Consider the following 119,153-nt stretch of genomic DNA (forward strand, 5'->3'; position numbering starts at 1 on the left):
CAGCCCCGCGAGATTGTTGATGGGTCGAGAGCCCGCAACCCCACCCCATCTCTAGATCGGGAGTGGCTTTGTTTTAACTCATTACTGAATGTATTTTAAAAGGTAACTATCGTCAAACAAGGAAAATAAAAAATACCAACATAATTTTGTGATTTTACAAAGCATAATATAACTAATAATTTTCTTAAATTATTGGGGGGCGGAGCCCCCCCAAACAAATTTTTGAGGGGGCTCGGGCCCCCTCAGGCCCCATGGAGTCGGCGCCTATGGGCTGAACTACAACTCCCATCAGCAAGCATGACCAATGGCTAAGGACATACCATCTTGGATAGACTTTAAAGGGGGATTAGACAGGTTCATGGAAGATGAAGGTTATAAATGGCTCCTAGCCAGGATGTGCTATTTCAAGTATGCCTCTGAATACCACTTGCTGGGAATTACAAGCAGGGAGAGTGCTGTTGGGCTCAGGCCTTGGTTGTGGGTTTCCCATAGGTATCCACTGTGAGAGCAAGATACTGTCATCTATTTTTAGTATATTGGAATGGAAGTTACCACCAGTATTTTCTAATGGAAAAATTGATAAATTAAAATGATACCTGATGTTTAATAATAACCCCTGGACAATTTTAATATGGATGATATTTATGGTCTCATTCTTTACTTGGGGTTGATTCTTTTAGGTGGTTTGCCTATGCACACATATCCATAATACGACAGCATAGTTGTCACCTTCTGTGGCAAAATCATAGCTAACATTTCAGCCCTGTGCATTTGTATTCAGTTGAATGCAAGCAAATTCAGTGGGGCTTACTTCTTAGGGCTGTATCCAATGTCGCTATTCCACGAGTTCAGCAGACTTCCACCTGCACAGTGGAACTCTTCTCCAAATTACAGCACATCCTCAAAATCTGCTCCAGAAGGTTCACGGAATAGAGGTTAATGGGGAGAAAAGGAGGAGTAGGAGTATATTAAATTGCCACACCCTTTCCCTTGAAATATTATGATATTGCAACTAGATGCTGGTAGCAGGCTTAAAATATAATTGACATTTTTATTTACACTTTGTATACCACAAGGCTTATACACTTAAAATGGATTTTATGATTATGGCAATAATATTCCACATTCAACTATTTCTTACACATTGTCCTTTGGCATCTTGGAAGGGCTTTTGCAGGTATACAATGGTATACAATTTTCAAGAAGTAAAATAAATATTCCAGTTTGGTTTGGTTGCCTCCAGACACTGATGAAGTTGCTAACTATTACTCATTACTGTCCCTGTGTCGCACTTGGCTCTCTACAGAAAACCTTCCAAGAGGTGAAGAAACAAGGTTATTCCCCATTGCCTAAGAGGCAATGATCCGTGGGAATCAAGCTACTACAATGTGGAATTGGTAACTTTTTCTTAAGCGTGCCTGGCAGACAGTTGCTACAGCAGATATAGCTGTACCCAGCATGGAGGGGCAACGATGGGGGGAAATGTACTTATTTCTCACCATCAAATGCACAGTCCTTTGTGTTCACAAAGCTATCAGAACTTTCTTCCACCTATGAAGTTTAGTAAAAGTACTGTAACTTAGCTCAGCTGCCTTTGGGATCCGGACTGACACAATATGTGTTTATGGGTCCACATAAAACCTCGTCAATCTTGGTCAATATGGTTGGAGTTATATTGTGACCTTTGCCTCTGGAAGATGATAAAGACCTCATCATACGTCTTTCTGTTCCTGTGGCTGTGAGGATAGAAAACAGGTCTATGGGGTGGGTAGGATGGCTTCTAGTTCAGTTTTCCCCGTCGCTTTTTGCGGCAGATGTCATTCTTGCTAGCAGAGCACCCACAATATAATCCCTTTCCTCCTTTTCCTTGTCATACAGCTTTTTACCTTGAAAACAGCTTGTGTCCTTCAAACAAAAGTGTTTGCCTGTCTGGAAGTATTTTTTCCTAGTGGATTTGATTTCTCAAATAGCTGCCCATGGGCAACTATTATGGAAGGAATGTTGGTTTCTCTTTCTATGCATGGCCCTATTTAACTCACAAAATGGTGGCTGCTTGCTGGTTGTCTGCATTTGTCCACTGCAAGACATTAGCCCTGGAGTAAATAGCCATAACTATCAGTGTTGACCTCCTGCTCATTGTTTAGTAGGTTTATGAATTTATATACCTATTCTAGTAAAATTGTCCTTTATATTCATAAGCCAGTTTTAGTGCTCCTGCTTACTGTACCATGGTGGTCTGCACTGGGAAGTGTGCCTTTGAGGATGCCAGACTGTGCATTGTTTGTGGTGTACATTGGGTATCCAAGAGTTCTGCTACCAATTCATTGACTGGTACCTTTCCTAAATGAACAATGTGGGCGGTCTTATTAGTAAAGCAATATCATGACTGATGGGTGGTTGAACTGCTAAGAGATGTTTCTGTGTTTGCATTGCTTTCTCCTGTGCTGTTCAGTGAAAGAGCATGATCCACCAATGTTACATGTGGCAATGGTGACAATCTGGTGTAGAAGGATCACTGCATTATGATGGTGGGTATGTGAGTGTGTGTAGATTTGCACTTACTGTCTTGTGCATAGCTGCTTGAAAAGATCCTCAGCATCAGGTGGGAAGGAGGACAGCTTAGTCAAATTCCAATATAAAGTCCATTTTCACTACCAGTACAAAGTTCACCTCAAATCTTGTAAGATTGTCCTATCTGGTCTGCCTATACAAGACACAGTGAGTTCACTTTTGCTTTGATACTTATCCACTTAATGGCATTTTTTACTCTTGGTTCTATAATTCCACTTTTATTTTCTCATTGCGCCCTCCCTATCAGAAGAATTTGAGACAGGGGGTCACACATACAGGCAATGGAATAACAATAAATAGGTCTACCGTGGCAGTAGGCAAGCAGAAATAAGAAATGTATTTAGAATGGCAGAGCTACCAAAATGCTATTATGTGATTTTGTACTTAGTAAAATGAGAAACTGATTTTGTTAGTTGCTGCCCAGAATCATTAAAAAAAATAAATTCAAGGGTACTGAAGGTGCAGTTATCTGTAGCCGAAATACTAGAGATAGGCAGGTGCAATAATATGTACTTAATTTGCCTGGTTTGAGCCTACCATTTGTTCAAGCTGTAGTTTTTCAAGTATGATATACAAATGCAGACCATAAACTGTATGTGGCACTCCTTTTCACATAATTTGTAGATTAAAACTGGATTTGGATTCTTGGTCAGGAAAGACTTCATGTTAGGCTGGACTTCCACACACAGGCATAAAACTGTTCCCACCAGCATTCCAGCATGTAACCTGTCCCTTGTTAACACATAAAAAGGCAAATGTTTAGGAAGTAAGGTGCAAAATTGGGCAGTGTGCCTGTTAAAAATAATTTTGCATTGAGCTAGAACTCTTCTTCTTTACAACTACTATTTGTGTTTTGCTAGTCTTTTTGCAACTGTGGTTGATTGCTCCTGTCCCCCTCCTTCCAGTACTGCTCAGTCTGCATTTCAGTCAGTCGTGAGATGGTACGCTGAAGGGCAAAAATCTCCTCCTCTCCCGTGAACATTGAAAGTCCTTGAGCTGAATCCTAGAGAGAGATGGAAGCAAAGAACAATTTTTTTAAAATGCAGACAGCATTAAAAAGAAACCAGAAAAGGAAAGACTTCTCAAACTTGCAGTGTGGCCTGAGCCCACATAGTCACAGTCCGTCCGCTCGCCTCACCCCCCAGGTTTGTGTGCAATTCATAACTATCGAGCTCCCTTTTTTCTGCAATCATGCTTTTGTGGAACAAAACTACTGTATTCTTAAATATTAAAAAAAGGATACAGGGAGCAGCACCTTGCAGTTGCTGCTTTTGGCTGTGCTTCTGTGCAATATTTTTGGGTGATATTGCAGGTCTCTGCGTTACATGTTTGTGAAACACAGACACAATTCAGCTAGCTAACTCTAAAACACACACTTTATTACATGCACACAAACATTTTCCAGTTAGACAGAAGTTTGAGAGGCTTTAAAAATATTTATTCCAAGAGTAGGGACTGGGACTGTTTCCTGTGGTTGATAATAGTAAAACACACACACACTGCTTACATTGAATGGCACACATCCTTTTGCCTACACAGACAAAGGCTATTTGGATGACTCCATGTGTCAGTCTTTGTGCAGTAAAATGGTATTGCCCATGTAACTTTTTTTTTACTGCCTGCAGTGGCAGGTTTGATGGCCTCATAGGGATAGGGAACCAATGGCCCTCCAGAATGATGGTGGACTCCATCTTCCAACAGTCCCAGCCAGCATGGCCAATGCTTGGACGTGTTGTAAGTTGCAGTTCAATAACATCTGGTTCTCCACCCCAAATATAGAGGCTAATTGAAAAGCACACACTTGTTCTATGATAACAATTAACCTATATCTTCCTTTGCCAGTGGTAAAGCCACAACAAAATATTAGGTTTAAATATCACCATAACACAGCTGGCCCTGCAGGGGCCAATGTACCGTGAGGATGAATCTCTTTCCATTCCCACCTCCTCCCATTTGTGCATCACATCACAGTTTTGTACAACATTTTTGTATGATAGAGATCTTTCAGAGACACTTGTGTTTAACATATATTCAGTAATGTGTTGTTTTTTTATCCTTATCAGTTAGGAGTTAACAGACTGGGTTCACAAAACATTCCTTTCACTTTCTTTGAATTTCCTTTCACAGCAGGACTAAAATGAAAGCAAGTTTTCTCAAGTATATAACATGCTAGGACAAGGCTTTTAAAATGTGTGTTGGCTCATATTCTGAAAACATTATGCTTCCCCCACCAAGGTGAATGGCACTAAGATAGAAAACTGTGTGAGTCTACTGTGCATTAACAGCATACACTGAAAGATCAGCAACAAGAGGACTAAGCTGCAACCCTTAAATTACTTTTCAGAACTACCATATTTCTTTATAAGATATAAAAGGGAGACATTATTAGAAAAGAGTACTTATTAGGAAACCTATTTTTACTGGATAAACACTGGAAACTATTTGCCATAGATAAAATTACTTGAGGCTTCTAACTTCTGATTTAACTTTCTGTTAGGTATTAGTATTCATAAACTATATAATGTAAGAATAGAAATATAATCTATAATGCAGAAATGCAAGCAACAGATTCTTGTATTCTGGGTTGTATTCAACCAACAATTACTCAGAGTAATTGCTTAATGACCATGACTAACGTGCTTCTGGTCCATGGGTCATGAAGAGTCGGACATGACAAAACAACAACAACTTAGGCTCATTAATTCCAATGGGCCTACTCTGAGTAAAAGTTAGTTAATTACAAATCCTGTGCATATCAGTTTGGGGAAGCAGTATTTATCAGCTCTCTCCTTTTTAAACCTGGAGTGATAGAGACACTTATAACACACCTATTAGACAATAAACAGATTCCCAACATGGTGGCTCAAGTAAAATAAGTTGAGTTCCAGTCCAGGAAAAAGGTGGTATGATGATGATGATGATGATGATACAAGTGCAATGTACAAAGCTAAATGTAGCTGCACTAAATCTGAAGAACATGTATTAAAGCAGCAGCATGACCCAATATTTCTAATATATTAGAAACACATACTGAGTAAAAGATTAGAAGTATCTCTAGAATTATGCTAAAATGGATTGGTTCAAACCAATCATTTATGAATAGCATTGCATTAAGTTGGAATAGAAGAAAAGGTGCAACGTTGATCCTGCCAGAAAGCTACAGAATGACCGGTTAAATGCTTTTGCTGCTCACTGCCCCCCTAGCACCACCACTCAGACCAAAACCAATTATGCTCTCCTGCAACAAAGGCTCTAATGGTCATAGTGCTTACCTGGCTCAACCCCAAATCGTCCATCATTACCCTACTTTCGTCCAATCCACCATCATGGGATTCTTGAATAAATATGTTTTGGAGTGGTGCTGATGCAGAGCAAACAATACGCACCTGGAAGAGAGTGAAAAAGCTGTAGGTGCTATCATATATAGCTCCTATTTCTCCATTTGAACTTTGTAAAATCCACCATGTTTTCATTTTGTATGGTGTAAGTAGCAATTTTGATATAAACAACAACTGAAATGATTTCTGATTTTGCCAAGCATAAGTAGCTCTCCATAAGAATGCAGAATGAAAGTGGCTTGTACTGTACCGTCATTATTTCTTCACTTCACAAACACTAACCATAAACCCATTTATAAAAAATGTGCCATTCTAATACAACCACCACTAACTTTAGTTCTTTTACATAGTCATTGGGTATAGCATCTTACCATCAAAACCTATATGTAGTAAATATCCTCAAAATCAAAATGTAGGCCATTCTTTTCTTCTACTATTCTTAAGAATGTAAGTCAGCATTAGGGCATTTATTTCTACTGGTTTTGTACAGCATTTAGCTTACAGTCTCTCTCTCTCTCTCTCTCTCTCTCACACACACACACACACACACACACAATTTAAAATACTTATGCTCATTGAACATTATCATGCAATAAGCTACTTTCCTTTTGTAGTAAAACAATATTAAAACTCTGTGCCACAATGGAAGGCAGGGCAGAAATTAACTGAAATAAGGCCACTAATCGGTTATGCTTTGTTAGATGAATTAAATTCAGTTGTGACAAATTTAATTGGTGATTTATTATCATTAATTTTTTTGAAACAACATTAATGCTTATAGATGCATCACCAGAAAATATGAAAAGCCAAGTGTAACTCATGGAATTTTGAAATGTTAAAAAAATAATAATATATATTTTGGCATGGCATGAAAACTGTATCAGAAAGAATAAATTTTGCTACTACCTTTTGCTTTTGGGTGGAAATACTATAGCTAGGCACCACAACATTACAGTTTTGTATTTCTCTTTTTTCTTTTTTCTAGACAATTGTCACTTCTCTACCAGGGAATTTTTGTCAGCTTCAAAATGACCATTTTCTGAGTCAAGAGAACAATATAGAGCCACGCAAACGTACATCAAGGAAGACCAAAACACAGTTTCAAAGTGAACCAGGAATTTCCTTCTACACTGCCTGGAGCAATTCTGAAGTCACTTTGGCGTCTTTGATGTGTGCAATTTTAAATTTTGGCATAGTACTCCTCAATCACAGCTGTGACTTTACTCATTGACTAAATTCAGTGAAAGGTGGGAGGCGGCTCCTTTGCCACCAAACAATTCCTGGAATGGTACCTGTGCATTTTGCTTCATGATGTTTGTTCTACAAGTGCTATAGCAGACTCCCCCAACCTGGTGCCCTCTAGATGGTCTGCTGCCTGGGCCCAATAGGGGTTATGGTCTAAAATACATTTAATGTGAGTTGCTAGTTGTCAGCATTTAAGTTTGAGCATCCTTTTTTAAAAGAGGATAAAGTTAATAAAGTTGAGAACCTCTAGTACACAGCCTGCCATTTCACAAGCTGCAGGTGCCAATGTATTTTAAACTGTTGGTCTCTATGATAGGGCAATTGTCCAGTGAAGAAAGAACAAGCACTCTCCCAGCTATAAATACAGCCAGTAGTTTTGAGAAAAGACATCTGGATCCATCAGGAAAAGTGAGCTGCATCTAAGTCATTTACTAAACAAAGATAAGATTGTCTGGATAAGTCCCAACTATCTTGCTGAACTAAAGGTGGTTTTTTGTTTTTGTTTGAATTTCTTTGCCAGGACATTTTTGAAAAAGGTTTTTAATCTCAATCGATATTTCCTGATTGCATAAATATTTAAGTGCGTGGCTATAATCACACATAGGGTGAATCTTAATCTCTTCCATTACTTTTTAAAACATCAGCTTAAATATAAAGAGCCTTTTTTAGTTGTTTTAATACTGCTGATTTTGCTCCCATGATTGAAACCTTTGTAAATCCAAGCTAAGTGCTGCATTTATCATTACTATTTCATTAGAGGTCCCACAACTCAGACTAAAACCAAGAGTGGCTGTTTCTTCTAAGATTATTATCACTTTGGGGCAAGCCCATTAACACTTTACTCGTCTGTTCACTTACAACGAATCATGACTGGGACTCTAGGTGAAATAAGATGAAAACAAAGCAGATCTGTACCCTGGAATTATAGCAGCAAACAAAACTTTGTGGATAATTTCAATTTAACTATTGTTTGGCTTGCAAAACATGATGTGACTTTTTACCAATCAAGAAAAAAGAATCATGATCATTTCTCTTGGAAAGATATTATTTTGACTCAGGAGAGTTGGTGGGGGCACGGGGCAGAATATACCAACAATTTTCTAATATCTAAAGCTATCTTAAACTCCACGTTGGAGTTGCAGATTTTCAGGGATAGGATTTGGTGAGCAGCAATGTTTTATCTATGTGTCCTGATTTGGAGAAAACAAGAGAGAATGTTTCATTCTTCTTTTATAGTGCTGGAACTCAGGCTCACCTAAAGAAATTGATTGGCATTGCCATTTGATTCCAGGAAATTAAAAACACACCAAATTAAAATCACACCAAATTTAATTCCCACCTGTTGAAGACCTATGACCTAAACTGTATCTGGGTTAAATTGTCCTGTGACTTGTTCACCCCTGTCATCTCATGTGGAACCAATTTCCCAAAGCAGCAGGCAAATATGAGAGAAAATAGGAAGATTTAACTTGCATTACCCATTAATCTTATACTGATAATTTCTAGAGCAATTCAAGATGCTTTCATCCTGTAAGAATTTACCAACTGACTGCTTACCTTTTTGTCATAAAAAGTATCAACAAGAGTAATGAAGCGTCGAGCTTGGGTCCTTTTTGCCATTGTGAACTCAGGTATGTGACGAACAAAGACTAGGTCAAAATGCATAGCTACTTCCAAGTAATCACTGGCTCCAAGCGGCTGAAACAGAAAATGGGAACTGTAACCCATTGAAAAGCCAACAGACCAACACAATATATATTTTGAAATGCTATCATCATATCTCAAGCAAACCAGTGTGATCCCTCCTATTTGTTTTCTTTTTGCATTAGGTGAGAAGGTTGACTGTGATAGTAACAGATTGATTCCTAAAGTTGGTGGCTAAGCTTAGCTTTATGATCTCTAAATTAAATCAGAAAGTAATTTGCTTGGGTATTGCCAAAATTATAGAGCAAATAAGAAGAAGGTGCCAGATCAGGCCAATGGCCCATCTAGATCAGTATCCTGTTCTCGCAGTGGCTGACCAGAGATTCCTGTGGAAAGCAGGATCAAAGTACAACAGCACTCTGTGAACGTATCCTTGTAAATTTTGTACTAATTGACTACAGCAGGTGCCTCCCCACCACCCACCCACATCATATGTTAATGCTAAGGATAAAGTTAAAAGAAAATGGAGTCACTTCCTCAGGGTAAAACCAAATAGGATGCAGACTGTATTAATCATTTAATAAGTCTATTTTCAACTATGAAATTAATACCCACAGTGAAGGGGTTAGGTTTGGAAATGTGTTGCACAGCAAGGAAGATTTAGCCTTTACCTCCTATGCTGTGGTCCAAGCAGATACAATTTCCCCCTCCCAGAGCCTCCAGGAGGAACGCTACCATTGGTGCAACTGGCAGCTTCCCTCCTGCGGTAAATAACAGCATCAGAGAAAAGGGAGTTTTAGCAGGATTGTGATATGGTCGGAGGGTAAAACTATCCCTCCTCATATGCCATAGTCCTGATCCTGATCCCCTCTTGCAGCTGTTGCACTGAAAGTACGTTTTTTAAAAGACACAAGCATGGGCGTAGCTAGAATTTTTGTCGGGGGGGGGGGCAGAACCAACATGATTGGTCAGTTAAGTAATTCTATTGTTTTACTTGATCTGGGGGGGCAGCAGTCCATGGACACAAATGCATTCACACATTTAACATCACATCTAGTTTGCCATCAAGTCTTCCACTTTCTTGAAGCATTCTAACTCAATCTCAAGCAAAAGGAATATAAGCACAATGCAATAAACCCAGATGTGTGAACAAGCCCTAAATAAATCACATACTCACGCTCTAACTACAGCTGCAGAGAATTCATGCAGGAATGCACACGTTACAGAAATAGTCTATATGAATGAGTCTGAAAATTCCAACAGTAGTAGATATGTTCCTGATATCATCCAGTCTAATACCAGATTGGTTTAACTAAATGCCTATGAATTAAAATAGCAGCCACAAAATAAAAGATAAAAGATGGTTCATGGATCATTTAGTACACCACACATTTGTGAATTAATTAAATTGCCCTGGATACCTAAGATTAAAAAAGCAAACCAAGTCCTCAGGTTTTATTTATGGTTTCAGAAGATTAAAACAAAAAATACTCTTCCATGTTTGGAATGGAGGGAAACCCCTGAAACATAAAGAATGCCCTGCCAGGAGAATCTTGATTAGCACCCACATTATGGCCCTTTCAACACTAGCTAGAAAACTTTTTATTTCCCTATGGTATGTAAAAATAATCTTTCAGTGCTTTGCAGTGCTGTTTTATAGGGCTGACTGCTGGTGGTATTATCTCTTCTATTTCCAATGAGAAATTTATTACTATTTATTTAAGACATTTATATACCACTTAATGACTAATATTTTAAATGATTATAAGTTTGGTTAAGTTATTAGGCAATATAAAAATGCTGTAAAATAAATGAAATGAAATGAAAAAGCCAAGTCTTTACCCAACATTGTTTTGAAACAAAGTTCTCTTCCCCCATATTGTACACTGTTACTACGCAACTTGCATTTCTACAGAGGAGCAGGAGGCCTGTGACAGAGGAGTTTTCCTCCCTTTTTGGGAGGTGGGGGGGAAACAAGCTGTGCCACTGAATTAGACCCTCCACACACGAAAACATGTGCCCTGCCATAAAAGCTTCTCAAAAGCATTACTCCAGCTTTGCCAGCTGCCCACCATACAGCTGCGGTTCCCTTGAAGGCATTGTGAGAGTGCTGGGCACATCTGTTGAGGAGATACAGAATTGGGCACTGAAAATGTGGTCCTGGCAACAGATCCTGAGTAGCCTCACAAGCAATATGATTTCTTTATGCTGGGACTCTTAACAGGGAGAGAACCCCTACAAGCCAATGAATATGCCAAGAGTTCCAAAGGAAGAAATACAAGCCACTAAATATCACACAAACCCAGGTGCCTTGTATAATGCCAGTATTCTTTTAACCTGGTGGGGGGAACACCGCCACAAATTCAGTGAAGTCCAGTGAGATCCTGTGAACAGGTGGAGCTGCTTTATAGCAAGTCAGATTGAGGGTCCAATTGACTCAGTAACGTCTGCAAGACCTCAGCCAGGCCCCCTTCCCAGTCATGCTGGCAGAGTCCTTTTTAAGCAGGGGCGCCAAGAATTGAACATGGGGTCTCCTGCATGCAAATCTTGAGTTCTCTTACTAGGCACGGTGGTCGGATGCAAGAGAGGACAGGGCTGCTACACCTGTCATAGTTGTGTAGAAGAGGGAATTGCACCAGGTATAGATTAGCACACAATGTACAACATTCCCTCTTCTACGTAATTATTCAAGCTGCAGTAGCTCTTCCTGCTTTTGTGTCTGGCCACTGACTCCGACTCCCTGCCATGCACAACTTCTGAGCCATTGTGCAGTGAACCCATTGAACATATCCCTATTAACCAGTCTCTGGTTAGGGAAGATCCACCGATTAGTGGCAGAGCATCTCTTTTGCATGCAGAAGGTCCCAGTTTCAACACTGACATGTCCAGGGAGGGGCTGGGAAAGAACCCTGCCTGAAATCCTGGCGAGCTGCTCTGCCAATCAGTGAAGATAGTACTGACCTAGATGGACCAATGGCTGGACCTGGTATAAGGCGGCTTCCTATGCACCTCCTGAGGTTTGTTCCTCTTTCAGTTACATTTATTGGGAAATGCTTTAATTTTGTGGAATGAGCCAGACAAGTTACTGAAACCTATCTGGAGTCCAAGGTCTTGCTTTGTACGATTGACTGATTAGCATGTAAATACTAGAAGTCTATGTTCGTATAATTTATTATGAAATGTCACCTTTCTGAAGAGCTTACTGCTTCTGTATCAGTCAATAGCAGCCTCAATACAATGCCTAGTTTTAAAGAAATAATTATTCTGAAGCTACATAACATGCCCTAGGAAGAACTGATTTGCTTAATTTGAATACTCAATGGCACTTCAGCTAGTGCCGTATTTGGGCATGTTATTCCACTTCAAGCTTCAAATAAGATTACCTGGTACAATTCCTCATTCTCACAATGACACCTTCAGCCACATCTAATTTTACTTATTTATTTATGAACATACCTATTGTAGTAAACAAATGTTCTGATTTTGTTTTAACCAGATGGGACCACCAAAACCCACTCTGCGCACAGTGGTGTTTTTCCTATTGCTAGCTCAATTCTCAGCTGCACTCCCGACCCTTTCTGCAGGACTCTAAACAATTTTCAGATAGTTCTAGGACTTCATGGGAAACTCCTTTAAGTCTGTAGTGTGTCTACAAATATCTTAATATCAACTTCTGCGATTAATGACTTGGCTTTCTACCTTATTGCTGCCATGTAAAAGATGGATAATGAAGACCAACCACTGTGGATTTCTATTACTAATTCTTAATACTGGGAAGTAGGATTTCATTGATGTCACACTCACTCAAACCACATTCATGCCAATTCAAGCCCACCAAGCTGTTAATCTACTTCAGTCTGCTTGACTGAGCTGTCCACTTCATTCTTTTTCCATTTCACTACCAAGTTAACAAGTGTTCTGCTACCATTATCTCAAGTTATTTTAATAGCTGTCTATAAATTGTAATGCTCTAACAAATCACTCCATTTTCCTTATTTTTCTATTAATTATTATTATCATTCAATTTATTACCCCCCTTCAGCAGCAGGTCCCCAGTATTAAAATTCAGTATTTAAAGCAGGTAGAACGTATTGCAGTCACAGGAGTTAAGGGTAGGTCCCACACATCTCAGGTACCAAAAGCCAGGTTAAAGAGGTACCGTACATCTTCCCCATTCAGCAATAGCTGTATAGTGAAGGTGCGAGATGCACACTAAGGGGATGGCTTTGACCTTTTTTTTTTTTTTTGCTTCTGAAGAAAAAAAAGCAAAGCAACAGCCCTTTGCTCTGAGGTGAGGTTTTTATTATTGTTACTAGAAATACAAAAAAACACATAAATAGGAAGCAGAAAAGAAAGTCAAGCTCTGGAATCAACCTATTGCAATTTCCTTCTTTCTATGTTATTTAAGGGACATTACCATTATGGTCTGTGTCGTTTGTACTTTTTGTGGGCTCTTACATTTTATGTACTGTAGGTTGTAATTGGTCATTAAGAAGTACTTTCAGGCTTAACATGCTAAGGGATGATATGTAACCATCCCAGCATCATCCTTTACATGAAGAATGTTCCTAAGTGACCTAACCTGACAGACGATACAACCGCTGTAATAGAATCATTTCCATGATTGTAGCAGCTGATGAAAGGACTCCTGCAATTGTAGAAATCACTGCTTAGAGACCGTGGCTGTATTCATGAAAGGGGTGGTATCCTTGCTACCTTCTCCACACAATTGGCTGCAGTTGCATTACTTAGAACCAGTCTTCCCTAGACAAAACAACCTCAGTTCTTCAATCAAGGATCTCCTCAAAAAGCAAACAAACATTTTAAAAAAGCAGAGTGGAAGGGGGGGGGACAACTCTTGTGCTCTCTCTCTCTCTCGGTTTCGGTGTGTTTGGTGTTGGCAGCTATTGAGTAGTGTCCATTAAAAGTAACTATCCCCTTGCCTTCATGGTTACCACACTTTTCGATTGATTTTTTTTTAATTAAATATTTTGGTACGTCAAATGATGGGTGCATATAAATATAGGTGCTCATGTAGCTCTTAAAATAAAAAAGTGCAAGTTATCCTTAGGACTGACATTGACTGCCAAAAGATGCTGCAAAGAATTTTGAAGAGTGAGTGACCAGGCTTTTGCCCCTAGAGAGCGTCTTCATTATGTCTATACCACTATCAAGTTACTAATAGTGGATCAGGAAGTTCACCGTTGTTGCAGAGAAAGAACCATCAGCACACAGCCTTAATCACATTAAAAAGTTAGTATTGCCATGAGAGGGCAGTATTTGCTATGCATAATCATGGCTGAAAGTTTTTCTTTCAAAGAAGAATTAAGAAATATAGATAACATGGAGATATTAAAGGTAAGATTTATGCTGCACCTACCTTTCTGGACAGTATTAATTTACATAATACACAGATGCTAGATACACAGATGCTGTGTACATTATACACAGATGCTAGGAGGTTAAATGGATGAAACAGGTGGATGGTGGGAAGAGACAAGTGAAATGACTTTCTGTGTGTTACACAGTCAGGGCCAGTGGCGTAGCGTGGGTTGTCAGCACCCGGGGCAAGGCAAGTAATTTGCGCCCCCTAACCCATGGATTTGCGCCCCCTAACCCATGGATTTGCGGCCCCTAACCCTAACCCCCAGATGTTGCGCCCGGTGCGGCCGCCCCCCCTGCACCCCCCACGCTACGCCACTGGTCAGGGCCATCTATAAAAAGCAACTGTGTAATGAAAACAATTGTTCTACGTGATGCAGTGGACCTTCTTCCATTTGCTATGCAATGTCTAGAACTTAAGACCAACACAGAGGCTGTGAAATAATATACATAAAAATCTGCACATGACACTTGCTTATTATTTGAGCTTGACACATTCTGGGTATGCTGTTGTTGTCATTCATTCAATTTATCTAATAATAATAATAATAATAATAATAATAATAATAATAATAATTTTTATTTATACCCTGCCCTCCCTGGCCAAGATCCTACCCTTCCTTCCATAGCAGGCCAATATGTTGACACATATATATGAATTAGACTTACAAAGAACTCATGGCACTCTGTAGTTTGTATGTATGTTTGAGACAGAGGTCGCCAACCTGTTTGGGACAGTAGGCACACTTTTGAATATTGAAATAGCACTGTGGGCACCAGCCACAAAACAGCTGCCTTCGGGGCATTTCATGGGGAGAAAAAGATTGTGATTAAAGAAAGTACAGTCATTGTTGCTTCCCCACTCCACCTCCTGCTCCAGACAACCTTAGTTGGTCAAGGGAAGTCAGACATGTCTGACTGGTCCTGTGGAGATCACACAATATTGATTTCTCTTTCTTTCACACACTGATGCTGTTGCTGTCTAATAGGGGGCATTCTTCAGTACCAGGGAAACCATACAAGGTGGCTAAATAATATTCACTTTCTCATGTACATGCAATACACTCACTGCACACATACAGACCTCAGACAAACATACATCTCTCACACACACTCAATAAATCACACATACAACCTCACAGACCAAACATATTCACCCTCCCACTCTCACATATAGGTCCCATGTACACCACACACAGAAGAAGGTGTTCTCTAGATTGACAACCTCTGTACTAAGCAATGGTTTGGTGCAATGTGCATGAGCTGCAATAAGATCAAAGCTCAGATTTGCACACTCCTGACCCTGTTGTGTGATTTAGAGAAGGAGTTCTGCAGTCTTATATTTTACATTCCACAAATCCTGACAGTGACAAAGGAACCAGATTTTGTCATTTAGAAGAAACTCTGTGCTAAGTTTCTAACAAGCCAACTTCAAACCATGGATTATGAAGCTGGCTTGTTTAACTAACCAGAGTTTCTTTTAAAGCACAAAATCAGGTCTGTACATAAAGCTACACCAGTATTATCTGAAACTGAAAGGAGACCCTGCCGAGGTCCTTTCGTTCCTTATGTGGAGAGGAGAGGGGAGCACCCAAGCCCAAGCCAATGTTCAGGCTCCTTCCAGATCATGCACATGGTCCTAAATCATTATGTGCAAATCAGTCTGCTGAGATTTGTCACTCTTTAAAGCTCTGAGTGCCACAAATATATATAACTGCAAATATGAAACCTGCAAGATCTATTCTATGTTGCAGTCTAATGCATATGGACTAATCCATGTGGGGTGTGGGGGGGCATGATTCAACCACTATGTCTAAATCAAGTGGGTGGTCATGCACGAAGGCAGGGCTGGCCTTGAATGACCTAGGAATGAAAGAAAAACCATATTTCCATTTCAAAGTTAATTAGACTTTTATGAGTCTGTGTTCAGACTATAAATAACTACCCACTCATTTTCACAATCTGTATGTAGAGTTTATCTTCTGCAGTTTTAAATACTGCCATCTGAACATTTCTGGGGCTTGAATTGTTGTTAAAAATAATTTTGTAATGTTTAGAATTTAGCATGTAATCCTAATTGCACTAACCAAGAAGCCAGGCCCACTGAATTTGGCTGTAATCATCCCTGAATGCAAATGCATAGGACTAAACTCTTAAATTTCCATTTTTTTATTTTACCACAAAAGGCAACAATCATGTTTCATTGCCTACTTGTCTGACCAAGGAAAATGACCTTACACCAACACATTTACTACAAGAGCATTTGTTTTTTGTGCTGACCCAAAGTTATACTCAAAGTTAGCGTAAGTTGATGGCATGATGATGATGATGATGATTATTATTAGTCCTGAGGGGTCCTACAGGCCAATGGCCAAAGAATTAAACAGGAGTCCCTCCCTCTTACTTGGCTTTTTTTTTCTCAGCTGAAACCCCAAAAGATTATAACCTTTCATCATGGTGGAGTTGTTCCAACTCAGTGATAATTCTGGTAGCCCTTTTCTGCACTTTTCCCAATGATACAATATCGAGCAGCTAATGGTTTTTTCCACCTGCCTTGCCCCACCCTCTAGCCCTGGGAGCCTTTATAAGGGAGCTGTTTCCAGAGGAAGGACTGTGAGGGAGGAGAGACTCAGAAGGTGGCTGGTTTCACCGATGCAGCTCTACCTCATTTCCCCCCTGCTTCTGGAGTCAAGTGCAATCATGTTGGACTTCTCTGACAATTGTCCATATGTTGAATTTGATAGCACTATGATCACTGTTCCCCATCAGTTCAACAGCACATTTCCTGCCTTCCATCTGGTCCTGGGCATCACTTGAAACTCCCCTCTCATCAATTCCATCACCAGCTGTCTTAGGGCAGAGTGATTTAGAGTTTTCTAGATTTCTTTTATATGTGCTCTGGTCCATGGGGTCATGAAGAGTCGGACACGACTAAACAACAAATAATCTTTTTTTTTTTTACCTTTGTGTTGTGACCAGAACATGAATCTACCCAGTGTCAATGTCAGAGTAATTTAAGACACTCATTACAACAACACTTTATCCTTTTAGATGCCTAATTGATTGCATTGTCCATCTCAAGACCCCCCTGGGCATTCTGCTGAGGGGGTAATAATATATCCCCAATTCTATTACTTTGGGGTATGCATTATCATCCCACTTCCTGTGAAAAAGCCTGTTCCTTTGGAGATGTCAAGTTTCTTTGATTTTATGTTCTCTTTCACATACAGCTACACCATTCTCATATGCCCTTCCCTTTGCTTCATTGAATATTAGTACCGAAAAGATAACTGTATCTCACTGGTTCTTTCCATTCCACATTGGCTACTATATCTATGCTCTCCTTTGGTTTTGAAGGACACTCTAGCTTGCCCATTTTGGCTCACAGACCATCTATATGTGATGTCGCTCTCCAAATTTCCCCCTACCGTACTAAATGGTTATCATGTACCCTTACACTTTCATTGCCTAATTCTGCTCCACTCCCATATGCAACACTCGCATTTTCACCCTAACCAGGTGCTCTTTAGCTCCTATCAACTTTTCCTCAATGATTGGTTTCAAAACTACTCTGCCACTTTTTTGATGTGCCAGCAATCTGTTTCCCCTCCAGTTTAAGTGGCGCCTGTCCTTATTGTAGAAGCCCTATTTATCCCATAAGAGCCATTAACTGTTTGAGGTAGGAGGTCTGGGCTGTACAAATCATCCCTACATGGATTCCTGAGTCACACACCACCTCCAATATGACCTATATACAGTATTGGAGGCATGTCTGCAGAGGGGCAGTTTCCTGACTATACAACTGCTCTCCTCGTGAGCTGCAATTCTGAGTACTCAGAAAAAGGCCCAAGAAGGCTAATACTTAAGACACACAATGCTAGACACTTTTGGTCATACAATGCCATTAGATAAGATTTCTAGAGATCATTTTACATATAAAAAAGTAAACCTTTTTAGAATATTTACTATATGCAATTACAGAACTCTAGTATCCACATTACACAAAACTACCGGTACCTATCAGAGTATCTTAATATACTTTACCTATAAAGTCACAGTATGTAAGACAACCATTGAACAGCTTTTGCCCTTGATCAAGGCAACAGGCTTCTTTAGTAAGCTACCTGGCTGGTAGCTCTACATTCTCAGTACAGGTACAGATGGGCAGTTTCTTAAAGAATATTCTCTAGGGTCTCACAGAGAGTCACCATGGAGTAATAATTCAAAGAGCAGCATGTGAATCCTTGGCTGAAAAGGTATTTAGATGGAAGTCTTATCCTTTGTCTCACTGGAAGTAAGATCAAATGTAATTCACCATTGGAGACATGTAATAGATGGACCTTTGGTCTGATTCTGAAAGGAAGTTTTTATTTGTGCTCCTTACCTAAGTGATCAGCATTTAACAACTGACATCTAGATGTGAATTTCTTTTGGACACTAGTGCCTTATCAAGTTCCAGAATTTTATTCACACATTTAAATTGTTTATCATAGAGATCACTTTCAAGAGAAACTGATTTTACTTTTCAACTCTAGAATTCAAGTTTTCTTGTTATTCTTGTTGTTGTAGGTTCAAAGGATATCTCAAAGCTTGTTTGGAGCTGGGATAATATAATATAAAGGGGGGGGAGCCTGAAAAGCCCAACTGATCTAGGCTTGACTGGGTACTCACTCTGTCACACAGCTCTTCAAATGTGAAGTCTGCAATGGTTCCACACGCTTTATTCACTCTCAGCTCTCTGCCTTGTACTTTTAAAATCCTTGGTCTAGTTACTATGGGAACATGAACAAAGACTCAATCTTGTCTGGATAATTACTACAAAACTCATCTCTTACAGATAGGAAATGCATAGCTTGATGAATAATAGCACATGATTCAACACATAAATTAGACAAAATGCTGATACAATGACTGCCACTTGAGTGTGGCATCAACCCATATACAGCAGTGGAACTTATTAATTGGTCAGTGGAGATTGGGCATTGTGTTCTAAATGTATTCTCTTTCAAGAGAAATTAACTTACGTACAATCATTTTGTTTTTGAGCCAGCTCATCAAACAACTTATCCATGACAGCCTCCACATCAGCTTCACTTGTGCTACAGTGAAAAGAATAATAGAATATGAAATTAATAACACTTGAAGCCAACATCAAACAGCTGCCTGAGCTTGCTTAGCTTTTTGCCCATAAAAAAGGAGAGAGAGTGAGAAAGACAGAACAGGATGTTATGTTGTAAATACAAACATTAGAGTTAGAATACACTTAAAAGCAGAGAACATTAACTCTCAGGTAGATGATTCTGCTTTATTTGCATACATAGGAAGACTTTTGTGTTTCAAGCTGTTTCCAGTAATGAGGCAATGCCAGGCCAGGCCATCAGGTAGATAGATACACACACACACACACACACACACACACACACTGGGAGGAGCACAGACAGAAGAAACCCCATGGTGCACCAGTAGCAACAAAACTGGATGCCTTCATTTGCCCCACCTGCAATGAAACATGTCTCTCCCATGTTGGTCTCTACAGCCACAGCAGGCACCATAACTGCCCAATGCTTTGACTTATTCTCAATGGCGCACTGTTCCATTGTCTCTTGAGACAGACAGATACCAACAATGCACGTGTGTGTGTGTGTGTGTGCGCGCACACACACACACACAGTGAGAAAGATAAGCATTTGTCTATAGCTTGCACACAAAATGAGAGCAAAGAAGCAAAAGCTAGCAAGCATCTGAAGGGGAACCCTTAAAAACCTCTAAGAGGGTGCAGTGAAATTATATCTGAAGTAAATATTATTTTATCACAGGTTTAAATAGATACAAATAAAATGTAATGTGTTGATCTGGCATTTCCTAGAATAAAGTTTGCATTCCTATGCCCTCTTACTTAGGAATAAGTCCCACTAAATTCAGTGGGCTTTAGTTAAAAGTAAACATGTATAGGATCATACTGTATATAATTAGTTTTGACATATCTAAAATCCTTCTCCAAATAATTTGAGATGGCCAAAGATTATGAAATTACAGGAAATTTTCAGCAATGATTGAAGCAGCCACTTATGCATAACCATCCAAAAAGTACAAAAGAGGAAGCAGATTTGCATAAAATTCGCATATAGTGATGATTTATATGTTTATATACCATTTTAGAATTATAGGTTGATACTCTGTGTTGCATGTGCAGAAGTTTACTTGCACAATGGGCCTTTCCTTTCCTTCCCTTCCCTTCCCTTCCCTTCCCCTGCAGCCCCTGACACCTTTCCCTAGTCTGCTCCAGAGTCTCTCAAAGGGATTCAGCTAGACATCACCCATTTACTATAATTTAAATAGAAATGCAATACATATTACTATAGTGGGAAATACTATGACCATGTGGCATATGTATTTGCTTGCTTTGCTGTCTAGGTGTTAACGATTGTTAGAGACTCCTGGTCTCTCTTCTTATGGTTCTTTATGTTTAAACTGGACTTAGTCTGGGTACAGAATGCAGTAAAAAGTGCTAGTAGTTTTAAGGACTGGGACTATGGAACCAAACACAGGAAAATTGCCCTAAAGTGTGTGTGTGTGTGTGTGTGTGTGTGTGTGTGTGTGTGTGTGTGTATTCCCCACATTTCAATCCTTCAGACAGACCACAGCTGTTCCATTTCAACTTGTTGCAATCTTTGACTCAGCCCTTTGTGAATTCAGGCAAAAGTACAATGCCAGCAAATATGTATACAGTGGTACCTCGGGTTAAGAACTTAATTCGTTCTGAGGGTCTGTTCTTAACCTGAAACTGTTCTTAACCTGAGGTACCACTTTAGCTAATGGGGCCTCCCGCTGCCGCTGCGCCACTGCCACTTGATTTCTTTTCTCATCCTGAAGTAAAGTTCTTAACCCGAGGTACTATTTCTGGGTTAGCGGAGTCTTTAACCTGAAGCGTCTGTAACCTGAGGTACCACTGTACTAAGGATGGTGCCTCACAATTAGCAATCCATTAGTATCTCATCTTGCCCACTAGGAGAGAAAGCCCTGAAATATGTTAGATTCTGTGGGATTCTTCTGCCCTTGCTCCCATATATATACACATTTAGCTCAAAATGTAGCAATGCCAGAAGCAGAAATCCATCCCCATAACATTACCTAGCACCTCTCCTTTATAGATCTGGAGTGGGAACACTGTTTATGGGTGAAACAGGCAAATTTTGCCCAAGCCCTTTGATGCTCAGTCCAGATTTGCAGAAGGAAAAACCACGTTTCTATAGAAGTACCAGTCCAAGCTTCAGTGCAGTCCAAGCTTAACACAATATCACCATACATGAATTCTACCACAATATGAGAAAATAAATTGTTTCTCCCTTAAAAGATAAAATTTTAGTATTTCAAAATCATTTGTTAGTATTGCAAGTACTAATTGTGGCCTTGAACTCACTATGTGAAGTGAAATTTCTTTTTTCCTGCTCAGGATGAGAAGCAATGCTCAGTAACTTTTAATTAACAAGTCCCTAACTCCAATATTTTATTCCTTCCCCAGAAGCCTAAGAATAAGCTTAAAACCTAAAACTTCAGGTCATATCCAGTTGTCTGGCAATCCTGAGTATATAACTCACCCCAAAAATTATATCCAAGGTGCTACCCCTGGATTATGAACTAAATCATACACTCCCATTATAGTCCTAGACTGGGGCTAATCATTTTGCTAGCTGGAAAGCCCAGTCCTTATTTAAACTCTTCAAAAATAATATTAAAAAAACAATGCTATAATAAAGCTACAAGTAGATTTGTACTTGTATTGGCTTGATTAAAACCACTTTCTCTTCTTAAATGTTGGAACAACTTTGCATCACATATACTTGTATTCTCAAATTGCTATGAGGGTAAACTATCATTAGGGAAACAGAAATCAAAGCTATACAGATAAATTGTACTTATAGCTGTATTATGGTATTATTTTTTATCATCTTCAAACAGAGAATAAATGCTGAAGGAAATCAACATCCTAGATACAAGCAGATCATCTGTCAAAATAAGACAAGTTTTTCAATCCACAAATGGTAACACCCAACAGTAAATGAGTCCTTGTCAGAGGATTTGTATAAATAATTAGTTTACTACAATAAAGGATGCTCTTTTATTTACCAGGGAATTGCACACTCTTTTACAAGAGGATATTCATTGCTTTATAACCATCTGTCACTTCAGTTCTGCAAACACCACACCTCCCCCCAAAATCTAATTAGTTTTGATTCAGTCACACATTTTAAACGATGTAACTGAAGATACTGAAAATGCCATCTGATGGCACTAGCACTGTGGCAAAACAGAAGATAGTTGGCATTTGTTTGGTTTTGTGGGGTGGGGGTGGGGAGTGTTTTTACTTGCCCCTGTGGCAAGACATGTTGGCTAGTGAAGGAAAGAGAAAGAAACGAAAAATACCTTTAGCTTTAACAACTTACAGGTAATATAGCTTTCCTGCTGCTGGTAGCGCTTGTTTCCTATAGTCTATTCCGGAATCCAGCTGGATAGTGCTGCAGTATTTCTGAATACAGAAACAAAATAACAGAGTTGTTACTTTCCTTAAGCAGATGCTATGGAATTTTGCAAGGGTGTACAGCATAGCTTAGCAGTGCATCAGCTCATATGTCCCTATGCATCAGCATAAGGCGAACTGAATGATGGGTCCGGCAAGTTATTCACTTGGATTATGCTCATTCCACCATCAAGGCTGCTTCAAAGTAATACAAAGAAATCACTGGGAATTCTCCTCCCGGCCACTAAGAATGCCTTAATACAGCTGTTACAAACATACATTTTCAACATCACTCAGTAAGCAATACAAGGTAGTAGAGCCAAGCAAGAACAACAACGTAAAGTGGACGTTTATCCAAATCAGACAAAAGGTGATCAAAGTTTCAAACAACCTCTATAGTTTTTGCTCATCAATATGAAATAGGGGCTAGGAATGCCAGCAATCACAGCCCTAGTTTGAATGTACAAGAACAGCCCAACTCTCTGCATATGTACTTGAAGGTAAATAAAGTGAGCTTTACATAAGCAAGCGTCTCTTTGACTTGGCAGACTTTTTTCTTCACCTGTTCTCTATAAATTGCTGCTTCATATTATGACATGCTGTAAGTTTTTTTTAGGTTTCTAAAAGAAGTTTTATTGATACTGGGTGATTTCCAACAGTCATACTCAGTGCAGACTCAATGAAATCTATGGACCTAAGTAACTTGAGCTACCAAGTTCATTTTTTACAACAGGTCTACTTTGAATATGACTTAGTTGAATATAACAGATTGTGTTTTTGAATTGCAATGTGTAAGCTGCATTTGAACTCAGAAAAGCTACATATCAAACTTTTAAAAGTACAATATAAATAAATAATTCCAATGAGTTCTGTGGACCTTTCTTCTAAGTAAGCAAGAATAAAATTGCATCCCAAGCACACAGTGGTCAGCAAGAATGGATTTCTGCAGCAAATCTGGAAAAATGCCTTTAAAAGTATTCTGCAGTTTGAGTAAATTTGCACAATGTATGAAAATGCTTAATTTAATTGCAATTTGGAAGGGGCAGTTCTGAATATTTTAAAATGTATAAATTGCTATTATTAGTAATGTTATTATCCCTCTCCCACCTTCCTTAGGACCTGTCTGCTCTGAGGGAAGCTGGACGCAAGGTCTGGGAGTTTATGGCATCAGTTCCTGAAGTTGCCTAAGGATATTTTGTATCATTTGTTTATTCTAATATTGTTTGAAACTATGCGTTATCTTGGCACATGAAGGCAATACATACATATTAATAATTATATAATAACAACAATGATTGCATGGTGGATAATAGATCAGAACACATGAGGAAGTAGGAAGGGAAAAGTTGTTTCTAAGGACAAGATCTGAACTTGGATTACCCCCACCCCAATGAAACATGAAGGCCTTCCCTTATAGTGAAAACTGATGTTCTTATAATTGCGCTCAAGCTTCTGGAATCTGCATTTGAGATGCTAGTTCAGGGATAGGCAACCTAAGGCCCGTGGACCGGATGCAGCCCAATTGCATTCTCAATCTGGCCCGTGGACGGTCCGGGAATCAGCGTGTTTTTACATGACTAGAATGTGGGCTTTTATTTAAAATGCATCTCTGGGTTATTTGTAGAGCATAGAAATTTGTTCATCCCCCCCCCCAATATAGTCTGGCCCACCACATGATCTGAGGGACGGTGGACCAGCCCATGGCTGAAAAAGGTTGCTGACCCCTGTGCTAGTTCCATGGTCTGCAGCAAAATCATGGTCATATTGTTGGGTCACCTGACTTCAGCACAGGCAGGGTCTCTTATTATCAGGTGACCTGTTCACATCAGAAACTATTCTCTAAGCTTCCATACACTGGAACATCTTAATAACAGAAATACATGACTTTAAATATATATACAGAGAGGTGGTTATGTAAACAAAAATGGAGATCTCTCAACATTTGAAATACTTACACAAGGAAAACTGCTATTTGAAAAGGTCTTGGGTTACTGCACAGTGAGATTAATTGCTCACACAACACAACACAAAAGACATGTCAGAATGTTGTGCAATGTAAAAGAAAACATTCTTAGGATAAGACAGACAGAATATTTGGTAGTAAAGTTCAGGTGCTTCTGGATTGTCGAAATTCTGCATGCTCCGAAATACTTCATCACAAATTTGCCTACTTTCTTTTTTTTTAGTGTTAAAAATAATAAGCCCAATAGAAACAATACATGTATTAATTTGGTCTCTCTTTGAGCAACTGACTTCTCCATCATGGGATTGATTAAAGCTTACAGGCATGATTGCATTCCACACTCACTAATCACCATCAGGGAATCCTAATCAGCAGCTAAAGAACTTTTAGCTGGAGTCTTCATATTTTAGCCCTTAATTTTAAAGCTACACTCCTAACAGTTGGTTTACATTTAAAGTCTTTCGATAATCCTATTTCATCTGCAGTGTTAAAAGTCTCCTGTCCTTTTCCCCAATGGTAGTAGAAGCTAGTCATAGCAGAGCTGCATGTCACATCAAAGGAGCATTTCAATACCATTGGCATAAAGACTGTGACTTCTTACACTATTCAATTTTAATGCTTAGAATTATTCAGCTGCTCGCATTATTATGTATTGGTTTATGTATTTATGTAGAGCAAAGGACAAACACAATTACATTCTGAAAATATAATTAAGAAGGTTTAAAAAAAAACTTATCACTCACACACGTTACTGTAAGGGGGAAAACTTTAGACTCTGTAAGGTAGAAATGGAGACAAACTGTGATATTAGGAATTTCTGTTAGAATGAAATAATAACTCTAACACTACTGAAAATGATACAGTCATTGGAGACAACTATGCTTTCCTCCATATAATCACTACAAGTTAGATGTAACATCCATACTGAAAATACAGCATAGGAACATAGCAATCTGCCTTATACCAAGTCAGACCATTGGTTCCTCTAGCTCAGTTTGGTCTAAAGTGACTAGCAGTGTCTCTCGACAATTTCAGGTTCTTTCCCAGCCCCAAATGGAGATGCTGTGTATGAAATCTGGAACCTACTGGTACATGCAAAACAGATGTTCTACCACCGAGCTATGTCCCATCCCAAAAAAGATTTGCATGCCCCCCCCAGCCTGATACCCAGTTTTCCTTTAAAAAACTAAGTTTCATCATTAAATTAAGGGTTATTTTATTTGAACATCTGTTCTTAAAAATAAATAAATACATAATTAAGTCCTTACAAGAGCTTAAAAAGAAATATATTTCTCAAACAGGAGGAATACCTCCTCATTAAAGCCTGCTACAACGCCTATGTGCCAGCACTTCTTCCAAAGATTTGGTTGTATTACCAATTCACTAATTTAGTCAATTGGCTAGGATTTCTGCCAATGTCCCAAATCTGATTTCAGGTTTTGGTTAAGGTGATTTCCTGCTTAACATTTCTCTGTTAACACTAACTGTTGTGGATGCTTGTTCTAGCACATCTGTTATAGCTCTAGTTAGGGTCGAAGTGAGAGAATTCCTCCCAGAAAGAAGAGTGAGAAGGGGAGAGAACAATATCCTGTATCCAGTTTCTGATCTCTTAGGCATGTTGAAAAGCTCCCCAGTATTGTGTCTTGCAAGTACAAGCACCTACTGCTATGATTTTGTAATGAATTGCAAATGAATTGTCTGAAATGTTGATTTGACATTTTATTATGTTTTACTATGTGCTGGAAACTGCCCAGAGTGGTTGGGGAAACCCAGCCAAGATGGGCAGGGTATAATAATAATAATAATAATAATAATAATAATAATAATAAGGCAACCTCAGGCCCAGGGACTGAACCCAGCTCTTAAAATATGTCTCTAAGTCATGTCCTCTTACTAGCCCTGCTCTAGGGACTCTGCTTTTGCCTGCTCAAATGTGTCCTTGAACTATGATGGTGCCTTCTGCTTGCCTAAATGGAGAGGAGAAGGGGCCTGCACATACATGTGTATGAAGAAACCACTAACCTTTTCATGGCTTGAATTTAGCCCACTATACAAGATAAGAATCACATCCTTTGCCCCACCCACTTTTCGCCTCTGGCCCACCAATCATGAAGCCCTCAGAAGGTTATTTTAGCTACTGAGAAGGGTTATTACTCATACCCATATTTCTAACCCTGCTGCCCTCATTATGGTTCCCGAGTTCTGTGCGCCTACCAAATCTACTCACTTCATGCACGTACCAGAAATCATTCCCCCACACCCCACTTCCCATTAAGTGCTACTTCTTCTAGTTCTTCATTCCCAAAACTGATTCCCCTCCTGATGTTTTGGACTACAACTTCCACCAGCCTCAGCCAGCAAGGCCATACCACCTGGGGTTTACCAAAGTTGCTGTTGATAAAACATCGGTTGGGGGGAGCCCTAGCTTGTAGGAGGTTGTTCAACCGAGGGTTCAGACCAGGGGTTCTTAACCTGTGGCCCATAGACCCCATAGGCTTCAAGAGGTCTGTGGACTGAGCATACACAAGATTTTACTACTGCGATAGAATAAATTGTGTGTGTGTTTGTGTTTATGTGTATTTTTCTGGGAAGAGGACTTTCATCAGATTCTCACAGGGGTCTGTGACCAAAACAACAACAAAAAACACCCTTAAGAAACACATTTAGCCTGAAATCATTTGTTTTACTCCTCTCTGTATACTTATTTCATTGGCCTAAATCTCTCCCCCATGCTTTGTATTTCTTCTGTCTGGATATTAGTTTGTCTTCAAATCATGACATGTAACACTGCCCACACTTCAGTTCCAAACATGGTACAAAGGGTACTAAAGAGCCTTCTATCTGAAGGTATATTGTAGGTTAAATGCACCTTGTAATCTAATAAAGAAACTGAAGATTCTGATTTATAAGATAACCAAAGTCATAGGAAGGAGACTGGGCTTTTAATTACCTCTCCTTTGGGTTATGCTCTACATACAATAAACTATAGGAGAGTTAGTAGTACGTTGTTTCATCTTTATTTGTTTGACCTTCTGAAGACAGTGATGGATATGATCAGGATATGATCTTAAAACAAAAATCCTGCCTTATCGTGTGAACATAAATTTCTGTAACAAAACGGAAAAGAGAGGAATCATCTAGTATTTGTGGAATAAAAAAACTTGGTCAAACTATTGTTCAGTATGCACTCAGTCTTTGTCTTCATGTTCAGATGTTGTTCAAACAGCAGACTTAAAAGAAAATAATGTCAATGAATCCTCCCAAGCACTATACATGACCTCTGGGGTAATTAGCAATCATTGAAAAGCAACAAGACTAAAATGTTCTATTCTTTATTACTGTCAGCTCTTATCTTGATCAGCATTTTAATAAAGATGGTTCGTTCCTAAGACAGTTCCATGAATCAGTCATAATTACATCCTGACACGCAGTGAATAGTAAAGCAATACTAAATATCACTTCATCAACCTTTCTAACCTTTATGCAAGTATTAACAGTAAATAATTTTTACACAATCCAACAACAGAAAATCTGCATATATCTTAGCTTTGTAGAGAGTCTACCCTAAGTGAATTTCCTGTGACCTACACCAGCAAAACACAATCGGGCATAATTATTCAAGCTCCGGAGATATTCAGGTGTTGCTTTTTTTTCCAGAGTGTACAACTTCAAGCACAAAAGGCTACTTGTTCTACATAATAAACCCTCAAAGGGTTAAATGAAATGCCAGTTTCCTTTTCTCAAGCATATCCCAGTAGCTACAGAATTCTAAATTGAGAATAGAGTGCATGTACATAAATATTACATTTTTAAATAAATACAAAATGCTAAATCTAAAAAGCATTTTAACACCCAAAATGATTAGCTCAGGCCCTCAAGTTGGAAAAGAATACTATGCATAAAATATGTGCGTAAGGCTATAGCTACTACTGCTGCTACGTTGCGTAATTGGAGTCTGTATGTATTAAATCAGATTTGTTGGGCTTAATATTTTTAAAGGCTGACAATTATTCTCTATTAATATTGATTTATTTCCTATGTTTGTTAAAACTTGGTGGATATGAAGTAACTGTTCATTCTCCATAGCTGTATCATTGTCCAGAACCTCAGCTGGAATAAGTTTAGTTTCTCTGCTTCAGCACACAAAATTGATAATTTGGTTCCTTAATTCAAATTAGATGCTTTACAGTTGTTTCTGCATACCACGTAGTTGTAGCTATGCAACCGATTGAGATCGTTTGACTATAGTTGCAATAACTATAAAGTTCTTTAAAGTTCAGCTTAGTGGGTGCATAATCAAGAGAAAGTCCTAAACAAAGGGAACAATGTTAAGTTTTAGTGGGGAATAAGGTAAGAGCATAACACAGCTTCCTTTTTCAAGGTCTCTCAAGAGAATCATTCCCTACCCACTGCGCCAAACAGAAGCGATATGTAAACCAACATCTTGGTCTTTGACAAGGTGCTTTGCATTATATCCAAAAGTATAAACAACTCTTACAAAGAATGCACTCCCACAACTAAGGATAGCTCTTATTCTAGTAAGTAAGCGGTATACAGTATGCCTTTCTGCAAAGCAGAACAGGACTGGCTATGTTTCATGCTAGACTAAATGAGCAGTTGTTCAACAACAGGTCAAATATATAAAGATGACTAAGTTACTTTAACTCAGTTCCATCCAATATGAAGTTTGCTCACAATGCTTTCTTACTTCAAAATCTGATTTGTACTTCCTTCCTTGGCATGAATCTTTGCTCCTGCCAGAGCTCCAAACAGGGAAGAAGAAGAAAAGGGAAAGTGTTGATTTCAGAAACTAGATTTCCAGAATAAAAATAAATGTTTAAGATCTAAGCAGACTAAGGATGGCTTACGCCTATCTCTGATGAGGTCTGCTACCTCATTACCAACAAGTGAAAACTTCTGCTGCATTTTGTTTCAAGAGAATCCAAAAGTCCTTGCTGTAAAGCAGACTGGGGGGTGCAGAGTCCATTCAGTCTTTCTGTATCACAACCATTATGTAAGAAGTATAAAACACTGCCTTTATGCTGCCAAGCCACAATGACTCCTCTTACATCAAAGCAGTTTCACCACTTGGGTTTTTTTCTTCCAAATTTATTCAAGCCAAGGGCAGGGAGACAACAATTCATACACGCTAATTACACCTAATTATCTATTCCTCTCCCCACCCCAACTTTCGGCCAGTGTTATTTGCTATTTGGGTTTCTCACAACCTCCTCTTGCCCTGTCCATCCAGCTCAACAGTAAGTCTTTGAAGAAAACAGTTGTGGCTTTTTAGAATATTCACAATGTAAGGTTCAACCCAAATTAAACTATTCCCATTATTAGTTTTGACACGTTTAATGTGTTAAATATGAAGGCCTTTTGCTTAATTTGGCAAATTCCTCATATCACTGCAAGGAGAGAATTGCCAGTAACACCCTCTCTTACGGGAGCTTCTCCTCACACTTTCTTTTCATGATCTAAATGAAATGTTTATTGGATTAAAGTTCTTCTCTGCAGACCTCCATGGTAGCCTGTGACAAAGCACTTACAAGTCTTATTAATTGGCTCGGACCTTTGGGGCGAGGGGGGTGGAGGAAGATAAGGAAGACCTTATTTTGCATTACATCACAAGCAAAGGAAACATTAAACAAATCAATTGCGTTACAAGCAATGCAATATTGCATATCTAACTCAGAATTTGAGCCAGCTGTTGGAACCAAAGCGTTCATTTGCTTCAACAGAGAACAACTATTATTAAGATCAAAATGGAATAGAATGCAAGAGTTTGCTATCATTATTTTACCTTCAGATGACAAATATATATAATATATATTTAATTGAAGGATTGTCAAGTAGTCATCTTACTGTACTTAAAATGCAATATATTTAACAAAATATATTTCAAAACCTTACCTGATTTTTAGACATTTATTAATTTGGATTGTGAGATACAAAACCTATAAATATATTCAGTGTGGTATGGATTTGCATACCTACCAAAAGACAGTTTTCGGATGATCAAACAGAATTTTTGAGTATTTAGAGTTCTAATTTTGTGCATTAAAGTGCAGCTACTTTTGAACTCAAACTCTGATATGCAATCACATTAAAAAGCCAAAAAATACAATGTGAACTTTTGAGCCAAAGTCTGTTCTAGTCTTATATTTACTTATTATATGCTTGCACGTGTGTACCCCCTCATTTTCTCTCACTCTCACTCGTTTTCTAATGCTAAACACAATGATTCACAACTGAACTGTATTGTAAATTCCAAAAGTAATCCATTTAATTAACACAGGGAGAAAAAGAGAAAAGCAGAGCCTACAACTTCCACAGGTTGGGAAAGAAAGAGTCTTCTATTTAAGACTTGCTTGGGTACTTACTAAGAAGGGAAACAAAAGGCCTAACGTCTTCAGTAATGAAAAAGTCAATTGATAAGTGAAGACATCACAATATCAAAGACTTAATCCCAGCAATTCTGACTCAGGTGACAGCTCAGCAGAGGTCAGGGTGCTGACACTGGCCACAAAAGCAAGTTTTAACCATTCAGCATACTGAAAGCTACTGGACTATCACAGCATTAGAATGGAACTAACTGACAAATCAATTTAATCACCAAGATGACTTTTTTATTTTAAAAAGAAATTGTCAATTCACAGATCTGTGTGCTTCTAACACAGGTGGCTTTACAAAGGCAGAACACATAATCAAAGACATTTTATATCTCCGAACCAGTGCTAGAATCCCACCCCCTGTCACAAGATCGCTCTGAATCTGCTGGTAGTAGTTTTCAGACCTAATAGTAGTATAAAGTTGAATCTTCTTCCAAACATTAATAGTGGCTTTTTGACAAAAAATAAATATTATTATTTAGTGAGGTGAAAGCCGATGGAAGAATAGGAAATAATCAAAAGGTCCAATTTTATACATGTTTACTCAGAAGCAAGTACCACTGAGTTCAAATAAAAGGACTTATTCCCAATGTACATACAGTTTTATCACTGCATAAATGCTAATGGCTGTTCTATAAGAGAATACTAAACACAGTTGTTTGCACAAAATCAGGTTTATTGTGTTGATTTCTAAGGATCAGGAGCTGGCTACTTGGAATCCCACTCATAGAAGGAGGAAACCTAAGTAAAATAACCCAGACTCAACTCAGGCTTAAATGGTCGTGGATTGCACCTTTAGTATCTAAGCAGGCTTTGTGGATTTATCACTTCCACAGTGAATGTCTTTGCTTCTACCTATAGAAGGCTCTCCACACTATTTTTAAAAAATTCACTTCTTTCATGTCATACTGATATTACATTGGCATTTTTGGGCCACGTAGAAGACTTTTAAAAGACAGTTTAAGGGAGAGATGCAGGCTGCAGCCTTATTTTCACTTACCTGAGAGTAAGTTCTATTAATATCAATGGGACTTGCTTCTGAAATATGTGTATTTAGACGTTTATAGACTAATAAAATGAAAAAGAACCCTTCCCTATACAATTAAAATGTTGATCAAAGTAATGAAATTCTAGGTTATCATAGAAGGATTTAAGCAATCAGAAAATGGCTGCAAGTGCAGTTGCAGTGCAATCTCCAGGAGTCCAAATTGAGTTTGTATTGGACTCCCATAGAAAAATTAGAAAGTGGTTCATAAAAGTTGGTAACCCACAGCCAAACCATGCATCAATGAGCCCTTCTTCATGTAAGATTAAGATAGAAATCCAAATGCTAATATAATTTCCCTTTCTCTTTGAACCTAAAAGCAGGGAAACCTGAATTTGTGAAACCCATGACACAATAGCAATTTCATTTTTTAAAAAATATTGATTTTGGTATCTGGCATGGGTGATTACTATAATGCATTGATCTGAAATGTTTTTACTGCTATTATAGAATCATAGAATCATAGAGTTGGAAGAGACCACAAGGGCCATCAAGTCCAACCCCCTGCCAAGCAGGAAACTATGACTGTGATTATAATGTTTATATTTTATATGCTTTTAAATTATTTTAAAGGTTGTAAGCCACCATTGGAAATATTGTATTCTGAAAAGTAGTGAAGAATTTTAAAAAGATAACAAATAAATAATCATAGGAAAAATGAACCTTGTAGTCATTTGTATTTTTGAAAAGAGTAGAATAGTAACAGGTAATAATGGATAGTGCTCTCCTAGACCTGGCTCGGGATTTTTTCTATCTTCATAAATACTACATGTGGAAAAAAGCTGAGAAGTAAAAATTTCATTCTGTTCTGATAATGTTTCCTTTTATGTTGAAAAAGTAGAGCCTCAAGATTCAAAAATATTACAAATGAAATCTTAACTTCTGCCTCCCCTAATTGAGTTAATCCCAGAAGGTTAAAGAAAATTACTCCCAGAAATATGAACAAAACAGTTTTGCAATAAAGATGCTTATCAGTAAGCTAGCAAGATCCCTTATCGAGCACATCTTCCTTTACCTTAAGAACAGCAATGAATGGCACGAAGTTCACTCTTTGGAGCCCATTTTTATAGAGATCTGAAAGAGAACACATGGATATTATCCTCGCCACATACGTCTGACAGGATTGTCTTTTGGTCTTACTTACAAATACAAGTTCTACATTAGGGAGAAGGAACCTTTGGTCTTCCTAGCACTGTGGACTAAATTCCCATCAGCTATGTTGGCTGTGCCAATGGGAATTAGAGTTGAACAGTATGGTTGAGTTCAACACAGCTAGGATTGTCATACGCCTGGATTTTCCCAGGCATATCCAGAATATTGAAGTTGGCAGCAGTGTCCAGGGAAATCCAGCATTTTTTTATCCCCCAAAAGCTCAACAACTTTGGCCAAAAAACTTTTCCCCACTGTTTGAAATATGGGAACCCTAAAACAGGCTCTCTACCTCTGTTCTACCAAATCAAGAAATAAGGAAGGAAAAAAGAAAATAATTTAAATTTAAATATTTGGCTGCAATGTTTTTTTAAAATTAAACTGTATTTAAAAGTAATTAATATATTCTTCTTACTTAATTAAATTAACCACATAGTTGAAATGTATCTCATTGCTTTGGAGAGGTTAACTTTATAAATCATAAACAGTAAAGCTACACAATACAGTGATTAACATTTCAGTATCTGCTTTTTAAAATATACTTAAACTCTAATGTATAAGAGACAAAAAACATCATTTTAAAAATAAATTTGACTGCATTACACTCTAAATAAGAAAAACGGGAGGAAATAGAACATCCCCAGAAAATCTGATTTGAATCTATGATAAAACATGTGAAAACATGTATGTATGCATGCATGCATGCATGCATGCATGCATGTGTTTTGTGCAATTTATCATACCCTTCCCCCCCACCCTGAAAAAGGCAAAACACACGAAAGGGCTATCAGTAGCCTGTGCACATGCTCATAACTCTGACATTTACTGCTCAGTGGAACAAGGGAATGGAAGGAGTGTGATTACAGGCACAAAATTTTTCTCAATCTGATCACATCCTGTCACTGGTGTGGATGGAAAAAAGTAACAGCTATAATCAGCAACACATGATTGCTGGTGTAGACAGCCCACTACAGTTTTGCTCCAAAAAACTTCAGAACACAGCATCTATAATGATACATCTGGAAGGGCCCACTCTTGCAACAATCATAAATAAATGTATTATATTGCAGTTTTAAACATATCTTTAATATGTATATAGTTTTAACTATCAGTGTTTAATTGTTTTTAATGTATGTTATTTTCTATGTTTTAGCTGTTCTTGTTTTTATCTGCAAGCTTCCTTAAGTCCCATCAGGGGAAAAGACAGGGTAATAATAATAATAATAATAATAATAATAATAATAATAATAATAATAAAACGTGCTTGACAGTAAGTTCCATTTAAAACAATGGAGTTCACTGTCCCAAGCAAATGCATTTATCGCCATGATGAATAGATGTATTCTCATTTGTTGTATTTTATAGTATCTGTGATTCAGGAAGATTGGACACAAATAAATAACTGAAACTGACCCAGAATATCTCAGCATATGATTCTAACTCATTTGGCAAAATGCAGATACCATGGATCACATCAAAACTGAGGAGTAGGGGAGGAGAAAGAATGGTTTTGTCTGCAAGTAATCTGCTGATAACAGCATTCCAACAAAACTGCTCTGCAGCAGAGAAAGCTGAGCTTTCAGGATAATACAAACTTATTTCGCCCACATCCCATTGAAATAATATAATGTGTAGCACACTTTGGGCCTCCTGAAGGAATCATCAGTTTACGCTTAATCAAACTATTGCCAGCTGCAGGAACAGGAAGCACTGTGTCAATGCATGCCCGATCCACACTGTGGATTCTCAGAGTGATAATCCACTAGCCAGCAAAGCTGATAGGATCCAATGCAAGGCGTGCAGTCAGCAGAGTTGGTCTTCTGCAGCAAGTGTGAAGGTATCTCAGAGGAAAGGTTTGTAAAAATGCATTTGCCCAAGACAGCACACACATTCCCTTTGGATGTGCTATAATGCAGTGTTTCCCAACCTTTTTTGGGCAAAGGCACACTTGTTTCATGAAAAAAATCTCGAGGCACACCACCATTAGAAAATGTTTAAAAAATTAACTCTGTGCCTATATTGACTATATATAAAGTAACTCTCTTTAATAGGAATCAAATAAACACAAAGAAAGTATTTTATAATTACTTTATTATGAAATAGTAAGTAAACAGAAATATGAAAAATTATAAAATACTTTATTCAGTGCGCAACCTGGGCCACAGCCCCCCCTTCCTCCCGACCCAAAAATTGTCTCTGTCGGGAAGCACTTTAAAATGACTGGCTGATTCCAAAAAGCCCCCCCCTTCCCGCCAACAGCAAGCAGATGGGAAATTCCTGGGCCCCCAAAAGCAAGATCGTCCTTCAAACTACACCCCGCCCCGCAATCACCTTGGGTGCAACTTCCGTAATGCTTGTGCAAACCTCCTTTTCCTGGCCGTTTTGCCCGTCTAAACGGCGCGCCTCTCCCCCTCCCGCGTCAGTGACACCAGTGACAAAACGGCAGCCCCTGGAAGCTGGCAGTCATCACGCATGCACGCACGGCTGAGGGAGGCAGGCGGGCGGGCGACTGCCCCCTTTGGCTCCGAGGCGGCTAAGCGCCACCGTCCATCCCCCCACCCCGTCCGTTCCCGTGATCGGAGCCCAAGCGTGGGTGGAGGCGCTTCCCTGCTTCTCTCTCTCTCTCTCGCTCGCTCTGCTGCTCCCGCCGCCCGGGAAGGAATAGGTAACCTTCTGCCCATGAATTATGCACCGCGCGCAGAGATTCCTGCGGGCGGGCGCCGCGATCCACAGACACTCCCCCGCCCAGCTTAAGAACGAGCATGTCCCCCCCCATATTTTTTTGTTTTGTTTTCTAAGCGTCCGTGCAGATTGCGTTCTCCTCCTCCTCCTCCTCGCGCGGATCCAGAGGGCTCCTCCGCTTCCCAGCCCAGCCTCTTCTCTCCTTTGCAGTTCGACGGGGGGGGGGGGGGAGATGGCGCCGTGTCCTACTTCGGAGTGAGTGTGTGTGGCCAGCGCCAGCGAGGAGACCCAAGTTAGGCAGAGGCTTTCCGCGGGGCGGAGGCAGAGAGAGAGAGAGAGAGACACCGAGGAGTGCGCTCTTCCGACGGAGCTCCCGACCCACAAGCAAGGCGGCTCCGGCGTCCCCACGAGCGCACACACAAAACACGCCTGCGGCCAGAGACGTGTCTGCCCGCACAAGCCTTAGTGACTCCCACGGCACACCAGGCAACGTCTCGCGGCACACTAGTGTGCCGCGGAACACCGGTTGGGAAACACTGCTATAATGCGTATTTGGAGCAACAAAACTGCTGTCTAGAGGTAAGCATAAGAAAATTAAATCCTGAATAAACTTCAGGATTACCTTTACTCTGGCCAAGGATATGGGTTAGCCTGAAGACTATCTTTAGTAAGGGTTTCCGTTTCAAGCATATACAGTCATACTTCAGACTATTTATAAAGGACTGTGAACTCAATGCTTGTTTTGTATAATGGTTAAGCACTGTCATAGTCCCAACAAAGCCAACTGGACCATGATAGTTTCCATGTCATGCAATATCAGCAAATGATATTGTATGACATGGAAACTATCATGGTCCAGTTGGCTTTGTTGGGACTATGACAGTGCTTAACCAGTATCGGGACAATTCCAATAAAGCTGAGGATGATTTTATCAGATTAAATTCCATTTAAATCCCTACTCCTCTGGAAGCTTAGCTTCAGTTCCTGACAACCAGCCAAAACAATTGAGCCTTATGATGTTTCCAGAAGAGCTGCACACTCATTAATTGAATTTCTGAGAGGCAGAGCATGCCATGATTGTTAATCCTAGCACGAAGACAGGGTTGCTTATTTTTATTTTTAGGAAGACCTCAAAATTGTTGAGCTTTTTAGATTGACTTGCCTAAGATACAGGACAAAGCGCCACATTTCAGAAATCCCTCTTGGACATATGGCAGCCTAACACTGATGTTGTGCTGGGTATAAGACAAGGTTCTCAAACTGAAATTTGCGAGCTTCATTAAGGTGGTTGCTTATTACAATATGTAATAAGTAAAATAAACAGTAAAAATCAATTAAAAAGCATACAACATCTGGCTCAGTGCATTACAACTGTAAGAACAAGTAGAAAGATCCTCAGCAATTTTCAAGTAGTCCGTAGGACTGGGAGTGGAAAGTCTGTGAACCACAGGTCTAAGCTTTTTAAAGTTTCATAGGCAGAAACTGGTACCTGAAATTACAGCATTGTTTTTCTCATTTCTATGAACTTCTCAATTTTGTCAGTCACATACTACATGAAGACTATGCTAGAGGTATTGGTTTAAATCCAGGCATAGGCAACCTCGGCCATCCAGATGTTTTGGGACTACAACTCCCATCATCCTTAGCTAACAGGACCAGTGGTCAGGCATGATGTGAGTTGTAGTCCCAAAACATCTGGAGGGCTGAGTTTGCCTATGCCTGGTTTAAATCTGCCTAAATAGCAACAAGACTCTGCAGATGCTATGGCATTTTTTAATGAGCTTCAGCATTATAATTAAGGCAGGAGTAAGAAACCTCAGGCCCAGGGGCCAAATGAAACCCTCCAGTGTCTCCATCTGGTCCCCAGGATTCTGCCCAAGGTTGAACCCCTCATTGGTCCTTCTATGTCCTTTCCTCTAGTAATCTTAACTAGCTTGAAAGTGTCTTTGAATTATGATGACAGTTATTGCTTGCCTTGATGAAGGATGGCAAGTGGTGTTTCTAGCCACACCCACCACTGATACATGGCCGCTACACGGAATTGTGGCCATTGAATTGAACAAAGTTTCCCATCATTGCATTACAGTATTAATGATGGGGTTCTGGACAAATATCTGTGAGATCACCATTGTATGGTTCTGCTTATTAGGAGACAAGAACTCCTACCATCCCAGGGGTTCAGTCTTTCCTGTTCACCCAAGAGTGTTGCTGGCAGTGTCCACAAATGATTTTTCACCAATGCCATTTGGTAAGGCTGGCTCCTTTTTCCAGGCTGCCGAAATCATGCCTTTGCAGAATCAGAGCTAGACTTACTATAATGCACCTTATGTATTGTTGCATTTGCTGATATACAGAAATTTTAGGTGGCACTGAAATTAATATTATGCCTCTAGCCAGAGGCAGTCTGTGGAAGCTCATCATGCCAATGAGCCTCCTAGCCTGACTTCCTACTACTTATGAGCATAATTTGGTGTGTAGGTGTTTAGAACTCTTAGCAGTACAGGTTCAATCAAGAGAACATATCCTCTTTCAGAACCCCTTCACAACTTCTACACCCAATAAAGATGTTCTTTGAATATAGAATCTTCTGAAGACATAAAACACCTAACGTCTGAACTTCATTCATAGAAATGTGGCCAATCACTTCCCCCTTTTTGTACTCATTTTTGAAAACTATGCATAAACCAGTAATACAGCAGGCAAGGTTACCATGGAATATGTCTTCTGGGTTTTAAAAATTATGTATTTTAAAAAACTGGATTAGCTTATGATTATTTCCAAGATTTTGAGATGGAGCAAACTAGAAAGTGTAATAAACTATTCAACTTGAAACAGGCAAAACATAACTAATGGAGGCTATCAGACCTTTCCAATAACCTTGGAGGAAGCTGGCTCCCAGAGGAAATCATAAAGCTGTCAGTCAAACACAAAAACTCATCTCTAGGTGGTTTATTCCAAACAATTAGCTGATGGACAGGATACTGTTTGAAGATAGGAAGTCATGAATTGGGCCCACCTTGCTAGATCTCCATGCTTCTTATCACTATCTGGGTAGACACTGGCCAGAGACCCAACTTCTGTTTATTAGGGAGTTCCCAGTTCCTGCTCTGTTCACTTGTATTGCAGTGTTGAGTATCTGGTAATAGGCCAAGGAGAACACTTCCTCACCAGTCATTTATTGATGTGAGAAGCCAGCTGAACCTGCTGTTTCATTTAAGAATTGAATGAAGTCTGTGAAAGTCTACTAAGGATCTTACCATATTATCCACACGGAACCAGCAATGGTAGTATTAGTAAATACATATATGTTTTTCAGAAATTCTTGAGAAACAAACATAACTACACTAGATTGCAGAAAATAACAGTACTGAGTAAATATGCAGTTTTTATCTGCAATATCATATTTGCAGTACTTACCATAAACCACTCCTCTCACACACAAATGGCTGATTACAGATTATGTCTCTGTAATAGTACAGCTAGTAGATTTTTTTTGTTCCCTACTAGTTTTTAAGAAACAATCAAAATATAAAGTGATTAAAGAAAAGTTTTTGTTCCTTTTAGATGTTTACTTAGCAACAAAGATATGTGAAGTTTCATTTTCAGTTTTAAGTTTATTAAACATGTTTCCACATTAATTTGCAATTTCATTCAACATTTGTTGAGAAACTTTAAATATATTCATGTTCTTTCTTGTAGCAGCCAGTCATTTTCTTAGTTTCTTATTCCAATTATTTATTGCATTTCTTGCTACAGGTACACCTGATTGTTTTGGAGCAGGTCTCATTAATCTTGGGCCTTATGCCAGAGAATATATCACTATCATTTGTCTATTTTATCATGCAATTATTATTACATTGTATGCTTATCCTTGTCTTTCTTCACAGAGCTCAGGACAATGTACATTGTTCTCCCCCACTCACCACCCTGTAAGGTAGGTTAGGCAGAGAAAAAAATGACTGGTCCATGGCCATTCTGAGCTTCATGACTTAAGTGGAGATTTGAACCCATTCTCCTTGGATCTAGTCTGACGCTCTGAATACTACATCATATTTACGTGAGCATCCATTTTTCTCAGCTCATTCTCCCTGATGATCAGCAATATTACCAATCCTATAAATAATTACCCAGGGGCCAGTCATAAATGCATAATGCTGATCACCCTTTCCCCTCACCTTTTTCCTCCTTCCACTTTCCATCTTCTAGCATGAAAGGACCATTGGCTTTTCAGTGCGACAACAATTGTTCCATGAACTGAAGACACTTCCATTCACATAAGAAGAGTTTCGTTCACAGAAGTTCATGACTGTAACTCTCCTGCTCAGAGTTCCTACCTCCTATACACCATGCAGTTTCCTTAGCATGACTATATTCCTCGCTTCCATATATTTGAACAGAAGCCAAGGAAGTGTGCCATTTAGGGCACAGCATAGAACCTTAAAAAATTACAATAGAAACAACACAAGAGATTGATCTTACTTAGCAAATGAATACATGTAATGCTACCTTATCAAGGCATCTATTCCTTTCCGGTGAAAACACCAATAGTAACATATTGTTTGGTTTTACCTTCTGGTGGCCTGTTGGATGTTGCTACAACAACAACACCATTTTGAAACAGGTTTTCAAAGAGCTGCTTGAGAATCATGGCATCAGCAATGTCTGTGACCTGCGGAAGACAACACCGCCATCATGAGAGGCTGATTTTGACTTGCTCCATTAACTGATCTGCAACTGGTTTTTTGTAGTCACAAAAGAGGCTTGTTGGTTAAATGACAGAAGATTCTAATTACCACTTGCAGCAGAAAAGGAGGGAATAATTAATAAGCAGTGAATGTGCAACAATATGTCGGTTCTTTATTACAGAGCCCCATCATTTTTTAACAAACTGCTGGAACAATTCTGTGTTAACTTCCATTCTAAAACTACAGGTGGGAAACACAGAAAAATAGATCCAAACATTTAAGAGGCCTAATTAATTTGGACCAACACACACACACACAACCCTCAGAAGATCAAGGAAGAAAATACACACCAGCTGCTTTACACTTCTATTACCTTTCCAGCAAAGGATCACAAAGGTGACTTTAAATGGTCATGGAACTTTTGGAAAAAAGGACAAGTAGCCAAGTATACATAATCAGCTGCTGTTGAAAATAGAATGATATGACATAGATACTATTGTGCAATTGTTGCACAAAACAATTCAACAGATGGCCCATCACAAAAAATAAGCAATTTCATTGTTCTTTTTAAGTGCCTTCTATTACTGTCCATGAATAATCAAAAAGGCACTGCAGTCAGTTCCAGCACAGTCAGCCTCTTCTAACCTTCACAGACACAAATCACTCTCTCCCTTCATAGACACACACATACACACTCACTAACTCGTTGTCTCAATAAAAATGAGGGCAGCAATTAATAATGAAAAGAAACTTTTGTCTGAACGTTTTCACTTTCTTGCTTATTGTTCATCAAATTATTACAGTTGGGCTCAAAATACTAACTTTATTATACACTGAATTTAAATTAAACACAAACTTACCATGGAGAAAGAGAACAAATGCAGAAGCAGGTATGAGAAAGGCCAGCTGAAAATGGTTTAAGGCAGAGCTGAGTTTTTGAACAAAGTAGCTGTAATACATCTGAAATCAGAGCAAACAGCTCAGCTGCCTTTGCCCATAGTACCCTTCTATGCTTCTTTAAAAGGCACTTGTGACACATTAAGAGCTAGTTTTGGAAGAGGCTCTGTCTGAACCAATTGACTCACGGCTGCAGGACTGGGCGGTGGGGGGGGGGGCCCTGCAATACTGTGAATGGGGTGGCTGCACATGCAAACACAATCAATCCTGACATATAACCAGGAGAGAAATTAGGATCTTTGGGGCTAGGAATAAAGAAAGAAAAAGAGAACTAAACAGGTTTTTAAACAACAAAAACCAGCTTCATGGACCATTGGAATATGCAGAAGGCAACACAAAGGAAAAGAGGAAGAAATACACACCTTTCTTCTAGTTTGGAAATTGAAGTGGAAGGCGTCATGCAATAGGACAATCTAGGTTTACAACAGGGAGACTTTGACAAGGCATAACACTCTGGCACATTAAGCTGCAAAATATTTATGACCAGAGGAAATGCAAAGAGGCCTTCTCAGATGGTGTTTTGATGTTTCAGAATTTGAATCTATTTGCCTACCAAAATACATTAATTTTTTTAAAAGCTACATAATTAAAAAAGCAAGAGTCATTCTGTGTACTTGGGTGCCAATTTATGTCCTTTTGATCCTGTGTAGCTTTGGAAGAGAAGACAAAAGTGAAAGCATTCTCAAAGCCCAGGTTCTTTCTGTGCCCAGCATTCATTATAAATGGGAACAAAAGAAAAGGATACAAATTACCAATAAGAGGGATCTGCTAATGGAGAGAATGGAGAAATTTCATTAGCATTTAAGAGAAAAGATTTTTATGACCTAGAGTTGCTTTCTTTTCTCTTAAGTTGAAAAAAAATCATAATGTATGTGTGTAAGTGCTTGAAGCTCAGTTATCCTCTGATTGGTACAGTTTCTTATAATGAATGAAGAACATAAGCATGTATAAGCAGTAATTAGTGTTAGCTCAAAAATAAGAGCTTAAGTTTTTTTATTACATGTTTTCAACAGCTTTTCCGGACTATAAGCATTGCATAAAGCATATTGATTTTTACCAAACACATGAGATATTGATAACATCACACAGTGCTTCTCAATTTTTCTGTCTTCCATACAGTTAGCATTCTATCCCCACCCCCCTTACCATTAATGACTTCAGACTATGTTTCTGAAGAGCCTTTTCATTTCTGGTTGGGATTTATGAGGATGACATAAGACTAAGGAAGAAGACAGATGCAATATAAAAAGAGCATTCACTGGATGCAGGATGAAAAATAGTACCGGTATTTATTTTAGCAGCACATCCCAATGTGCACTAATGCAACAGAATCTGGGCAATGACAATCAACCTACATGCTATAGCAATGACAGAAGCTAACTTCTGTATTTTATAGTTACCGTGTGTGCTTAATTTCATTTGGAACAAAATCTGTAACTGCTTTAATCAATCCTGTGATTTGAAGTGAAAGCCAAAGTGGTTCTTCCATCTCTTGAACACTGTCGATGTAGTAAATACAGTGAACCCTTGGGTTATGTTACCTTCGGGTAACATAATTTTTGGGTTGTGAACTCGGCAAACCTAGAAGTGTATACTTCCAGGTTTCGCCATGCACACAAGTGCAGAAGCGCTCTATTGTGCCGTGCGCAGAAGCGGCACCTCTTCTTACGATATTTTAAGGGTGTGCACGGACCCCTGGAAAGGAATTAAATCTGTATCTTGAGGGTCCACTGTACAGCAGAATGTATTTCAAGACCCAGGGTTAGCTCAAATAGTTACATATTTACAAACAGTTTCAATTTTTATAAATAATAACTGAATACAATAATTTAGAATTTAGACATATTGTTTTATACGAGGAGGTTACTGTAATTACCTTGACACTCTCTTTTTGTTTTAAGTTTACAAATATGACATCTTGAAAAGTTGACCAATCAATTAATCAAGCACTTTTTAATGTTTCTGATTACATTTGACCAATCAATTGAACAGCATCCCACTCCTTCAAAGCAGAGAACACAAGTCCATCAAGTCACAACAAGTAGTAGAAAAGGGTATGAACACACAGGCCAGGAATGTAATACAAGCCAGAAAGCCATGTGACTTAGTACATACCCAAGAAACACACAGTTGAAAAGAACACACTGGATGAGAATTCAACAATGTCGTACTTGAAGTAGACCCACTGAAATCCATGGACTTAAGAATCTTCAGGAAGATTTTGTTGGGTATCAGACACAGTCATAAAAATGGTCACCTAGTTACTAGTGAGCAGCACTGGCAGAGGAAGAGGAGTGCGAGGGAAGCGCACCGCCCCTGGCAGCACGATCCCAGTAGGGTGCCATCGCAGCTGCCCCCTCTGCCCGTGACGCGCATCATGCCTCTGCTGGGGGCACACCACACCACGCCCCCAGGATGCGCGCCATGCCCCTGCAGGCGGTGCACCCCAACCCTGGGACGTGCGCCAGCCCTGCCCCCACCTGCTCTCCGCACCCTGGTGGCGGAGCATGAAGCTCCGCCACTGGTAAGCAGTAAGGCCATTCTGAAATGAACGCCACAGAAGCTTGCCTGAGGTTAAAGACCAGAACCGGCTAGAAATCGCAGCACCTTATGCAGTGACTATTATGGTGGCAGTCATTGAAAAATAGTACATGCCTCAGGACTACACATCTGACAGAAACCCAGGCACAGGGCTAGCCCAACCATGAGGCAAAGTGAGTGGCCACCTCAGGTAGCAGGATCCACAGGGACAGCAGATCCGGCCTCCAAGGAATGCATCACCCACTCCTGCCAAGGCAGCAGCAGCAGCAGCAGCAACGGCTGTGGTGAGCTCCTAGAAGGTTGGATCTGCCTTATCCTTGGCAGCCCCCTCCATGCCACTTCAGCTGTGGCCCCTGGACAAATAGGTGCTGCTGGTCTCCTACCACCCTTGTTCCCGATGTAGATCTTCACTCACCCTGCCTTCCTTGGCAGGGGAGTGCCATTTTGTGGCTTGCCTCAGGTGATATACCTCACATCCACCATTCCAACCATCCTCTATTTGCACTACTGCTTCACTCTATAAGCCCAGTTTAGTCTCCAACCCAGGCACGTGTCCCTGGCCTGATATTTGTACATATAACAACTATGGCTGCTGGAGAGCAAAATCAGTACGACATGAGGGCTGCTCTTGATCTGCTGTTGTCCCCTTGAACAAGAGGAGATGCATTACCCAGCTGTTATTATTTCAGTGTCAAGGCTGTCACTTGGAGGAATGAAAGAAAAAGGAATAACTCAATCTAAAGTTACTGCCCAGGGCACAACAATATAGAAATGTTTTATAGAAACATTAGCTTCTAACTTTTTTTCAAATCCTTTCTATCAGTTACCTATAGAAAGCAACTTTATAGGTGCTTTTCTTCAAACAGTTTTAGCAGCAGAGAAAGTGAATGCTAGAAGACATTTGGGTCCAGCAGCCCATGCTGAGATTCAACTCCCTGACACTGGGTAACTCTGGTGAAATCATTTCCTCATATTTCAAGTATCAATTGGCAAATGGAAATCATCGTGACCACAGAGCTCTTTTGAGGGGGAAGTGGTATCTTATCCGATAATGTATCTTGGTTGCCATTTCATTTTTTCTTCTTCAGAAGTACACAGTGGATAATATCTTGCTTCTAAAATTACCTTCACAAGGGTATTCTTTCCATGCTCCCTTTTTCCAGTGGAGAAAGCTATTGTTGTAGCATATGATATTCAAAGCTACCATCATCATCCACACGTCTAGTGGCCAACTATCTAACCCATTAAAATTGTATCTCACTGTACTTCATCTTGATGGCAGCCCATTAATACACATACTCTATGATCATTCAGCTAATGGCTCTGGAGCCAACACTTACCTCACTCACCCATTTAACAGTATCCAAGGCCTTAAAGTCAAGGTATATTATATACACTACATCTCCATAGTCTGCTATGCCAGTTTCCTATCAAAGGAGGAAATTAGGCTAGACTGGTATAATTTGTCTTTGGCTGATTCATGCCATTTATCATATTCCCTATTCTCCACTGGTCATTTACAAATGGTCTGCAGCTCAGTTGCTGGATATAACAGGGACACAATGGGACTACAAGTATTTTAATGATGAACTCTTCAACAGATTTATCACCTGTCAGGAAACAAACACACTTGATTGCCTTGTGCCACCTTGATTACTATTAACCCAGCTGTGAATTTTCACATGCCAAAGAGAAAAAATACTGGGGTATTGCAAAAGGGAAGTGGCAAGATTCCACACAACAATGTGGACAGCTCTGATTCTGGGCTTCTTGAACTATAAAACTGGAACAAATTTGGATTACAACTTTGTAGATGTACTTTTGTCTAAAGGAAACTCCGGATAATCTTGTTTCAAGTATTATAGCATGAAGAGGTCTCTGAAGGCACTGTTTGTAGGACAAAACTCTGCTGAATGAAGCAACTGACTATTGCAGTGGAATAAAATGCCCTATTGAATGCAGGAGTGGAGAAAGCAGCTCAGTTCAGAATTGCATCCACAGCTTCATTTCTTTGTTTTGTCCTGTGACAAAGAGAGTAATCTACATTATTAAGTGATTGTGCTGGCCAGAAACAGCATCCACACTGACTATGCTATTCAGGGCATCCAGAGGATCAGTACACTGATCAGTGCAGATTTCAGCTCACTCCCAAGGTAGTGCAAGATGAAACTTTACAAGGTCAAAAACAGGATTCTCAACCCTGTGTGGGCTTCATAATGCAAAAGGGCTATGCAGGCCCTGACTGTCCATCTGGCAAATGCCATACCGGCTAGTGCACTCAAGGCCCTCTGTATCTGTCTGCTGGGTGCAGAGGAAGGATGGCTGGGTCACCCACCCCTGCTTTCCAACTCCATTGGTCCACCCCCCCACCCCCCGCTTCTTGTGGGTGACAGGGTTAGATGGTGACTGAGGCAGCCAAAGCGCCTGCTGCAGCAACTTGTGGAGAAACAGCTTTAGATGCAAGTCAAAGATGAACCGGGCATAGCTGTGCCTAGTGGCAGCTGGAGGCAGATGGCTCTGGGGACAAAGCAGAATGGGAGGCTTTCCCCAAGCTGGCTCTGAGGACGGAACAGGGAGAGAGTAAGAATTGGAGGATGGGGGCTCAAGGTCACCTGCCACCCCTTATGGACATCAGAGGAATGTGAATGGATCTCTCCTCTTCCTCTCTTTGGTTAGTGGCATGTCATCCAGATAGCTGGAAGAGGGGGGGGGGCTTGCACCTTGGCTGGCTTATGGTTTCAACTGCAGAGAAGCAATTAGGCAGAAGGTAAGGGGCTGGGAGGGGAGAATGACTGGCTGAGAATGGAAACAAGGTACAGTGGTACCTCGGGTTACATATGCTTCAGGTTACATATGCTTCAGGTTACATATGCTTCAGGTTACAGACTCCGCTAACCCAGAAATATTACCTCGGGTTAAGAACTTTGCTTCAGGATGAGAACAGCAATCGTGCAGCAGCAGCACAGCGGCAGCAGGAGGCCCCATTAGCTAAAGTGGTGCTTCAGGTTAAGAACAGTTTCAGGTTAAGAACGGACCTCCGGAACGAATTAAGTACATAACCAGAGGTACCACTGTATTGGTGAAATTCCATTAGCCAAAGTAGCCCATATAAAAATGAGTCAAGAAGGAAGAAGTGCTGTAGGGGAGGAAAGCCACTCAGGCCTGCAAGGGTAGATGCCCCAACCTCAAGGGTAGATTATTTGGTTCTAACCCACGTAGGACTTGAAGGCAGTGGCATAGCGTGGGTTGTCAGCACCCGGGGCAAGGCAAGTAATTTGCACCCCCTAACCTGTGGATTTGCGCCCCCTAACCCTAACCCCCAGATGTTGCGCCCGGTGCGGCCGGCCCCCCTGCACCCCCCACGCTACGCCACTGCTTGAAGGGGGACCAGACTGTGGATATATAAGCAGCGTTAGAAACTCTTATTGCTCCATGCACATTTTGCAACAGGAAATTTAATTAGCGTGAGAAGTTTCTGAGCTCTGGGCGCAGTACTGCACCTAAGATTTCAGATTAAAACTGCAGAGTGGAAGGAAAGGAGGACCTTTTCCTGCCTCGCCACTTCCAGTTACTCTCCTAGAATGGAGAAGAGGCCCTCTTAAGAATATTAGGAGGGTGGGAAGGGAAGGACTAGACCATGTGAAAAATTAACATAATATTTTAGCTGCAGTTCATTTATTTTCAGCTTTGTAGTCTTCTTATAAAGAAAAGTATGCCAAGACATTCTGTTGTTGTGCCCATAACCTAGGTTTAAGATGCCATTTAGCTCCTAGCTAAGTCAAGAAGCTATCCCAGTAACTGTTCAGGACAGCAGAATCCATTAAGTGCTCCCTGGTGGAGAAGACAGCAAGCAGGACACAGTTTTCTGCACCAGACAATGGGAGCTCTGGGTCAGAACTCTGAAACAGTTAAATAAGGTATTTTTTTAAATTAAACACATATTTACATTTAAACAAGTGTATGACATAAAGCACATAATCTGGCAGAGCCAACAGAATTGAACCTAGGCTGGTGTACTGTCTGTCACAGGTGCTGGGGTGCATTCTTAAGGAAGAATTGGTGTGTGGGAAGGTTTAACAAAGGGTGCACAAAATGCACTTGCCACTACTGTATGCAACCACCTTAGTCCCTCTTCCCCAGTCACTACCAGGTACTGGTATTTCAAAGGAAATAAGGTTAGGAATTACACTTTACCAGCCAGCCTTAGGTAAACCTTTGTAAATGTCAATTAAAGATACTGTAACTTTATTAAAGCAAATACAAGTCTTAAGGAAACAGTTAACTACTGACAGTGTTTACCTTATTTTACACTTATAGTTTATAATAAATAAATAAATAATATCTTGTAACTTTTACTTATAAAAGTGTGGCTGGCTAAAGTACCACAGCCACTGTGTTACAGTTACAGTAAAGGTGTTGATAAACAGTATAATACAGATATATCATATTTGATGGGAGCAGTTAGAAGGTGAATCAGCTGTGGTAAAAAAAAAGCTAGTTCTCCACATGCTAAAGAAAAAGTGAATTCACTGCAACTTGCCTTCTACATGAACATAGTGGACAAAGAGGATGAGTCTATCACCTATACATCTACTTGAAGCTGTGGCTTTAGGCCATGTGAACATCTATAGTACAACTTTAGATCTAGAACAGGGCAGCCCACAGCTACAGGCTCTGGTAGAAGTTGGAAGGGGGAAATGTTCTACAGTACACTTCCAATAGCACATGATATATAAAGCCAGCAAAATATCTTAGTGGAACAACCAGGATACCATGCAATTAGACTAGTTCGTATCAGCAAAGTCTTCAAATGGCTAAGCTGAAAAATGTTTTGCCAGTTTAAACTTATTTCCCAGAAAGGAAATTAATGCACTTCTGGTCTAATGTATTATTACCTGAAATTCATCAAAGCACAAGAGACAAGCCTCCTCACTTATTTCAGCAGCTACTGGGGCTATTGGGTCATATGATTTAGCCATTAATCCAGGTTTCCGTTTTGGCAGGGTCTGTTTAAGGCGATGTATTCCTGAAGAGAAGACAGTGCACAGACAATAAGCAAAAACTAATTTTTGGTCTAAGTAAGCCTAAATATAGCATCATGCTTACCCATTAGTAAAACAAGCGATATAACAATTAAGTCAAAAGTGAATTTAAAAATACATTTTAAAAGTTGTCTATTCAACTTTTTGGAGGTTTATTTTATTTTTATTCAGTATTGCTTTTTTCTAGACCCTGGATGAGAATTTAAATTACCAAATCGCAAAAAGAAAAAGAGCACTTCTGTGTGGAAGTTATACCATTGAGGGGGGTGAGGTAACCACAAAGTACTGGAAAATAGTAATGAGATAAAGCTTCATAGGTTTACAAAATGGTGTGGGCATGGAGGCAGGAATGTAGCCTTGATTGTTGAAAACTACATCTCAGGAAATGGTTTCAGTTAGCTGAGTCAGTCACAGAAATATGAATGCCTGTACAACTATGGTGAGTTGGCTCACATGTAATATTAAGGCAAACCACGGCTTAGTGTGAATAGGCAAGTGAATAGAACAAGTGTAAGTAAACAGAGAAGCAGGAAAGGATATAAAGAAACTGTGAAGAAACCTCACATAAAGTCAGGGAACATTAAGGACTAAACATTACTGGGATGGGAGGTGGAAGAGGTCTGCGTGCCAAAGTACAATGAACCCATATTTCATGTTTTGACTCAAAATAACTAAATACTTCAACTACAGGTCCTGAAGAAGGTGCACTGTGGAGAAATCAAATTTCTTATCCCATTTAACATGCCCCCTGTTACACAAAGCATTACTAAACTTGCAGACAACAAATTACTAGAGAGATGAACTATCATCTTCTTATGGTTGTGGGAACACCTCCTCAAGCACAGACCTAGGGACAGAATGATGTATCTATCTATTGATACTTTTAACATTTCTGTGGGGCAACGAGCACTGAAATAATAATATTTGTAGAATGTAGGACATCACAGCAATGTGTAAACAGCAACGAGATATTTTAGTCTACCTTATATATGAATAGGAAGATGTCCGTGGTTGGTTGCATAAGGAAATCACTCACTCTCATTTGATGGCCTTTTCCCATATTCCTAATTTGATGTCCAAACATCTCAATTCCATAATGTTTACTTGAGTGAGAAACAGAAACGATTTATCTGTTTCTCACTCTTCCTCCCCCCTTTTTTTACTAAAACGGCTTTTACTCATTTTCATGTATATTTCTATCACTGAATATGAATGTAACAGGAATGCAGAAGACAGGATCTGCTTTTTAGTTAAAACCAGAAATCTGTAATCATGCAAATAAATATGATGTAACACAACTGGTCTACTGCCTGCTGATGTCACAGAAAAAGTGAAGTCTACATACTCAAGTCTTGCAGTAATTTACCCACAGCAATTTCTAAGGGAAAAGAGCATTTTGGGATAACTTTATTCAAAGTGAAAGATCAGAGGTCCCCCAGAAACAACCTATAAAAATCCCTTCTCTATTTTCAGATAATAGCTCTCCCTTCTGTCACAGCAAAAGGATTCAGGAGGAGGATGACAAGACATTAAGAGGCAGACAGTGTTATGAACATGGGACATATCCATACCATACTGTACCACATCAAAGAGATTTAAACTTACTTTTGTGCACATCTAACATGAAGCCATGAAAATGGACTCTCTTTTTTCTTTCTACTTCTATATGAGAATAAAATATGTCCATCACCATTGTCTTCCCTGTGCCTTCAAATAAAAACACACATACCCAACAGGTTGTTAATTTAAAACACTATGTACTGATTACAGTAATGACTGTTCATTAGCATCGAGCTAATGAAATCATAATCGTGATCTGAACAGTACAAAATCATTATCTTTGGGAAACAAGACTTATGTGGATGGAATTGCTTGTATTATCAGAATCTGAACTAAATATAATATCAGAACCAGCAACTGTAATTATTGCTTCCATTTGAAATACTTTCAGCAGCACACATTATGAATAAATGTGATGCCTCTCTTCTTATTTTCAATTTTTATGTATCAACTACAAATGCAGCCTTGTTTAATCAGACCAAGGGTCCATCTACCAAGCACCCTGTTTCCAATCGTGGCCAGACAGATGCTTCTGGGAAGCCCACATAAGCAGGGCATCAGGTCAGCTGGCTGACTACACTGTATGCAACCCAGTACCAAGCCTTCAGAGGTACACTGCAACTGAATCTGGAAGTTGTTTGAACCAATAGCTAAACCTTAAATTTAATGCATTGCAAAAGGAACCAAATTAATATGGGTTTAACTGTTTCTTCTTCGATGTTTGCCAATAGATATATCTGTCTTCTACTTAAGGATAAAGAAATACACATTTTAGCAGCTCAAGGCAAAAACACTTTGATCTATTTAGTCCCATTACCATCAACAGAATTAACATTTTTCAATGACTAGGTATTATTTGAAAACATATGCAAATATTATATGGGTAAACATTTGGATATACTTCTGATAAACTTACCAACATCTCCATAGACATAAAGGCCTTTTGGGGGTTTATGTCTCGTAAACAACTGAAAATAAAGAAAATTATTCATTATGCTTTATTTTGCTCTGATAAAAGTTAAATAATGAAACAGACACAATGTACAACACATATTTATCAGGTACTCTGTCATTTGCAGTAAGTTGAGTCTGGCTTAGTTTTGACTTACAATGAAAATATATGAAAAAACAAACTTTGATAGCAGATGGTGTCCTATCAGTTAAGAGCAAGCACAATGCAATGAATTGACTGTTGGGTTTGGGCAGAGTCCAGATTAAATAGATGACTTTGGGCATCATCATCCAGTAAGCCCAATATACCTCTTCTCAGGCATGCTGCAAGGATTTTAGGGGAAAGGATATAAGGTTGGATGATAACATATACACCTAATAATATCCCGGAAAATAATGTTTAGGCTTGTTTGTTTTTAAAATGTTAAAGTTCCCATTATGTTCAACTAGAAAAGGAATTAACACTTTAAATTAAAACAGTTATTTCAATAAACATGTGAACCTTGCTTCCTAACTCACCCAACTTGCATTTCTGAGGACTTCCTGTACCCAATCTTTACAGCTTTGTCTTACAGTTTGTGTCAATGTTACTTGGGAAATGTTAGATGTATACTAATTTTCTGTCCAAGACAAGTCTTCAGGAAAAGGACTTCAACTAATCTGAATTTATTTTTAGTTTTATGATGCTGGTATTTTCTCATGGTTGCTTAGATCTGTACCTGGGAGTACAATTGTCATACAATTAGCCTTTCTGAAGTAATAGTGGTGAGGATGGTGATCTAAAAATTCCTCTCAAAACAGAAACCTCATAAATGGTCACCAGTGTCTAGCACTATTGTGTCTGCAACTCAAAATTCATGTTGCAGATGTTTCTGATTATCAAAATATTTTATTGGCTAGTTGACTCATAGAGATCAAACTGCACTTTAGCTTTAGTCCCTGCAGCTAGTATTTTATTAAACACATACCAATAACCACATTTCAAAGCATTTAGAAATAAAAATTGCAAACTAGTACATATCTGCAGCAACAAGAACCACTTCAACACACACAACAACAAAACTCCACAAAATAAAACTATGGCAAATGTCCATAGTCTGTAAAACAAAATGCTATTAGAAAAATGCAGATGTTTTAAATGTAAATTTATACTTGTCTATCTTTTCAGCTAGTGTGTGTGTGTGTGTGTGTGTGTGTGTGTGTGTAGAAATCAAATACCGTACACAATTACATCAGTGTGGCTATTTGCAGCCATGAGAATCACATGGGTTATCTGTTTTTTTAAAAAAAACCACAATAATGGATACAGGGTTTTGATCACATAGGAGATATCAGTGCATAGGAGCAGGCATCTGCATATGAATTGCACTTCTTCATCTCACCCCATATGTGCCAAATGTATGTATGTATGTGTGTGTATATATATATATATATATATATATATATATATATATATATATATATGAAATAAGGTGGGGGATATAGCAACCACTAAATTGATCAAGGTTCCATCTATATTTCCTAAGATGGAGAGATTCAGTAATGGTGATATTTCTGGCCAGCATTATATGCAATTCCCATATTTATGGCTTTGGAAGAAGCAACCAAGTTTTTGGAACAGGACGGCAGGATGTTTTAAATGCATCAATATATAGTCTATCTAATGTAACATTATATAACCTGGTATTCTTAGAAGTACTAATAGTGGTCAGTCAGGCAAATCTATTCGAAAATTAAAGATAAATAAGCTAGCATCCAAAGAATTAGCTAACTGGTTTATTGTGCCCAGTGTGGCTTTAAAATAACATTTCTTGAACAGAACTTGCATGGAAAACAACTTTTGAAACTGGGGAGTTTGCTGTACAAAGAAAACAAGCATAGAACCATTAGTAAAAGCCTTTGATCTCACCTCAAGTAGCTCTTTGATATCTATCACTTATATAAAAACAATCAAGCATGCTGAAAATAGTTGTATTTAGATTTTCAACCCACTACATCATTTGCTAAGCAACTGGAGAGAATTATTTTTACATATGCATGTTATTCTAAGCAGAAAAAACTGGTAGTGAGACAGGTCTCATCAGTTTATGTGATTGCATAGATATTCATCATCATATTTCACAAATGTACACATTTAGTTATTGCTTTTACAATTTTTTTAATGTAACACTAGAGCTGAAACAAATTAAAGTTCAAATTTTTTGATCTCACGTGGAGCTGAGCAATTTCTAGACTGCGTTTCAAATAAAAACTGCATTACAGATAAGTATTTTCCTCATCAGTTTGTCAAGTTTCTTTGCCTTTTAAAAATCAGTATATTCAGCAAGCCACACAAGCTAACTATTACAACTAAACCACTTGAAGATTTAATTTAGAGCCAAATTAAACTGTGCCCCAAAATGTTAATTTGGTGGACATTTGCAACAAGGTTTCAGATGTTCTGAAACTGTTTCAGTAATAGTTAGCTGCAACTACTGTAGTAAATTGTGCTGCAAAAATACAAGACAAAATTAGGGTTGTTTTCTAGCCTGTCTGTTTTTTAAGGACTTGTTTTCAAAATGCTTGCTTACCATTATTCAATATACTTAATTATTCAAAATTACTTAATATTCAAACACTGAACAAGGAAAGAACAAAGAAATAAGGAAACAAAAATGGTGATCTGCATTAGAATACTTAAGAACAGAGTAGAAAATTGTGGAGATTGCATTTTACATCGTTAACAGTCCAAATCCAACAGCTCCTTTTTTTTTTTTTTTTTGCAAGAAGAGTATTTATAAGGGATCTGGAGTTAAAGTTGAGCAGGGAGGAGGACTAGTTTATAGGTGACACAAAGTTATTCAAGATGGCAAACTTGTAAGCAGCGCCAACAAAAAAAGTACTCCAAAAAAGTCTCCAAGACAGAAGACAGAACAACAGTGATACACACTGTAGAGAGTGGATGGAAGGGAAAGAAAATCTTAATTGCATGCATGCTGAGAGGGGAGTCAATACTTGTGCTAAACAGAAATATTTGGGTAACAGAACATGTACTGAAAATATCAGTTCAGTATTAAGAGGTAATCCTCATAGCATTGCTCATGACTGAAGCTGTGGGGAAAGGTTGTATGCAACTGTGGAGGGGATGTCTGATCTAATGGCCAATTCCTAATATAGGGGGTTTTTTTTGAGAATTATATCTTGCATTACAACAGCTTTGCTTAAAGAAAAAAGAAGTAAATACAAAGTAATAGTGTTAGACTGTTGCTTTAGCTACTTACTTTTTGTTTTTAAAAGTTCTATATTGCTTAACTACATATATTGCTTAACTACAATGGTCACTATGGGGTGTACAAGAAATACAACAGAGAAAAGGTATAAAATCAGTATAAAATCAGACTGCTGAAATAAAATGCCTGCTAGAATAAAAGAGTATTCAGTAGGTGCCAGAAGCTCAATTGGAAGGGGGCCTGTCCTGACCTCAACTGAAAGAGAGTTCCACAAAATTGGGTCCACAATACTGAATACACGGCTTCTGGTAGATACGAGCCATGCATCTGAGCCACAGGGATGGCTGACAGGGACTTCCCTCAAGTTCTCCGTGATTAAGCAGGGATATGAGTGATTAGGTGGTCCTTGCGGTAACCTGGAACCAAGTTGTTAAGGGCCTAGTAAATTAATACAAGAACATTCAAGTTGGCCTGGTAGCATATGGGCAACCAGAGTGACACTTTTTAAACACCACTAGTGGTGGTGGTCTATATAGACCATTGGTCTAGGAGTGCAAGGTTGCTCATTACAACCTTAGACTCAACTGCCTACCACTATGTTCTACCCAACTCATCTCATCCACTTTGTCCATATATTTCCTACCCTTTCATATTCACCATTCCAAGGGTACATATTTCCTACCCTTTCATATTCACCATTCCAAGGGTCACCATTCCAAGGGTACATATTTTCTACCCTTTCATATTCACCATTCTAAGGGTCTTCTTAGTTAATTCCCAATACATGACAATACAAGGGACTACTGACATTTTCCTCTCTGTAGCCTAGTGCTGAAATTCTAGCAGCAATGATCCAAAGACTTAGGCAGAAGTATCAAAGGCTATGTTTAAGGAAGCTTTTAATGTTTGATGGACTACTGTATTTTAACATTTTGTTGGAAGCTGCCAGAGTGGCTGGGGAAACTCAGCCAGATGGGCGGGGTATAAATAATATATGATGATGATGGAATCAAGTATAGTGCAATAAAATAATCAATTTCTATCATTCATTTCTGTTTACAACTCCGACAATTGTGTTTTGGCAAAAAGTTCTTTGTGGGACCAAGGTACTGCCTTCTGACAGCAATAATGAGCAATTCTAATGGAGAATCTGTCCACTGGGAAGTGGGGGAAATGACTTTCACCATGATTTTGGAAGCACATAGGCAGATGTACTGAAATTCATGGAACAGTGGCAGCTAGATTATATTGCACCTCATGCTAAGGTAAAGGTAAAGGTACCCCTGCCCGTGCGGGCCAGTCTTGACAGACTCTGGGGTTGTGCGCCCATCTCACTTAAGAGGCCAGGGGCCAGCGCTGTCCGGAGACACTTCCGGGTCACGTGGCCAGCGTGACATCGCTGCTCTGGCGAGCCAGAGCCGCACACGGAAACGCCGTTTACCTTCCCGCTGGTAAGCGGTCCCTATTTATCTACTTGCACCCAGAGGTGCTTTCGAACTGCTAGGTTGGCAGGCGCTGGGACCGAGCAGCGGGAGCGCACCCCGCCACAGGGATTCGAACCGCCGACCTTTCAATCGGCAAGTCCTAGGCGCTGAGGCTTTAACCCACAGCGCCACATAGCCTTACTTTATTGCAGGAGAAACAGAGCTCAGAAACCTGAATAAAGCTTGTAGGCCAAACATTGTTTCTGAGAACTGAGATTAAGTTTGGAATAGAGAATGCCCTGCCACACACTTGAGAATTGTGGACATTTAAACAATTTGTGTTTAACTGTGAACAAAACTTTACAAGGCATGTACATGGGTAGGGCCTCCTCCTTCAATATGAATAGGTAGGGATTTCACATCTAATCCATAACCAAGTCAGAACAACTTCATCAGTTATTAAGTGACATATTTGACCAGAGGTGGCCAACATGGTGCCCTGATGGGCTCCAACTCCATCTTCCCAGATCACTGGTCATGATGGCAAAGATAGATGGGAGCTGTAGTCCAACAACATCTGGAAGGTACCATGGTGTCTACCCCTACAGATCTGATCATAATTACAATACTGGTTTCAACCCAAGAAACATACTGTTGATCTGCCCTCTCCATCAGCTCTTGCCACTAGTACTTTAGCCTGGACTTATAGATTAGGTAAAGTCAACCAACTGCACTTATGCATGATTAAAACCAAAGCAGGTTGCCATTGTGGCAGCCTGCACAAACAAGTGGACATGGGATAGTTCACCATCAACAAAGAAAATGGCATTCACAAAGCATGAAAAAAAAATGAGTAGGGGGAATACAGGTAAGGTTTTTCAAAATATCAGTGATCAGAGGAATTCAGATATAGAGCACATAGAGCTCCCACATAAGAAAGGCCTTCCATGATGGTTTTAAGCTTCATTTTCCCAATGAACTTGCAGAGCTCCACAGCTAACAAAATCAAAGGGGAAATACTGTCATACCTGGGCTCCATACGTGCACCATATGATTTTGGATCAGAACCCTTTTCAACAAGTATATAAACTCGTATTCTAAATTTGCTAAAAATCATTTTGTGGAAAAATCAACTTTTAACAAGTTTCTCATTTAGACAAATAATGCAGTGTAGTGGTCATTACTATTTTTGTAACTGTGAGATGAGGCCCGAAGTCCCAGCTCTGACTCACAGGGTGGTCCTAGGTGTGTTTTCTCAACCCGTTTCTCATGTGTAAATAAAAATTATTAAATGTTACCGTCTACACAATTGTTGCAATCAGAAGTAAGGGGGAAAAAACCTAAGTTGAACATTAAAGACTCTACAGTAATGCCTAGTGACAGAATCTCACCTTTGATAAGATGTGCTTTGGACTGATACTATAGCCTTTAAGGCTTTCATGTAGCTTCTGCAGGCATTGTACAACTTTTCGTTGTTGCTCATCGTTCCTCAGCTCCTCGGCTTTGATCAGAAACTCATAATGTTCTAAAGGTCCATTGCAAATTAACAAGGCTTTGGAATTAGCATCTGCTCGAGTGCCACTGGCAGCTTTCTCAGCTGCCTGAACCGTGTAAGCTGTAAAAAAGAAACATGGGGGAGGTAAATAATGATTTATTTTATTGTCAATGGAAAAGCTTGAAGATTCAGAGACATTCTTATATGTTCAAATATACACATAGCCATATCAAACTCTATTTATTTACTGTGCTTTTTAGTCTAGGAGGTGCCTATTAGACTCCTCATGCTGCAGTCCTACACACACTTTCTTGGGAGTATGTCTTATACAGACGCTTCAGGTTACAGCCTCCGCTAACCCAGAAATAGTACCTCAGGTTAAGAACTTTGCTTCAGGATGAGAACAGAAATCACATGGCCCCATTAGATAAAGTGGTACCTCAGATTAAACAGTTTCAGGTTAAGAATGGACCTCCAAAGCGAAATAAGTTCTTAACCCGAGGTACCACTTTATATATGTAGAATGTATAGGCCAACATAAGCTTTAATTGACTTCAGTGCATTTCACTGGATGCATAAAATGTTTTAAGTTTACGTTACACAGTAAATTCACTATGCTTGAATAAAACACATTCTGGACTGAAAGCTTGTGTGCAGCATCTAGTAGATTTTAGACACAACATTTATGAAAATATTTCTAAACCAGCATAAGATAAAATATCAGGGCAGTGAACAAGAAAACATAAAACACCATTAAAAAGAATTAAAATGACTGGTTCATCCGTTTAAACAGCTGCAAATGCTTGTCAGGATAAAAATATAGTATAATAATAATCAGAGTTTTTTGTGACAGTATTCACCAGTACAAAGTACCAGCACCTCATTATTTTAAAACCAAAAAAATACTAATAATAATGATAAAACAGTGTGTACACTGGTGCAGGGAAGCACTGACATTTTGAATTCTTCCAACTTAAGAAAAAGGCAACAGAAAATCCCTTCATGGTGGACAAATATTCTGAAACATCACAGTCAAAAACACTTCTTATCTGAGTATCCTTAAATGCCACAGAGAATAAACGCCACTGTTCCAAAAGGCCCCATATGTAAGGTAGTGTGGTTTGTGTGAAGTTGGCGGTGAAGGGAAGTCCGCAGAACATCTCCAATACATTTGCTCCTGAGGAAGTCGAGGGAGGAGAAGGAGCGCTCCTAGTTACCGAAGGGGCTCCTGGCCAGAGGCGCCTGGGGCTTTGGCCCAGTCACGACCCGGCGGTGAGGCAGAGGAGCAGTCGCCGTTTGACAGGCTGCTGCTGCTGCTCCCCGTTGATACGGGTCAGCGTAACTCTGGGCAGTGGGCGCTCAGCCCTCCGCGGTCAGGACCGCGCAGTCCCATATCTAAGCGGCACTAACCTTTCCGCGGGGCGCCGGCTTCAGCCCACCCGGTTACTAGGAGAGCAGCGTGTCGAGCGGCAGCCCTTAGGAAGCAGCGCCCAGTAACCAAGGGCGACACGGGCGCCGCCATCTTGCCGAGGCCCCCCCGCCTACCCGTTTCCTTATGAAGGAAAACTTTATTGAAAAGAAACGGACGCAGACAGCCACGAGTCAGGCCGGTTCCAGTCACCTTCACCTTGAGGCGGCGTTCCCGGCACAGACTACACGCTCCAGAATGCAACGCGCCGCTCCCCTCGCGCCGATGGAAAGCAGCCGGATACAACGGCATGCCGGGAAATGTTGTTTTTAATGCCCTCAGATGCCGACCCAGAACTGCGAGATCGCTGGGGTGAATAAACGTGCACCACCGGGACCGCAGGCTGAGGAGACAATATAGCTACACGTCGTGCATGCCCTTATGATCCCGTGTAGGAGATTGTACTTTGCACTAGTCTCGCTGCGATAGCTTAATAATTGACACCAGACAACTCAAAATCCCTTTAGGTGGGAAGTTACTCAAGATGACGTGCTTCCCGATCCTGTGCGTTTACTCTTTCATCACCTAAGCAAAACAAGTTCATCTTTTATGCTGAGGCAGGAAAAGAAGTTTATGCTGCAGGAAAAGCAATCAAGAGGAGGCTGACCATAAAGCAGGCCTTGCCCTATATAGCGAACAGTTTCCCTATCTTACACCAATTGAAATAAAGTTTGTCTAACATATAAACAGGATTAATACCTCTTTTTTAAAAAAGTAATTCTTACATCACTACCTGCCATATTATTGGACTTAATGCCAATAAATGCATTGGAATGACAACACTACTATCATTCTTTCCTTATTTGATTTGGATGTAACCCTCACACCGCTACAAGAGCTGACCAGTGCCTTAGATCTCAGCAAATGCTTGCTGTGTCACACATCCACACCACACATTTAATGCACTCTTTTACCACTTTTCATGGCTTCTCCCCTCCTGGCAAAGAATCCTGGAGACTTTGGTTTTTTAAAGATGCTACAACTTGTTAGCAGACCTCTTACAGAGCAACAATTTTCAGCACTCTTAACAAACTACAGTTCCCAGGATTCTTTGTGGAAATTTTTTGTATGTGGTTAGGGTGTGGATGTGAACTTAGAAATATATTGTAACTACACCAACAAAAGGAACTGATGAACAGTTGAGGAAAGAGATGCTCAGTCGTAACATTGCTACTTACATTGATCAACCTGTAAAAGACTTAATTGTTTCAGCTCCCCTCCCCCTTCTTTTGATGCAGTGTGGGAAGAGCTTGCAGTTGAGAATGTACTAACACAGATCCATCAGTTAGAGCTAGATTAGTAGCTCTATCCTCTACAACTGCCCTGCTGTTCCATGAATCTTCCCATTCTGGAGACATGGCACTACTGACCACCATTCCAGTGCATAATAGGATGCTTGCATACTCACTAGCGTGCATTATGTCATGGTGGAATGTTGAGCCACTGTATCAGGAACAGGAGTCGGAGCTGGTTGGCAATGGATCACATGGCAAACTCTTTACTCAAGAAAACACAGTTGACTCAGAGGGCCAGGCCTAGTGATCACAGCAACTCGTCCAGGTAGATCTTGCCCCTTTGAAGCAGTTATGGGGCCTGAAGGTCCCCACCTTCCCACACTTCCTTAAGTCTCCTCCTTCCCCAGGGTCCTTCCAAAGCAATCTGAGACTCTCTGCTCTGCCCTCTTCATACCTCTTTTGGTTCTGGGAGATCAGGAGGGAAGGGAGCTAGTCGCAGCAGGAATGAGAGACACCCTAGCTTCCTCACCAGCCTGACTCATCTCTGTCATTTGGCCTCTCCTCCTCTCCAGCCTCCGCTTCTGCCTCTGATTTTGGACTGTTCTCTGCCACAGACTCTTCTCCCTAAACCCTGTTACCTCTTCTGCTTCCAACATCTCTTGCTTCCTCTTTTTCCCCTGACCACTCATTGTCATCCCAACACCAGTCCCCTGGCTTTGAGCCATCTTCCCTTGGGGTCCCCCTGCTGGTGCCTCCAGCTACTCCTCTGCAATCCAGCCAGTCCATGACAGACACTCAGTTAAGGGAAAAACTACAAAGAAGTTTGTGGCACCATAAAAAAATAACAGATTGACTGTAGCATAATCTTTCATGGGGTAGTATCCAATTCATCAGATATAAGAAGCCAACCAGATGCCTGTGGGAAGCCTGAAAGCAGGATCTGAGTACATCAGCACAGGCTATTGGTGACTACTGGCCACAATGGCTGTGTTCTACCTCCACTTTCAAAGACAGAATGTGTGCTGATGCACCCTGGTGATTCCCAGCAACTTGCCATCATGGGTAGTAGCCACCAATAGCATTTACCTCCATGCATTTGTATGATCTTAATGTAAAGTCATCCAAGTTGGGGGCCATCACTGCCTCCTGTGGGAGCAAATTCCATAGTTCAATGATGCGCTGTGCTAATAAGTACTTTATTTTGTCAGACTGAACACATTAAAAAATAAATATCTTCTTTTAAAGCAGCAGGATTGCGCCCTGTCAGACACACAAAGTGTTAAAAATGTTGTGCTTTGTATTTGTAATTTAATAATGATACCAAACCACTTCTTTATGATTTTTTAGAATCAATTTTCCTTTTCGCTGTCCTTTTAGGAGCTTTTATGGGTTCAGCTCGCTCTATATTGTTAAATGCATCAGCACCTGGGCTCATTTAACAAAGAATTCCAATGCACATTGCTATGAATTGAACAGCAGACATCTCAAAAAGGCACTGCAATTGTTAGAAGCAATATTTTTAGAAACTCGAACAAGGAAATAAACAACTTCAGTAAAAGTGATTTAAATAACAAATAACTTCTCTTATAAACAGCTTAGCTCCTTGAGAACAATGAATAAACAAGGAGACAAGAGTCTTTCTCTCCTCCCCCCCTTTGCATTATTAACTCTCATCACGATATGAATGGGTGAAATGTCAGGAATAATTGGAGAAAATCACAGCGTACTCTTTGGCAAAAACATCTGATTTATTTAAATTGTCACTACTCATTCTTAATAAATCCTCTCTTTAACCTTTTGATCTGCAATCCAGCAGGCTAAGAACTGTACATTGGTGTTCGATGAACATCTTCCGTCTTCTCACACAGTATCAACAAAACTGCATATTGTATGTTGAACGAAGAGCAAACACTGCATCCTGTACTTTCTTTCTCAGAGTTTGAAACGACCTGGGGGCATGGCTCCAATCACAGAATCTGGGAATTCACACGAAACAAGTTTGTGCTAAATATAGCTCTGAAGATTATTTCAGTAAAGAGCATGTTGAACATATGAGTGCCGTCTTGTCTGCATTTCCTTTAATTTACAGTCTCGGTAGTGCAGGTACCTCTTTTCAGTTGCAAACAACAGGGTTTTAATTGTGCATCTGTGAGACTGATATAAACATGCCCAATCCAGGTGTCTGATCCTAGCACCATGCAAAAAATAAAAAGAAATAAAGGGAAATATTGTTAAGGGAACAATCAGATTTCAAACACGGGTCAGATTTGTTCTTGATGGCATGGTATGAAGTGTACAACTGGGCCAGTGAATAACTGGAGGACATATATGTTTAAGTATTGCTACTTATTTTCCTCTGTGTTTCTGAACATGAGAACCAAGGGCTATGGGCCATGTGATCCTGTCAAACAAACTAGTCCTCTATTTCCAAGTATTTCATAGCCTGTTACTAGATGCTGAACAAAAGGTTGTTTGCTGAATGCCCAATAAAGGCCTATCAGTCTAGCCTTTAGCTGAAAATATAACTGCAACCATCCCTAGCTATCTACAGAGTGGAGGGTAGAAGATATCTGGTTGACTTTATATATTATTGGCTGCCTCCAGACTGTCACTGTTTTGCTGGTGGAATACAGTTGTATACCAGTAATTAGTTTGTGCAATTAAAGTGGATTTGGCATTCTTACACAACAAATCCACTCTTCTTCCCCCCACCCCAGAGGCAGAGCATCTGCCTTGCACAAAGGAAGTCCCAGGTTTGATCCTCTTAGCACGTTTCTCCCTTGTGTCCTGAGTTCGAGTGTCTTCAAAGCCCATGACACCTTTGGTAAAGGGTGTTCTCCAACTGGAGCATTCACAGGCCAGTGTTTCCCAATTGTCAGCGTTTATACTACATTTTTAAAGATTCGCCTTAAGACAGTCTTTCAACCTCTTTTGTTGACCACCAGCATTTCGCTTTCCATTTTAAAGTTCGGAATAGAGTAGTTGCTTTGGAATACGATCATCAGGCATCTGCACAACATGACCAGTCCAATGAAGTTGATGTTGAAGAATCATTGCTTCAACACTGGTAATCTTTGCTTCTTCCAGTACACTGATATTAGTTCGCCTGTCTTCCCAAGTGATGTGTAAAATTTTTCGGAGACACCGTTGATGGAATCTTTCGAGGAGTTTGAGATGGCGTTTATAAGTGGTCCATATTTCACAGGCATATAGTAAGGTTGGTAGTACAATAGCTTTGTAAACAAGCATTTTGGTTTCCCTGTGAATGTCCCGGTCCTCAAACACTCTGCACTTCAATCAGGAGAAAGCTGCACTCGCAGAGCTCAAGCGATGCTACATTTTGGCATCAGTGTTGGCCCTTGTGGAAAGAAACTGCCTTAGGTAGGAGAAGTGATCGACATTTTTCAATGTTACACCACTGAGTTGGATTTGTGGCACTGCACAATTTGTTTTTATAGGCTCCCTATGTCAGTCATGCTCCTCCCAGTGGGCCACATAAATTAATGCTGCACCACAGACTAAAAAAAAAAGACCCTGCCAAATGCTTCTTATGCAATGAAGTTTTTCACTGCCTTGATATTTGAGCTTCAGGGTATAGCTGGTTAGTCCTATAATACAAAATGAACAAACAAGGAAGATATATGACAGAAAAAAATAAGCATGCCCATGTAATACACATTAGTCCATAGAAATATTCACCTTAAGCAAAGCAAAGTATTTGCTAGGTTTCCATATTAACCTATAATACCTCTAATCAAAGAGACAGGTAAAAATATACATCTCCTTACAAGATATGCCAGTCCATACAAGTAAGGCATATATTCTCATACAAGTAAAAGACACAGCAGTCCATTCGGTTGTTGCCCTGCTTTGCCCATAGGAGCCAACTTCTAAGGGCCGAAGTCCCTTCAGCCCCTCCTAAAATATTTGAGGGGACCAGGCCCCTCCAAAGTTGATGGGCACTGTCATTCAAAGGGCATGCATGCACCACATCATGTGATTGCCTGCTCGCCTTATTTTATTCAAGTTGACACACTTGGGGTGGCCGAGAGGAGTTTCTCAGGCACATAGAGGCGTGGAGAGCTGCATCTGGGCTTGGATCTAAGGTTCCTTATCCCTAGTATCAAGATTTATTTTTTTTATAATGGAGTATCATTGAAGCCATTGTTTTTGTATGAATCTATCTTGTTTTTCTTTACTTCTATTTAGCAATTTCAAGCATAATTTATGTATACAAAGTGTGTACTGGAGAACTCAGGGTTCAGGAAAGTGTCTTTTAAGTTTCCTAAGTAAGTATTGCATAATTGAGTGACATGTTTCTGAATCAGTGTTTCTCAAAATTCTGATGAAAGATTTTCAAGTAAATGTTCCTTCCTCAAAATCTGCAATATGTGTTTAAACTCTTCGAGAGGAGTGTGACTGAGCTGTTTTCTCGTAAAGTGATGATCAAGGGCCGTTTTGCATAACAATTTTTAATACAGCACAATCAACATCACTTTTTCCAGTGATTTTGTCAGAATGCATTGATCTCAAATGTGCCATGGATGATATCCAATGTTGTTCAAGCAAACATACCCTTTCTCTTTTCCCCCTGAGGCTCCTAATGCCCCCCAGATCTGCTCTGGATGGTTCCCCAACCCTCAGGAGCTTTGGGAGGCATGGTGAGCAATAGGAGGAGGGGGAATAGAGTTAAGGGGGTCTTGTCACACAAACAGAAGTCCATTCCACTGGCAGACAGGCATTGGATTTCATCCCATGTCTATAACTCAAAATACTATCTCTTACAATAAAAAACTCCAACCATAGGTGTGGTGATGTGCAGCATGGTTACATGCTGGCTGAACCATTCAGAAGATTTGACAGAGGAATGGCCTAATTCTCTGTAGGTTTACTCAAAAGTCCCACTGAGTTCCATGGGACTTACTCGCAAGGAAGAGTGCACAGTACTCCAGCAGTCCCAGAGCTTATTCACACAACAGTACTGATGTGCTGGTTTCTTGTACAGAGCCAGCCCATACACAGCTGCTCTTTCAGATATTTTTTCTCACTGCTCTAAGATTCCTGAAGCTAGTACTGATGAGATGACAGACAGAGGGCTGTGTAGCTGCATATGGTTGAAATTTACCTATATATTAGCTTTGTAATACAGAATGAGATCTCATATTGGCAACCCTCATAACTTCTGGTATTAAACATTGCACTCATTTATTGATTAAATTAATAAATGAACAGTTGTTAATAATCATTGTGACTTATGGGTGTTAATTCGGTAATGTAAGCAACATCAGAGATAACGTTGAATGTTAAAAGATACGGGTGTCACCATTATGACAGTTCATTCTTTGTTACTCATTTAACAGGAATGCTTTTAATGGAAAGAGCTGCTCATGGGTATTTTGCTGCCTGAAGCTAAAGACAAAGTATCACCCCCAGCCCATATACAGAAGGCAACCAGACTAGTAGTTTAATATTGGTAACAGGAGCGCACACTACACCAAAACTGAGGGTACCAGGCTAGCCTTCGGGGTGCAGAATAGGCCGCATGACGCATCCAACTCTGTACCTACTCCTTTGCCTTGTCGCCAGCACCGGTCGTCTGAGGTCTCTGCCTCACTTTGCCTCATGACAGGGCTGACCCCCATCACAAAGCATGTGCTGTGAAACTGTCCTGCTATTTTCAGAGAGAGATCTAGCACCAAGCATGTGCTTCCTTATCTCTGTCGTGTCTGGAAGGGCGCGTGCTGGAAGGGGAATGCAGGCTTCCTGTCCTGCAGAATGAAAGACATCTAAACCACCACCACCACCCCCGGAATCAATGGGCGTGCCTCACTCTGCAGACAATCGCCGCTTTTACTCTCTGCAGCATTTTCAAACACAACCAGGCTGGCTCCTCTTAAAAGCACAGCTACACCGGTTGGTTGAAGAGTCAGCAATCTCACGCAAACCTTTCCGCTTCCCCTCGCCCCACGAACGACGCTCAAATATGTACACATAGAGACACGGTTCGTTTATTGCCATTTTTCAAAGCGCACTAGGGAAAATAACGCTGAGGATTCTTATGATTCGGAGCCTGCGCCCCTTTATTTCCCCAGCTGTGTGGGGTATTTACCAGGATCACTCCAGCTTTTTTAGCCACGCCCCTTTCGAATCCAGGAAGGCCCCCAAAGAAAATTCTCCAAGCTCCGCTAATTGCGCTTTGCCCCTTCTAGTACGGATCGCCGCGGCATTGCGGGAGTTGTAGTCCCCGCGGCCTCCCCTGCGCATCGCGTCGAAGCGGCCTCCCGCCGATAGGAAGACTACAAGCCCCGTGGTGCTTTGCGCGCGAAGCAGGGCTCGCTCCCTCCGGGTGCGGTCGGCGGCTGGGCCGGAGCGTGTCGCGGGGGCGTCACGTCGGCTGGTCACCCGTGAATAAGAAGGCGAGAGGTGGGGTTGGGGTGGGGCTGCTGCGCCGTGACGCCCGAGCGACCTCCCAGCCCGCCCGCCTGCCTGCCTGCCCTCGTCGGCGCTCCCCCCTCTCCCCTCCCCCGGTGCTTCCTCCGCGGTCCTTTGCCTCCTGGGTCCTCTTGCTTGAGAGCGAGCGGGCGCGCGCGGGTGGGGGAAATGGCTGAGACCATCGCGGACACCAGGCGCCTGATCACGAAGCCGCAGAACCTCAACGACGCCTACGGGCCGCCGAGCAATTTCCTCGAGATCGACGTCTCCAACCCTCAGACGGTGGGGGTGGGCAGAGGCCGCTTCACCACCTACGACGTGAGGGTCAAGGTGAGGGATCCCAGCCAGGAGTGGACGGCGGGGGGGGGGGGTCGGCGGATGGATGGGGAATTATGGGGGGCGGGCCTTGCTGGAGTCTCGGGCTTATCTGCTATGGGGAGCGAGGGTGGAGGTGCCTTGCCTGTGCAACTTCCAAGCAGTAAGGCCTCTTCACTCCTTCAAATACGTGCCTTGCCTGGCTGGCTGGGTGGGTGTAGCTTAGAAGTGCCTGAGCCAAACTGAAGGGCTTATTTTTACCCCCCACCCTCACACCCTCTTTCTTTTCCATTTCCCCCCACCCACCCACAATGGAAGGTCAGGGGCATTTCCTCACTGGAGAGCTCACTGATTCCCTGGCACACCTTCAGAGAAGATGCTGCAGCTCCATATACATAACCAATATGTCGTTAGCACTCTGATCTGGCAAGCTGAGCTGAGGTTGACAGTGACATCCTGTGCAGTTGAGGGTGGGGGAGGGGTGTGTGTGTGTGTGTAGGGAGAGATCTTTTAAGCTGTTCATTTTCTCAGTATCTTCTAGTGTTGATTCCTATATGAATGCCGTTAGCACCATATTCATACAGAATGAAAGGTCTGATGCAGAGCCTGCGCATGCCAAGGTTCTTGAATGCACACGTAGATCCCAATTTGGCTTCCTTCAGATGCTTGTAACTGGAACTGTGTGTGTGTTTCAATGTTCCTTATCTCTGCAGTCCAGAAATGCAGTGTGCTTCAGCCTTGGTGCTGTTCCATACTGGCCCCATGTCTCTCATCACACACCAGAGTTATGCTAAGTAGTCTGTGTAGCTGGCTTCCCATACTCATTGTTTGTGTGGTCTCCATGATATGGCTGTACTTTGGTTAGTCACAATACTCTTATGGGTACCTACTGATATGTGAGAACAAAGAAAACTGCTGTGAGAAGGGCCTCCAGTGACCAGTGATACATCCTTCAAAAGCTTTAAATTGTGATGCTTCCCTACATAATGTCTAGTAACTGGTAGTAGTCACTGCCTCTGAACAATTATGGTAATTCTTTTGGTCCACTTTTCATGTTACTGCATTTGTACTCTGCCTTTAACTGCAAAAGGAAGCCCACAGCAGCCTTATACATTAAGGAAATACATTGTTCTCTGATTCTCACTCTCATGTGATAATAACATTCTCTGCATTCCTATAACTTAAAGGCTAACCAGGGAATTTATTCTCTGGTGGAATACCTCGAATTCATAGTTTTAACTGTGTCTACATGATAACAAAAAGATAATCTCAAGGTTGTGCAGCTGACAGAGTTAAGATAGTGCCATCTCATTCTTTGGGGAAGGCTTTAAGGTCTTCTATAAATGCAGTACAGTGGTATCTCGGGTTACAGACACTTCAGGTTACAGACGCTTCAGGTTACAGACTCCGCTAACTCAGAAATAGTACCTTGGGTTAAGAACCTTGCTTCGGATGAGAACAGAAATCGTGCAGCGGCAGCGGGAGGCCCCATTAGCTGAAGTGGTACCTCAGGTTAAGAACAGTTTCAGGTTAAGAATGGACTTCCAGAACGAATTAAGTTCTTAACCTGAGGTACCACTGTAGTGGATCAGGGCCCACCACTTGTCTCTTGTGGGTTTTAGACAACCTGGCAGGAGAAAACAAGGATTTATCTTTGTTTTCTCTTTCCCTCTCCCACTTTTCAGGTAATGGAACAACTGTCATGCAAGGGTTGAGGAAGTAATAATTTTACGTTACATCTCCTTGAATGTACAGTTCTTGAATTTATTAAGAATGACACTTTGTCTGAAGGTGTTTTCCACTGTCGTTTGTTTATCAATTTGTTCTTCCTTTTATAATAAATGTTGTAAAAGTAGGTTCGATCTGAAACAAGTAACAAATTTCTTGTTGCTTCTATTTACTCTGGACCAGGTTGTGCATTTTTAACAAAGCTGAGGGTGATAATGTAAACTAGAGCCATTGGACAATATGTTTATGGATTGCTGAAAGTAAGTAAGGTCTAGGGTAATAGATGGCCTAATGTTATCTTAACTGATTGTGTACATAAGTGGGACTGGAGAAAGAATGTATGTGTTTAGGTTGTGTAGGTTAGATAACTCAAAGAGAGGGAGCCATAGCACATTGCTTCACATTCCAAAGGTCCTGAATTCAATCCCTTCCATTGCCAGTTGAAAAACTCTTGATGTGGTAGGGCTGGGAAGACCTCTTCCTAAGATCTTGGGAGAGCTGCTGCCGCCAGTTAGTGTAGAGGGTACTAGATCATTGACCAGTACAGTAATTAGGAATAAGGTAGTTTAATGAATTGAGGAAGAACTTTTGCTTGAGGATGTGCCAGTGTGGGAAAATTTTACTGAATACAGTCATGTTTTCCTTTTAATCCATTAGATTGCTTCTTTGGCACTTGGTTGTCTGTGCAGGCCTGCATGTCACTCGTATCCTGTTCCAGCTGAAAGGCTCGATGTTTTTAACTGATCCAGTTGATGAACTATGCAGTGTAGGCTCTTAGATAGCAAGGTATAACCCATGCCTTCAGAAAATGCTTATGTATGAACTGTGGAGGAACTAGTTGGCGGATATTGCCTACTTTGGGTACTAACTGGCACTCACACTAGTGAATTGTGCCTGGCAGTGCCAACCTCAGTGCACCTCTACAATATGCCCTTCTAGTACTACCCCATCACAAGACTTGTTGATGTTGTGTACCAGTTGCTGGAGCTGCCTTGAAAGTATTATCATGAAGAATTTGAATGACCAAATTGTCAGATCAAAATATAAGACTGCACCCCCTTCAGCAGATGGTGATAGCAAAAAGAATTTCTTGCTGTTTATTAATTTATTTTCATTGCCACGCCATGACTACCGTGGGCGTAGCCTGGGGGGCAGCAGCCCCCACATCAAGTAAAACAGTAGAAATACTTAACTAACTGACTAATCACGTTGGTTCTGCCCCCTCCCTAACAAAAGTCCTGTCCCCCCCAACCAAGTCCTGCCCCTCCTAACAAAAATCCTGGCTACATCCATGATGACTACTAAGAACACGCTGGCCCAATAGTGGTTCCTAAAACAGCAAAGTTGTGATGCGTGGGGACCATGAAATGCTTGGAGGACTACAGTTTGCCTTGCAAATGAATTGGTTTCACCTGGACTTAGTTTCAGTGACTTCCTTGCATTTAGCCTGCTTCATTGCATTTAACCAGACTTCATTACGTTTGTATCTTGCCTTTTCTCTTCAAGGTTAAGAGCCTGTTGTGAAGAGGGTTATCCCATTTCATTTTCACAGTCCTATAATGTGGGAGAAATGTGGTATCGCCCAAGGCAAACACTATTTCAGTGTTTCTCAACCACCGCCTTGAGCCATGTTCAGGTGGGCCTTCAGTACCTGAGCCAGCCCAGTACCTCACCTGCCTATCCTGTCTTCTGGTCAGGTCATTCCCTTATGGTTAGACCAGGGCCAACACCAGCAACTCCCTGCATGCTGAGCAAAGGTGGCCGAGAGACAGAAGTTTGGTATGCGGGGGAGGGGGGAGAAGGATCTCCTCCTTCTGAGGGGAAAGGGCCCAGAGGAAGTGTTGAAGGAAATTAGAAACTGAGATAACAAGATGGTTGTTGTTATTATTATTATTACTACTATTGGAAAAACCCACCGGTTCACACACAACACACTAAACACTGGTGAAATGTTCTTAGATGCAGCTTCAAGGAAACTGGAAATTTTCACTTCAGTTTTAGATTACTCCAGACTGGTTAATCTTAACTATAGCTTGCTGAAACAAGTCAGCTTCCTAATCCATGAGTTAAAGGTGGTTTGCTCAAACAGACCATAGGTAAGAGTAACCACAGTTTGAGTCCAGATGATATGGCAAGATGTGTTTCATATAAAACAGAAGTGAAAGCTTTTGAACCTGTGATCATTGCTGGGGGTGGTGTGGTGAACATATATGTGAGGTTTGCCTAGGCCAGGCATGGCCAAACTTGACCCTCCAGATGTTTTGGGACTACAATTCCCATCTTCCCTGGCCACTAGTCCTGTTAGCTAGGGATGGTGGGAGTTGTAGTCCCAACACATCTGGAGGGCCAAGTTTGGCCATGCCGGACTAGGCTCATCTTGGCCTTCATCATCATGAATGTTGTGGACCACAACACCCATCATCCCTCAATGCTGGCCATGCTGACCAAAGCTGATGGGAATTAGAGTTCAATAACATCTGGAGGGCCCCATGTTGAAGAAAACTGCTGTAACTATGGCTTAGCATCACATCTGAAGCAGCCAGTGATTGATGATTCCTAACAAGCTTTGGTTGATGTGCCTGCCTGCTAAATCTACTCTCCCCAGCTCCTGAGCCACCAAACTAATGGGAAATGAGGTTTTTTTTTTTATTGCTTTTATGCTGTTGGTGCTGTTTCTATGGGAAGATCTTTAAGTGTCTCAGAATCCCAAGGCTAAAACTAATTTGTAGACCACACTTGATTTGAGAGCTTGGAAGGTATCAACAACGTGAATTTGCACGTAACTTGAGTACATTGCTTTCACAAAAGACAAGGACAGATGCATTTCTAAGACTAAACTAAAAGTTACTATTGAGCCTTTCTAATGGAAGCTCCTTTTTACTTGGCAAGCCTCAGATTAGATACTTAAAAGCTATTATATATTGCATTTACCACTTAACCTGTATTAACTTTTAATATAAAGCACGTAGATTTAATCTTTCATGTTCACAATTTTTTAGAAATAAATTGCTGCCTTAAACACTCCACCTAAGAAAAGCTTCATTGAATTGGCTTAATGCTCTAACTAAACACACATCCTGTTTGTACCCTTTTTGGCTTTCCATTATTAACGAATCCAGGCGCTGAAGAAATTGAAGGTGAGGAAGGCATAAAAGTCCACTTTAACAGCACTTTAGGATTTCTTCTTATCTGAAATGGATGAGAACTGTAACTGCAGATTAGTAGTGGGTGGGGTGAGCTTTCAGTTAGAGCGGTTCTTTGCACACATCAGTGGCGTTGTTTTGTGGTACTGTGGCAAGTGCATGCTTTCTTATGGAGCTGCACTCCTAAAATAGTGGATTCAAAACACTTGCTTTCATTGGGTTTAGACCAAAGCATTGTGAGACAAAGGGTGAGATGGCACCTTCCTCCCATTCCGTTGTGTGAAGTGGGAAAGGAGAAGGTTTAGAGTGGGGCACCATTCCTGGCACAACGAGAAACTCTTGAATTGTCTCAGTCCTCTCTGAGACTAGAACTTTTCTGTCTCTCAAAGCCATTTAGGCTTTCCCAATATATTCTTGTCTATTCAGAAGTGCACAGGATTGCAGTCTTCCATTCAAATTTGTGAAAAGGATCGAATCCTGAAAAGGATCTGATCTGCACCACTCACATTTATTTGGTCTCTAGCATATATCCGTGTTTCTCTACTGTTGTATTTCCAGCTCTGCTTTGACTTGGAAGATTGCACTGTAGTCAGATAAAAAAATTTGGTTCTACTAAATGCTCCTTTTGAGTGAGTAATATTTTGTTTACAGTGAAAACCGTAGAGGTCAGGTATTCCCCATTGACAGTGACAAGCATGAAATATGAAATGCCACTCTAAACAACAAAGTTGCTCTCAAATCATGAAGCATACAGTTGATTAGTTAAAAACTAGAGTAGGAATTGAGTCACTTGTCTACTTTCACTTCTTCCATCAAGCAAAGGTACCCTAGATTGATGCAACAGAAATATCATTGTAATAGAATATTGCTTCAAGTGGTTTATACCACAAAGATTAAACAGCACTAAGAGTCAGATGTTTTAACAGTGTAGCAGCAGATGGTTCATTCTGTCATCACAAGCCTGGCTGGATTGATTTAGATCAAGGAGAGTTAAATGGCAAGAAAAAAGGCCAAAATATACCATTGATTTAAATCAGAGTTTTCCACTTACTTAGATATTTCCTATGTAAAAGTGCATGCAAACTGGTTACTATAATCTTAAACGTTGATTTTAAACTTTAGAGCCTTTATATAACCTTGAAGACTGCACTGTTTTTCCTATTATTTAGAAAATGATGAATAATTGCTTTTTTCCAAATAACTCATAATCCTGTCACACTGCATTAAAATTGCTTGCATCATGAATACAGAAGAATTAAGCCAATTATCAAGCAAGTTTTAAGGTCACTTAGCTGCTTTGGTGGGTGAAGCTTGTGACTTGCCAGTCCACCAGTATCAATGTCATGTACTTGTATGATGACTGACAAAGTTAGTTTTTTCACAATTCATTCCCTTTAAAGAAAAGTAGTTGTTCATAAGAGGATCATAGAGTTTTAAAGAGTTTAAAGTTCAGGTTAGTTTTAAAATATTGTAGCTTAAACACTAACAATCAAATCAAATAGTTTTATTTTTTTATTTTTGTCAGCATCTTTTGTAGAAGTTGCATTCTGATCAAATGCAACAAATGCTACAAAGGAGAAAAGTATATGTCTGAATTGGGATTAGAAGAAATATACCTTCGTGCTGCTGATGTGTTAATGCCTTGGCATGTCATAGAACTACACAATCTTTCTTAGAGTTGCAAGGTGGGATAAAATGTTCATCTCTGAATCGAACAAAAGTGTCTGATTCCACTGATATAAGATATACTGTCCTAGAACCAGGTATTTTCCTTTCAGGTTACTCTTCCAGTTACTGTGTTCTTCCAAACTGGGTGATATGGGTGCATGTTTCTTTCTCTCAATTGTCCTGAGTCAAATGATCTCTTTAAGAACGGAGTTTCAGGTTAATTAAATTGTCATTGGAATGATGCTCTTGCAAATTCTGCTGATTTGAGGGGCCAAGCTGAACAGTTCTATACCCTCGATATTTCCTTCTGCTTTTTCTTTCCTTCCTTTTCTGCTGTTCAGCAACTTTGAAGAGCCAAGTGAAAGTCTTTCTGGAGAGATGCGGGTGGCAACAATATTAAGCAACACTTACTTGAGCATGTGCTTGCTCTGTCTGAAGTATACTTAGTCATGGGATAGAAGTCCCTGGGGTATTATTTTTATTTCAATTTGTATGCTCCTTTTCCATTTTAACGAGGCCCAGTGTGGCTCACAACACAAATGCAATCAATACATCATGACACTCAAATAGTAAATAATTTCAAAAAGTAATATATTGAATAATTCACTTTGGTGATAGAAAAATAATGTAAAGCTATACTTATGTAAATACTAAGGAGGGAATTTGATGTTTTGCTAAGATTATCGTTCTGTCGGGCAAGTTGAGCTTGTCAGACAGAATGATCCCTCCCCTCTGCACTGCTCTGGGGAGTCGCTTAACTCCACAGCCAGTCGCAGGGTGGGGTGGGGAGTTTGCAAGGAGAGGGGAAAGCCCCATTGTGCAAGCAGAAGTCCTTGCACAGCTGACATGACTCATTAGTTGAATCCTACCCTAAGTGTTTTCAGTGTTTATACTAAAATTCTCTGGCCTTTTAAGAAGGGACTTCCTGAAAACACTTTAGACCTGTTCTTCAACTGATTATACACTTGGAAGAATGTACAATCAGCTGGTAAATTAACTGAAGCAACTTCATAATGATTTTCTAGATATCAAGAAAAATTGTGACTTTTCATGGTTGAGGCCAGACCATTTAGTGTTGCCAGAAATTATTTCTAATCAATTAATGTAAAAAGACCTTGGTTTTCTCTGAGATAAAGAAAGTACGATTCCATACAGCTGCTAAGTACACGGAACCCTATGACTCTCCTATTTGGCAGTGGGGAACCTCTGGTCCACGGGCCACACCCACCTGCCCCACACCTCATGTTAGGTGGCTGAGGCAAAAGGGGGTTTGCAGGCACCACTGATAAGTTATTCGGCAGCCCCTGCAAAGACCTTTGCAAGGTGCTTTGAAGCCCTGACTACCAGCAAATAGTCACCAATTTCTACAGAATCAATTAATGGCTTTTGCTTGGGACCTCCATTCCAGAATCTGTTCTCTAACATGGGTCAATAATTCAATATGAATAAAAGTTTGAAAACGTGGATCTGTTCTAGACAAATGCTTAAATGACCATTAGGCTGTGAAGTCTCCTCGACCTGTGTTAGAGGATAATATAACTGGTGGCTTGTTGGGTGGGCTGACAGCTGCTCCTACATGGGTAAGGCCACTTAGCAGATTAAAAATATTCCGTTGGAGATCAGTGGTCCAGAGTCCATCAGCAGGATGCCACACATCACACACCTTCCTTTTTTCAGAAGGATTGTGAGCTTTCTTGCAAGCAGGTCTGAATGCCACCCCTGCTGTTAAAAACAGTACAAGGCAGATGTGTTATTACAGAGTTGTTGTGATATGACGTGAGGTGAAGGAAGTCTGCACAGAGAAGCAGTTCAGCCCGTGTGTTGACAGCATTAAGTGGAACTGTCCCTGGAGGCTGGAGTCCTCTTCAGAATTGAGCAACTGTAGTGATGGATCTAGCAAAACAGAAGTGCGAAGGGACCATCCCCTTCTTGATGACTCAGCTGTTAGGCAAGCGTGTGCTTGTTGTGAGTCTCGGAAGCTCCTTTTTCCTGTCATTGGTTAGTATACCTTGAGTGGTCTTACATCTCTGGTGGTTTTCTCTCTTCCTCCTCCTCCTTCCCCCAGAATATGGTAGGTGGCTATCCTTTGGCCATGGCTGGAGCTAGCATGCTCAATAGCTAGGCTATTGGAGGGCTTATATTGGGAAGGGGATTTCTTAGGAGTAGCTTTGCAGCTTTTAAGTGCTTCTACATCAGCGGTGGGTTGGTTGAGCTACGGTGCCTGGAGCTGAGGGGTGACGTTTCAACATCTGCAGGGCCACCAAAGCTTTTGAGAATTTCTGCATATGCAGGTATCATTACATGTGTCTAGCAGGTCACAGACAGTTTTGCAGACAAAAAAGTTTGCATCTCTACTGACACTGAAGTCAACACAGAAGAGGTGTTAATATTCTCTTCTGATTGGTTTTTATTGGATAAGCGTCAATTACTGACACTCAAGGTTGTGGACAAGATGCTTGTTCTGATTCTCTTGCAACTTTCATGCAGCTTACCCCAGGAGAGACGTCGGGGGAGGAATGTAATAATTGTTGTTTTCCCAGACTGCTTAGCCATGTTTGGTACCATTGGTCCTGGTAGCCCCCTGATCCAACTGGGGTTCTGAGTAGGGAACATTGCTTTGCAGTAGTTCCGCTCATACTTCACCCGCAGATCCCTGGGAGCCTTCATGCAACATTCTGTAAAAGTTCCATTCAGTCTCTCATTCCTTAACTTTCATATTACACTTCTGGTGAAGGATTTCTGAAATGTGTATTTTCAGTGGATTATCATTGGTATCTTAATGATGCCCAGCTGTTACTCCTTTCCATCTTAATCAAGTATGATGGTAGTCCTTGAATGACCGACCACCTGAGGCCTATGATGGGTTGGATGGAGGAGAAATAAGCAGAAACAATCCATGTATGAAGGAGTTTCTTTTAATGGACAAAAGTGGTTGAACTGTCTGTTTGAGAAGAGATTTCACTCCTAAACTGTTGACCTGCATTTTAAAGGGAATGCAGTTTGTGCCTCCTGGATTCTCAGAGGCTATTGCTTGAGAATTTTATTTGCTGCCTCTGTTGTGCCAGCTGCCATGGTGACCTTTTTACTAGAGCAGTCATTTCCAAACTTTTCCCCAAGGGCCACTTGAAAAATTGCAGAGGGTCCTGGAGGACCGCTTAATGCTTTTTCAGCCTATTGTAGCAACCATACTCTACTGTGCTAGATGCTGCATGGTTTTTCATTGTATTTTTACAGATGCACCACAGACAACTTGAATGAAACTCACAGACTACTGATGGTCTATAGACCACAGTTTGGGAGCCCCTGGATGCAGTAAGGAAATTTCAGTTGATATAGAATGAGGTAGCCCAGTAGGTTGTTGGTTTCCGGGAGTATACAAAATTTAATATTTGCAAGAATTCAGCTAGCTATCTGTTAGAGCAGATAGCTTCTCAAAAGCTTTAAAGAACCCACATTAGATACACCTTCAGATATCTTCATCTGATTGCTGACTTCCAGTAAGGAATCTCTTTGCAGATGCAACTTACATAAGAGGCTGGATTGCCCTTGACAGCTGGCAGAACATTCTGTTGGTGCCCCGCACTTCATTGAGTTGATCTATCCCTAGTTATCTACTAGGATTTGAGAGTCAGGCCACTTACACTGTGAGTGCTTAAGACTTTTAGCCTCCTAAATGTGCCACTGCTGTTTGATTTCTGGTATTGTTCCTGCTGCAGATTTCTCCCGTAGCCTGAATTTTGAAATACGGTATTAGCTGCCATTTACCATTGTTTATCTGCTCTTTGCTTTATGGTGACATTGTGCTGATGGTTGCCATTGTTGGATTTTAAATTGCTTTGATGTACTCCATGCTGGGATCACTTAAGATGAAGGACAGGTAAGAAATAATTCAAATTAAGAAACGTGGGAGAGGGTAGACACAGGGAGGAGAGAAATCTCTTTTCTGTAGACGATTGCAAAGGCATAAATTCAACCTTCCTGTACTTGATGAAACCTTTGAAGCTCTGCTTACACTTGTTTCTTGTAATTTTGCACCATTCTGAACAATCGTGACCTTGACCAACGTGATACTGAATGTCTGTCACATTAGGCCCTTGGTTATAGCAGGCTTTTAGCCTGCAAGGCTACTATACTCGCCAAAAATATGCTGTAGTCCTTGTTAACAATATGTGTGGCCCTCTGGGATTCTGATATGTACAGTGTTCTAAACTGTGGTTAATGTCAAGAATTTAAAATCCCTCTGTGTGAGCCTTATTTCTCTTTTAATGACTAAGGCTTATTATCACTGTGGCAAATGTCCAAATAACTTCCCAATCCAAAATATTGGCTTGATGGGCGACATGAACACCCTCCAAAGGCTGCCTCCACATAAATAAAACATGTACAAATTTGTTGAATAGGTGACAGAATGGGTACCCAGTGGTAAAAGTTTATGGAAGCTCTGCAAGTTAGCCTCTAGTACGGCTGTTATGGATTTGCCCTGAAGTACTCCTGTGGGCAGTTTGAACTTCCTTTTTGTAATGCCTCTAGCAGCCTTTCTCAACCTTGGGTCCCCAGATGTTGTTGAACTACAACTCCCATCACCCCTAGCTAGCAAGGCCAGAGCTCAGGGATGATTGGAGTTGTAGTCCAACAACATCTGAGGACCCAAGGTTGAGAAACATTGCTTAGAGTTTAAGACCTGGAAACGCTAATTCTGAGAATTCTACCAATTCTCTTACAAACGTCTCTTCTATCCCCGTAATCATGGGTTTGGCAACACACATTTGGCAAAGTGATTCAAGGTTATTTTTCTATCATAAGTATCTGGTAGCGTTGCTGATCAGTCAGTGGAAATATCACACAATCGTGATGAATACCCTTTCGCTTCTAATAATTCAGAATGGCATCTTGTATCAAAGCCCAATCTATGAGTACTTGATCTTTCTAGTGCTGTGTTTGTATAGGCTACAATCAGTTAGCACTTATTCTAGTTATCTTTTAGGAAAAGGGCCTTTTTTAGAACCTCCCTTCGGTTTCATATCTCAGAACCTATTAAAGGGCTTCTTGTTGCTGTACATCATTTTGACTTTCCCACTTGCATCATCTTATGGCATGTTATGCAAGATGGAAAAAACTCAGGTTTGGGAGGAACTGATTAATATACCTTCCATTTTTAAAATGGAACTACCATTGATGGTGTGTTAAGGGTTGTTGACTCATGAAGAGAGTAGCATAAGAGAACTCTCGACTCATCTAGATAATTTCACTCCGTCCTCCAGTGCTTGCCATGCACTTAAAAGGAAGGTCAGTTTTGAATCTGGTTTTATATATTGTAACATCTTTGCATAGTATTTGAAAAAGGAATCTTGCCACTTCAACATGTTGGGAAGTGATGATGCTGGTCAGTGGTGGTGGTGGTATGTTTCCAACATGCATAACAGATACAAGTAAAGGTGTATAAATGAAGATCAGGGTGGGGGGGCGGACTGGCTTTTCCAGATGGAAATTCTCCTTGGGGGGTGAGTATGTGATGGCCCACATAAAAGCACATTTTTAAATTTATTTGTTGAAAGATATCGCCCCACCTGTTAGTCAAGACGGATGAGTGGCTTACAAAAATGCTTTGGCTCCCTCTTAAATGTAAACCTTTTTAACAACAATCACATCTCTTTAGCAGACTTAAGAAAGGTTCACCAGGTATCCAAATAATGTTAACCAGAGAGAATCTGCCAGCAGGAGGCAGTAGAAGAGCATTGTAACTTCTCCTAAACTCCTTCATAAAGTGTAGGTGGCACATGCAAGAGAGTCTCAGATATGCTTGTTTTACACCATACACTTCTGCCTGATAGCTAACTATAGAAAGTTTACTGGAGCACCTGGTTGCTTTTAGAAACACCCACACCTCCCTGTTGGCAACTGAGTTGTAGGAAGGCTAGCTACTATGAAGGTGGCATCAAAATTGGTGTAAGTTACACGATGGCTTTGTCCAGAGACTCTTCAGGGAGTCTTTTCTTGCAGGTGTGTTATAGATTTACAGTGGTACCTTGGGTTACATACGCTTCAGGTTACAGACTCCGCTAACCCAGAAATAGTACCTCGGGTTAAGAACTTTGCTTCAGGATGAGAACAGAAATCCTGCTCTGGTGGCACGGCGGCAGCAGGAGGCCCCATTAGCTAAAGTGGTGCTTCAGGTTAAGAACAGTTTCAGGTTAAGAACGGACCTCCGGAACGAATTAAGTACTTAACCCGAGGTACCACTGTTATGGGTTTACCTTGAGGCTGTTTAGGACATGGAACCTTCTAGTCTATTTTCCAGTGTGCAAGTGCAAATCTCCTGCAAAGATTGTTGGTAAAAATGTGAGGAAGGTTGGTGTTTAATCCCAGTGTTTCAGAAAGCAGCTGATGAGGTGGTTACAAATGAATTTGCCATTGATGTGAATCCTGAACCAGATACTTAACACATGGCTACAACGCTGCATTGACTCTTAAGTGCCAGTATGTCAAGTGAGCCAGTGTAGCGGTTAGTTCTGGGCTAGAGCTAGAGACACCCAGGATCTAATCCCTACTCAGCCATGGAGCTGGTTATGAAGGGAAAGCAGGGCATCACGGGGAACCTATGGCTCTTTAGGAGATGACAATTTCCAATTCCCACCAGCCCCAGCAAGCATCACCAGTGGCAAAGGAGGATGGAAAATGTGGTTAAACAGCACCTGAAAGGCCACAGGTTCCCCATCCCTCAATGCTAAATCACCTTGAGCTCTCTGGAAGAAGGGTGGGATGTAAACTTTGTAACTAAATGTCAATATAAATAGGTGTTTGTTTAATTAAAAAACCCCTGAGTTGCAACAAAATAGGTTTGGGAGGTCAGCGCCCAAACTGCACCATTGATCCTACATTATAGTGTTGTAAAAGCATACAGTTCATCAGACTGGGACCTTTGTGTTCCCTTTCATTACTTGAGATGGATCCAAGTGTAATCCAGCCTTGCTGACACACATAAAGTTACACCTTCTCTGTCCTTGAGGCTCTAATGTAGTTTTAGCAGTTGGTCTGCTGGAATGAATTGCTGCTACCTCAGAGCAAATTATCAACTTCAAGGTTGGAGCAGTGCAGCCCTTATCACTTATACATATCTCATTGGAATAGATCAGTAGTCTTCAGACCTGGGACCCGCCTTTAACCCAAACATGTATTGAAGCCATTTCTTAATTCTCACCACCACCAACATATTTGTATGAAGTTAGCACTGTTGTTGGTCCCAACCCACCAGTTGAATATCAGTGATGTAGAATATCTCATTTGCCATCTTGCAGATATCCTGCAAGAATCATGAATAGCTTTTTTAGCTGCTCAGTTCTATATTTCAAGTAATTTCTCCCTCTCACATACTCAATACAGAGGTACCTCGGGTTACAGACGCTTCAGGTTACAGACTCCGCTAACCCAGAAATAGTACCTCAGGTTTAGAACTTTGCTTTAGGATGAGAACAGAAATCGTGCTGCGGTGGCAGTGGGAGGCCCCATTAGTTAAATTGGCACCTCAGGTTAAGAACAGACCTCCAGAACGAATTAAGTTCTTAATCCGAGGTACCACTGTACTCGGTTTTAAGGTAATTGCAAAAAAAAGCAAAGAAAAAAAGAAAAAATCACAGTGGTTAGGATGAATCCGAGATAAATTCACTGCTGCAGACTATGTACTAGAAGCATGTAACTGAAGTGTTAACCAGTGTGGCAGAAAGTCTCACGCTCCTTTGCAGTTCTCTAAGCAGCTGTCTTGAGATAGCTTATATCTTAACAGGAAACGACTTGGCAAGAGTGAAACAGCTAAATGTGTTGGGAGTCTAAATCATGATTGTGTCAGAAGTTCAAAGGAGGAAAAATGGAGGGGTACCTATATTGGGCCAGCTCATTTTACCTAACACTGTACTTCTAAGCCTTATATATTGCTTGGAGATTAACTTTTATAGGCTCCCGTACCAAGAAATAAGAATTTCCGAGGCACTCCTTTCACTGCTTTATCTTAACTTACTGAATAAAAGAGCAGTTAACAAGAAGGATTAAGTAACTTGAGCAAATGGAATGTTAAAGGTGAAAATCTCACCTGCAGAAAACACTAAAACTCTACAGGCCTTACACACTTACAATGACTTAATTTGGAACTCTGCTAAGAAGCCAAAAGGTGAAATCAGAGAGCAATAATCCACTGTTTTTATTCTGGGAATCTTTACTCCTGAGCTCTGGGGAAACTGTATAGTGGTGTTCCCTGCCTGGGACAAAAATGCCTTTACAAAAGCCAGCGTCTTTCAATGCAAGCATGACTTTTTAGCATAAAGGAACTCGTTAAGAGAAAAAATATGCCTTAAGACATAATACAATGAACAGTGTTGTGCTTACCTGGGAAAATGCAAGTGCCTTCCTAATTCTGCTTGGGTTGGGTTTCACACCATGTACATACAGATGTTGCTGTACATGATGGAGCACAGTGGGAGGATTTCAGCGTCACACTAAGGTGATCGTTTAGTTAGGGCAAGCATTTTGGATTGCCGTACTGAGCAATCTCCCTTCTCCCCCCCCCTCACTCTTCTAATGGTTTTCCTGACCTCCTGAGCCAGTTTTGGGGTGGGGGTGGGGGGAAGAAAAGGTTTAATACCAAGAGCTCACGGGTTGTATTCAACATAGTGCTAAGGCAGGCATTCTCCTTGCATAATGGGATGTTCTCTCCTCTCATCTTCCCCCTGCATCCTCCCAAATCTGTTCTGGGTTCCCCCCCCCCCCACAGCAGATTTGGGGATGGTGTGGGGGGCAGGAAGAGGAAGTCCTGTTGACTAGTGGTCATCCTTGCAAACGTGTGCAACTATGCCATGCCCCATACAACAGGGACTCTTAATGAATTTCAGCTAATCTACCACTGAACCAGATTCAAGGTTGTATTGTGGACGTGTTTGGACTAGTTCTGTTTAGATTTCTTTTTAATTTTTAGGGTACAACTTTTGTTAAATAATGCCCAAATGGCTTGGGGCCCAGTTTACTTCAGGAACACCTCTCTTCTCACATCTAGTCCATGAAATGAGATCTGCTGGGGGCGGAGAGCCCAGCCTAAAGGGAAAATGAGGGATAAGTTGTCCACCTGAAGGTTTTCTTAACAATATCTCCCTGGCTGGAGGGTAGGCTGGTGCCAACATCATACATGCTTTGGTGCTGCCTGAAGACCTGTTTTCTCAGGCTGGCTTTTAAAAACAGTAACACATGCCTGTGTACTGCGAAGCTTTTGCTATTGTGTTATGTATGCATTTGTTGTAACTTGTCCTAGGGCTTTCCAACCAAGTACAGGATGTAAGTTTTAAATAATAATAATAAAGTGTAGGAAAAGCCAGATTGACAGTGTTGCTCTGTACATTAAAGAGGACATCAGTCTAGAATCCAACAAGCTATAAATTCTGGATTCGGGCCCAGTTTGGAGCAAGCTTCCTTCGTCATGCTGGATGACCTAACCAAGAAGTGGACAGAGGGAATGATGGCTGCTTCAAGAGTGAAGTCTACAGGCTCCCTGAAATGAAATGAAATGTTGTGGAGAAAAGTGTTCAGAAAATGTTCTAGAGTGAGGCTGTGATTAGTTGCTAGTTTGAACTTTTTTATGATTAGGATAGGCAGTGCTGCAATGCCAGCATCAGCCTGGAGATAAGTACTTATCATCCAGAAGGGGTAGGACAGATGCTTACCTTTTGTGGACAACAATTAGAGCTAAAATAGTAAAATCTCTATACTTAGCCCTCACAGCAATGTTAAGTTTGGCACTTGGGCTTGTAGTGTATGAGCAATATATCCTGAACGCAGTGTTGGGAAGGAAGACAGTCTCAGCATAATCCAGCCTGTGTACTCTATTGTTGATGAATAGTGATGGGACATTTCCCCCCCTTTCCTTTTCTTTAGACAAACCTTCCTATTTTCAAATTGAAGGAGTCTTGTGTCAGGCGAAGATACAGTGATTTTGAATGGCTTCGAAGTGAACTAGAAAGAGAGAGTAAGGTAAGGCAAAACATTTTCTTGGATACAAAGGTGTTGTGGCACTGAAAAAGGTTACACTGGGCTGTTAAGTAATGTGGTGTCAGTGATGGTGGTAAGGATTGCCAACTTAGTTCTGGAATTTACTGTGACCCAAGCACAGGCCATTCTGAATCCTTGCAGCTGTGTTTAAGCTTGGCACTTCTGTGCATCCCATATTAAATCAGCCATCCATCTTGAGTGCCATGTCTAAGGGAAGGGTACAGCCCATGTGCCCCTAAAACAAATTTTCTAGGCACTGTATTAAAAGCTAGATGCTTTCTACATAAAATAAGCAGTCTGTTTTTCAGTGTGTTAGTAATTTAGATCACAACTGTCTTTCAGGTTGTAGTGCCTCCCTTGCCTGGAAAAGCTTTTTTCCGCCAATTGCCTTTTAGAGGAGACGATGGGATATTTGATGACTCTTTTATAGAGGAAAGGAAGCAAGGGCTCGAACAATTCATAAACAAGTAAGTGCACTATTCTATTTCTTGAGTTGTGTAGAAATGTCAGTTGTGTAAAGGCAACCACATTATACATGCTTACATCTGTCACTGGCTCCGGTGGGTTTAGCAGTGCAGTTGCTCTCATACCACGCAAAGCTCAGTTCACCTTTTTAAACGCTCCTGAACTACTTTCAGGGTTGAACTAGCATCTAAGCGCGATCAGCATCCAAGCTGAACAGTGTACAAATGCTTTAACATTTGCTGCAATGATTGAAGTATTTGTCGTGACCTGGGTTTTGTTTCAGTTTTGCTTAATTTATGCAAATTGCTAAAATTACAGCATGTAAAGATAGAATCATACAAATAAGGCTGGGGGGAGGTGGGGAGGGGCTGCGATTCATCAGCTGGAACAGTTAGGTTACAATCTGACTACGCAGCCTGAGAAGCTGATGCTCGTAATGTGGCAAAATGGTTTTTACACATAGCCTTGGCTAGGGTGGCCGTCTCTTCAGATTTGCTTACTGGAACAGTTAAGCCTTGGCTTCTGTATTAGGTCAGAGGGGGCAGTGACTGGAGTTGCATGGTAGTTTTGCCTCCTTGGCAGTTGCCTATAGGCTTTCCAATCCTGAAGTTGGAGGGGGATATAACAGGTAGTTGGGAATGCATTTTTCATGTGTTTCTCCATCCTGTTTTCTGAAACCTGCTTATTTTAAGGCCTCTGGATATAAAGTGTAAACTATTTTATTTTGCTGGAAGAAGGCTGGGCCTACTACTTCCTAGTTCTCCTTTAATTTATTAGAGGGAGGATTACCAGGATTGGTTCCATAGTTCCCCATCCCATTTTGCTTCTTGGAACCAATATTGGTCATCCTCCCTCTAATAAATCAAAGGAGAAGATGAACATTATCAAATCAAAAACACAGTTCTGAAAGTCCAGCTCATTTGGTAATAACTTATTTGGACATGATGGTCACCTTTAATTGTTCATGGACTTTATTTGCATATAAATTAGGAATATGAGAATGCTTCTCATTGTCATTTTAGTATTTGTCCCAATAGCTTCATAATTGCAGTTCAATGGCATGAAATTTGTGCTTATGACATCTGATTAGACCGTGGCTTCAGCCACACGGCTGTTGATTCTGTTTTCCTGACGTTGCCCTGTTAATTTCCACATTATATTTGAGCTTTCACAGAATGTCAAAGCCACTTCCAGAAATACAGTGAAATATTGCTGAGGTTTTCATGTTATTTGCAAACAGATTGCTTCGGGGGGGGGGGGGAACTTGTTTGCAAATGACACAGGAATTGGCACTAAACTTGACATACCTTTTTGGATGTGGCTTTTATCTTGTGGAAAGCTTCAATATAACATGGAAATTAGGAGGAGAACGTAGGGAAAATGTAATAAACTGCTGTGGGAATGTGGCCTGTCTCTAGTGAAGTGAATTTAAGTAGCAGGACTTGGGAAGGGTTGTCTGACTTGACAGTGCAGAGTCTGAAGACAATTAACAGTGCTAGGCAAGATGGGCCAGTGATCTTTTATAGCTGGCTTCTATCATCCATGAGCTCTCAACATCTCAGATGGCATCCAGTGGCTGCAGGAGGGGAGTGGCAGCTTTTGTAAGCAATCTTTCCCTCTCCGAAGACAGGTGGACCTACTGAATGCTGCAGGCTGAGTTGCACGCAGCTGAGTGGGAAGTGGAGGAGATGTGAAAGAAAAAGATTAGCTGTGCAGTTGAATACAGCCCCAGATTTTTGGATACCTTCTAAGACTGTCTTTAACTTGGCAGCTGTTTCTTGGGAAAGTAGGTTTGCTGCTGAGTCTTTGCATATAGGATGTGCTCAAAATTTCAAATGGCTAATAATGTCATTTGCTCTATTCTCCTTGAGGGTGGGGGAGGGTACATTAGAGTCCTACCACAGACCTGCCCCCCTTAACCTTTGTCAGGAATGTTGACTTGTTTACAGTATGATCTCTCTGAAAGCAGTCATGCTGATAGGATGCTAATTCTGGTAACTGGTGGATGGGTGGTAGCCCATTAGCCGTTGGTGGAGTTGTTTAAATGCCACTTAAGACAGGGGAGAGTTTGATTTTTGTTGTTGTGGGGTATTTAAAAGCAAGTCTAAATTGGAAATCTTCCTGAAAGTTTGGGGTGGGAGAATGATTTTAAAACTGGAAGTCTAATTTTTTTTCTTCTTCTCAAATTCTAGAGTTGCAGGCCACCCCTTGGCGCAGAACGAACGCTGTCTTCATATGTTCTTGCAGGATGAAGTAATAGACAAAACCTACACGCCCTCCAAAATAAGACATGCTTGAATGCTGCACAACACTTTAACTGGCATAAATGTTAGTGGTGACATACTTCGTCTAAGATATGTAGTTTAAGGTTTTTAGCATGCTGCAAACAAACTGGCACCAGAAGCCTTCGATATACTAACAGCACTGCGTGTTCTTTGCATTGATCTTTATGGCATTAAAGAACTCTAGGTAAACCTGCTGTCAGACTGTTGATTAAATGGCTTTTAAAAATCTCAGTATTTTGAAACTCTTTCCTTCTTCCTTTTGCAATGACCCTTGTGGTGGTTACTGACTCAGCCTTACTCGAACTTGCACTGTTTATGGTGTCGCACGTTCACTTTTCTTTGATTTTAAACACTAGAATATTTCTGTACAACAACTAGTATTCAACCTGCAATTTGGTGACTAACATGGTGCATTGTATTCAATACCCCCTTGTATAAAATAAGCACTTCTGTAGTTGTATCTTTAAGCTTGCGAGGGGCGGGGTGGGGGTGGGGCAGCCTTTGTACTGAGAAGCAATGAGGGAGCATTTCTTTATATTGTGTAAAAAGAAAACAGATTTGTATACTAAGAACATTTGTCTAAAAGTTGTTTTGAAATAAAAAGTAAAAATGCACCTAGCATGTCCTTCCTGCTATGATGGGAAAAATAGTCCTTCTCTCTATACCTTGGGCTGGCTTATCTCCCTGGATAAATGTCCCACTGCACTGTGTTTTATACTGGCTGTACCTTCCACTTAAGTAAATGGTTCTGAATTACTTGACTTCATTCAGCTTGAAATACTAAAACTCCCATTGTAAGTTACAGTCCTATGTGTTATTGCTTTGGGGCAGGTCCTACATAAATCTTTGGGACTCCCGAGTTAACAGGGATAGGATTGTTGGTTTCCTTCATATGGTCGTGCAGTTACAGTTTATGGAGTACTGAATCAAAATTATAGTGCTCCTTTCTCTTACTCTGGGTAACAATACTCAGTGTAAGCTAGAATCATCATGCTATAGCTCTGAAGTCTATGAGTTTTCTGCATCTGAACGATTAATTGCATCCATTAGTATGTCAATGATTTCCTTGAACTTAACATAACTAACCCTTTGCAACACTCCCAAGTCCTAGGATCTAACCGCATAAGGAGCCAATCTGTAGGTTCTGTCAACATGGTGAACCAAATTTTAATAGCTCAGATGTGTGTGTTTTAACAACTATCAAGTGTGCCATGGTGGAAGGCAACCCATGTAGGGTTGGAATCAGGAGTAACTCTTCACATTTTTTTTTTTTAAGCATTAATACCTGGCCATTCCTTTAATTCTGATGAAAAAGCAGCAGCAGAGCTTCACTCCAGAACATGTGCCATTCCAGATGAGGACCAACTCTGGTTTACTGCTAAAACTTTCCCCATTCCTTGAGGGCATTTGCCCCCAAAGGTTCTGACAATAGGACAGCTCAAGAGGAGCATAAAGTCAATGCAGGGCCCCACAAGGGGTTTTTCTCTAAAGCTGACAGAATAAGTACACTTTTTAAAAAAGCATGACTTACCATGAATAGCTTTGCCTTCCAGGTTCATTAAACTATGTATATAATACTGTCTTGCATGCCAATTTATTTCAGCAGTATGAGCTAAGATGGTTTTTCTAGATAGTTTTAAATCTTCTCTTGTACATACTCCTCTGCAGCTCTAGCTGAGACCCAACTAACTTTCATCACAGTTACGTATTTACTATTTTCTATGTGAGATGCTCAAGTAATGCTTATTGGTGGGTAGCTATAGAAATTAGTGGAGCAGAAGAACTACTTCTGAAGGAACTATTCCAGTGGTGTTAGAATGGTGCTGTAGGCATCTTTTTGAAATATACTTGAGAAACTTAGACAGTAGCTGTTTGTTCACCTTCTAAGGCGACATTTGTGTCCAGGCACACTTAGCATGGAGGGGCAGTATTAAGCACCGAGGTGCTGCTGTGAGCCTCCTGTACTATCTACAACCTTGTGTGATAAGGTCCTAAATTGTACTGGGAGCCTACCCTTCTGTAGCAGGCTGCGCACAGTTGCCATGAGCATGTGGGATGGAGCTGTGTGACTGGGGGATAGGACTAAAGGCAGAGCTCCTTGGGACTTGTGTTGCCCCTTCGTGCAAGCAATTGCTCAGTAGGGCTACTGCAACTGCAGGTAACCTTTGGCCCTCTATATGTTGCTGAACTGCAACTCCCATCATCCCTGGCAGTTGCTAATGGGGACTGATGGGATCTGTGGTTCAGCAACATCAGAGAGCCAAAGTACTCCACACCTGTTCACTTTTAAATAAAACATAGCAGTATACTCACCCCATTATATTTTTTTACCTGTTTCTTGGAAATTGCACCATCAGTGGGGAGTAATGTTTAATCAAAAGCTGTACCATTTTAAACTTAATATATTTTTTATTCTTTGTAAATACAATGAGTACAACCTTAACTTCACAAATCAGTTAATCCATTTTTGTACAAGAGAAGTTTTACTCATTCTATGATACTTCAAGTGCTGGTTCTCCTTTCTCAGTGCTAGTTCCTAAAACAAATAAAAACTTGAAAAGTACAGCAGTTATCTTTTAATTCCCCCCTACATTTCCATAAGTGTATTCTCATCAAATTAAGCAGCTCATAATATGTGTGTTGTGTGAGGAGTGGTGAGAGAGAGAGAGGCTTTTATTAGAACCTGGACTTTTCTAAAAAGCCGCTAGAGTATTAGGTTTGTATTGATCAACCATCCTTTTCTTTCATTGTAAGATGGTTCAAAACTGTTTTTATTATAAGTCAGGTACCTTTTTTGCACATCTCATTGACAAAGAGTTTGACCACCGTTGCCTTTGGTTTCAGCACTATGCCAGTGGGACAGCTATTAGTTCGCTGTATCAATCCTCTCCTTTTTCTTTTATTTGGTTTTGCTGTTTAGTCTTCGCTTAACATGCATTTTTTAAAAAGAAAAGAAAAACAACTTTTTATTTAAAGCTCTTTTGTCTGAGATGGTAATCTGAACTGATATGTTGGCCAGACGTAGGCGTGAAGTCCACCCCTTCGTGTGTTTTTTTTTAACAAGGAGGCATAGCCTATTGAATTCAAAAGGTATTTGCTGGCGTACTTCTTAAAAATCCATGATGAAGGCCACTTTTATTATTACGTTACAGATGAAGCAAATGTTTCTATAACCTGGTATTCAGTGTTGCCTCTCATATAAAAAGCATTCACTTAAACAAGCTACTTTAAAAAAAAAAAACCATTTTTGAAGGCCACCTCATGACACATGACGACAGAACAATGTTTGGTTACCCCATTTTTCAAAGTATGAAGAAACAACAACCCTAAAGGACCTTCTTCTTTACCTTGTCACATCTGCCAACTAAATGGCAGACTAGCACAGCCTTTGTTAACTATGAATGACAACTGAATTGGCTCCACCGGGAGAAGCAGCAGCCAAGTTCATTCTACAGCAGGTTTTTCCGCGGAGCACAGTATTTCCCCACCCACATCCCCAAGGACTCAAAGTTGCTCTGTTCAAGGCTGCAAAACCATATCTATTGGGTGTATTTTGTCACTAGGTTAAAACCTTTCCAGGCTCCAGCTTCTTGTAGAGTTTGTTAGCTGAGGCTTGCTCTCCATTGATCAAGAAGTTCTTCAGAAATGGTGACCCTGATCATTCTCATTTGCTCCCCCCCCAGGTCAGTCTAGATGTCACTGGATTTGTACATATCTGAAAGCAGTCTTGTGATTGGCACATTCCCAATGGTTTTTTTGAAAAATACTTCTTCTATTGTGGAGGGACTAATCGAACGTAAAGCTGGCAAAAGCAATAAGAGTTTCCCGAAGCGACAGGGCTGTGTGGGGTACCTGGAAGGCAAGCATGAGAGTTAATGCTATGGATATAAATAACACTCATAATATTTTTCATGTTGTTGATTGCCTTCGTGAAAGCCAACAATCAAAATGCCAACAAAATAGTATACTTTAAGAAATCTGAATGTGGTAAAGTGCAAAGGTGGACAGACTTCAGGCTTGTAGAATCTACTTTTTTTTTTTTTTTTACTAGAAATCAATCAGACTAATGTACACAATAGTAACTCATGGGATAGATAGATACACATTAGAATTACACTTATGGGCACCTCTGAACACACGATCAGCCAAGAAATTTGCAGTACCAGAACTGCTCCCCAGTCTTTTCTGCCCACAGTGCCATTCCAGTATTCTGTCCCCCTTCTTTGTTTCAGCAGCCTAATGAGAGGAGGGCTTTTTGCTGTTGATATCAGAAAATCGGGAATTGGAAGCCCTTGCAAACCTACTACAAATTCCAGAGATCTTCCTGTAGATTTCAATTTATCTTCTGCCCACTGCTAGTATAGTGGATGGAGTGAATGCTGGACTGGCTCAGATCTCTGCGCAGCCATGAGGTCCTCCCATTTGAAATCAGTGGGATTGGTTACTTGCAGAACTGTAGCTTGATTCTACACTTTGATGATGTAACATGCTTCCCCCCCCCCCACAAAAAATCAGTCAAAATTCTAAAAATATAAATTTTCACCCATGAAAGCATTCCAAAACTCAACAAGATTGAAATTCCAGGCTAAAGCCAGCTCTCATTTACACAACAGATTAAAAGCCACTTCACAGAAGCAAAGTGTCTTAAAAATGCTAATACAGTTGTACCTTGCAAGTCGAACAGAATCCGTTCCGGAAGTCCGTTCGACTTCTAAAACATTCAGAAACCAAAGCATGGCTTCGGATTGGCTGCAGGAAGCTCTTGCAGCCAATCAGAAGCTGCGGAAGCCCCATTGGAAATTCGGCTTCCAAAAATAGTTCACAGACAGTCACTTCCGGGTTTGTGGCATTCGGGAGCCAAAACGTTTGACTTGCAAGGCGTTTGGGATCCAAGGTATGACTGTAATCTGATTGTGAAGAGAGAGAAGCTTTCTGTGCTGTTGTTTTAAATTCATTTTGTTTCTCATCAGGTATTAAACATTACGCCCTTTATTTCTCTTCCCCCTTTCAACTGAATTATTTGCCTGGGATGAATAAACTTACTGCAGGTACAGCAAATTAAGAGCTTGGAGAAAAAATGTATTCAAATCTAGTGTCCTCACCTAGTATGAATGTAGCTGTTCAGGGTGAGCTGAGCTTCATCTTGAAGAGCTGCAATGGCTGCAGCATTTCTAAAACTTCTGAGTTCAGAACCGCTATGCGTAGGTACTGAAAAGCAGATTGACCACTCTTCACTTATTAATCAGAACAGTCAATATTAACTCGATGCCAACTAATGTTAACACTTCACCACTTAACTCCATAGCACCACCTACAAGCATGAAGGCACATCTTGGTGATTCCATTTCACTGCTTATGGCATTCTAGAATTTCAGTTTGTCAACATGTGTCCCACCCTGAAAGCTCCCGCAAATTTTAATAAGTGTAAAGCAGTGTCACATTTTCAGTTAGCAGCATTGAACAGATGAGCCCAACACTGTTACTTGTTTTCATTTCAACCTCCAATGGCCAACTAAATAAAAACCTTGCGGACTTCCTTTGACAAGATACTCAGGCTTGGGCCTTGGTGAACATTAAAAGGCTGAGAATATACTGGAATCCATCTTCGAATGTTTATTCTCACCAAATATGGTGTGTGGAAGGCAGCATTTAGATGGCCAGTCTTGGTCAATCATAAAGTTCACAATAGGATGAAAAGGGAGACATGACTCTTAAGTATGATGGACCCAAGCTATTGAGGGTTTTATAGGTCTGCCCCCAGTAGTCTCTGCAATACAAAATTGCTCAGACTCATCAAGATACCAATATGCTAAATTCTTCAGCAACTGAGAAGACAATTGCTTTCCTGAAAAAGCCCCCTGTAATCCATGGAATTTTAGAAGAGCCCATCTCAAGGAACAAGGATTGGTACTCATTTTATATTGGAATTTTCTGGGTGTCCCAGTTGAGAAGTGGCTCTGCCCTTCAGCCCACATGATTAATCTATGATGTTCGTTGTAATCTGCTATTGGAGGTAGGATACTTGGCCACTGCACAGCCTACTGATAGATGCCCAAAAGGCTATTTTTATATTCCCCTTACCAGCTTTAAAAGTGACGATGCATTTGAGACAGGCAAATTCTGTAGCATCTAACCGAAGCTGTCTAAATCTAGCCACAACCTCTTGTAAAGCCTGTATTTCTGAGATAATCTTATTCAGCTTTTGAGAATCTGTGTTGTCTCCATTCATTCCTGGAACACAAACATGTGAAATAAATACACTAATAGGTCATCTGAATGTATTTTATGGATTGATTTCTGCAAAAAATAAAAATAAAAATCACATGTATCAATAGCTATTCCATTGTTACATTGAGATCCGCTTCAACACAAAACTAACTATAATGTAGGAAAGTTAGTATGAAATCTTCTGTTGGATGATAACAAACACAGTAATTTGCATTTAAATGACAATGCAAGCAGTCGTGAATGCAACAAAACAACATTATTTGCATTTAAATATAGATTTATAAATGACAGGTATACTCTATTGTTCGGAAGGGATTTGTTATTCTTTACATGTTGTCCTTTTTTTCAGTAATGTATTTTTATGGTAATTTCTATAACAAAGTCATTAAATTGTGCAATTCTTACCAGATACAGCCAGTAGAGTGTTAGCATCAACTGGAATGGCCCATTGTGCTATTCCTAGAACAAACAGTTCCCTCCAAGCATCTTCCAAAAGCATCAGCTGTCATACAATAGAGGTACGATATAACATGGTGTATAATTTATAGATTGATAAACAATTTCACTATGTAAATTTCTGTTGTTTTAGAAATGGCTTTAAAATGCCTGCGCTGTTTTCTCCCATCCCCACTCCTGCCGGGGACATTTTAGTTCTCGCTTTCTCATCTTGATTAAGAGCATCCATGGATATTATAAAACGCCACCTATTTAATGCTGGGGTGCTGCTTGAAAGGTATGGCTTCAGCTGTAAGGTACTGCATAAAACCAAAAATACATGAAGCTCTTCTTGCTCTCCACATGTGAAAGTTGCACAAAAGCTCTACTCTTTATATAAAATGAACATTGTCCATCCAGGCTATTTTCTTTCTTCCATCACTGAAAATATTGGGGGGTGGGGAGGAGACACACCTATTTTTCAGACTGAATTTGACTTCCACAATCAAGCATCCTCTTTGTTTTTGCAACCTTCTTATAGTCATTTATCCCAATGTAATGTAATGGGACGCAGGTGGCGCTGTGGGTTAAAGCCTCAGTGCCTAGGACTTGCCGATTGAAAGGTCGGCGGTTCGAATCCCTGCGGCGGGGTGCGCTCCCGCTGCTCAGTCCCAGCGCCTGCCAACCTAGCAGTTCGAAAGCACCTCCAGGTGCAAGTAGATAAATAGGGACCGCTTACCAGCGGGAAGGTAAACGGCGTTTCCGTGTGCGGCTCTGGCTCCCCAGAGCAGCGATGTCACGCTGGCCACGTGACCCGGAAGTGTCTCCGGACAGCGCTGGCCCCTGGCCTCTTAAGTGAGATGGGCGCACAACCCCAGAGTCTGGCAAGACTGGCCCGTACGGGCAGGGGTACCTTTACCTTTACCTTTAATGTAATAAATTGATCTGGTTAGGGAAGCAAATGACTACCATACAAGTTTTATTATAATTTGTATAGAGTTTGCAGATAATCATTTCTCCTTGGGTTTGTTTAGGTAGCCACATGTGGTTCCAGGTACCTTCTTCTCTCTCCAGGACAGGCCTGGCCCATTGGGCTAAAGCAGTTGCGTGGAATGCACAGGGAGTGCTGGTGTTACACAAGTCTTTTGTCAGTGTAGCTCCACACAAAGCTTGTCAAATACTGGACAAAAGGGACCGGAAGACATTGTACTTAACTGGGCCTCCTGCATCCCTCAGTGCTGTTCTCCCTACTGTACAATAGGGCTGTCTGGAATTCCCTGGACATAAGCCCCCCTTAAGCAGCATCCGGTCGGGAAACCGCTGAAATTTCCAGGAAAATCCAGACGTATGGCAGCCCATGCTGGCACACAACAACTTTTGTGTAAGGTTACCAGGTGTCCCCGTTTCCCGGGGACAGTCCCTGGATTTAGAAATCAGTCCCCTGACCAAATCCATCTATTTAGTAGGAAGTTGAAAAGAGTCCCCAGATTCACTGGAAAGAATCTGGTAACTTTATTTTTGTGTCCACATTTTCACTTTCTGAAATATGGCAACCCTACTATGGTTTCACTGACAACCACTTCTATGGCTAATGATGGTATTCAGCCACCAGGTGGTGGTAATGTTGGCTAACCTGCTACAAAGCTGCTCAGCTGTGTATGAAGCCCCACCCCATTCTCCACTGGTCAGGAGAAGGCCAAAACACAAGTTTCCCAGCCTTGGGGAGGCAAGATTATCCAGAAGTGACCTTCCTATCTGACTTTGAGATTCCTGATAGCCCCTTGGGACTCAACATTTGACAACCTTCCCATACTGACAAAGTCGATCTCCAGTGTTTTGAGGACCAGTCACTCTGCCTGCCCAAAATATTTTGCCATCTGGAGCAAAGGAGAAGACAGACACTGCATTCCTGTTCTACATACAGAATCCAATTGGACAGGCAGCTGAATCTTACTTTGGCACTGAAGATGCCACAACATCTTCCCCCATAGCTGAGTGCAGCATCTACGATAATAGGAGGTGTGCAGTAGGCAGGTAAAGTCTTTGCTGTTCCCAAGTTAAGGTGTAAATGACTAAGTTAAAAACAACAGAATAATTTAAGTATAAAGAACAGCTTCTTTGTTTTCTGTCTCCTTCATTACTGACTGTGATTATTGGAACTATGACTTGCATTTGATGTAAGTGGGAGGACAGCAGAAGAAAAATGTCTAAACAAAAATCCACAGTTCAGAATTTTGGGTAAGCCGAAACTTTGCAACTCACAGTCTGGTCTATAAAGCCCAGAGAGGATAATGGTGCAGTTAATGAAATCCTTGGGCTTTAAAAGAGGGATTAATTTCATGTAACAATTCATGCAACTTGCCTTTAATTTTGAATGTTAGATATGCAGCCAGTTCATTTAAAATGACAGGATAATCTGATTCCTGACATGGATAATAGGCCTATTTTACAGAGATCTGTTCAGTGATCACTTTAATCTGCACTAAGCCATTCCTTGTATATTGATGGGACTCTCATTTCTGAGAAAGTTTCTTCCCCCTTTACTTTTCTAGGTCTCAGTTCCTCAATTAGTATGTGCTTTGGAGAAGGTTCTGTGGCAAAGCAAACGAAGCCTTGCCTTAATTAGAAGTCACCCATGCTGGTGGCAGGGCATTTGCACTGGAAGGAAGAATGTGGAGAATGGGGTGTTGCAACTAATTTAATTAGGGGAATACGTAGTCTTTTCCATAAGACAGGAAGAAGCAGAGAGATGATTGCTTGCTTTAAGGTAAGCACCATTTTAATTCAACGGGAGTAGGCATGGTTAGGATTGCTAATGCTCTTATTGCTCACATCCAATTTAAATTGACATAGTTTAAAACAAGTCAGGTTTTGGGGGGTGAGGGGGAATGTGGCTATCAAAAATATATAAATTAGCTAAGTACTGCGGACCCCCTGTTTTTCAAAAGCCAAGCCATGGACCCCCTACTTTTTAAATCTCTGGTAGTTCTTGTTATGTGAATGGTGCCATGGACCCCTCTGGGTGGGTTACATGGTCCCCCTTGGGTCCTTGGACCACCAATTGGGAACCACTGGCTTTGAGAAACATAGTCCACTCCTATACCAATCTGAATCAATGTAGCTGAAGCCCTGATGCAAGTAGTTTTGCCTAAGTTCTGTTGACATCAGTGGGAGAAGGGAGGCACATGACTAACTAGAGTTCCACTGATTTCAACAGTGCATGAGTGTAACACCACCACAGTTCTGATGCTTAGGGGCTCCAACACATATAGTCTGCCTTGAGTGCACAGGGCACCACTGAACTCTTGCTCCAACAGATCACTTGGAGAAGCCAGTTGTATTAAACGTTAGCTCCATGTGGAGGCATATATGTTGCTAACATGGTTTCTGCATTTCCAGATGCTCTTTCTGGAGCCACCTTTAGTATGCAAATCTCAGCAGTCCTGCATACCCCCACCTGGAGGAATCATCTCAAAAAAATAAAAAACAATGACACCTTCATGCAATCCCCATTGAGTTGGCAGTCTGCTGGAGGCCCCAACACCTTCCTGCAAAGGATCATGTGGGAGTTTCTGCCAACCAAGTTGGTTTTGGGGTAGCGATGAAATGTGCTAACATCAATAAACTGCAAACATTACCCAATCAGTTTGATTAACTCTTATGGCCTTGTTGAAGATTTTAAAATGAACACCCCTGAACTAAGACATGAAGCAAGACTAGGGTTGCCATATTTCAGCGAATATCTGGACAGAAAAGTTGTTGAGCTTTTTTTTTTTTTTTAGTTTTGGCAAAACTGCAAAAAATAAAATAAAATGCCGTTTTTGAGCTGCCAACATGGGCTGCTGTACGTCCAGATTTTCCTGCACATTTTACCAATTTTCACCTGGACACTGCTGCTGATTCTGTATATGTCCGGGAAGTTCCAGACATCTGGCAACCCTAAGCGAGGCTTTCTCTTTCACCTTCCATGGAGGCTTGCCAAGACTTGCCCCCCACATAAAACTGTAGAGAATAGGCAAGTGGCATTGGCAGGGACTTATAACTGTGTTTGGTAACCTTTCGTGATAATGATTGCCTTTGTTTTCAGTTATGCTATGACCTTGACTATTCCACCCCCCATTGTTCTGAATGTTGTACCCGCCTAACCCTTTACAAATAAATCCAGTCTAATTCCCTACTAAAAGCCAGGAATATTAACCACAAACTCCAACCAAGCAACTCACTGCAGTACATGGTGTGCTACAAAGAAAGAGCAGGTGCTCTGCAGAAGGGGTTTTGCTCTGCAATCAGCTGCAGGTTCATGAAGGTGAAGCTACTAACCACAATGGTTTTGCTCGGCCTCCACTGTCAGAGGCATTATGCTTCTGAATACTGGTTGCTGGAGACCACAGCAGCAGCGGGTGGTGCTATTCTGCTTAGGTTCTGCTTGCCGGTGTCTCACAGGCATCCAGTTGGCCACTGTGAGAACAGAATGGTGGACTAGATGGACTGCTGGCCTGATCCACTAGGCTCATCTTATCTAATTAAGTAAGCCAAGACCAGAAGGCAACTGAAAAGGAACCTTTTAAATTATACTGGATGAAGTATATGTTTTAATCCATCACTTGGCTAACAACAGCACTGATAATCACATGGTCTAAATCAATCCTGAGCAACCAGCTTAAGAGAAATGTTGTCATTTCCTCCCCCCCCCCCAAATTGCATATAAATCTTACCTGATCTTGTAATGATAGAGTAGAAAAAGCAGGGACACTTTTAGCCCATTTGATGCTCATGAAGAGAAGCCTTGCCGCAGACTCACAAACAGATTCAGTAGCCACTTCGTAGAGATACATGGGAGTGCCACTGACTTCGTGTGGGTACTAAAATTAAAAGGTTGCATGAAAAATATTTCAGAAGGTAATAGGCAGGAGCTTATGTTTGACAAAGAGCTGCTTATTTAATTAAGTACTTGATTATTGAATCTGGGTCTTACAAAGGAGGGTATCAGCAAAACAAAAGAAAGAAGAAAAATGGTAGGGGGAGATTTTAGGAACCACTGGCTTAACCAACTACCTTAAGATATGCCCCCCCAGCTGATTTACATAGATACTCAAATTTGGTAGGGTAAGTGGTAAATATTTTGTTTGGTTTGGACAAGTATCAAGGCAATACACAATTAAAAGTCAAACTGAAGAACTGAATATGTGCTAAAATGGCACCACATCCTGCCTTTCACACTTCATGCATAGTAAGTGGATCCTGTATTTAGGAAGGTTGATGCTCAGACTAAATCTACACGTGCAACAGAATGAAGTTTTAGTAGAATATACTTTACCATTCCAGACTATAGGTGAAGGGTGTTTTAAAATGCTTCCTGACATAACATTCTCCCTGTAAGTAAAAAACTAGCACAGTCAGAGGAAGGACCATGCTGGATTTTCTGTCCCTGACGTGCTCATTTTCCTCTTGCAAGGGGATTTATTTTTCTTATGTGGTGAAGCATTCAAAAATGCACCCCTTCTCTTATTCTGCTGCATATGTAGTCCAGACCTCAGAGATGAATTTGGGCGAAAATGGGCAGTTATGGATTACAGGGGGAAACATTATGGTGTTTGAGGGAAATGTCCGTAACCATCACTTCAGCAATAAGTATTATGTGAGTACTTCCAATATTTGGATTCCACTGTCAATACTGTAACAGTTTAAAACTGGGACATCCTGAGGTATTTGTAAAACTCTGTTTCTCAAAGCAGGGCAATTCAGGTTTGCCGGATGTCTTATAATGCTTCCCATGAAGGCACACGGGGGCCACCATCTTGGTGAAGCTGAGCAGATCTGGGTCTCATGGGTGCCTGGACTGGGGAGCACCTGACAACTGCTTGCATTCCATGACAAGAAGAGAGGTGGAATATAAATGCAAGAGAATAAATGTCTCCCTCAGAAATAAGGCACTCACTGACTGAAACATTTTTACTGCAAGGTAAAAGGTTTTTGTTCACCACGGCCTTTGCTATCTGATGCATTTTAAGCATTCCACTGACAGCTTGATTGAACTTGATTCTAAATGCAATTGTATACGTTATGATATACAGCATCTTGAAATGTTTTGTGATATGTAGCACCTTGAAATGCTCACATGGCAGGCAGCAAATAATTTTTTTTAATCCCAGCCAATAGTGTTGGGGGCTGATTCAGATTGGGACCACAGCAAGAGGCAAAAGGTTTAAGCCCCCCCTAGCCCTTGCCCTTGGTCCCATTACAGATTGCCCCCCTTTTATGTCCCCCCCAAAAAACCCCACCTAATTGGCATCTCATCTACCTTGGTTCTCAGTCCTGACTCAGTTTGTGAGGGATGTTGATTTAACTTGGCAAGAAGGCGGAACTTTTTCCCGCTCCTCCTCCAAGTGCCCCAGGAAATTGGTTCCCTTGGGGTCAGGAAAACCCCCAGAGTAGCACACAGTGGGGTAGTGGCAGGATTCTATCTTTCAAGCTGATATGCTTGCACAGTTGGAACGTTTGTAATAGTGGTACCTTGAATTCCACGCCCTATGCCTGGGCTGGAGCCCCTAGCAACAAGTTTGCAGCAGTGCCATCATGTGAAACAATTCCTCCATACATTAATGGGTGGAAACTGAGCATGACAATCGTATGGTTTAACAATTTTAATGATGGGTTCATATTGCTTTTAAAGGTTTTTACATTGCTGTACACCACCCTGATCTTTTGTGAGAGGATGGCATATAAACACTTTAATTAAATACAGTCAATGAATAAGTAGTAAGAATGAAGACCACGCATCTGTGCTCCATCTTAAAGGCATTCTGATGACTTTGGAACTATCTGGCAATTTGGAACACCTACCAGGATAACTGCTCGCATTGAAGAGGAACCAATATGCAGTATGGTTCATATGGCTTGACCAATTTACTCCCGCATTGTACACCAGACATGTCAATCATCTAACTCTGCAATATGCATAATATTTTAAGACATACGGTAAATAATTTACAATTGATTTAGGCTGCAATCCTGAAGAGGCTTCCGAGGAAGTAAACACCACTGAGACTTCCTTCATTTTTACTCCAACGCATTGTGCAAAAGTCTTGCTTTCACAAATATAGCATCATTAATTTACCAGGAAGTAATTGCTACACAAGCCAAATGAAGAGGAATCAGATTGAGGAGGCCTCATTCCATACCAATATCACAAGGTCTGGTTTCTTTTTCTAAAGTCTCTCAGGATAATGATGCATTTCCCCTGAATCAAGAAGGAGAAGGAGCTGACCTTTGGAGTTGGTTGAGCCAGACCCACCAAGGTCTGTCTTTCAGATGTTGTAGAAACTGCAGCCAGTTCTAGATTGTGAGGTTCCAGCTGAGTAACAGCAGTGAAGAAAGCTGGGGCAGGTAGAGCTGCAGAGGGGAAATGTGGCGTGGCTCCATTATCCTCCTTGTGTCCTCTGAAATACAGAGCGACTTGTTTCCTTATTGTGGAAGTTCTTGGTCCCCTTTCATGTTGAACCGCTGAGAATAAAAACCTACATTAGCATGCTACTTGGAATTTGAAGGAAAATTTTTTTTGAAGCCCACTGAAAACTTCTAATGGGATTAACTTGCTGTGTGATACATCTCTAATAAAGACGCTAAACTCTGGTGGTGGTTTGCTATATTCAAGCACCACTTCAGTATTTGTTTACTTGCTGTGATGTCATGACATGCTCATATATGTTCTAATTCTTGAGAGTGAAGAGCAATTGAATACAGGATATAACTTCTGTGAGGAAAGTGAAACATTAATTTGGCTAGGAAGGAAACTCATACAGCAATTCTATGTTGAGGGAAAGAAATAATGTGTTAGACAAGGGATCTTTACAGAACTAAAGATGTGGGTTGAGGGGGGGAAGGAATAAAGAGTTTGTTTTAGGGCAGGAGCTGAATTTCATCTAGTAATGTGAACTAACTGATCAAATATTCAGCGTCAAATCCCCAGTAATATGGAACTATTTTAAATTATGACTAAGGGAGGATTCAAATATTCAGTGATCACATGAAACATAAAAAGCATAAAGAGACAAACACTTGCTGCTTACAAGACTGAATAACTGACAAATTAAGCAGCCTCACTAGTCTTCAAAGGGAAATGAACATAATTCCAATATAGACAACCACAACAGGAATATCACCCAAAAAAATGGACAGCTTTCCTTTTTGGGTGGTCATTATTCAAATATATATTGATTATTGTAACTTTGATATGAGCAGTAGAGAATCTCTTATTTTTGTAGCTGTAATTCAAATTAATTGCCCGACACAGGGAAAAGTAAAGCATCCTAACCCCATTTTAGAGCGTGGAGAAAAGAAGTGTTTGATTACCAGGACATCTTCAGGGAAATGAAGATATGTACTTTCATCTACCAGCAGTGGGGAACATTTGGCCATCCACAGTTTGCTGAACTGCAACTTGCATCAGCCCCAGGAAGCATGGCCAATGGCCAGGGATGATAGGAGCTGTAATTCAGCAACATCTAGAAAGCCAAAGGTAACCCAAACCTGATCAACACTAATGCAGCAATAATGTAATATCAGTTAGATTATGCTCCTCTAGATGCACAGGTGCATATTGTCCCTGCCAATCTACACCCACTCACTTTCATCAGGCATGGGAAATCCGGGACCTTCCAAATATCTTTGGGCTTCAGCTCCCAGTAGAATGGCCAGCTGTCAGGGCTGATAGGATTTCAACTCCAGTAACATCTGGAGATCCAAAGGCTCCCTATCACTGATTAAGATGTTGGCTCTCCTATGTGCAGCAGCATCTATAACCAATATGCGCATGGAAAAGGCAGATCTTTGGACTGCACTTGCACAAGCATACCCTGTGAGTAGCAATCACTTGTTTGATGGGGCAGCTGGATTTGCTTTATCAGCCAGGATAAGTTGAAATTGTGCCCTGCTGGAAGGATGGGACCTCGTCAGTGTAGATATTTAACAGCTTTTGTTTGTTTGAGGTTCTTGGGTCCATTTCCTGATATATAGTCCTACTGACATACCTGGGAGCTCTTCATTTTTTATTTGTATGCAGTCTTTCCATGCATGTCTGCTTGGAAATAAGTCTCACTTAGTTCAGTGATTCTCACTCCCAGGCAAGATTGCATAGAATCGCAGCCTTTAAAGTGTCATTTAGGATAGCAATCCTTTTCGTCGTCGGTAGTTGTATTTCAAAAGGGTCTGATTGTGGACAGTTACTTGCAAGCCAAAAATATAGGCAGATTAAGAGGTTTAGCTTTGTGAAGTGGAAAGATAGTTACTTAGGACGGGTCACATGAAGAGAATTTTGGGAGACTGCCAATATTGATAGGAACCCTAAGGACAGATCCATTCTCTGGACAATAGTTTTCACAAGCCCATTATATGTTTGCTATCCATTTCTCTCTGGGTTTTTTTTTTTTTGAGGGGTGGAGGAAGGATGCACAAGTACCGTCTTTGTTCATGTTGACTTCCAAGCATTTCTTCAGCCGACATGCCCTGCATTGATTCCTATGCGTCTTGTCCACTGGGCAGCCTCCCTAAAAAACAGAGACATATTTCTGAAAAGGGGGACAAAACGTGAGTCTTAGTAAGGAAATTCTGAAACAGGAAGGTGTCTGGGGATCCTACTAAGATGTGTAGACCCTTTCTCCCTTCTGCCACTCTCACTTCTGCCACTCTCACTTCTGGAGTGCTGGATGATTGCCAGAAAAAGAAGAATGATGCCCTCCCAGGGCTCTATGAAAATTCCCTGGGGAAGAATAAGCATTAAAGGGGCGTTCTAAAATCTCTATATGGACTTCAGCACCCGGGACAGCTCCCTGGCACTTGGAGCCTTTGATCACGATCCTGCAGCTACCCACCTGCCGCCCTAGAAAGTATCTTCTTCCTCTCGCGTATTCCTCGGTTTCTTGCCCCTTGCTTTTCCCGCAGAGTCATAAATAAATGGTCTCACTGATTTCCACCTAACCGCCAAAGGTAAAGAGCAGGACTTCTGTGTCAAACAACGTGGCTGCCAGAAAAACAAAATAAAAATCCCGGACCTCTTTCTTTTGAGAAATTTCCCTAGAGATTTGGTTTCAGTTGAGCCCTAGGCGTCCAGATCTCAACTGAACCTGACTACTAAATAGACTTTACAGACTGAGGGTGCAGTCCTATAGGATTGCGTGGACGCTATGATTTGGTGTGCAGAATATATCACCTGCTGAGCTGTGGGTGGGTGTTTGAAATCTGAGGGTTCAGGCTCGGAAGGAGCTGGCATGAACTTGGGGCAGGATCCAACCAAAGCTAAGTGCCGCTAAGTCACCTTTAAGTAGGTTAGATGGAAGCTGTAATCATTATACCTACTTAGTTAGGAGAAAGGCCAAGAGTCCTCAGTGGGACTTACTCCTCAGTAAGCTTTACTCAGACTCCCCTACTGAAATCAATGACGCTTCACTTTCGCTAGAATGTGCCCTCTGATTTCTCAGTCCCCCATTCCCTTTCAAAATCGAGCAAAGGACCAGAAAGGCTAAGCTGCCCGCTGTATTATTTCACTGTAATATCAGATGTATTAGCCTGGGGACATTAATCCAAGCCATCAAAGCTGAACCCACTTTCATGCATCCCTCAGCTTATTTGAGCAAGGCAGTTGGATACGATGATGTTCTCCTTAACGATCACCAAAAGAAACTGTTTTCCTTTATTACATGCCCTCCAAAGCATCACTTCCCCTACTGCACTCTGTTTCAGGGATGGGGAACCTGTGGCCACCCAGATGTTCCTGGACCATAATGCCCACCATCCCCGAGTAATGGCTACACTGGCTGAGGCTGAACAACATCTGGAGCGCCCCAGCTGAGCATCCCCATCCCTGCTATACTGGAATCCCTGCATTACTTGGCTCAAAACAAGGCTTCCTCCTATTGCAACCCAAGAGAACAGCCATAGGAACAGAGGCAGTTGCATTATGCTGTGCCAGACCACAGGTTCGTCTAGCTTTGTCCAGAGTGCCTGGCAGCTGCTTTCCTGTTTCAGGCAGGACCTTCCTGAAGACACCAGGAATTGCGCCTGGGATTTTCTATGGGCGAGGCAGACGCTCTGCCGCTGAGCTACGCTCCCTCCCATCCTCTGGCCAAGCAAGGTCCGATGGATTTTGGCCAGAGTTCATCTATACATGCAACCGCTGCGCCACAATTCGAAGCGAGCTGCACCCATTTAAACCTCCATTTGCCACACCTCGGTTAAAGGCAGGGGAGAGCCGCCTGCCAGGGTGTGAGCGAGAGTGAATTGCCAGAGGGTGGTGGCTTGCAGCCCAATCTTAAGCACCTTTCTACTCGGAAGCAAATCTGACTCTGTTTTGAGGGCTTCTCCCCGCACCCCGTGGCCAAAGCATGCAGAGGAAAAGAGTTGTTTTGTAAAAGATCTGCACCCGGATCCCCTGCATGTCTACTCAGAAGCAAGTCCCCTTTGGTTACCAGCAGGGCTCCTTTCCTGGTACACATACTGCTGTCCAACAGCAGTAATCGGTTACTTTGGAATCAATCACTGGTTCTGCTCCGTTTTCTCAGGGGATAATGGGCATGTGAGTATGGCTGTTAGAGGCTGAAATGATCACTGGGCTGTGAGTGGAGGCAATGAAGAAATGCTCAGTATTTAAAGTAGCTTGTTTTACAATGAGTTTTGGATTGTTCTCGAGCCCCCGAGCTCCCTTCTAATCCTTCCATTCATTTTGTAAGAATCCTTCTCCTTTGTTCGAGGGCTGTTTAACTTTTGTGGAGGGGGGAAAGGCGGGGGTGGAGAGAGAAAGAGAGATCAAAATATGGATGTTTTTGAGATTTTCTTTTTAAAACACCCCCCAAAAAAACCCACCACCAAAGTTGCAACTATGCCATTTAAATGCTCAAAAAATCCTCTTTGGTTTCTTGCAAAGGGAGTTTTAATTAAATTTCGTTCCAACTGAGTTTGGCAGCCCCACCCTAAACTTGGTGGTTGGAAATCCCATGGTTTACCAGGAATCTTCCAAGCACACCCAGGAACAAGGGACTCGGCAGCAGCGATGGAAAACACCCAACGCAACGTTCCGGGAGAGCAAAGTCTCTCTCTCTGGCCTGGTCTGCAGTTGCAGCAGAACTAGATGGTGGAAACGGGGTCCTAAAGTTGGTCGAATATGCTGCAGGCTGGATGCCCTGCTTTGAAAAGCCCCTCTGAAAAAAAGCAAAATTTCCTGCAAGTAGAAAACGAGGAGAAATGTTCCAGTCCAGCCTGCTATACTAGATTTCTATTTGCAGGGAGTTCTTTTCTTTTTCTATTGGGGAGCGTTCCGACCTGTGCCTGAATTCTGAAGTGGTCTAACATTTGGAAGCCGCCTTTTCCCCTGACAGGAACTCCAGGCGGCTTACAAAAAGCTCCTTCTTTCCGCAGTCAACCCCTCGACCCCCTTCTGCTTAAGTCACCTCCACGTGATTGTGCCTTCGCTGTTCCTCTTCCAGCCACTCCAGACTCCTCGGTCTCCGAAGCCGGCTTCACTCCGCCCCCTCGACCTCCCGCCCCACTAGACGGGGGGTGGAGATCGCGAGCTCCTCCCTGGTTGCGCCCGCCCAGAAAAGCGAGGAATGGCTTTGGCCCCGAACGGAGGGCAAGTGGGCGGAAGGAGGCTGGGGGTGAATACCTGGTTCCCAGATTTGCAGACGTAAGTGCGGTTCCTTCGGATGCTTCGCTTGAAAAACCCGGAGCAGCCGTCGCAGGCATAGACGCCGTAGTGCTTGCCGGAGCTGCGGTCCCCACACACTTTGCACGGGATGTCTAAAATCCGGCCTGAGGGCGAAGGCGAGAGAAAGAGAAAGAGAAAGAAAAGAAGTTCAGCCCTCTGGCATGGTTAAGTCCGTGATGGGCATCACAGCCAGGATAACGGGGGCATCTCCAGCGACCAGTGTCGCAGCTCGACCTCAGGCCCAAGTCCAGGCAAGTCCTCTGATGATGACAAGGGTGATGAGAAGGAGGACATTTATATCCCACCTAACATCCAAAGAGCTCAAGGCGGCTCACGTGGTTCTCCCCCTCCCCGTTTCATCCTCACAACCGCCCTGCGAGGTAGGGTTAGGCTCAGGGACAGTGACTGGCCTGAAGTCACCCAGATTAGCTTTATAGCTGGGTGAAGATTTCATAGAATTGTTGAGTTGGAAGGGACCAGGAGAGTGATCTAATGCGGCTGCCTGCAATGCAGGAATCTTTTGCCCCATGTGGGGCTCCAACCCATGATCCTGAGCTGTCTCCCTGGACCTTGGCTGACACTCTAATCCAGGCTTCCCCAACCTGTGGCCCTCCAGAAGTTTTTGGCCTACAACTCCCATGATCCCTAGCTAGCAGGACCAGTGGTCAGGGATGATGGGAATTGTAGTCTCAAAACAGTTGGAGGGCCGAGGTTGAGGAAGCCTGCTCTAACCACTTCACCGCACTGGCTCTCTCTACTCAGGGATTGACAGATGAAGGGAGGACTGGCACATCAAAGAGGACTGGCATCAGTATTTCTTCTTCTTTTTAAAACTTATAGTCAGGGAGTTGCAGGATGCATGGGCATGGTTACTGATTCCAATTTCATTTAAAAATATACAGTGCTGCCCTTTTCTGCAAGTGAATGATCTTAGCACCAGGGCAGCAGACACATTTTATTCCAATGGTCATGGTGGTGCTGTGATTTAAAGTGAGTTTAAATGCACATGCTGTTATTTTTTATTTTCCATTTTTTAAATCGTAATGGACTGGATGAGAGCCAATAAACTGGATCCAGATAAGACTGAGCCACTGGTAGTGAATGGTTCCCCAGACTGGAATGATGGGTTGAGGTTACACTCCCTCTGAAGGAACAGGCAGTAGCTTGGGGTTACTTTGGGTTCCATCATTGTCACTTGAGGCTCAAGTGGCTTCAGGGTCACAGAACGCCTTCCATCAGCTTTGTCTGGTGGCCCAGCAAACTTCTGATTTCTGTTGACTATGCTCTGGTAACTTCTCGGTTAGATTACTGCAATGCTTATACATGGATCTGCCTCTGAAAACAGTTTAGAAACTGCAGCTGGTGCAGAATTCAGCAGCCAGGTTGCTCACTGTGGCAAGATAGCCTGAGCGAATAATAATAATAATAATAATAATAATAATAATTATTATTATTATTATTATTATTATTATTATTATTTATACCACATCCACTCTGGGCATTTTCCAACAAAACATTAAAAATACATTAAAACATCAGTCATTAAAAACTTCCTAAACAGGACTGCCTTCAGATGTCTTCTAAAAGTCAGATAGTTGTTTATTTCCTTGCACCAATCCTGGCTCGACTGCACTGGTTACCAGTTAGTTTCTGATCCCAATGCAAAGCACTGGTTCTGATGTATAAAGCTCAGGAGCCCCAAATCTCAAGGACCACCTCTCCCCACATGAACTGACCCAGACCCTGGGATCATCATGTGAGGCTCTCCTTAGTAGGTCTGGAGGGTGGCAACACAAGAGCAGGACTTTTCAGTGATGGCTCCCTGTGTATGGATATCTCTTTCCAGGGAAGCTTGCCTGGCTCCATCACTGCATAGCTTTTAGGCACCCGGGGGGACGGGACATTTAGGTCTTTGGCTTTTCATTATCATGGCTTCCATGACTGAGTGGGATGTTTCAATCCACCTATTTAAAAATAGAATTGTCTTTTAGATATTTTTGTTTTGTTTCATTTTAACCTGACTTTAATGTATTTGTTTGTTTTATATTGTAAGTTACTTAAGAGTTACTTTGGTAAAAATGAAAGTCGCTAGTAAATAAAATAAAATAAATAAAGCCATCCTACATATTAGGATTGTAGAAGCAATTGTAAAACATGGAATGGTCAGGAGTGATGGTAGTGGTGAGAAGATCAGTGTTAATTGTGGGCTTCACAACTAAAGTAATACACATGCTCCTTTTAAAAACAACAACATTGAGCCCAGAGTATAAAATCAACTTGTTGCACCACTCCCAGCTTTTCAGGGACTTCTTTCTGGCTGCATTTGCTTTGATCAGGAGCCCAGCATCTGCAAGTCCTCTCCTGCCATGTTACAGGAGTAGCAGCAGAAATTCTGGCTGGAGGGGGCGGGAATTAGACGGTGGTACACTCAGGCAGGACTTTGGAACAGAAGTCCAGAGTCTCATTCAGCAGGAGAAGGACCCTCAAACGCAGCAGGGTTGGCATATCACATTGTGGAGGAAGTGAAGTAAGAAGCCTTTGCCTATCTAAAGACAACTACCCTCCACAAGACCATTAAGTCCTCACTTCCCCTCTGGAAACAGAAACTTGTACTTCCTTACTGTTGCTACCCTAAGCTCTCCTGCACCCCCAGAGAGCCAGTGTGGTGTAGTGGTTAAGAGCGGTAGTCTCCTAATCTGGGGAACCGGGTTCGCGTCTCCGCTCCTCCACATGCAGCTGCTGGGTGACCTTGGGCTAGTCACACTTCCTTGAAGTCTCTCAGCCCCACTCACCTCACAGAGTGTTTGTTGTGGGGGAGGAAGGGAAAGGAGAATGTTAGCCGCTTTGAGACTCCTTAAAGGGAGTGAAAGGCGGGATATCAAATCCAAACTCTTCTTCTTCTGCACGTTCGCTGGGAATGAAGCAGTAGCAGGACTTCCGGACAAATGTGTACAGGATCTCCAAGTGACTAGGAAATAGTTCCACTGGCTTACTCCTTGTTCGAACAAGCATGGATTTGATTTATGCCTTACATTTATCTGCTGCCTTAACTTCCAGGAGCTCAGTGTGCATAGTTTCTTTCCCCATCCCATTTTTCTAGCAACAACCCTGCGAGGTGGGTTAGTCTGAAAGATGGCGATTAGCAGAAGGTTGCTCATGAAGCTTCATGGCTAAGTGGGGATTTGAATTGGTGCCTCCCCAGCCCTTAATCCAACACGCCGCTGCTACACTAAACAGATTTATAGTTCAGTCTATCCATGTTTACTCAGAAGCAAGATTGAAGCCCAGGGAATTTTCTTCCAAGTAAACTTGCTTGGGAGTGCAGCCTTCTTTTAGCTCTGGTTGGAAGTAATGATATATAATCCTGAGCTGGTGGGAACCCGAAAGAGCATCGAGTGTCCAATCCGCTCATACTGAAACCTGGTAAAGGAGAATCAACCACCTTCTCGGAGGCAGCCACTGTGGAACAGCTCTTAAAATCAACCAGGTTTTATTTCGATTAAGGGCACATTCCTAAAGACATGAGGCTCAAACCTAAACCTGTCAGGTGTTAAGTCCTAAGGGAACGAATGGGGTTTGCTTACGAGAAAGCAGGCAGAGGCTTGTCCGATGACTAGGGCAAAGCCCAGTCATACTCTGGGGGAAACTGCTAAGTAAACACCTGTAGGATTGCGCTGCGCCATCCTCTGGTGTACAGCCGGTGCTTTACAGACCCAGACTAAGGAAACGGGAACTTCGCATTAGGTGGGTTATGCCTTAATGTTCTGTGTCGCAGAAGAACCGCTCACCTAATAATACACCCCAGTTCTCTTCTCGCCCCACTTTCTCAGCCAGAAAGTCCTACTGATGCCAACGGTCCTTACTCTCAAGTAAGCGCGTCCTCAGCTGACTAAAAGGAACAGGCTCAAAACTGATACCCGCAAGCACCAGCATCTACTGGTCTATCATCTCAGCCCCGGGGCGTTTCCGGGGACCTCAAGCCCTCCTTGCAAATGCCTTTGGGATAAAGTTTAGCCGTCAGCCTGCGATGGTGGGCAAAGCTACCTTACAGCCGCTGGAACTTGCCGGCAAAATTCCAGGCGCTTAGGATCGGGCTATTCAAAAGTGAGAGCAGCATTTCAAAGGTCAACGGGTAGTTCTCGAGGAAAAGTTTGGGAATGTCCCAGCGGCAGTTTCATCTCTGAAGCTGCAGCCCCTTCCAGCCCCGCCACAACGGGAGGCCCCACGGAGACTGCAATCCTACGGACTGCGGGTTAAGACACTCTGCAAACAGCAAAGGCATTCGAAGGATTGCGTTGCGCCTAAGAGGGTTGCAGGGGCGTAGCCTGGACTTATTTTAGAGGGGGCAGGTTTTTGGGGGGGGGGGAGAACCGAATTATCTACGACGCAATTGGTCAGTTAGTTAAGTATTTTTTTATTTATTTATTTACTTGATTTGGTGGGGGCAGCTGTCCCCCTTCACTCCATGCTCTGGAGCAAGTGTATTTGTTAGAATATAATAATAATGGCATTGTAAAAAGTGGGGAGGACTTCGGATCGGATTCGTGCCGGGTCCCATACATTTGCAACCCGGAGGAAAGACCTGCTCTGTTCAAGGTGGCTTACTTCCCAGGTGTAGAGCAGAGGTGTGCGGCCTTCGCACTGCAGCAGAGGCCTTGCTTTCAAGTTAGGCTGCAATCCAGTCCCCACTTACCTGGCAGTAAGTCCCATTGAACTCAGTGGGGCTCCCTTGTGAGTGGGCAGGCATATGTTTGCAGGGAGGGCAGCCTGAAAGCTGTAAACCTCTTAAGATGGGGCGCAATGAAGTCGAAGGGACTTGGAAGATTTAGGCGCAAGACACCATCTTTTTGCAGATGGGCGGGCAGAGAGCAAGAGGAATATTCGGGAAAGGAGACGGGGCTTCCAGCCTTTACCTATGTGTGTGTCTGGGATGGCTGGTTGCCCGAATGGCGTCGTCGGGGGGGGGGGCACGGAATTCCGAGCAGATTCTTCCGCTTTCTGGAGCAGCGAGGCCGGCGAGAGCGCTGCTCCGAGACCTGGCTTCTGGGCTTGGGGCGGGGCCCTGAAACAATGCCTCCCCGGCAGACAATAGGGACATTAGATAACGTGTTAACTTAATGATTTCCCCCTATGGAGAACTCGTTTGACTGCCTCCAATCAGCGCAAGCTGCCAGCCGCGGCCCGCTTCTCCTCCAAATGAAACCCGACAGCTGCTATATGCGGGGCCGGCGGGAGGAAGGGGGATTAGGTGGTGGGGCGCGCTGGGAAGCGGAGAGAGGGGGGCGCGAGGGAGGGAGGAGGGATCCTTCCAAGGAGGAGGAGGAGGAGGAGGGAAAGAGAGAGGGGGGGGGGAATCAGTCACAACAGGTCCGGGGAAAGGACAACGCTCAGGAATCTTCAGCCCTCCCCCTCGAGATGAAAAGTGAAGTTTGGCTGCTGTGTGAATGTGGGTGGTGGTTTGCGGGGGGGGGGGGAGCGGGAAGGTAAGCGATCTCCAGGAGAGCCGGGCGAGCCAAGCTTGGCTTCTGGAGCTGTGTAATTACACGCCCTCCTTGCCACCTGCCTATTGGGTCACCAGTGACCCGTCAAAAAGAGTAGCATGGGAATTCGCATTGCAGACAATGGCCACAGGGGAGAGCACTCGACTCCCCCCCCCTCCTCCCGCCCCTCCCCTGCCTCTCACACCGCTCTTGGCCGGCTCTCGCTCTCTCTCTCTCTCAGCCCCCCCCCGCACGTCCTTCAGGCAGCCACTGCTGGACTTTCTCAAAGAGGGGAAAAGGCAAGGAAATCGGACATGCCACGGTGCCAACGCCCGGCGTTGGATTTCATCGCTCCTTAATCGGACAAAATGCGCGCAACTCCTTATGCAAATTCCAAACTCGCCTTCTGGGCTTCTGCCCCCGCTCCTCGCTTTTTTTTGCACTTGCACAGAGGACGCGCATCTCAGCCTCGCTCTTTCCCATCTCTCTCTGCCTCTGCCCCACAAACCGATTTCAAAGGCCCGATCGATAGGACTTCACGTCGAAGTGCAGGCGGGAGGTGCCACGCAACCGAGGATGAGATCCCCCTGCACGGGGCGGGGGGGGGATCCTTGAGCTCACTTCCGAGTTAAAAAACCTCAGAGGGTCGAGTTTGAGGGCGCGACATTTCTCCAGAACGGGGGTGTCCTTTTGGTGGCTCTGTCCCCCAAGGCGTCCGACCCAAAGCCGTCCCTGTGACTGCGAGCCGCTGGCTTGAAATAGTCTAACCAGGCTTCCAGTCGAGTTGAAATCCATCAGATTTCCTTCTGAGCCAGCAGAGGATCTAGTCGTAAATATATTCAGAGGGCGGTAAACATCATATTAAGTGTAAAGTAAATAACCACTTTACTTCCCAGTATTTCTGGAGATACCATTCCCCAAATCGTAGCACCTTGGTTCTAGGGCTTTGCTTAAAAAATAAGAAAAAGAAAAGGGGAAATAAAATAGGAAAATAGTTATGACCCTGAGAGTCATAACTATTTTAGAAAATCTGAAATAGCGCTTTTAGGAGTACCTGAGGTATAACTATTAAAGCCCCTAGTTTTATATCTAGAATAATTTTTTAAAAATTAAATTCCTAAAATTAAATATTTTAAAAATGTATAGCTCTTACTTCGGAGCAGCCCAATTTACTCCTCAGGGCTGAATGCAGGATAAGTGCAATTACATACTTGTAGCCGGTTTCTAATAATATTTCCTCTGAGCAAAAAGTTATTCTAAGTTCAAAGGGATTTATTTCCACGTGTATTTTTACACACGCGCGCGCGCACACAGGGTTAAGATGGTAAAACTTTGTTCGTTTACTTGGGAGTAAGCCGCTCTGCTATCCTAATCCAGAGTAAAAGTGCCTAGGGAAATTGAGGGCGGCAAAATATTCCAGCGGCGAATACAGAATAACGGAACACGCACAACTGATTTAGCATCCCGGAACAGGAATGCAATTTTGACGAGTCAATTCAGCCACAGTTTAACTTTTAATTTCACTGGGACCCCCACGTATTCCACCACATTGTATATTCCTTATTTGCATTAAGTTTGTTTATATTAAACACACGCCCACGGAATTTCTTCCCGCGGCCTGCGGAAAAACTAATGGCCTTAATTAATGCCCGGGAGGATTCCTCTAAACACCTCCGGATCCGCTCGCCCTGCCCAGATTCGGGATCGATTCTGCTCTGTTCTTGTATTGTTTCTCCTCTCTCCGACGCCCAACGTAGCTAGCTATATCTGACCTCTTGTTTCTGCTCTATTTTAAGTGCTTATATTGTATTGGTGCCGTTGAATATGCCTGCTTATTTGGCAACCAGGCACACACTTCAGACAGGAGATAGGATAAGCTGGATATTAGATTCGCTGTCTCTTTAATTTCCTTATTCTCCTTCCATTGCTAGCTTAAACATTGCACACCGAAATAGGCAACAGAATAGCCTACTATAATTGCGCGCGCGCGCGGGGGGGGGGGGGAATCCAGCGCGTTTAAATCCTACGAATTCCGAAAGGAGAAGCTTAAAAACTCTCGCCATTGAAACCCTGCGGGTCTCAACTTCGGCAGTGCCTCTTTTCTCGCCTTCGCCACCGTCCTCTTCTGCTGCAAACTTTGGCTCCCTGCCCTCCGCTTACTCCCTCCACCATTTTAATGGCATTTGGAGATGGTGGGTGTCAGTCTCTCAGCCCATTAATGCGTCCTCCCCCCGCCTCCAGCAACCATGGCTCCTGTGCTGAGAATAAAATTCCGAAGGATGCCAGGCGAACGAGGGACCCCGTTAACTTGACACGAGGTCACCAGATAACTGATTAACCCCTGTTTAAAGGCCCCAGAAGTCTAACGGGAAAGACAAACGCGGCTCGGGCGGCGCTGGGAAACCGTTTGGAACATCCCTCGACGGGGCGTCCGGGGCGGGGGCACTTTTTTTGTGTGTGTGTGCGCGCCTCGTAATTGCTTAAAGATATATGGCAGCTTCGATTACTGTAATTACCATCAGAGGCTGTTGAAAGAAGTTAGGCTGCTTTGCGAGGACTCCTCGACGGGGTCTTGTTACCACCCAAGCAGAGAGATCACATCTGACATCACTCCAGCCTGGCGGAAGGGAAAGCGGAGCCAGAGCCAAAGGCCGGAGGAGACGCGGCCGCTTCTGCGCCACGGCTCGGGACTAGACGGGCTGTCCAAGGCCTGGCGAGGGGCGCCCTCCCTCCAAGGGGCGCAGGAGATCGCCCCAGTCCTCCTCAAGGCAGGGCCGAGGTCCTGCGGGGGAGTAAAGGCCAGAGGGATCAGTGGGGAGGGGTCCGCCAGGGGGGAAATGGCGTGAGAAGCCACAGCTTCTATCCTGCAGAATAAATAACCAAGTTTGCGCATACCCCGAATTAGAAAATGTTCCCCAACTCATAAACAGGGGACGATCCAAATAGAGCCGAGCAGCTTAAAGTCTGTGGATTGATTATTATTTTTTAATCTATTTGAATCCCCCCCCAAACCGCAGATTGAGACCAGTCACCTAAAATCAAGGCTGTCGTGCCAGAGAGCAACCCAATGTCATTCAAACCAACGGCGCTTGGTTTTTGTTTATTGATATCAGTTAGGATTGTGAACAGAGTCCGGTTTTGTTTTTTTGTTTGGAGGAAAGAACTCGCTGACCACGTAATAAAACTCTCCTAGCTGCAAAAACGTTGCGTTTGGATCATTTCTGGAGCCTTAAGGCGGATCAATGGCAAGTTTAGATGCAAGCAAACGGAAACTGGCCGGGACGGAGTTCCTCCCGAGCTAATCTTCCAGCGGCGTTTATTCCGTTATGCCAAGTTAATTTTGTTTTTATGCTATCCCGGGCGGGCTGCAGACGGGGCAGGAGAAGTCCGTCTCGCCTCCTTGAAATGACGGAAACTTACTTCCAAGTAACATCCCGACCCCACTAGGGATCTCATTCCCAGGTCACAGAAATCGCATTTAGTTAAAAAGAAAAGAAAAAGAAAGAAAGAAAGAAAGAAAGAAGGAAGGAAGGAAGGAAGGAAGGAAGGAAGGAAGGAAGGAAGGAAGGAAGGAAGGAAGGAAGGAAAGACTGTCCTAACACATTTCTCTCTCACACACAAACATCCCTTCCCGGTTTACACCACATTCTTTATTTCTCCTTAGGGATAAAGTTATCCGAAAGAACCTGTGATGGCCCTCAGTGTAAGAGGCGACAGAGTCCCAAGGAGGGGAGGTAACGGGGACACTCGGGGAGCCCATCTCCCCGAGGCAGTTTGGTTCAACCCCAGGGACTAGCGAAACAACAAGGCCAAACTCAGGGGGCTGCGGCAAAAAGCTGCACCAACTTTGAACACACGCCCACTGGATCCTGGCTACTAAATTCTAAGGTAACAGATATAAAGAATCGAGCTGTAAGGCGGCAGTTCCATGCACGGTGACCTGGAGGAAGCTCCATTGAAAGTAGAACTACATTCGAGCAAATTATCCATAGCCTCCATAATTTCACAAAGTTGGCCCGATAATAATTTCCACCTCTCTTTAGATAACAGTCTGCACGTCCCCTGGCAAGAGCAACGCAGATGTCCCGTCCCCTGACCCCTCCAAAGATTGCGGGAAAACAGACGGAAGAGTTTTGCTCTAGATGGATCCAAAGGGATTTTGCTATCAGATCCATCCCGCTAACCTCCCCTCTCCCAGCCCCAAACTATATTTTAGTGATCCTCAAATACAGAAAAAAACTTTTACTTTCTTTTTTTGCTGTGATGATGGTGGTGTACACACACACACACACACAGAGAGAGAGAGAGAGAGAGAGAGAGAGAGAGAGAGAGAGAGAGAGAGAGAGAGAGAGAGAGAGAAATATCCTCTTTTATATACCGGTACTTTGCTCGCTGGGAAAAAGTTTCAATATCGAGCGATGCCAGATAATTCGGAATAAAGTTAGTCTGCAGTTACAGCAAGCAACACACGCGCTAGAACAGGAGGAAGAAGAGGGTGGAGAGGAAATAAAGGGAGACCCTTTTTTGACGGGGGGGGGCATTTCTACACGCACGTGCTTCTCTTTCTCCAAAGGCATTTTTGATGTTGCTAAAAAAAAGTCACCGTGGCCCCACGCTCTCGCCCTAAAATGACCTGGTCCACCAGTCGCCTTACATCAAACTAGATCGTGTGCATTACTGACCCTATTATGCATATTACGGCCAAAAAAAGAGGGGGGACACCCACCCCCAAAGTCCCTTCTTGGATTTCTGGAGTCTGAAGCCAACTCCAAGCCCGAGCGGTCAATCAGACTTAAAGAAAGAAATCCCTCCGTTATGAGGTGTACCCGGATTTAGGATTAAGGGAAATGTGACTTTTAAGTTGTTTCTGCTTCTCCCTTTCGCAGGATTATTCGGTAAGGCTGGAAATGGTGTGCAAAGTATTCCCGTCAAATCCTCTTTCCAGAGAACGGCTCCCTCCCTCCTCCTCCTTGGCATTCAACTCCGAAGTTTCGGGCTGCTCTCCCTTCTCTTTCTAAAACGGATTAAGAGCAGCAGAAGGAAGTTGCGCAGGTCGATCGGCATCGCGATCTCCGCCGTGGGAAAGCGACCCGCGTGCGCAACTCTTTGACTCGATCGCGACCTACCAGTGCCCCATCCTTACCCCCCCCCCCCGATCAGAAAGGGGAAATCTGAAGTTCATTACAGGCCCGGAGAAAACAACAACCTCCAACATCCCAAAGCCACGCAGCGCGATCCTCCGCAGACTCCCTTGCGAGGAAAGCCCCTCCGCGTGGGCTTGCTCCCGGGAAGCGCGCTTTGCGGAAGATCCAGACTCGGAGCGAGAGGACACCCCCCGCCTCGCCGCCTCAGAGGCACCCAGCCTGGCTGCGAAGCCACTCGCCCCCCTCCGCGCCCCCCCCCCGCTGCGCGTTACCCACTTGTGGATCCCGCCGGCTTGCTCATGGCGGAGTCCCTCGGGGCGGCGGCGGCTCCGGCTGGGGCTTCTTTCCCCGAGGCGGCGAGCGGGCGCTGCGGCTTCTCCTCCGGCTCCCTCGGGGCAGCTGCCTCAGGGTTCCTCCCGCGGGCGAAAGCGACGCATCTCCTCCTCCTCCTCCTCCTCCTCCTCCTCGCCCGCCTCCCGCCTCCCCAAATCACTTTCCTCAGAGGACGGTCCTGCCGGGCAGAGAGAGGGGAAACTTTTCTTTTTTTGGCGGGAGGAGCTGACGGGGCGGCGGGGGAGTTTGGCTTCGCTCGCTCGCTGCTTCTTTTCCAAGGGAAGGGAGACGCCGGTGGCTCTTCAGAAGGAGGAGGAGAAGTTCGTCGTCGTCCCTCCGGAGGCTTCGAGGAAGGGGGCGGCGGCGCGGTGGGGCTGGCGGGAAGAAGGGGGGCTCGGCATGAAGAGCCCCACGGCGAGAGGAGGACGCCGGAGCTGCGCTGCGCGGCTCAGGGCGCCGAGGCAGAGATCCGAGGCGGGCAAATCATAAAAAGGAACCGGGGGTGGCGGTGGTGCGGGGGGGGGGGGGCAACGTCAGAAGAGGCAGGGTCTGGTTCTCAGAAAGTGAATGGCACCGAGCGGAGAGAGGAAAAAAGTGAAAGGTTTCCAGAAGTTCACCACACGGGCTGACTTTGTGCTTTGAGCCTCCAGCCTGAAGCGCCTATCATATCCCCCGGGAGCGCTGACAGGCAGCCCGCCGGGAGGGGGGAGGGGGCTCCTCTCGCCTCCGTCCCTCCTCTTCCTCCATCTCGCCCCCCCTCCCTCCAACCACCTTCACAGCGAGCCAGTTCTGGGCGATGTGCGTGACGTCAGCTGGAGGGAGGGAGGGGGTGTTAAATTCTAATGCTATTAATGAACCTCCCAGCGGCTTCTGCACAGGAGTTTGGAAAAGGCGAGTCCGGAGCGTTTCTCTCCTTCTCTCTCTCGCTTCTTACCAGCCTTGGATGCAAACACAAACAAATAAATAATAAATACATATTTTTAAAAAGTTTTTTTTAATAGGGATCTCTTCTCCTACAATCCGATTTCTCTCTTTAGCGGCGTGGTTGACTTGTTAATGGTCCACCAGCCTCCCTCGGGACTTTCTCCAAGGAAAGCGTCCCTCCCGGCCAGGCGGGGGCGCGCTCCAGAGTCCAGGGGGCGAGAGATGGCCTGTACGCGAGGCTCCAGCCTCTTCGCCCAGGTTGGGGGGGAGCAAGGGAAGCGGCGATGGGGGGGGGGGGAAATTGCTTCTAACTCCCTCCACCTCATTCCATTTTGCTCCCGATCCAGGCTTCCATCCTACGCGCACTCCCTTGAAGAAAGCCACTGTAGGAAACAGAAGTGGCTCTTTTTTTTTTGCTGCTGCTGCAGAAACGTGCATGGTGGATCGGGCCCCACCAGCTTCTGAAGCCTGGATGATGATGCTCAGGTGGTGGTGGTCCTGCGATTCCTCCTCGTCCTGAGTTTTGGGGCGGGAAAGTCCCCTCCCGGTGGGGCCTGCAATTCGCCCTGGGCCCCAGCGCCAAGGCAGCTCCTCCTGCGAGGTCTTCAGCGTTTGCTGCGCAGCCACGTGGGCGCTGCTGATGCTGTCGGCCTACAGGTTAAGGCTGTCGTAAGGACTGGCGAGTGATGGGAACACTCGAAAAATAATGGTCTCCCTTTAGTCAGGGCTGTGATTGGATCATCTGCCCGCCCTCGAAGTACTTCACTAAGTTACGCAGGATTCCTAAGGAACATGGAAAACTGAATCAGACCATTTGCAAGGGACCTTTCATATGCCAAAAGCCAGTGCGCCCCCCCCCAGCCAATGGCTTCCCCGGCTGTTCTTCAGAGGCAGGCGTTCAAAGCAGAAGTGCATGCAGGTGTGTCTGGGCATCTGTCTATATACTTATGTGTGCATAGTTGGTTCCCAAGACTGAAGCACGATTATGTGAGAACGACTGTGATCTGGTTTGCCCAGCACAGCATCCCCCTAGCTGGTGCTCTCCGGATGTTGCTCGACAACTCCCGTAAGATCTCTGACCATTGGCCGTGCTGGCTGGGGCTGATGGGAGTTGGAGTCCGGATCATCTGGGCTGAGGGGCAACAGGTTGAAGGAGGCTGGCTTAGAATGATAGTGATGCTGCATGTCCAAAGATCTTCCAGTCTACACATGTCCTCTTGGAGAAATTACGCACCGCAAGCAATGCTCTCCCCCTCGCCCCCCACTTTACGACTATCAGGTCGCTGCAGTAGCCGAAGAAATGATTCTCCCACCCGCTAGAAATGCTTCTTTCCTTCAAGCGGCCGACCCAGCA

At 42.1% G+C, this 119,153-nt stretch overlaps 3 protein-coding genes and 2 long non-coding RNA genes across 8 annotated transcripts; 2 read left to right on the plus strand and 3 right to left on the minus strand.

The window, feature by feature from the left end:
* Positions 1-1,027: 1,027 nt before the first annotated feature.
* On the minus strand, positions 1,028-59,414 carry AFG1L (AFG1 like ATPase). 2 transcript variants are annotated; one of them, XM_081904650.1, is made up of 13 exons: positions 59,204-59,414; positions 57,690-57,913; positions 51,631-51,682; positions 50,760-50,861; positions 49,008-49,138; positions 40,499-40,598; positions 33,114-33,172; positions 22,625-22,707; positions 19,209-19,279; positions 18,852-18,952; positions 8,712-8,852; positions 5,844-5,957; positions 1,028-3,574 (listed from the first exon to the last, which is right to left on the minus strand). In XM_081904650.1, the coding sequence occupies exons 1-13, from the start codon at positions 59,313-59,315 to the stop codon at positions 3,428-3,430; spliced, it is 1,437 nt and encodes a 478-aa protein (XP_081760776.1). In that variant the 5' UTR covers positions 59,316-59,414; the 3' UTR covers positions 1,028-3,427. The 2 variants fall into 2 exon arrangements, with proteins under 2 accessions (XP_081760776.1, XP_081760777.1); XM_081904651.1 differs by lacking the exons at positions 1,028-3,574; positions 5,844-5,957; positions 8,712-8,852 and adding an exon at positions 9,741-10,918.
* On the plus strand, positions 11,604-13,771 carry LOC309366186. The gene is made up of 2 exons (XR_014166559.1): positions 11,604-13,153; positions 13,631-13,771. It is a non-coding gene; the product is annotated as an uncharacterized lncRNA (long non-coding RNA).
* A 2,809-nt stretch (positions 59,415-62,223) lies between the features above and the next one.
* LOC309366184 lies at positions 62,224-66,233 on the minus strand. The gene is made up of 2 exons (XR_014166557.1): positions 66,064-66,233; positions 62,224-62,684 (listed from the first exon to the last, which is right to left on the minus strand). It is a non-coding gene; the product is annotated as an uncharacterized lncRNA (long non-coding RNA).
* Positions 66,234-66,863: 630 nt separating this feature from the next.
* On the plus strand, positions 66,864-86,747 carry SNX3 (sorting nexin 3). Its single transcript, XM_081904681.1, has 4 exons — positions 66,864-67,258; positions 83,695-83,790; positions 84,151-84,275; positions 86,466-86,747. The coding sequence occupies exons 1-4, from the start codon at positions 67,097-67,099 to the stop codon at positions 86,569-86,571; spliced, it is 489 nt and encodes a 162-aa protein (XP_081760807.1). The 5' UTR covers positions 66,864-67,096; the 3' UTR covers positions 86,572-86,747.
* Positions 86,748-86,933: 186 nt separating this feature from the next.
* On the minus strand, positions 86,934-116,986 carry NR2E1 (nuclear receptor subfamily 2 group E member 1). Of its 3 annotated transcripts, none has more exons than XM_081904669.1 (9): positions 116,819-116,986; positions 105,877-106,022; positions 102,679-102,766; positions 100,489-100,724; positions 97,937-98,083; positions 93,192-93,288; positions 92,640-92,789; positions 91,661-91,766; positions 86,934-90,410 (listed from the first exon to the last, which is right to left on the minus strand). In XM_081904669.1, exons 1-9 carry the CDS (start codon positions 116,841-116,843, stop codon positions 90,248-90,250), a joined length of 1,158 nt encoding a protein of 385 aa, XP_081760795.1. In that variant the 5' UTR covers positions 116,844-116,986; the 3' UTR covers positions 86,934-90,247. The 3 variants fall into 3 exon arrangements, with proteins under 3 accessions (XP_081760795.1, XP_081760794.1, XP_081760796.1); XM_081904668.1 differs by lacking the exon at positions 116,819-116,986 and adding an exon at positions 108,951-108,995; XM_081904670.1 differs by lacking the exons at positions 91,661-91,766; positions 116,819-116,986 and adding an exon at positions 108,951-108,995.
* Positions 116,987-119,153: the final 2,167 nt, after the last annotated feature.

This window comes from Podarcis melisellensis (assembly GCF_964234715.1).
Source record: "Podarcis melisellensis genome assembly, chromosome: 3".
Lineage (NCBI taxonomy): Eukaryota > Metazoa > Chordata > Lepidosauria > Squamata > Lacertidae > Podarcis > Podarcis melisellensis.

What these genes read in the sequence shown, in the direction of transcription:
- AFG1L (XM_081904650.1), bottom strand. Translation starts at nt 59,315, where the DNA reads ATGGCGGCGCCCGTGTCGCCCTTGGTTACTGGGCGCTGCTTCCTAAGG. An exon ending in AGCCGGCGCCCCGCGGAAAG is followed by an intron (nt 57,914 to 59,203) that starts GTTAGTGCCGCT and finishes TCTTTTTTACAG; the next exon opens with CTTACACGGTTCAGGCAGCT. An exon ending in CAAAGCACATCTTATCAAAG is followed by an intron (nt 51,683 to 57,689) that starts GTGAGATTCTGT and finishes CTTTATTTTCAG; the next exon opens with TTGTTTACGAGACATAAACC.
- SNX3 (XM_081904681.1), top strand. Translation starts at nt 67,097, where the DNA reads ATGGCTGAGACCATCGCGGACACCAGGCGCCTGATCACGAAGCCGCAG. An exon ending in AACTAGAAAGAGAGAGTAAG is followed by an intron (nt 83,791 to 84,150) that starts GTAAGGCAAAAC and finishes ACTGTCTTTCAG; the next exon opens with GTTGTAGTGCCTCCCTTGCC. An exon ending in CTCGAACAATTCATAAACAA is followed by an intron (nt 84,276 to 86,465) that starts GTAAGTGCACTA and finishes CTCAAATTCTAG; the next exon opens with AGTTGCAGGCCACCCCTTGG.
- NR2E1 (XM_081904668.1), bottom strand. Translation starts at nt 108,990, where the DNA reads ATGCACACTGAGCTCCTGGAAGTTAAGGCAGCAGATAAAT. An exon ending in AGTCAACATGAACAAAGACG is followed by an intron (nt 100,725 to 102,678) that starts GTACTTGTGCAT and finishes TTTTATTCTCAG; the next exon opens with CGGTTCAACATGAAAGGGGA. An exon ending in AACAGCTACATTCATACTAG is followed by an intron (nt 90,411 to 91,660) that starts GTGAGGACACTA and finishes CTTGCCTTCCAG; the next exon opens with GTACCCCACACAGCCCTGTC.